The 125,376-nt window shown below is 47.0% G+C and overlaps 1 protein-coding gene across 2 annotated transcripts; it reads right to left on the bottom strand.

The window, feature by feature from the left end:
• Positions 1-50,965: 50,965 nt before the first annotated feature.
• On the bottom strand, positions 50,966-107,545 carry HLF (HLF transcription factor, PAR bZIP family member). 2 transcript variants are annotated; one of them, XM_042255179.1, is made up of 4 exons: positions 107,163-107,236; positions 104,925-105,260; positions 60,553-60,773; positions 50,966-55,373 (listed from the first exon to the last, which is right to left on the bottom strand). In XM_042255179.1, exons 2-4 carry the CDS (start codon positions 105,118-105,120, stop codon positions 55,158-55,160), a joined length of 633 nt encoding a protein of 210 aa, XP_042111113.1. In that variant the 5' UTR covers positions 105,121-105,260; positions 107,163-107,236; the 3' UTR covers positions 50,966-55,157.
• Between the last annotated feature and the right edge of the window lie 17,831 nt (positions 107,546-125,376).

The following is a 125,376-nucleotide window of genomic DNA, read 5'->3' as shown; positions in this document are numbered from 1 at the left end:
GCTGGATCTGGCACCTACTTACCTGGACTCCTCTACTGGCAATCCACAGGCACCCTCTGGCCAATCAGAATACTAGCTGTTCCTCAAATATACCACTGCTGTTTCATGCCTGCATGCCTTTGTACATGCTGTGCCCTCCTCTTGGAATGCTTTCCCTCACTCCACCATCACTTTTATCCATCCACAGGAAAAATTCCTACTGAGGCTTCAAGTCCAAGTGTTAACTCCTCCTGGAAGTCTCCGCTAGGTTTAGAAAGGGCTCCTCCTTCACAGTCACCAAAGGCATTCCACTATGACAGCTATTAATCACACCATATGAGACTCATCTGTTTCCCACAACAGACCTCAAGGTAAAGGAAGGTTTCTAATCTTTGTACACCTGATCCCTAAGAAGTACTCAACACATAGGAGCTACTTGGAGCATACATTGAATAAGCAAATGAATGAATGATTAAATGAAGTATTGATGGTTAATGGCACTGAAGGGAGCATTTGTTGAAAGAACATCTTCTTAAGAAGAAACTTAGAAACCAGGTTGTCAGATTGAAACCATTGGGACCCATGATTGGGACCCATGTGCTGGACTCAAACCCAGCCAAAACCCAGTCCGGGACTTGAACCCATGTGGCTGGGACTCAAACCTGGTCAAAACCCTGCTTGGGACTTGAACCCATGTGTCTGGGACTCAAACCCAGCCGAAACCCACGGTGCATGGTTTCAGGACCTAATGAAGCTCAGATCCTTGATGTCTCATCACAGAAAGAATTCAGTGAGAGACAAAGTGAGGTAAGAAATGTACATATTCAGATTCAGAGAGAAGCACACTCCACAGACGGACTGTGGGCAATCGCAGACAGTGAGTGAAATGTGGCATGGTTAGTTTTTATACGCTGGGTAACTTCTTATGCTAATGAGTGGGACCAAATAGGAAAAGGAGTACATGAAGGCTGTATATTGTCAGCCTGCTTATTTAACTTCTATGCAGAGTACATCATGAAAAATGCTGGGCAGGAAGAAACAAGCTGGAATCAAGATTGCCGGGAGAAATATCAATAACCTCAGATATGCAGATGACACCACCCTTATGGCAGAAAGTGAAGAGGAGCTAAAAGCCTCTTGATGAAAGTGAAAGTGGAGAGTGAAAAAGTTGGCCTAAAGCTCAACATTCAGAAAACGAAGATCATGGCATCCGGTCCCATCACTTCATGGGAAATAGATGGGGAAACAGTGTCAGACTTTATTTTGGGGGGCTCCCAAATCACTGCAGATAGTGACTGCAGCCATGAAATTAAAAGACGCTTACTGCTTGGAAGGAAAGTTATGACCAACCTAGATAGTATATTCAAAAGCAGAGACATTACTTTGCCGACTAAGGTCTGTCTAGTCAAGGCTATGGTTTTTCCAGTGGTCATGTATGGATGTGAGAGTTGGACTGTGAGGAAGGCAGAGCGCTGAAGAATTGATGCTTTTGAACTGTGGTGTTGGAGAAGACTCTTGAGAGTCCCTTGGACTGCAAGGAGATCCAACCAGTCCATTCTGAAGGAGACCAACCCTGGGATTTCTTTGGAAGGAATGATGCTAAAGCTGAAACTCCAGTACTTTGGCCACCTCATGCGAAGAGTTGACTCATTGGAAAAGACTCTGATGCTGGGAGGGATTGGGGGCAGGAGGAGAAGGGGACAACAGAGGATGAGATGGCTGGATGGCATCACTGACTCGATGGACATGAGTCTGAGTGAACTCCGGGAGTTGGTGATGGACAGGGAGGCCTGGCATGCTGTGATTCATGCGGTCGCAAAGAGTCAGACACAACTGAATGACTGAACTGAACTGAACTTAATGAGTGGGATAGTGTCAGACTTTATTTTTTTGAGCTCCCAAATCACTGCAGATGGTGATTGCAGCCATCAAATTAAACGACGCTTACTCCTTGGAAGGAAAGTTATGACCAACCTACATAGCATATTCAAAAGCAGAGACATTACTTTGCCGGCAAAGGTCCGTCTAGTCAAGGCTATGGTTTTTCCAGTGGTCATGTATGGATGTGAGAGTTGGACTGTGAAGAAAGCTGAGCACCGAAGAATTGATGCTTTTGAACTGTGGTGTTGGAGAAGACACTTGAGAGTCCCTTGGACTGCAAGGAGATCCAACCAGTCCATCTTAAAGGAAATCAGTCCTGATTTTTCATTGGAAATACTGATGCGGAAGTTGAAACTCCAGTATTTTGGCCACCTGATGCGTAGAGCTGATGGAAAAGACCCTGATGCTGGGAAAGATTGAAGGCAGGAAGAGAAGGGGACAAGAGAGGATGAGATGGTTGGATGGCATCACTGACTCAATGGACATGGGTTTGAGTAAACTCTGGGAGTTGGTGATGGACAGGGAGACCTGGTGTGCTGCGATTCATGGAGTCACAAAGAGTTGGACAGGACTGAGCGACTGAACTGAATGAGTGGGAGGATTATTCCATCTATTTTGGAGAAGGGGTGGAGATTTCCAGGAATTGGGCCACTCCTTGGTCTTTTGACAGTGCCTTGAAATTATCATGGCACCTCTGGGTGTGTATTTAGCTGGCTGACTGAGGATCAAGGTCTAATCAAAGTCAATCTGTCTGCCATCTTGGACCCATTTGATTCTAATCACTTTATGTTTTGTCCTTGGGCTATGTCATTCTTTCAGAAGTTTTGCCCTGCCCCTTTCCCTCCTGTTACAAGATAAGCCAACAGCACCTGTGCTGAAGCCTTTGAAAGTGAAAGCAAAGAAAGGTGAGTCTTGAGCCAGGCTTAGTAACCCCACGTGACACAAAATCTATCTTGGTCAACCCTCTTCCATTTTACAAAGTCAAGCCTGAGCAACAAAGTTAAGGAGGTAAAAAAAAAAAAAAAATTGTATTATTGCAATGTTGAATTAAAATGATCCCACTCCTTAGAACTTCCCTGGTGGTCCAGTGATTAAGACTTCCAATGCAAGGAGCATGGCTTTCATCCATACTCAAGGAACTAAGATCCTGAATGCCAAGGTATCGCCAATAGATAAATAATCCCACTCCTTGAGATGATCTGTTCTTTGAGATTATGATCTGCCCCTTAGCATGTATAATCAAGGACTGACCACATCTCTTTCTCAGGACACTCTGCTTCCCGACTCATCTGTGCAAATCAATAATACCTCCTGGGATGAAATCTGTGTCCAACCAACCAAATCAACCAGAAGACATCCAGCTTCAGAAACTCTGAGATCCCAGGCAGGTTGACCACTTAAGTCCTTTCAACTTTAATTCCAGGGCAGCAGTGGCTGCCAGAGGCCTGGACTGTAGTAACCCACAAACTCAGGTGAATCCAAGGAATACTCTTAATAATAAACATCTCCCAGCTTAAGACATTCTACTTTGGAAAATTTCCAATTGCCTTCATGGCTATCACCCTGCCTTCTTTCTCAGTTTTCTTGGGAGGTCATTTGGTGGGTAAACAGTATTATTTCTATGTTACAGTCAAAGAAAGTGAACCTCTTAGGAGGGAAATAATAACCCAAGATCACACAGTGAAATGGACATCAAGCCAGGACCTGCAAATAACACCTCCTGAAAGGCTGCTCCACAAAGTCTTCTATGAAGCATCAGCTGCTCCTTATTTAAGTCTGGGGGAAAATTAAATTTGGGAAAAAAAGAATAGAAACATAATTAAATGATCTGGCAAGAGAATATAAAACCCAGAGGGAACAACTCATCCCTTTGTGTGTGTGTGGTTTTTTTTTTAGCTGTTTGTGCATGCACGTGATTTTTCTTATTTCTTATTCCCAAATGTTCTCTTCTCGTTTCTTTTTTAAAGTCAAATCTTAACGCACTGAAGCCCAAACCCTTCAGCACCCGACTTCCTTGGGGCCTGACCTTCCCGTGGTTCTCTCTGCTGGGGGCGCACCAAGCCGCTCAACCCCATCCTTTTAATTTTTTAACTCTTCTGTTATGGAAAATTACATATGTATATAAAAGTACAGAGCAACTCAGTACTAAATGGAATGATAAATAATGCAAAATAAAAAAGCCTAGGCCTAAGGATGTGTTTTCAGTAGGAAATCATTAGCCCATTTTTCTTCAACTGCACTGAGGCAGCATGAACTCAAGACTTGAAGGAAAACGTCTGTACCCAGTTCTTTCCTCTTCTGAACTTCATGGCTTTTGGAAAGTCGCTCTGAGGTTTGGCTTCTTTGCTTGCAAAAGAGGAGTGATCAAGCCAACCGCACAGAATGGCTGTGACAATGAAGTGCGATAATGTCTGGGAATATGTCTTATAAGTTCTGAAATGCTCTAAAACTGTGAAGAACTCTTATTAATCTTTCATAGGATCCTTGGAGCATCGCCATGAAAAAGTGCAATTAGTATGCTCAGGAATGTAGACAGAGGTTTGTGGGAGAGAAGCCCTACCATGGCCCCACCTCTGCTCTGACTTTGTCCTAAACTGTTCATCTTATGCCTCTTTGATTTTTCACCCATTTGACCTTGCTGCCCTTCTCCCTTGAGGGACAATTTGTCCATCAACCTTGTCTTCCCAGCTTTCCCAGATTTCTCTGGTCAACAGTTCTGTTTTTCTAACCAAACTAAACCAACTCAAGATGCTTTATTGGGAAAGACCTCTTCAAAGTGGCACCTGTGATCGTCTTAATTCCAGTAACATCTCGACGTCCACCAAGCGGTCAGGACCCAGGCAAGCACTGCGGACTTAGGAAGGAGGCAGGAAAGGGGAACCCCCCCTTGCAGGCTCAGCCTCTCTCTTGTAGGTCAAGGAGGATCCCCACTCTGCTTAGAAGGTGGGTCAAGGACCGTTGTGAACAAGATGAAATCCATGACCCTGTGAAGCTGATATTCCATACAGGGAGCTGACTATAAATGAGTAAACATATAAATAAATAATAGGCAAAATAGCAAAGTAAATAATAGCTCAAACTGTGAAAGGAAGAATGCAGAGAGGTTAGAGAGACAGGAGGTGGGGGTGGCTAATTAAGATAGGACGGTCAAGGTCATGAGGTGTGAGTGCCCTCCCCATCCTGCTTTATCACGAACAAGGAAGCTAAGAACTCCACTTGCTGCTGGCAGCCATCCCATACCCTGAAAGGAGCTAGTTACAGGATGAAGCCATCACTACAGATAACAGAAAAAGGAAAAACTATACCCTTGATGCTGTGGTTAAACCACTGTATCATGGAACCCTGAAGACCTCCTAACACTGGACCTCCCAGTTAGGTGAACCAACAGCTTATCTAGGCCATTTTGATTCAGGTTTTCCTTGTCCAGCAACCAAAGGCATCAAGAGTCACAAATGCCTCTTGTGAGTTTATAATCCCCACCCAAGCAGCTTGTCCATCCAACCACATGCAACTCTTCCAAGCCATGGAGATTCTGACAAACCTGAGTTTCTCCACTTCTTACTTTTTCAGGGACACCATTACCCAGGTGAGGCACTTCGTGTGCCTGACATGTTAATGATCCTTGACAAATGTCTGTAGAGCTAAATTGAGTGAATAAGCCAGAGCGCTGCTTAAAAGAGGATGAGACACAGGAAGTCCTAGTCTCCCAGAAGAGAAGCACGTTCTAAAATAAAATATCACAGCCCTTTCTAGGTCACAGAATGCTTTCACATACCTTCCACCATTTAAGTCTGTACTACCCTGGGGTCATCATTATCATCAGTTCACAGCTAAAGTAAGGAATGAGAAAGGTCAAGTCAAAGAGCATGGCGATCAGGTACTCAAAGGTACTCTGACTTCCAATCTTCCACTCTTTTCTGGATTCTGAAAAGAAGCTAGCTGATATAGTAGATATTCTGGCTCAAGGAACAGCCAAAGAGCTGCTAGCAGAGTTATTAACATCAGAGAGCAAAGATTGTGGAGACGATGGTGCAGAAAAAGTGTTCATCCAGAATCAGCCAGGCACTGGACAGGAATAGAAAAGCTCTTTTCTGTGTTACTTCAACCAAAACTGACTGACTTCCACTTGACTCACAGGAAAATAGGATAAATTCTTGTATAGTGCCTTCCTCTCACCCCTACTCTGATAACGCCAGCAATAAATGCCCAGCAGTGTTTTTCACTGTGTAATTGATATATTTATTTATTTGGCTGCACTGTACAACAGGTGGAACTTTCATGGGCAGGGATCAAATCTGTGCCCTCTGCAATGGAAGCACAGAGTATTAGCCACTGGACCACCAGGGAAGTCCCAATTAATCTTTTTTTAAAAGATTCATATATTTCCCATAGACCTTAAAATTTAGAATCATTTGAGGTTTGCAAAACCTCGCAATAGTATTGAGTTCCCATATACCCCCTCACCCAGCTTTCCCTCTTATTAACATCTTCCACTAGAATGGTGTATTAGCCATAATTAATGAATCAAAACTGCTTAATCACGATTAACTAAGTCTATACTTGATCCAGATTGCCCTAGTTTTTGTCTAATGCCCTTTATCTGGTCCAGGATCCCATCCAAGATACACTGAGTCATCATGTCTCCGCAGGCTCCTCGCAGCTGTGAGCTTCTCAGTCTTCCCTTGTTTGTCACGACCTTGATGGTTTTGAGGAGGATGAATCAGGTACAATGTTCCTCGTCTGGGATGTGTCTGATGTTTATCACATGATAAGACAGGGTTGTGGGTCTGGAGAGGGGAATCGGCAGATGCAAAGTGCCATTCTCATCATGTCATCCCAGGAGCGCCTGCTATCAACACGACCTACCACTGCTGACGTTGACCTGGGTCCACCTGGCTGAGCCGTCGCTTGTTGGCTTTCTCCGCTGGCAAGTTACCCTTTTCCCTCTTTTCCCACCCTACACTCTTGGGAAGAAAGTCACCATGCCAGGACTTCCCTGGTGATCCAGTGGTTAATACTCTGCACTCTAGGGCACTCCTAGAACCCAGTGCCCTGGGTGTGATCTCCAGTCAGGGACTAGGATTCTGCATGCTGTGTGGCACGTCCAAATTCAAAAGTCACCATGCACACGCACGACCCACACTAGGGAGCGGGGAGTTGGCTGCCCCTCTTGAGGGCAGAATATCGACATCAATTATCTGGACTTCTTCTACAGGGTAAATTGGTTATTCTCCCCCACTTTTTTTTTTTTTTTTTTTTATGTTTAGGTGCTTCCATGGTGGCTCAGACAGTAAAGAATCTGCCTTCAATACAGGAGAGCCAGGTTCAATCCCTGGGTTGGAAAAATGCCCTGGAGAAGGAAATGGCAACCCACTCCTGTATTCTTGCCTGGGAAATCCCAAGGACAGCGAAGCCTGGCAGGCTACAGTCCATGGGGCCGCAGAGTGGGACATGACTGAAAGGCTATCACACGCATTTCATTTTTGGTTGCACTTGGCCTTTATTGCTGTGCACAGGCTTTTTCTAATGCATCCTTACTTTATTTTGTGTAACTTGACTTCATCTCTATAAAAGTCTCCATTCCCTGCCTTACCCGCTCCTGACTGAATTCTTAGCCAAGCCAGTTCCAGGCTGTCCTGGTTAGTCCCATGTCTTCTACCTTTCCTTCCAAGCAGTTGTGAGGACTACCTCTGAGTTCTGAGCATCACACAGTGAGTGGGCATTAGCGGTGGGGGAGGCATCAGACACGTGGGGGGCACCTGTCAGCGCTGTGCTGGCCTCTGCCTGACCTCCAGTGTGGCTGGCGGACCAGCTCCCCCATCATGACGCAGACACCGTCGGGTCTACCAGTTCTCTCATATGCATATTTGGACACACCGGGAAATGAGAGCGTCTCCCTAGGAAGGCTCCCTGGAGCTTAGGAAACTGAGACACTGGCTGCTTTGGACTCTCTCTGCTCTCAGCCTCTGGCATTATGGTATCTCCTTTCTGCTCTCAAGCCACAGGCGTGTAAGGAGCCACTGGGGCACAGGCCTAGGGCAGGGCCCCCCACTGCTGGAACTCACACTCTTCCAGGGCCACCCGTCCCACCCCCTTTGAAGCTGACTCTGGGGAGAAGCGCCCCTTCTCCGGTACACTCGCCACAGGCTGTCTTATTTTCCTTCCAACCCTGTCATGTTCTTCCCCTTGGGAGATGAAGGCGGGCAGAGGGAATCCAGCTCAGCAAGCTGTCGTAGTCGTTTTGTTGTTGAGTTGCTAAGTTGTGTCCAACTCTTTGTGACCCCATGGACTGTGGCCCACCAGGCTCCTCTGCCATGGGATTTCCCAGGCAAGAATACTGGAGTGGGTTGCCAGTTCCTTCCCCAGGGGATCTTCCTGACCCAGGGATCAAACCCACATTTTCGGCATTGGCAGGTGGATTCTTTACTGCTGAGCCACCAGGGAAGTCCCCAGCTCAGCAAGTATCCTGAGCTAAATCATTATAGCTTACACCTGACAATCGTAACTCCCAATAATTTGACAATGTTATTCTTGCTTTTCAGTCCTATCTTGAACTTCAGAAATCTTTTATGTAGCGGCCTGTATATAGAAAGATCTCAGGACAGTAAAAGAAGGTTTGGAGGGGAAAAAACCAGACGTAGGAATTGGTAACTCTCAGAACCAATGAGAGTGCAAAGCGGCATCTCCTCCCTCTAGAGACAAAATGTGATGAAGAAGCAGGATGAGACAGCCGTGACTTCATCCACGCCTCATCCACGCACCTCGCTTCCTACCTGCCTCCACAGGCAGTACAGCCTCCTGCATAAAGGAGGCGTTTCCTCTCTTCTCACCTTTGTCAGTGACCTTGTGAGAGTAAATGATAATAGGACCTTATGTTTGCTTAACTCCAGTTTATGGCACATTTTATATTCTTTAGTGCATTAGGTTATCATGCATTTTAGGGCTTCCCAAGTGGCTCAGTGGGTAAAGAATCGGCCTGCAATGCCGGAGATGCAGGTTCGGGAAGATCCCCTGGAGGAGGGCATGGCAGCCCACTGCAATATTTTTGCCTGGAGAATCCCACGGACAGAGGGGCTGGCGGGCTACAGTCCGTAGGGTTACGAAGAGTCAGATATGACTGAAGTGACTGAGCACGTACTCATCACCATTTTACAGAGGAGGACACCAAGGCTCAGAGAAGTTAAAGCACTGAGTCCAGGAAAACCAGAGAAAGATAACAATCACCAGAGCTTACAGTCTTCTCTTTCTAATTCCGTTGTGAAGGGAACACTCAGCAGTGTGCCTATCACCTTTGGAGAAAGAACCAATGGCAAGGCAGAAAGCCCATCTCTTGTCCTTCAACTTTAGGAACATTGCCATAACATGACCATTGCAAGAGCTCAAATACTTTTTTTTTTTTTCAAATTTTTATTTATTTTCCTTTCCAGTTTTGTGGAAGTATGATTTTTCAAATGAGAATTGTAGCAAGATGGTGGAGTTGAAGGAAGTCCGCTCATCTCCTGCAAGAGCACCGAAATTGCAACTAGCAAAACAACCATTGGCAGGAGGTCCATCAAAAAAAAGGATACCCCACCTCCAAAGACAAAGAAGCTGCAGTGAGACAGTGGGAGGGACACAGTCACGATCAAATCAAATCGCATACCCACAGACTGGAGAACAATAATATCAAAGAAGTTCTCACACTCTTGTGAAGGTTCTGAAGCCCGCTTCAGGCTTCCCTGCCTGGGGATCCGACAAAGGGACTGGGAATCCCCAGAGAATCGGGCCTTGAGGGCCAGTGGGATCTGGTTATAGGCCTTCCAGAGGACTGAGGGAAACAGATACTCCAGTCTTGCAAGGCACAAACAAAGTTGTGCACACACCAAGACCCAGAGGAGAGGAGCAGGGACCCACAGGAGACTGAACCAACACTACCTGCTAGTGTGGGAAGGCCTCCTGTGGAGGCATGGGTCAGGAGGGGCCCCACAGGGAAGGGGACACTGGAAGGTCTTGGTGGAAACCCTCTTGGAGGTCGCCATTAACCCTAGCATAGAGCCCAAAGACCCCAGGGCTGGGTCGCCTCAGGCCAAACAACTACAAGAGAAGAAGTGCAACCCCACCATCAGCAGATATTTGGATTAAAGCTTTACTGAGCAAAGCCCTGCCCACCAGAGCAAGATTGAGTTTCTCCCACCACCAGTCCCTCCCATCAAGAAGCTTACACAAGCTTCAGCTTCATGCATCAGAGGGCAAACAGAAGAAGCAAGAAAAAGCACTGTCTCGCAGCAGCTAAAACAAAAAAAAACACTACAGAAAGTTACTCATGATGCCAAAGCAGCAAGTTATGTCCCAGATGAAGGGACAAGATAAAGTCCCAGAAAAACAACTAAATAAAGTGGAGGTAGGCAACCTTCCAGGAAAATAATTCAGATTTTTAATGATAGTGAAGATGATCCAGGATCTCTGGGAAAGAATGGAAGCAAAGATTGAGAAGATGCAAAAACTGTTTACCAAAGACCTAGAAAAATTAAAGAACAAACAGATGAATAATACACTAGAAAGAATCAATAGCAGAATAATTGAGGCAGAAGAATGGATAAATGGTCTGGATGAAAAAAATGGTGTAAATCACTGCCACAGAAGAAAAAAAGAATGGAAAGAAATGAAGACAACCTAACAGACCTCTGGAACAACACTAAACATGCCAACATTCATATTGTACGGGTCCCAGAAGGAGAAAGAGAGAAAGGACCTGAGAAAATATTTGAAGAGGTAATAGCTGAAAACTTCCTGAACATGGAAGAGGAAACAATCAATCAAGTCCAGGAAGCACAGAGAGTCCCCGAAAGAGTCCCAGGAGGAACACACCAAGATACATAGTAACCAAACTGACAAAAATTAAAGATAAACTATTAAAAGCAAAAAGGGAAAACAATAAATAACATACCAGGGAGCCTCACCAGGTTATCAGCTGATTTCTCAATAGAAACTCTACAAGCCAGAAGGGAATGGCATGATGTATTTAAGGTAATGAAAGCAAAGAACCTACTACCAAGAATACCCAGCAAGACTCTCCTTCAGATTTGATGAAGAAACTGAAGATTTTCCAGACAAGCAAACATTAAGAGAATTCAGCACCACCAAAACAGCTTTACAACAAACGCTAAAGGAACTTCTCTAGGCAGGAAACACGGCAGAAGGAAAAGACGTAAAGAAAACAAACCCCAAACAATTAAGAAAACAGTAATAGTATCATGAAATGTGAAAGCGAAGTTGCTCAGTCGTGTCCGACTCTGCAACCCCATGGTCTGGAGCCTACCAGGTTCCACCATCCATGGGATTTTCCAGGCAAGAGTACTGGAGTGGGGTGCCATTGCCTTCTCCAAATAGTATCCTACATATCGATAATTACCTTGAATGTAAATGGGTTAAATGCACCAACCAAAAGTCACAGACTGGCTGGGTGGATGAAAACACGTGCACATATGCATTTCCACTTACCACATCGCTCTGCTTGACGCGCCCCTCCGCCGCCAACTTGTATGTAATTACTGTAATTTTTTCATATTGTTAAATTAATCATGGTCCCATTATGGCTTGCAATTGTAATTATCATTTATTTTTTGACTGACGATTGTGAAAACTGACAAACTTCTTTTACTATTGTGATTATTACTCTTATTACTCACTTAATATCATTGTGTCATGATTGGTCAACAGAAAAATAATAGAACTCCATAGCACCAAAACTAGGATATAACAGAAAAACCTGTGATTGCTTTTTAAAATCAAGGTGCCTCAGGCTTGTGTCCTCATAGTCTCAAGAAGGCTGTGACTACTCCAGGAATCACATTACAGGACCTTATCCTAAAACAAAAAGTAGGGAGTGCCCTGTGTCATACAGCAGCAAATTCCCACTGGTGATCTGTTTTACATCTGGTAATGTCTATGTTCCAGAGCTACTCTCGCAAATCAGCCCACCCTTTCCTCCCCCCACTGTGTCCAAATGTCTCTTCTTTCTATCTGTATCTTTTTGCTGCCCAGTCCTTTGTTACAACCTAGAGGGAAGGGATGGGGAGGGAGGTTCAAGAGGGAGGAGACATATGTAAACCTATGGCCGATTCTTGTTGATGTATGGCAGAAACCGTCAAAATATTGTAATTATCCTCTAATTAAAAATAAAATTAAAAAAATAAAATCAAGGTGCGTATCAGAATTATATTGAAATTTTTTGAAACATACAAATGCTCAGGTATTGCTTTTTTCCTCCAGAGCTCCAGATGTTTCTAATGAGCAGTCATGTTTAAAAAAAAAACAACAGTACTGTATGATGATCTTTTACTTTTACCTAGTTTATCTCACTTTTTCTATTTCATATTTGGTGCTCCCATTTCATTTAGTTTTTGTTCTCCAATGTCTCCATCTCTTCTTTGTTTTTAATCTTCCTCAAGCCTTTATCAAGTGTAATAGAAAAGCTTTGGTATACATATATAAAAATAAATACAATATATATATTTTAGAAAACTTATGAGTTTTTGCCTAATTTAAAAATTATGATATTTTGATTCCATTTGTTTGACTTAGTGTGAATAGAATGCTAGATTTCTAATTAAAAAATAAATATGCAACAAGCCACAAAGGTTTACCGTATAGCATAGAGAACCAGAGTCAACACCTTGTAACAACCAATGATGGAAAATAATTTCAAAAATAATATGTATGTATTTGTATAACTGAATCACCTTGCTGTGCACCTGAAACATTGTAAGCCAACTATACCTCAATAAAATATATATATTTTTTAAAAATGTGTATATATTTAGGTTGTACAATATGATTTAAGATATACAGTGTGATGTTCTGATACATGTATACACTGTGAAAGGATTAATACAATCACATTAAGTAACAGAGCCATCATCTCCCATAGCTACAATTTTTACTAATTCTTCAGTGATAGTGAACCACTGCCCTTCAGGTCCGTGGAGGAGAGTATGTGGAGGTGGTGTTCTTGAATAACAAGATTTCAGGAGTTTACTAACTAGCAACAAGAGATATGTAAGCATGTGTATGTATAACTGATTCACTTTGTTGAACGCCTGAAAGTAACACAACATTGTTACTCAACTGTATGCCAATATAAAATAAACACTTTTAATTAGAAAAAGAAATATGAGCAAGCAAATAAAAGTCAGTATTTATATGAGTCTTAGAAGCTGATACAGTTCAGCTCAGAGAAGGACTGGTCAGTCCTGGGGAGCAGAGATGGAGGCTTAACGGAGGAGGTGTCTCTTGGGCTGACTTTAAAAAATAAGCGGGTTTTGTCACATCAAGAAGGAGATGAGGGAGAGAGAACTGAAGGGAAGGAGGTGTCATGGGGGGAGGTCCTGAGGCACGAAACGACTGAAGTATCTCAGGAAATGCACTTCCTTGTGATGAGCCATTCAGAGAAGCGAGGCGGGGAGCGGGGGCACTGAGATAGTTGCCGCGTGCAACTAGAGAGCATTAGAAATGTGGTCGCTTGACTGAGAAGTTCATTTTTAATTCATTTAAATTTTAAAAGTGGTATTCAATTCAGCTATCAAAAAACCCGTAAGTACATTTGGAGCACCTTGGATAAGTACATCTACTCTTTCAACTCTTTCAACTTGTGAATTTTATGAAATCTAAATATAAGCCGAATACCTTCCATGAAAACATCTGAAATGAGATACGCAGTAAGCGTGAAGATATAGACCAGATTTCAATAACTTGGGAAAAAATATAACTTATTAGTTATATTAATTGCTTGTTGAAATAATATTTAGATATATAGGATTTTAATCACCATGATTTAAATTCATTTATTTGTATAATATTTATTTATTTATTTGGCTGTGCTGGATCTTAGTTGCAGCACTTGGGATCATTACTTGTGGCGTGTGGGATCTTTCGGTTTCTTTCTTTCTTTTTCTTTTTTAATTAATTAGCTTTAGTTTCACTGGGTCTTCACTGACGCGTGAGGGCTTCCTCTAGTTGGGGGTTACTCTTCCCTGTGGCTCATTGCAGGGCCTTCCCTTGCGGAACACAGACGCCTAGAGGCACTTGGGCTTCGAGAGTCGCAGCACGTGGGCTCAGCAGTTCTGGCACATGGGCTTAGCTGCTCCGAGGCAGGTGCGATCTTCCTGGACCAGGGACTGAGTGAGCCCACGTCCCCTGCCCTGGCAGGTGGATTCTCGTCCACTGCCCCACTAGGGAAGTCCAGTTTCTTTTTCAACTTAAAAAATTTTCTAGTAGCCACATTAAATAATTCTATGAGCCTACATTATATTTTCTTGGGAAGAGTGCCCCTTAGGCACTGGGGAAACTTTGAAGAAAAGTTATTAGGTTGGTGCAAACGTAATTGCAGTTTTGGATTATTAATTTTAAATCATTATAACTAGGTTCAAACACATCTTTATTAATCAAAATAGGACCCATTACAATCAATACATTTTTGCCAATGAGAAATAAATTTGTTTACTTCTGTAATGTGAAAGTCTGTGCTTCAGGGTTTGACAAACTCTTGGAAAGCATTTTCTGCCTCCTATTGGTTGTGGAAGCATTTTTCCTGCAAAAAGTTTTTGGATGCTTGAAGAAGTGGTAGTCAGTTGGCAAGAGGTTAGGTGAATATGGCAGATGAGGCAAAACTTCATAGCCCAATTTGTTCAACTTTTGAAGTATTGGCTGGGTGACCTACAGTCGGGTGTTGTCCTGGAGAAGAATTGGGCCCTTTCTGTTAACCAGTGCTGGCTGCAGGCATTGCAATTTTCAATGCATCTTACTGGTTTGCTGAGCATACTTCTCAGATGTAATGGTTTTGCCAGGATTCAGAAAGCTGTAGTGGATCAGATGGGCAGCAGACCATCAAAGAATGTCTATGACCTTTTTGTGGTGCAAGTTTGACTTGGGGAAGTGCTTTGGAGCTTCTTCTCGGTCCAGCCACTGAGCTGGTCATCACTAGTTGTTGTATAAAATCCACTTTTCATCACATGTCACAATCCAATTGAGAAACTGTTCACAGTGGCTGCATAGGAAAAGAGAAAGCAACACTTCAAAACTATGTTTTGTTTTGTTTTTTACTTTCAGTCAGCTCATGAGGCACCCACTTATTGAATCTTTCCACCTTTCCAATTTGCTTCAAATGTCAAATGACTGTGAAACAGTCGACGTTGAGTTCTTCAGCAGCTTCTCATGTAGTCGTAAGAGGATCCGTTTCAATGATAGCTCTCAGTTGGTCACTGTCAACATCCAGTGGTCAGCCACCACACCCTCATCGTCAAGGCTCTTGTCTTCTTTGCAAAGAAGTTGCTTCTTGAACCTTCTTTGCAAAGGTTGCTTCTTGAACCACCACTGCACTGTACATTCAATAGCAGTTCCTGGGCCAAACGTGTTACTGGTGTTGCAAGCTGGTCTCTGCTGCTTTACAATCCATTTTGAACTCGAATAAGAAAATTACTCAAATTTGCTTTTTGTCTAACATCACTTCCATAGTCTAAAATAAATATAAAATACACAGCAAGTAATAAGTCATTGGCAAAAAAAAAAGCGAGAAATGTGCATTAAAATGATGTATAGCATAAACACATTTATTTATGAATGTATTCCAATATCAAATGGCAAAGTTCAACATTCAGTTCAGTTCAGTCGCTCAGTTGTGTCCAACTCTTTGTGACCCCATGAATCGCAGCATGCCAGGCCTCCCTGTCCATCACCAACTCCCAGAGTCCACCCAAACTCATGTCCATTGAGTCGGTGATGCCATCCAACCATCTCATCCTCTGTTGTCCCCTTCTCCTCCTGTCCTCAATCTTTCCCAGCATCAGGGTCTTTTCAAATGAGTCAGCTCTTCACATCAGGTCGCCAAAGTATTGGAGTTTCAGCTTCAACATCAGTCCTTCCGATGAACACCCAAGACTGATCTCCTTTCGGATGGACTGCTTGGATCTCCTTGAAGTCCAAGGGACTCTCAAGAGTCTTCGCCAACACCACAGTTCAAAAGCATCAATTCTTCAGCATTCAGCTTTCTTTATAGTCCAACTCTCACATCCATATATGACCACTCGAAAAACCATAGCCTTGACTAGACGGACCTTTGTTGGCAAAGTAATGTCTTTGCTTTTTAATATGCTGTCTAGGTTGTTCATGACTTTCCTTCCAAGGAGTAACCGTCTTTTAATTTCATTGCTGCAATCACAAAATCACTGCAATCTGCAGTGATTTTGGAGCCCAGAAAAATAAAGTCAGCCACTGTTTCCACTATTTCCTCATCTATTTGCCAGAAGTGATGGGACCAGATGCCATGATCTTAGTTTCTGAATGTTGAGTTTTAAGCCAACTTTTTCACTCTCCTCTTTCACTTTCATCAAGAGGCTCTTTAGTTCTTCACTTTCTGCCATAAAGGTGGTGTCATCTGCATATCTGAGGTTATTGATATTTCCCCAGGCAATCTTGATTCCAGCTTGTGCTTCTTCCAGACCAGCATTTCTCATGATGTACTCTGCATATACGTTAAGTAAGCAGGGTGACAATATACAGCCTTGACGTACTTATTTTCCTATTTGGAACATTGCAAAATGGAATTACTTTTGCACCAACCTAATATGTGTGGTAGAGACATGATCAAATTTTCATTTGGAGGGAGCATGCTGGCAAGAAAGGGGAGGAAGTTCATAGGGGTCTGAAGCTGGAGAAAGGTACATGGTTAGGAAATGATTGTACTCATTCAGGTGCGAGAAGAGGAGGACCTGACTTAGGAGCTTCCGGAATGGAGTAATTAGAGAGCTAATAAACAAGGTCAGTTTAGAGCATCACCAGAATACATGGATGGTTTGTTACACCACAGATTGCTGGTCCCAGCCCCAAAGATGCTCATTCTGAACAAGGATGGAGCCCAAGCATCATTATTTCTAACTTGTTTCCAGATGGAGTTGCTGCAGTGGTTTGGAGACCTTATTCCAAGAATCTCTCCTCTGCAGGACTGGGCCACCAACAAGATACAGGAAAAGAGACAGAGGTAGTGGGAGGATTCTGTGACCTGCTGGTCCCAGCCATGACTGTCCAGGTATATGGAAACTGGAAGAGGGGGCACTTGCTTGGGAGAATGGTATGGGTTTGGTTTGGGGTATATTGAGCTTGAGGTCCCTTAGGAATACCCAGGAGGAAACATCTCATGAGTAGCTGGATATAAATGGGTTGGCTTCAAATGACGGTCAGTCTCTACATTTGCATTTCATTTCGCATGCTCTCTGCTCATGCTTTCTATCTTTGCTATTTGGTGACCTGCTATAACGGCACTTATCTGTCTGAAATGTCACTGTGTGAATGTGTATTGATATCCTCTTGTGCAAGCGCCTCAAGGACATTCTTTTCCGATGGATGTTTCAGAGTTTACACCTGTTGCTAAGTGTAAAATGTACATGTTAACCAACAAAAATTAAGTTTTATAAGACTAAATGGGTTGGCACTCAGGGAAGAGATTGAAGTGTAATTAAAGACTTGGAAATCATCAGAATTGAGTTGGCATTTAAAGCCCTAAGCATAAGTGAGGTTGCCCAGAGACAGTGGCAAAGGACAAGGGAAAACCCAAGGGCAGACCCCTAGAGTTGGAGCTATGTTTTGATCAAAATCAGCAGTGTCCAAGAAAGAGAAGATAGGGACTTCCCTGGTGGTGCTGTGGATAGCGATCTGCCTGCCAGTGCGGGGAACACAGGTTGGCGCCCTGGTCCGGGAAGATCCCACTTGGCGGGAGCAGCTAAAGCTTTTCGCCACAACAACTGAGCCCGTGCCCTAGCGCCTGCGAGCCACAGCTACTGAACCCACGCAGAGCAACCACTGAAGTGTTCCTGGAGCCTATGCTTCACGGCAAGAAAAGCCGCCCTGATGAGACGCCCGTGACCACCAGGCTTCTGGTGGGAGCCCCCGCCCACACCAACTAGAAGAAGCTTGCACGCAGCAACAAATACCCGGCATAACCAAAATAAAAAAATATTTTTTTAAAAAAATCTGCCTCCTGGACTTCCCCGGTGGTCTAGTGGTTAAGAATCTGCCTGCCAGTGCAGTGGACATGGGTTTGATCCGTGGTCTGGGATCCAGGAAGATCCCACATGCCTCCGAGTGACTGAGCCGGAGCAATGCAGCTACTGAGCCCTTCAGAGCCCTCGAGCCATCACTACTGAAATCATAGGCCGGAGCTGGTGCTCCTCCGCAAGAGAAGCCTCGGCGGCAAGAAGCCCAGGCACCGCAAGCAAGGGAAGCCCCTGCTAGCCACAGCTGGGAAAAAGCCCAGTGCATCAGGAAGACCCGGCACCGCCAAAAAAAGAAAAAAGGTAAGATGGGCAAGAATTCCCACCTGCCATTTTCAACGGTATGCCTTTGGTGTTGGATCACAGTGACCCAAGCTTAAAAAATAGTTTGAAAAGAGTTTAAAATTCTTCAGAAGATTCTAATCAAGGCTTAGCTATGCTTCACCACTGACATAGTGAAGTGAAGTAGCTCAGTCGTGCCCGACTCTGCGACCCCATGGACAGGAGCCTGCACCAAGCTCCTCTATCCATGGGATTTTCTAGGCAAGAGTACTGGAGTGGGTTGCCATTGCCTTCTCCAGGGAATCTTCCCGACCCAGGGATCAAACCCAGGTCTCCCACATTGTAGACAGACGCTTTACCGTCTGAACTACCAGGGAAGTAATAAAACCTTTTATTTATGAATTTCATCATGAATAAATAGTCTTGGCCAAGACTCTCCTAAGCTTCAGCTTCTTCACCCATTAGACCAGGATGCTGCTACCTCACTCAACAGAGGTTCTGGGAAACGGGGAGAACGCCTGCCCAGTACAGCACCTAACTGACGTGCAGGAGCATCTCAATCTGGATGATAATTACCACAATTGCTGTAAGACCACTTTCTAGACCAGGCTGCATCACCAAGCCTGCTGGGGAGAGGCCAAGAAAAGACTCACTTCACATGGAATTCCAGCCAATGCCAAGAGGCTGATTTAGAGTCAGTAATAGTTTCAGTATTACAGTTATTGCAATTTTAAAATTCAGAGGGAAAAGCAATTCTTCAGAGCAATGTGTGGTGTCCATTGTTTCACTGTGCTTGTATAATAACTGAAGTGGAAAGAAAGTAGCCTTCCCATGTGCTAGGCAAGCTGGATATATTATTCCATTTAATTTATCAATGTAATATCTTTAAATAAGGCCCCAGTGAATGGCTCTAAGCGTTTCTTAGCAAGAGGAAGAGTAGCTGGGTCTCTGTGGTCACACACAATGCCATTGCTGAGGCAATCAAAAGCTGAACCATTGCAGGGGATTTGTTATGATGCATTCAGAGCTGCAGATGGCTGGACACATTTCTGACTTGACTGTCAGGCAGACCTGACCTGTGCAGACAAGCACAGCCTTTCTTTGGGACATTTAAACTATTTTCTCCATCATCCTCTGCTGTTCTCATTTTCTTTGAAAGCCTCAGCACTTCCTTTGTTTTGCCTGCTATTTTTCCCTAAAGAAAACACTTCTCAACCTGAGAGACAAAGTCCTCCTCACATTACCTTTCATCTGAGTATCAATCTCAGCATCTTAACCAGAGAGCCTTATCTAGTCCAGCTGCTCTGACTGAGGTGTGGTCTGGAAAGAGCAAAATTGAATTTTGGGGCTTGGCTGATCTCTTCCCTAGTCCTGCTGTTCTTTTCTTTCCAGAGTATTCTCACCTCTCCCCAGGGCCTGATGTGCTAATGAAATAGATACTGTAGGGGTTTTTTTGTTTCTTTCACAAAACGAAGCCCAAATGCGCTTCTTAATGGTTTGTTTTCCAAATGGGCTGAATCTAGTCAAAACTACAACTACCATTGAGGGCCCACAATGTCTAAAAGAGCAGAGGAAGCCATTAAAATATGCTAGAAAAATTAAGTTGGAGGCCAGTGGAATTTTCTGTAGTCAGTTTTTTGAGTAGGAGGAGATAATTTTTATATACATATAAATGTTGCTGGCTTCTCAGGCAGCTCAGAGGTAAAGAATCCTCCTGCCAATGGAGGAGATGCAGATGCAGTCCCTGGGTGGGCAAGATCCCCTGGAGGAGGAAATGGCAGCCCACTCCAGTATTCTTGTCTGGAAAATTCCATGGACATGAGCCTGGCAGGCTACAGTCCATGGGGTCACAAGGAGTCAGAGATGACTGACCACAAACGTATGTCACTAACAAATTATATAAGTCATCTACCAAACAATCAGCAAAGTTAATGCTGTTTTGAAAAATAAAAGCCCGTCTTTACACAGCCCCCACCCCATCCAGCCAACCCTTAACTCCTCCTCTCCCTCTACCTCTTAACTCTCCCCCCAAGAACTTCCACTGAGTGATCAGCAGACTCATCCATCCTCAGATACTCCTCTGAGAATTCCCTCACCTCTCTGCCAGAGTTGAGACCCCAGCCACTGTGTGCCCCTCACTCTCCCGCAGCTCGGGGTCTGATGGGAGAACGGTCCTCCACGTGGGTCCTTGCTGCTTCCAACAGTTATTCCTCTACCTTGGTGTTAAACAAACAACAAAAAAAATAGCAACAGCAAACCCAGCTCCCTTGGGGCACGTGCTGCCCTCTGTTGCCTTCTTTCCTCTTACTCTGTGGTCACGTTACCTCCAGACTCTAGCCTGTGATCTGCGGGCTTTGTCTCCTGGTCCAGGGACTCAGCTCAGGGACTTCCCTTCTGCAGGCAGGCAAGCAGCTCGCCCAGCGCCCCACCTATCCACTCGCCGACCTTCCTTAGCAGCGCCGCAGCCTGGGAGCCTGAGATTCCACCACGGACTTTGTCTCCAAGTACGTGATGATCTGATTTATGGACCACATCTTCCTCTCTTGCCAGGAATTCTTCAGCCTCATGGAGACCTCTAATCTATTCTTCCAACCTTTATGTTTTGCCTTTTCATTACTGTTCATACTGAACAGTATGAAGTGGTTTGCTATTCCCTTCTCCAGGGGACCACATTTTGTCAAAACTCTCCACCATGACCCATCCGTCCATTTTGGGTGGCCCTACACTTCCTGAGAGTCCCTTGGACTGCAAGGAGATCCAGCCAGCCCATTCTGAAGATCAGCCCTGGGATTTCTTTGGAGGGAATGAGGCTAAAGATGAAGCTCCAGTACTTCGGCCACCTCATGCATAGAGTTGACTCATTGGAAAAGACTCTGATGCTGAGAGGGATTAGGGGGCAAGAGGAAAAGGGGACGACAGAGGATGAGATGGCTGGATGGCATCACCGACTCGATGGACGTGGGTTTGAGTGAACTCCGGGAGTTGGTGATGGACAGGGAGGCCTGGCTTGCTGCGATTCATGGGATCGCCAAGAGTCAGACACGACTGAGTGACTGAAATGAACTGATCTGAACTAACACAGCATGGCTCATAGTTTCATTAAGTTAGACAAAGAGTACGTCAAGGCTGTATATTATCACCCTACTTATTTAACGTATATGCAGAGTATATCATGCGAAATGCTGGGCTGGATGAAGCACAAGCTGGAATCAAGATTCCTGGGAGAAATATCAACAACCTCAGATACGCAGATGACACCACCCTTATGGCAGAAAGTGAAGAAGAACTAAAGGGCCTCTTGATGAAAGTGAAAGAGGAAAGTGAAAAAGTTGGCTTAAAACTCAACATTCAAACAACAAAGATCATGGCATCCAGTCCCATCAATTCATGGCAAATGGATGGGGAAACAGTGATACTTAATTTTCTTAGGCTCAAAAATCACTGCAGATGGTGACTGCAGCCCATGAAATTAAAAGTTGCTTACTCCTTGGAAGAAAAGCTATGACCAACCTAGACAGCATATTAAAAAGCAGAGACATTACTTTGCCAACAAAGGTCCGTCTAGTCAAGGCGATGGTTTTTCCAGAGGTCATGTATGGATGTGAGATTTGGACCATAAAGAAAACTGAGCTCTGAAGAATTGATGCTTTTGAACTGTGGTGTTGGAGAAGACTCTTGAGAGTCCCTTGGAGAGCAAGGAGATACAACCAGTCCATTCTAAAGGAGATCAGTCCCGAATATTCACTGGAAGGACTGATGCTAAAGCTGAAGCTCTAATACTTTGGCTACCTGATGGGAAGAACGGACTCATTTGAAAAGACCCTGATACTGGGAAAGACTGAGGGCAGGAGAAGAAGGGGACAACAGAAGATGAGATGGTTGGATGGCATCACCGACTGGATGGACATGAGTTTGAGTAAACTCTGGGAGTTGGTGATGGACAGGAAAGCCTGGTGTGCTGTGGTCCATGGTGTTGCAAAGAGTTAGAGACGACTGAGCGACTGAACTGAACTGAGCTGACTTATTTTTTCTTTTGTTCATCTGCCTTTTCTTGATATCACGTCAATCTCCCTCACTTACGGTTCATGGATCGTTCCATCACCACCGCCCACCACCCCCCTCCACTGTGTCTCTTACCCTTCTTTCCTCTCATCACACGCACCTCATAGGTGGAGCAGTTTCTATATACCAACTTTTCCAGGAATAGCCACAGAAAGCCACGAATTGAAGCCAATTGTTGTCACTTTAAATGAAGAGCTGAGTAATTGACTTCAGCTGGGTACACTGTGCTGCCGGGGATTCCCACGCTCTCTGTCGATCAGCTTGACCCCACCCCTTTGGTTCACTCCTCGGATTTCCCAGGCGTATCTCTATGTTTTCCTCGTTAAAATCCAGGGCATCACGTGGGAGTGCGCCCGTCTTTCCTTGACCATGCAGGACATCGTCCTGTGTCTGCATCCAGCTTCTTTCCTGTCTGGTCCAGGAGAGCAGGCACCCTCCTCCTCCTCCCCCTCCCCTCCCCTCCCTCTCCTCCTCCCCCCTCCCCCTCCTCCTCCTCCCCTCCCCTCCTCCCCCTCCTCCTCCTCCTCCTTCTGCGCTTCATCCTCTGCAAGGCCGTCCTCTCCATGTGCCTGGGTTTCCCCACTCCAAGGCCACACCCCTTCTACATCATACGTCATGAATTACCCCTTCTTACCTGGGTCACACACAATCCTGTCCACACACAAAGGATGGAAGAGCCCCCACTTTAAAAATCTTACAAACTAGTGACACTTCGCCCCCGAGCTCCGCCCCCTTCTCTTCTCCCCTCGTGCTTAGCTCAGAGGAGCAGTCGGTCTCCAGGCCTCCTTTCCATGTGCGGGCTTCCCCTCCGGCCCGCCCGCCACACTCCCCACTCCGGACCGTCTCCTCTCCACGTCCCAGTGACGCCCCTGTCCTCGCCCTGCTCTGACGCTTCCCGAGGCGAGCAGAGCGACCCCCAGAGCCGGCTGTGACCAGTGGGATGCTCTGCTGGGCTTCTCTCTCCCTGGTTCTCTCGATTAGGCTTCTGGCTGGTCCACCATTTTGCCTGTATCCTGCAGATAACAGTCTCTTCCCTTGTTCTCCATGAAGATCACGGGTATTTTCAGCTATGCTTTTAGGAAGGAAGCTCTCCACTCTTTATTCCAAATAAAGTCAGAACTATGGAGCTGTTCCTTCTTGCGGCCTGCCTTTCCCACGAGGTTCAGATGAGTGGTAGCAGTGCACACTGAAGCTGGGCCAGAGAGCCGCTCTTCCCAAAGGGATGTCCTTGCTTAACAAGTGTGTTCTGTGGGAGGCGGTGTGGACACCCGTATCATCTCTGCCCTGCAAGTGTGGGCAACCAGGGCCCTGGGACCCTCAACTTGCCTGGGGAAGAGCTTCTGCCCCACAGGTGGGGCTGGATGAGAAGAGGAAGACCTAGTCCTCTTGGCATGACTTTCTGGAATGCAGCTTCTGCAAAATGGGGCTGAAAGCTGAGAAACAGCAGCCTCCTGCCTCCTCTGGGGTCAAACCGCAGCCCTAGACCCAGGTCTCAGGAGAAATGCAGCGTTTGGCTACACGTGCTCTGGGCTGAACTTCCAAAACTTGGAGCTAGTGGGGAGGGCAGTGGAACAGAGTGGGGCTCACATACCACAGATTTTCACTGTTTTTATTGAGAGACTTTAGATTTTCTTGAATAAATGTTTCTCTTTTGCTATATCCCCATCGGGCATCTTTCCAGAGGCTTTCAATGACGACTGTTTTAAACAATAACCTGAGTTCAGTCGTTATTTTACTTGGGAGAAAGCATGCCAAGCTTTCTACTCCATTATTCCAGAATGTCTATCTCTTAATTCATCCTTATATGCCTCCTCTAATGTCTCTTGGCATGTTAGCATAGCTGTCAGGAGCACAAGCCCTGGTCTAACAGCTTGGGTCCAAGTTTCTATTCTGCCGCTTGTTAGTTATGGTACTTAGAATAAGTTATGAAACTAACGGCAGCAACCTCAGAGGAGCTCGGTGAGGATAAAGGAGCTAATTCTCCCGTGATGTTCGTCTCAGAGTCAACACCCGCTAAATAGCTCTCCCTTCTCTGGTTGGACGCTGCATAGCAACAGATCGCCACAAGGGGGCACCAAGAGCCAGGTGTAGTGATGAGCCATTCCAGGGATTCAGTTGGATCATTCCAACAGTTCCATCGAGGACCAGCCAGAAGTAGGTATTTTTCCAGACAACAGAAGGTGGCAGCTGAAGGCACTTTCTAAACATTACCACGTCATTTTCTGCAGAAGGTAGAAATTCAGAGTCTTCCTAAACATCGCCCAGTTGCTTCCCCATGGAAACTGAGCTGTGTACAATGAAGTATGCTGTGAAGGCCCTGTGTTCAAGGTGGTTGGTATTCTAGAAGTTGGGAGGATGCAAAGTTCTCTTGAATTACAATCAAATATCATAAGTTGGTATCTACGTATTGAGTGCCTGCCAAGCACTAAGGGTTCTCAATAGCATCAGGTATTACCCCATTCCTTTCATTCTGATTGAAGAGGGCCCAGGGGCTCAGCTGGGGGTTTGACTTGTTCAGAGAATAATAAAAAGTCAACAGATATTCTGGAGCAGGAAGTAGGTACCTTAATGAAGAAGCAGTTGGCATGATTTATTTAGAGCACAGTGCAGGGGAAAAGAGTGGCAAAAGTCAGAGACGACCAGGCAGTGTTGCAGGAGACCAATGTGAGGCCAAACACTTGCAGTGAAAACTCTTAACAAAGCTAAATTTTAAGAGAAACTCCAGTAGTTAAGAGAAGTGAAAATGAAGCTGTTGTTCTGGCTGAAACACGAGTGTGGGACCCAGGTCTTCACCTACTGTGCCTCTTTATTACCTTCTTGCAGCTCCAAACGGTAAACTGGCCACAATTTTTATAATTAAATGTTGGGAGACCCTTGGGTGTACCTCTGGGTAGCACAGTTTGCAAGCCCCTTCAGTGATCCAGAGAGCACAGTGGGTGGATTGAGATTCAGGGTGAAGGATGCCGGTGAGGACGCGGAGGGGGGCAGAGGGGTGCAGCCTGCAGGCTTCCTGAGCTCCCTGCAGCCTGGGCCCCTCACCCTCCTCCCGCTTGCCCTGCTTCTCCTGCCCGTCGTGTTCTGCCCTCTTCTTACGCCAGCACAGGTTCAGGGTCTAAGCCACACTTATGCGTTAATCTTGCTTCTTATCCTAAGTTATAATTCACACTTGTCTCACTTCCCGGAGACAACCTAGCCTGCCCCAGCCCTGTACATAGGAGCCCTAGCATGGACTAGGAGGCCACTACTTCTGCCAGGATTTTCTAGCTCCTATGAAAACTAGGAAAGAAAAATGAAGGGGATCTAGCAATTGATCATATATGGAGGCAAAACTACTATACTCTGGATGTACTGTGAATATACATATATGCTATGTATGGTATTATATACTGTGTATATGCATATACAGATATGCATACGTATTTGGAGGCACAACAACTACAGCAAGGGGAAGAAGAAGGAAGCATTATCTTTAGGCTAATATTTATTAAGTGGTGGTTATGTACCGGGGGCACTGCTAAGATCATATACATGTATATATATCTAGATATGTACATATGACTGAGACTCGCTCAGTCGTGTCCGACCCCATGGACTGTAGTCCGCCAGGCCCCTCTGTCCATGGATTTCTCCAGGCAAGAATACTGCAGTGGGTTGCCATTTCCTCCTCCGGGGAAACATATACATATATATTCATATAAATATGAGGGAAACGGGAATAGGACAAGTTTAAATGCACAAAGCACAATGTTTTTGATGAGAGCCAGACATTTTTCCTGAATAAATATTCCTTGGATTGTTGTGAGACGTTTGTTCATTTCCATAGTTCTAAAAACACTGATTCAGTGTTCCTCCTGCTTTGTGGAAGAGCAGATTTTCGCAAGGCTCCATTCTGCCGTTGTGCAAACTGGAAGCCCGCTGCAGGACTTTCTAAGCGATGGCATCACAGTCTCACTTACACTTGGCTTGTGGTGGTCAAAAGCCTCGATCTTTTGTCTTGAGCTTCTGGCTTCTCCTTCCTGTAGTAGCCAGGAACAGTTTCCCTTAGTTGTTTTTAAGGAGGCCTAAGACTTTTCATTTCCACTAATTAAATTCCATTTTTCTTTATTGTGGTTGTTCCAATATGTCAAATAACTGTGAATCCTGCATCAGTAAGGATGCCTCGTGGTTTCGTTTAATTCACTGGCCAAGTCATAGCAGAGACCAGCCTTTTTGTATTTCACTGGGTACCCCTCCAGGGGCACTTGTCCTGCATTAATATTTTTGTAATCCTTGTGCTTCCAAACTGTGCCACTGGCATGACAAAATCTCCCAGTAAGACAACTTTTTTCTCAAAAGGTAAGTTGGCTAATTTCACATGATTTATTCATAGTAAACGTTTCCGGCTCTCATGCTTCACTGTTTCTTTACTGTTCACACATCCTTTGTTTCTAAAGGATGTTATACTTAGTGGAATATCAAGGAGGCATCACTGTCTCTTTTCGAAAATTGAGGCAGCATAGGTCTGCCCTCAAGTTTCTAGCCTTTTTCTCATCTCTGCGCATATTCTCCAGAGGACAATGATGAGGAAGAATTCATCTGCAGCCTCAGCAGTTCCCGGGTGAGGCGGGGCCAGGAGGGGTGGTCTGGGGAAGTGGTCTCGCTGCAGAGGCTGGTTCCCCTGTGGCCTCGCCTGGGCCCCCTGCTCAACAGCTCCCGGGATGGTGTCGTGGGGGTCAACGAGACCAGAGTTCCCAGCCGCACTCAGAGCTGTGGTGGATAGTTCGGGATAGAAGGAGGAGAAAGGAGAGGATGAGGACATTTTTTTCTTTTATTCTGTAACCCTGAGAGCACCTTGTCAATGATTAGTGGACAAAGAGAGGAGAATCCAGCATCGCCCACTCCCTGGGAGGGGAGCTGTTGAGGGTAGCATGGGGTAACAGTGCCCTGCAGTTCAGGGTGGAGCATCTGACATAGTCCCCGGGGCAGGAGTTCTGTGCCGTGAATCAGGCAACTGTAGGCAAGGGGGACACCAGCCCTATTGATCTTCCTGTTAATGTGGTTCCTGCCTGGACAAACGGCTTAAGGTGGAGTGTAGACCACCTGTAATTCCAGCTGAGAAGGACTAGAGAAGGCAGGAGGCCTGAGGAACTTCTGAGAGTTTGCCTGGTCTAGCGGAAATAGAGGTTGAGGGAGGCTCTGCAAACTGTGGTCAAGCTTCTTAAGGCAAGATACTTAGTATCTTTGAGTTTCAAAATGCTCATTTATAAAATAAAGGTAATCATATCTCCCTAAGGATAGGTATGTAGAAAATATGTACATTAAGTGCATAGAAAAATATGTACATTATGTGCTCAGAACATAAGAAGCCCAAGGCATTATACTTCATTGTTCAGTTACTCAGGCGTGTCCGACTCTTTGCAACCCCGTGGAGTGTATCACGCCAGGCCTCCCCGTCCTTCACTATGTCCCAGACTTTGCTCAAACTCATGTCCATGGAGTTGGTGATACCATCTAACCGTCTCATCCTCTGTCGTCCCCTTCTCCTCCTGCCTTCAATCTTTCCCAGCATCAGGGTCTTTTCCCAATGAGTCAGTTCTTCCCATCAGGTGGCCAAAGTATTGGAGTTTCAGCTTCAACATCAGTCCTTCCAATGAATATTCCGGACTGATTTCCTCTAGGATTGACTGGTTGGATTTCCTTGCTATCCAAGGGACTCTCTAGACTCTTTTCCAACACCACAGTTCAATAACATCAGTTCTTCAGCACTCAGCCTTCTTTCTGGTCCAACTCTCAGGTCCATACATGACTACTTCATACTTTGGGGCAATTCCATTTTGTGTGTGGGTTTCTTTCTGGGAGCAATTTCTCACCTCGACTGCCAGATGGCGCCTGTGAGCAGCACTGCCCTTTCCAAAGGCTTTCATTTCCACCCCTCGGGTGCGAGGTATCTTCCTCTGTCAGTGCTCAGGCTGGTATTTAAAATCCAGTATCGCACACAGACTTTGCGTTTCTGATCCATCTGCTCCATGAAGAACTGTGAAACTCAGAAATACCTACTTCTACCCAGACACCCATTTCTCCACTAGGATTTGTCAGCGGATAAGCCTTTGTGATTTAATCAGGCAGTTGGGCATTCCAAATAAGTCAAACAATTAGGAGTCTGGCGTTTTATATGTTTGCGTGCGTGCTAAGTCGCTTCAGTCGTGCCCGACTGTTTGTGACCTTATGGACTGTAGCCCTCCAGGCTCCTCTGTCCATGGGATTCTCTAGGCAGGAAGGTTGCCAAGCCCTCCTCCAGGGGATCTTCCCGACCCAGGGATTGAATCTGCGTCTCTTGTGTCTCCTGCATTGGCAGGCAGGTTCTTTACCATTAGCGCCCCCTGGGAAGCCCTTTTATATGTTTATCTCTATTGTAAGTTAAAGAACCTGAAAAAAGTGCAGAGATTCCAAGCTCAGGCGTTTGGATTTGAATCTTAGCATGCGGAGAACCTTCGGACAAACATTTGATCTCTCTGAGCCTCAATTTCTTCATCTCTTAAATGTCTGTAATCATTGTGGCTGTTTTGTAGGATGGTTGTCAGGATAAATGAGATAATATTCTGAGGATAAGCAGCACAAAGCCTGATACAAAATAAGCAAGTCCGCCTGTATAGGCAATTTTGACTGTCAAAGGCTTGAAATCTGAAATCAGTCAGATGTTGATCTGACACCTAGCTCTTATCTTGAATAAGTGATGTAAATTCTTTGAGCTCCACTTGCCTTGCAACTTGCAAGATTATCATGCAAATCACACATACACACACACACACTCACACACACACACAAAACGTATATATAATACTTCTAACTTTTTATTTGTATCATGACCCATTTCAGATAGGATTTGGATTTACCTACTCAAAATAAAAATTAACATAATGACCTTTTCTTTTATAACACATTTTAAAATCAAGGCTAGGTAAAGCAGGAGACAAGTTTAGAATTTTGGATTCCACCTTAAGAGTCTATATAATTGCTAGTGATGGGGGCACAAATTCGGCTTTAAGATTCTCAGCATCCAAAGCGGTAAAGAAAGGAAATATGGTTAGTTATGACTCAGAGCGCCGAGCTAAACGCAGAGGAGTTCTGAAGAAGCCCAGCTATTCCTAGATCTGAGACTCAAGCGACTGTATGTCGCACATGGTGGCTACACAATAGGCGCATAAATGTTAGGCTTCCTCATCTTCCGCAGAGGAAAGAGTGGGTCCAAGAATAAAAGCAACATGGAAAGGGTAACATCTGAGCTGAACAAGGCAGAATGGGGTTTGTCAGGAGCCTGGCGGGCTGGCGAAAGGTGAGGCAGAGGAGCCACTCCAGGAGGGGAGGGCTGCAGCCTGGGGCCTCCTCCGCCCGCAGGGCCTGCGCGGGCGAGCTGCCCTCCACGGGGAGGCACAGGGCGTGCAGCCGGGGAGGCCGGGGTGGCTTCGGTGTGGGGTCCTGCTTAACCGGACCTCTGGTGCTTAATGACTGTCCTCAGAGGGAAGCTAGCTGTCTTTTTTTTTTTTCCCCTCCAGGTCTCCTCAGTCATTACACCCTGTGCTGGGGGGTCTGTGACATGGCCTTAAGACAGCGCTTTTAGGCTGTAAAGCCCCAGAGAACGGAAGCCGTCCCCTCTTTGTCTTCCCACGTCCCCGCAGCTTCTCTTCTGGCTTCATTGCTTCCAGCACGTGCTGTTTCTCCTTCTCAGGAAGCAGGAGTTGGGGTTCGCCCGGCAGACGTGTGTTTCCCGCTTCAGCCACGCAGGGGGCAGGCTCTGAGGGGCACCCCAGCCCCGCTGTGCTCGGCCACTCCCTCTTAAATGAGCCTGTAGGCAAGCGTGGAGCTTTGGGGCTCCTAGGTGTTTGTGCCCCGAGGTTGAAATGAGCTCATCGGGGGTTATGATTAGGTTTGGGTTCCTGAACACACCCCTGGTATCGTTGCCTTGCTTTCAGAGACAAATGAGCAGTCACTTGTTTTCTGGACTCTGGGCTCCTCCGGCCTGCCCGGGACAGGCCCAGGTGATCAGGCAGCCCCAGGCAGCCTATCTCTGCATCAACTGCATTCTGAGAACTCTGCCCAGGGCCAGTTCTTGGAATGGCTCTGATTGTTATCTTTGTACCCTCCCGGTGACATCGGTGGCAGAGTCCACGTGTGGCAGAGTGCACAGGGTAGGTGATCAAGACATCTGGGCTTCTGGGTATGACTGGCACAGAAAAGTTTGGTGGCTTTGGATAAGTCATTTCTGTTTTCTGGCCCTCCATATTCCCCATCTGTTTTAAAAAATTGCATATTAAAAAAAATTTTATACATAAATTTTGGGGGGGAAAGGGTCCATGGATGTCATTGTTTTCTCAAGAGTCTGTGACAGACAATGGCTGAGAATCCCTGGACTTAAGATTTACAAATTCTTACCATCCAGCTTGAGACAATGACAGCTCTGTGCTTCCAGGAGTAACTCTTCAGCCATTTTTGCTGGTGGCCTACCAGTTCCTTCACCATGGTCCAAGGATACAAAAGTCAATAAGATACCTTTCAGAGAGATTACTCTCCCATGAGCGAGAAGGACCCGTGAACAAAGAATTACGCTGTCTAAAACTCAGGGTGGCGTTTAACCCAGGGCACTGAGAGACACGGCCCCCCAGAGTGTTGCAGCTGCTCCTCGTCATCTCTGGAGGATGTGAAGTGCTGCAAAGGAAGAGCCCTACAGTGAAGGGCGTGCTCCCAGCCGGCACCGGAGGCCACCGTCGCCCACAGCTGTCCCCCAACAACCCCCACACGGTCTCTCTCGTGCTGCCAGTAAGCTAGCTGCCCTTATATGGGAACAGGTTGTAACCTCAGACCTGCGCTTTCTTGATGAGAAGCCCCCCTACTCTGCAGGAGCCCCAAGATCCCATTTGCCCCTCTTTTCCTGCCCTTCCCGGGGTGTCCCAGCCCTTTCAGGTCCAGCACTCTAGGAGGGTGAACTGCAGAGACGCTTAGCAATGCCTATCACGATTGGCACATAGATCTCCCTCAGGTATAGACCTTAGCAGTTCCCAGGGACCTCCTGGCTCTGCAGGAATCTCTATTAAATGGGAAATCTGCTTAAAACCAAAGGAAAGCAGGACTATTTCTATTGGCACACAGTGGGCCAGAGGGGCAGGTGTTGTAGCAGGCTGGGCTCTAGCCTCAGTGTCCTTACTGCCTGGAGCCAAGCTTTTCCATCATGTTGCTGCCCCCCAGTCCAGCTACCATCACTTCTGCCTTCGACTCTTCCACTTAACTTCCACATATGTCTCATTCTAATTCATTCTCCATGTGGCAGCCAGAGGGATCTTTTAAAATGTAAATCAGAGCACACCTCTCCTCTACTAAAATTTTCCAAATATTTTCATTGCACTTAGAAAACAATCCAAACTCTCTACCCAGTCCTCCCATGATCTGGCATCTGTCTGTCTGTCCAGCTCTCTCCTGGAATCCCTGCTTCTTACTCACCAAGCTCATTGACCTCCTGTCTCTGCATTGCTATAGTGTCCTTTCTGCCTCAGGGCCTTTGGATGTGCTGTTTTTGTCGACTGAATTGCTCTTCACCAGTCACATGGTTTCTTCCTCCTCTTTATTTTAAAATTTATCTTATTTTGTATTGGGGTATAGCTGATTAAAAATGTTGTCATGGTTTCAGGTGAACAGTGGAGGAGTCAGGCATATATATACTGGTTTCTTCCTCTTCTGATTCAGATCCCAGCTTAACAGGCGATTTTTGTTAGAGTTCTTCCCTGAGGATTTTGACTAAAGTTTCCCTACCCTACTCTATCACAGCCTTTTCACTGTTTTCTTTTATTCTCATGTTTGCTATAATCTGAAATTACCTACTTTATTTGTTTATTGTCTGTCTCCCCTGCCCCACTAATGAGTCTTGTCTGTCCCATACACTGCTGTGCCCCCAGCATATAGAATTGTTGACTCGGTAAGTCATGACTGACTCTTTGCAACCCCATGAACCGCAGCTCGCCAGGCTTCCCTGTCCTTCACCATTTCCTGGAGTTTCTTCAGACTCATGTCCATTGAGTAGGTAATGCCATCCAGCTATCTTATCGTCTGTCATCCCCTTCTCCTCCTGCCCTCAATCTTTCCCAGCATCAAGGTCTTTACCAATGAGTTGGCTCTTTGCATCAGGTGCTCAAAATATTGGAGCTTCAACTTCAACATCAGTCTTTTCAATGAATATTCAGGGCTGATTTCCCTTTAGGGTTGACTGGTTGGAGCTCCTTGCAGTCCAGGGAACTCTCAAGAGTCTTCTCCAGCACCATAGTTCAAAAGCGTCATTTCTTAGGTGCTCAGTCTTCTTTATGGTCCAGTTGTCACATTTGTACATGAAGAATGAAAGAAAAAAGGAAGAGGCATCTAGAATAGGGGATGCATAATAGATAATCAAATATTTTTTGGGTGATTGAATAAGTAATGATGGTAACACCATTTAATATATTGGTGCCCCCATTCCTCAGCGACACATCTGATCTTTCATTATCTTCAGAAAATTCCCTGAGGTAGATGTTAGCATCACAGACAGCCACATTATAGTTGAGGACATTTCCTCAAGTTAATCAAGTGAGATTAACAATTTGCCTAAAATCATAATTGTGGCCTGGAAGCTTATCCCCTGTGAGATACCAATAGATCTTTTGGGGAAAGAGGCAGGGGAGAGAAATTCTATCTGTTCTTCCAAATTTTAAACTCCACCATCACATTATCCATCCACCGAGGAGTTAATGGAATAAAACACTGCCTCTCTGGTCTACACAAAAACAAGGTCTGTGGCCAGGCCTCAGCCCCAGGGAATGATAAACTCTATTCCCATGCACGGTTCTTCTGCATCTGATTCATCCTGAGCACATCCACATTCAGTCATGTATTTATTGCTGATTGATTCATCACACATGTCCTCTTAGTAGATACTGTGACAGGCACCTGGCAGCTCCAGGGAGGAAAGGAATCCCTGATTCATGCGAAGGGTTTGTCCCTGGTTTCCCCTGGAAACGGCTTCTAATCGGTTCTGTTGGTCAAATTCTAATTCTTTTGACTAAATAAGATAATGCATATAAAATTCTTATTAGCTGGGATTCTGACATGGAGGAGGCACTCAAGGAATATTAGTGATGACGATGGTGATATCCGAACCTGGACTTCTTTTCTCAGCCAGGCTGACTACAAGGGAAGAAAAGATTTAAAATGCTCTTGGCCTGTTTTTCCCCTTCCAGAGCCATCCCATTAAAAACTCCAGCTCACATGACTTCCATTGCCTTTTCCTAAGCGCACAGCCTGTACAAGCAACTGCAAGTAATAAGCATAATTTAAATGCTGTGTCTTTCCTAATTAAAATCCATCCAGAAGGGGATGCCAGAGTTATTTTAGTTCATGAGGCAGAAGAAGTTTCATTATATTAATCCAGGCTTTTCAACAGAGCTGGAGGGGAGATGTGTCCATGTGTGTGCATGTAGTGTGTTTGGAGTGCTATCAAGAATGCGACGCTGACCCTGAATAGGTTGTAGGATATGAATTCCCTTTGAAATTCAAAGGGATCTGTTGATGGGGCCACTGGGGATTGCTTGCTGAGCACCTCAGGCTGTTGAGCAACTCTGGGGTCTGCCTTGGCCCTTCTAGGTGGTTCTGAAGGAAGCCACTGGAATAACTTTTCCATCAGGAGATGCTGTCCCAGCTCCCTGTGCTGAGGCTCCACGTGCTTGGCGGCTCTCCTTGGAAAACTGGTTGCCAGAGCAGCTGGATCAGGCCGGCTTCCTCAGCAAAGAGGAGAAAGTAAGCAGACCTCCCTCTGCTAACTCAGGGGCCTCTTTCCAGGGGATAGCTCCCAAGAGCAAACGATACAGGAAACCAAATCCAGATAGAGAGGAGATGACAGAAAAACAAGGAGGATGAGAAGAAAGGAAAGCTTGCAAGGGCAAGGAGGAGGGAAAGGTTTAGGAGACATTCTCTCTTAGGACAGATTTTGCTTTGCCAGGGCAGGAGTTGGTCTCCATGGGAGCGAACAGGAAGCTGAAGGGTGAAGACAGTGTGGAGCATGCTTTTCATGTTCAGAGGATTCCTCTCTCCCACCACCAAGCCCTAAGCCCTCACTGTAATATTTTTGAAATACATCTCAATGTATTTTCATTATTGATAAATGTGTTTCTTTCCCAAAATCCCTTTGGCTATATAGCCCCTGAGATGGAGAGGAAAATACAGAGTAGCAAAGAAAGAAGACAGGACGTAAAGGGAAAGCCACACCCAGAAGGAAGGGGAGGAGATGGATTTGCAGGTCTGAGAAGGGAGCTTAGAGACAGGAAAAACAGGGCAGGGAGTATGAGGTGTGGGTGTCTGCTCGTCAGCTCCAGGTCACACCTCAGTTGTTGAGGGTGGGATGGAACCAAAGACATTTAGCAGGGGTTAGAAACACCCAGTTAGAGAATATAGGATGACTCACCCCTGGAGAAATGCAAATATCTTAGCCCAGGTGGGCCCAGAGCTCCTGTAAGCCTGGCCCCTGGGTAGCCGGAACCAGGGCTCAGGAGGGTTTCCAGGAGGTCCGACTTGTGGAGACCTGTGGACTCCAGTTTGATGCAGGGCCCACATCTGAGAGTTCCTGGACCCCCAGGGGGATGCAGAGGCTGAAATAAATGATCGGGGTGGTAAATAAGATGGCTGCAGGGAGCAGGGACTCACCTCTGAATGCCAGGGTAGAGGCCCCAACAAAGCTCCAAAGGACAAGGCAGGACTCCCTACCAAGGTAGATACCCAGGAACCAGACAAGAATGGCTCATGGGTCAGCACATACCTAAGACTAGCATATGGAACTGTGACTACCCCCTGCTGCCGTAGACTTTTAACTTCTGCTGATCTTGGAGACAGAGCAGTGAGCAGTGGTTTGAAGCAAGATCTTAGTTTCCTGCCCAGAAATTAAACCTGGGTGAAAACCAGGATTTTTAACCACTAGACCACCAGGGGGAATACTGATTCCAGCTTGTGATTCATCCAGCCCGGCATTTCTCATGGTGTGCTCTGCATATACGCTAATAAGCAGGGTGACAATATAACAGCCTTGATGCTGATGCACTCCTTTCCCAATTTGGACCCAGTCCATTGCTCCATGTCTGGTTCTAACTGTTGTTTATTGACCTGCATACAGGTTTCTTAGGAGGTAGGTAATGTGGTCTGGTATTGCCGTCTCTTGAAGAATTTTCCAGTTTGTTGTGATCCACCCAGTCAAAGGCTTTAGCATAATCAATAAAGAAGAAGTAGATGTTTTTCTGCTTTTTCTATGATCCAATGGATGTTGGCAATTTGATCTCTGGTTCCTCTGCCTTTCCTAAATCCAGCTGGAACATCTGGAACTCCTCAGTTCACATACTGTTGAAGCCTCACTTAGAGAATTTTGAGTATTACTTTTCTAGCATGTGAGATGAGGGCAATTGTGTGGTAGTTTGCACATTGTTTGGCACTGCCTTTCTTTGGGATTGGAATGAAAACTAACCTTTTCCAGTCCTGTGGCCACTGCTGAGTTTTCCAAATTTGCTGGCATACTGAGTGCAACATTTTAATATCAACTTTTAGGATTTGAAATAGTTCAGCTGTAATTCCATCACCTCCACTAGCTTTGTTCATAGTGATGCTTCCTAAGGCCCACTTGAATTCACACTCCAGAATGTCTGGCTCTAGGTGAGTGATCACACCATCATGGTTATCTGGGTCATGAAGATCTTTTTTGTACAGTTCTTCTGTGTATTCTTGACACCTCTTCTTAATATCTTCTGCTTCTGTTAGGTCCACACTATTTCTGTCCTATATTGTATCTGTCTTTGCATGAAATATTCCCTTGGTATCTCTAATTTTCATGAAGAGATTTCTAGTCTTTCCCATTCTATTGTTTTCCTCTATTTCTTTGCATTGATCACTGAGGAAGGTTTTCTTATCTCTTGCTATTCTTTGGAACTCTGCATTCAAATGGGTATATTTTCCCTTTCTCCTTTGCTTTTCACTTCCCTTCTTTTCTCAGCTATTTGTAAGTTCTCCTCAGACAACCATTTTGCCTTTTTGCATTTCTTTTTCTTGGGGATGGTCTTGATCCCTGTCTCCTGTGCAATGTCACAAACCTCTGTCCATAGTTCTTCAGGCACTCTGTCTATCAGATCTAATCCCTTGAATCTATTTCTCACTTCCACTGTATAATCATAAGGGATTTGATTTAGGTCATACCTGAATGGTCTAATAATTTTCCCCACTTTCTTCTATTTAAGTCTGAAATTGGCAATGAGGAGTTCATGATCTGAGCCACAGTCAGCTTCTGCTATTGTTTTTGCTGACTGTGTAGAGTTTGTCCATCTTTGGCCACAAAGAATATAACTAATCTGATTTCAGTATTGACCATTTGCTGATGTCCATGTGTAGAGTTGTCTCTTGTGTTGTTGGAAGAGGGTGTTTGCTATGACCCATGTGTTCTCTTGGCAAAACTCTGGTAGCCTTTGCCCTGTTTCCTTCTGTATCCAAGGGTAAACTTGCCTGTTACTCCAGGCATCTCTGGACTTCCTAGTTTTGCATTCCAGTCCCCTGTGATGAAAAAGACATAATTTGGGGTGTTAGTTCTAGAAGGTCTTGTAGGTCTTCATAGGACCATTCAACTTCAGCTTCTTCAGCATTACTGGTTGGGGCATAGACTTGGATTACTGTGATACTGAATGGTTTGCCTTGGAAATGAACAGAAATCACTCTGTGGTTTTTGAGATTGCATCCAAGTACTGCATTTTGGACTCTTTTGTTGGCTATGATGGCTACTCCATTTCCTCTAAGGGATTTTTGCCCGCAGTAGTAGATATAATGGTCATCTGAGTTAAATTCACCCATTCCCGTCCATTTTAGTTTGCTGAGTCCTAAAATGTCAATGTTCACTCTTGCCGTCTCCTGTTACACCACTTCCAATTTACCTTGATTCATGGACCTAACATCCCATGTTCCTATGCAATGTTGCTCTTTACAGCATCTCACTTTCCTTCCATCACCAGTCACATCCACAGCCTGGGGTTGTTTTCACTTTGCCTCCGTCTCTTCACTCTTTCTGGAGTTATTTCTCCACTGATCTCCAGTAGCCTATTGGGCACCTACAGACCTGGGGAGTTCCTCTTTCAGTGTCCCATCTTTTTGCCTTTTCTACTGTCCATGGGGCTCTGAAGGCAAGAACACTGAAGTGGTTTGCCATTCCCTTCTCCAGTGGACCACGAACTCTCCACTATGACCCATCCATCTTGGGTAGCTCTACACGGTATGGCTCATAGTTTTATTGAGTTAGACAAGGCTATGAACCACGTGATCAGTTTGGTTAGTTTTCTGCGATTGCGTTTTTCATTCTGTCTGCCCTCTGATGGATAAGGATAAGAGGCTTGTGGAAGCTTCCTGATGGGAGGGACTGGTTGTGGGGGAATCTGGGTCTTGTTCAGCTAGGTCATGCTCAGTAAATCTTTAATCCAATTTTCTGTTGATGGTCAGAATTGTGTTCCTTCCATGTTGCTTGGCCTAAGGCCAAACTATTGTAGGGATAAGGTAATGGCAACCTCCTTCAAAAGGACTTACACCAGTCTGCCATTGTTGCTCCAAGGACTGTTGCTGTCAGTGTTCCTGACCCCACAGCAGGCCACTGTCAACTCATGCCTCTGTCGGACACTCCTGGATACTCATAGGCAACTCTCGTTCAGTCTCTTGTGGGGTCATTGCTCCTTTCTCTTGGTCCTGGTGCAGACAAGGTTTTGTTTGTGCCCTTAAGAGTCTGTTTCCCCAGTCCTGTGGCAGTTCTGTAATCAAATCCCACTGGCCTCCAAAGTCAAATTCCCTGCCGGTTCTCAGTCTCTTTGCCAGATCCCCACGTTGGAAAATCTATTGTGCATCTTAGAATTTTTGTAATAATGCGAGAACATCTTTCGTATAATTGTTCTCCAGTTTGTGGGTCATCTGCTCAGTGGCTCTATGGTGGGGCTAATGGCAACCTCCTCTAAGAGAACTTAGGCCACAGACCGTGCCTCCCAGGTCTGCTGCAGCCAGAGCCCCTGTCCCTGTGCAGGCCACTGCTGACTGCCTCCGCAGGAGACACTCAGATGCAAAGCTGCCTGGCCCTGTCTCTCTGGGGTCACTGGGTCTTGGTGCACACAGGTGTTGTTTGAGCCCTCCGAGCATCTCTGGCAATTATGGGCTTTGAATCTAAACAAAGCCCTTCCTACCATCCTAATTGGCTTCTCCTTTGCCCTTGGATGCGGGGTATCTTTTCTTGGTGGGATCCAACATTCTCCTGTCAATGGCTGTTGGGCAGTGAGTATTATTATTATTGGCATAGCACAACACATGTGAGAGCTCACATAGAAATAGTTTATTTGGGCAGAAACAAACAGGAATACGTACCTGGAGAGAAAGAATGTGGGCGTCCTTCCCAATGAGGAGAAGTACAGTAAAGAGGTGGTTAAATCATTTATATAAGGACAGTTCCGCCGGGTCTTTGTCCTCATCTGGCCAATTATCTCATTTCTTTTCCCACATCTGTTCTGTCCCAGGGCCTTCCCTTATATCTGTGCACATCTTTTTGCCAAGATAGATTCCAGCACAGAGGCCTATGGGAGCTTCACAGCACCTATTATGAAGCAGCGTCCCCTCCCTTGTTGACCTCTGAGAAGTCTTCCTATGCATGTGCAGTCGGGGAGGGCTCCTTGACCTCAGGAGTCATAGATGTGGTCATCTTATCTTTCTATTCCAGCAGAGCTCAGCTCCTGCCCTTGAGTTGATCCTTGAAGTGTCTAGGGAAAACAAAGATCCAATTTACTCTACTTGACAATCTCCAGCTGTTCAGCACAGGGGCCCATCTATCCTACCTCATGGCCTCTACGCAGACACAACCCAGAGAAAGAGAGGAAGGTTGAGAGATATCTTGAGAGAAACTTTCCTGGACCTTTGTATTTTGAATTGATTGATTTTTTTTTTTTTTCTATTTTTTTGACCATGCAGCATGGCATGTGAGATGTTAGTTCCCCAACCAGGGATGGAACCTGTGCCCCCTGCAATGGAAGCACAGAGTCTTAACCACTGGACCATCAGGAAAGCCCTAAATTGATTGGATTCTTAACCTGAACTTGTCAAGTTCAATGAAAGAGCCTGTTTTAAATTGGAAAAGAAGAAATTACTTTTAATTGGCCAATTAAGTTTTTTGGGGACTCAAAGAAATTGATGAAATCAATTATACTTTTTAGAGCTACTTTTTTTTTTTTTTTTGCACAACTGAATTGCAGTGTAAAAATTTTGACCTCTCTATAATGATTGCTTTACAAATCCACAAATAGATTTAGAGTTTCTGAGTCATCTTCACATACATTATCATTTTGAACTTGACGGCAAATCAAAGTAGATGCTTTATTCCAACTTTACAGATGCAGAAAACAGAGGCTCAGTGATGGTCAGAGCCTTGTTCAAGTTCACCAACCTAGAAAAAGGCTTCTTCCAGGCCCATTTGAAAACAAGCTGCTGAATCTCTGTCTAATATAGTGGTTCTCAGCTGGGGCCATTTCTAGAGACAATTTTGGTCGTCACACTCTACCCAGAGGTAGAGGCCAGGATGCTGGTGGATATACTGTGCTGCAGAGAACAGTCTCAGTAAAGAATGACTTGGCTCCAAATGTCTAGCGCCAAGATGGAGCAACTCTCTCACATATATATTATGGGGGATTGAGTCCAAGGGGGGAAGTTGTATCCCTCCTTTCATACTTGTGGAAATGGACTAGGAACCCATAGCCAAGGTGATTACTACTTAGTAAGGAAGACATAACTGATAAACCTTAATTTCTCTAGAGACATAACCCCACTGGGGCTTCATTTCTAAAATGCTGTGTCAAATGGATAAGTCAAAGGCTTTGTCAGATCAACAAGAAACTGTGTGCACCCTGGGCAGGCTGGTGCTTGGGGCGTACCCAAAACAGATCATTTTTAACTTCCTTTCCTCTGTACATGATTGCTTTCAGTGATAATCAAATTAAAATAAATAAATAATGACAACCAGAAAACTGAATTTTTTATGTCGTATACATAATCATGTCAGTAATAAAAAGATACATATACATGTAGTGAAAAAGGAAGAGTACTGTATTAATACTTTTAAATTATATGAGTGTATTTTCTTTCAAAGGAAAAACTATACCTGTATATTGATATGTTGAAATAATGAATAATGATATTACAGATTCTATATTCATGCCTTGAGTTCTACAAATTTGTCAATGATTTTAGTTAAAATTAGCCTTCTCTGTCAAAATTAGTCTTTGCATATTCCTATTTGATAGACAATGCAGTCAGATTTGTCAAACTATCTTCACTCGTAGTTGATCAAAGAATTTTTTATTAGTCTTAATTTTGAAATTTTCTTTCACATAAAGAAACAGGTGTACAAGTAGAAATGTTCATACCTATCTAAGAGTAAGTTCAGCTAAGATACAGAAGACATCCCATTTTTCAGTCAATTCCAAAATTGCAATACTTTCTGTGTCCTGTTTCTCTTCAGGATTTATTCTAAAGCTTTCCAAAGTCTCTACAGTTGAAGATTCCCACTAAAATACTTTCAACAGAAAGTCCACTTAATTTAATTGTATTTGGTTAAAACTTGGAAAATTTTTCTTCCACAAAAAGAGAAAATGGCTGATTAACAGAACATTGATGTTATCACTTTAAAAATTACTTCTGACAATGAATCCCCTTACTGCCTACACCCTGGACTGACCCGTCCTGCCTTCTGGCCCCACCAGCTCTGGGTGAACACTTCCTGGAGGAGGTAAGTTCCATTTTTATGTTGTTAGGGAAAGGTCTATGTGGTCAGTTAGGGTTGAAGGAATCAGTGTTCCACCACGAGATTCCGCCCTCCCCCCACCCCCACATTTTTTCACTCTTGGCATACAAATATGCAAATACAGAAACAAATGAAAAAATAAAAATGACACATTTATTAGTTAGGGTTATGTTTGGTTTTCCAAACCTGCCCTCAAAGATGCTGGTGTCTTTGTGGAGGGGCTGTTTTATGGACTGTAGGAAGTTAGCCATCACAAGAGAGGGACAGGTGGGGAGCTGCGTTGGAAAAGGGATGAGGTTCAGGGGAGGGAGTAACTGCATCCAACCACGAGATCAGAGTGGTAGCTTACACTGAAGGATATCGGATTTGTGATCGAAGAAGAAGTTTTAGCTTTGGGACCAGGGACCAGGCTTGACCAGTCAGGGCTCTCGTGTGGCAGAAGTTTATCACAGTGAGAAGGGACAGAGGTAACTTCTGACATAGACATCAGAAGGGGGTGGAGAGTGCCCTCTTGCTAGTCTTTAGCAAGGGAATTATGTGCTTTTTAATTAGTTATTACAATAAGTCAAAAGAATGTCTCAAGTTTGTGAAAATTTTACCAGAGCCACTCCCACAATTTATGTTTCAGGACAACACGATTAGAACCTAGAACTTGTTCAAGTTCACCAGCCTAGAAAAAGGCTTCTTCCAGGCCCATTCTTCTCTAGATCCTACCAGAAAGATCCAGAAAGACCCACTAGAATAGAAAGATCCTACCAGACCCACTGCCATAATTTACATTCTAAAATATCAGGATTAGTCGGAAGGTTTTCAGGAAGGAGAAACTGTCCTCAAGCAGGATACACTGTTGTTATATAATCCCTAGTATAGGGTTTAAACTGAATTGTTTTTTTGTGTAATCATCAGTTCTGGGCTTAAAGAAAAACACTATTTTATGTGAGTAAGACTAAGGATTGTAGAGGGGAAAAAAAGGTCTGCCCTTTCCTCCTCCTTGAGAACCCCAGACCCATCTCTCTTCTGGGTCTCTTGGACTTCTTAGCAACCTGCCTAAGAACTGACTCAAGAGGAGATTTCACGGGAAAAAACGGCATTTCCATGTGTCCTGAAGAATGAACAGCATTCGGTACTTAATGACTCTGCTAGGGCCTAGGGACCAGTGCCTCCATTTCGCCGTCCTTTCTGCCCCTTGGGTCCACAGGGAAACGAACCCAAGAGAAGACAGGGTGCTCTTTGGAACAGAGCCCGGCCAGTGGGGGTGGGGGTGGGGGGCGGTCATCGTAATTGTCCTCAACTGCGTGTGACATTCAGAGTCGCTTTTCCTCTCTAGGCCACAAAGAGCTTACCCCAGGAAATGTCTCAAAGGCATCCTCTGACCCAGAGCTTCCTGGGCCGTCCTGAAAGCGCCTTGGGGAGGCTTTCTGAGCATGGCTGTGGCGGACGGGTCTGGCTCCAGAGCACCAGCTGCGGGGTCTACGGGGTTGCAGAGGGGGATCGGGGAGTCCGGGCGTGCCCCGTGCCATCCGTCTGCTGGGGGCCTGAGTCTCTGGCCCCGCTTCCCTGTAGCCATCCCCTCTGCTCATTCACGCCCCCTCTCGACCCAGCACAGCAGCGGGGAGGACAGAAGGGGGTGGGAAGGGAGAAACGCGGCAGAGACGGAGAGAGTGGGGAGGGCAGAGGGTCAGGGAGGGAGGGAGGAGAGACCGCGGGGGAGCAGGGGAAGGGCCGAGGAGGGGAAGGGCCCAGGGCGCAGACGCGCGGACCCCAGCTCCCCCTTTCTGCTCACCCGCCCCCACCGCCTTCTACAATCACTCTTCTATTTCTGAGATTCATCGTCTGTCAAAAGAAAGAAAGGCCCTTTGGTCTTTTAAAGTACCGTTTCACGAGGCCTCTGTGCGTGTCTGCCTGCCTCTGTAGTTCCAGGGAGGCAGCAGGTGGCAAGGGACCTGCAGGAAGGGGGACCCGCATTCTGCCTGCTGCCCGGGAGGAGGGGGTGCCCCGAGACTGGGAGGGGGCCCTGTGCTGTCGGAGAAGCCCATCAAAGGGCCCTGCTCTGGCCTTCAGCTGTGAGCAGAAATGTTAGGGAGAGGGCAAGCAGTAGGATCGAGGTGGGAAGACGCACGTTTAGGAAAGGCAGTCCCATCTCAAAGGAAATCAACCAGCCCTGGTTTCTGGCTTCAGATATTAATCGGACCTCAGAGACGGTGGGTGGGGAGTCCTCACCCCGTCAGAAGCATCTTTTACAATTGATTCACAGGTCATTAATTACAGCTGAGGAGGTCGAGGTGCGTTCCCAGGGCAATGAGGAGAGTCAGGCTGGGCTAGGATCTGCACACCCCCTCAGGGAGCGCAGGGAAGTCGGGGTCACTGCGCAGCTCAGGCCGCGCTCCTCGCGGGCCTTGCAGCAGGCGTGCTGCCGCCAGCCCTGTTTCCTGGGCCCTTCCCGGGGTTGCTGACAGGGCCAGTGAGACGCGGGTGAGGCGTCCTTCTGCGGCGCAGTGGTGTTCAGACACGTCGGGGGCCTGCACCCAGGTCAGCGCTGCACACACTCTCCTTCCCTGAGTGTGTCTTCCCCTGTGAGAGGTGCACGAGGAGACCCGCCCTTCTCTCTCCCTCCTTTCACCGGGTTCTCAAGTCACAGGAGGCTGCCCGGGGAAAGAACAGAATTGGAGCAGAAACCTGGCTTCTGGCTGAACCTTGTGAGTCATACTGGAAGCCACCTGCTACCCCGGAAAGCTGCGCAATTCCCATCTGACTGGGGCCTGTAGGTCCACACTGCAGGGCACAGATCTCTGATTCTTTACCTCCTGGGACTCATTTTCGGAGATGGCTTCAGACTTTCTAGGAAGAAGTAGCTTAGGGGCTGCCATCTATTTGGGGAGTGGGGGTGCAGCAGCGTTAGTAAACCGAGCATTCTGGTTTTACATGCTAATTCGGGGATGCTTTCAGAAGTCAGTGCTGACCTTGGGGTTAAAAATTCCATGCTGCTCCGCCACCAGTTTATATTAGAGTAAAAAATTAAAGATGCAACTATGGCTCTGATGCTGAAAACAGCCTCTGTGCACTGGGGCTGAATGGAATCTCAGAGACAAGAGTTTTGACTAAAGTAGAAAATAATATTTACTGTTTTGCCAGGCAAAGGGGAACCAACAGGCTTGTGCCCCTCAAAAACTGTGTGCCCCAACCCAGAGGGATTTGGTGAGTGTTATAACAGGGGTGCAGGGGCAGGATTTCTGATAAGGATCGAAGTGTGTGCAGGCTCAGATGGTCTCCTAGTCTTGATGAGCTTCTCTGGTTCTTCAGTCTGGAATGAAGAATGCTACCTGCTTCCGTGTGTTGGGGGTTTTAGTTCTGTCAAGATCTCAAAGGCATTGCTCTGTGTAACCCTTGAGATGGAGTCAGGCCCCGGCCCCCAAGTTGCACTCTTGTTTCCTGACTGCTGCTCCCTCCTCTGTGCATCTCCTCCTTTCCCTGATTAGCAGCTGTTGGAATCTGCCCTTTAGAACTCAGGGAAAGTCATGGGGACTGGACTCTATACCCTGCAAACAAGAAATGGGGGACATAGAAAGGCTTCTATGCCCAGGAGCCCCACAGGTCCCTGCTCCGTTTCAGTTTTTAGGGGGCAAGTTTGATGTTTTAGAATAAGCATTACACCGGAAGTTTGCAAACTTAGGATGGAATCTAGTCTCCACCAGCAAATGTTTGATTTCTCATTTTAAAATCAGGATGAAAGATTCTCCAAAACTCCTTTTCCTTTTTTTTAAAAAATTATTTATTTGGCTGCATCTGGTCTTAGTTGTAGCATGCAGGGGATCTCTAATTATGTGTGTGGGCTCAGTAGTTGCTCCAGGGCATGTGGGATCTTAATACCTCAACCAGGGATTGAACCCAAGTTCTCTGCATTGGAAGGCAGATTCTTAACCATTTGACCACCAGGGAAGGCTCTCCAAGATTTTTTAATCCATTTGCTCTCCTATAGTATGTTAGACCTGGGTTCGATCCCTGGGTCGGGAAGACCCCTGGAGAAGGACATGGCAACCCGCTCCAGTATTTTTGCCTGGAAAATTCCATGGACAGAGGAGCCTGGAGGGCTACAGTCCATGGGCTCGCAGAGTCAGACACAACTGAGTGACTAACACAGAGTATGCTAGTATAGGAATCTTATAAGTAAATCTAGCCTAAGGGGCAAAAGTTCGAAAAGGCCTCCTTGTTTTTCGTCCTGTGTTACTCTTGAATTTCAAAGGCCAGAATGAGGACTCCAACCCTGGGCTCCTCCTTCCTGGAGTTTCTTATTTACCTCCTGCAGGGTCAAGGAAAGGAGGAGTCAGTCGGGAAGAGTGAGAGAAGGAACTAATACCTGTTGAATGTCTAATATTTCAAGTTGCTAGGTGCTTTATATATGTTGCTTAATGCAAACAATATTAAGATGGCATTAAATGACTCTGAGGCTCAGAAAAATTAAGTACAGTGTTACTAGTCTAAAAGAGCTTCTCCATCATGAATGCTCAATGCATATTTGTTTATTAAATAAATGGATATCAGAGACAGGGTTTGAACTCAAGGGTAATTCAACTTCAAAGCCTTAGTGTGCTAATCCACAAGCTGCAATTGGAATCACCTGGGAAATTTTTAAAAATAGTGATGTCTGGGTTCCACCAACCCCAGCAGATATTCTGATAACAACTGGTTTGAAATATGACCTAGGAACCAGGATGTTTAAAAGTTCCCTCAGGTGATTCAGATGAGCAGCAAGGTTTAAGAGCCTCTGTTTTAGGCCAAATGCCCAGCTGACTCAAGGAAGTGGCTTCTCTGGGCTTACGTGTTCCTCCTAGTTCAGGAAGCCATGGATAAAGTGCGGGCTCACAAGGTATAAACACCCCAGCCCTACTGGACTGTGCAGGGCAAGCGGTGGGGCGAGGATCAGCACGTCTGGACAGCAGAGGGCTCGGGAGCCCAAAAGCCTGGTGCAAAATCCTGGCATCACCTTTTCCTGGGTGTAAGCTCTGCTCCAGACTCTGACTGCAGAACTCTTTGAGCCTTGGTTTCTTTCTTTTTAAATATTTGCTTATTTTTGCACCAGGTCTCAGTTGCAGCACATGGGATCGTCCATCTGTTGTGGCCGCCGGAGACTTTAGTTGCGGCTCGTGGGATCTAGTTGGTTCCCTGACCAGGGATCAAACCTGGGCTCCCTGCGTTGGGAGCTCAGAAGTCTTAGCCACTGGACCACCAGGGAAGTCTGAGCCTTGGCTTCTTTAAGTGAAAGGTGAATGGTATCAAAAGAGGATGTTTTATTTGTCACCAAACAAATATATATTCACAGAGATAGACTGACAACATTTTTTGTAACGTTTCCCTTTGGGGCACCTCTTCATCTTTTAAAATACACCTTCACATCCGTGAAAGAGAAGTGGGCTCCGGCCTCCCTGCCTCTTTGAAGCTTGCCGAAGTTGCCGGTCAGGGATCCCCATCTCTCTCAGAGAGCCAGTGCTGGTCAGCCAAGGGTGCACAGAGGAGACGCAGCTAGGAGAGTTCTCTAGGGAAGCAGGCTGGTCTTCCACACCAGAGGCTGCATGTCTCCAGGGGCCACAGCACAGGTTTCTTTACAAATTCCCCAGACGTTCCCTCTCTGCACTGCTGGCTGTGAATCACTGATCACCAGAAGTCACGGAAGTGAAACCTTGGAGCGGTCCTCCTACCAAACCCTGTGGACCAGGCCCTGAATCCATCCACCCATCACATCCCTAGAACTTTATTCAGATGATGACTGCAGCCATGAAATTAGACACTTACTCTTTGGAAGGAAACTTATGACCAAACTAGACAGCATATTAAAAAGCAGAGACATTACTTTGCCAACAAAGGTTCGTCTAGTCAAGGCTACGGTTTTTCCAGTGGTCATGGATGGACGTGAGAGTTGGACTGTGAAGAAAGCTGAGCGCCAAAGAATTGATGCTTTTGTACTGTGGTGCTGGAGAAGACTCTTGAGAGTCCCTTGGACTGCAAGGAGATCCAGTCCATCCTAAAGGAAATCAGTCCTGGGTGTTCATTGGAAGGACTGAGGCTGAAGCTGAAGCTCCAATACTTTGGCCATCTGATGCAAAGAGCTAACTCATTGAAGACCCTGATGCTGGGAAAGCTTGAGGGCGGGAGGAGAAGGGAATGACAGAGGATGAGATGGTTGGATGGCATCACTGACTCTATGGACATGAGTTTGGGTAAACTCTGGGAGTTGGTGATGGATAGGGAGGCCTGGCGTGCTGCAGTCCATGGGGTCCAGCCCAACAGGTTTGGCCAAAACTGGGTGGGAGGTCTGTCCAGGAGGCAGGTAGACCACAAAGTCCTGTATGTGAGAGGTGACAAGCTGGGTTCCAAGGAGCCAGCCCCACTCCCCAGCCTGGGAAGGAGACTGGCAAAGATGCGAAGACCTCGAGTAAGGACATCGAACTGCAGAAAAAGGTTCTCAAGTTATGGCGGACTGACCCCTGTAACAACCACCCCAGGATCTCAAAGGTTTAGTCCAGAGCAGGGTTTTTGTCCCTCACGTGACAGCCCAGTGATTCAGAGACCTCAGTCCCTTCCTCCTGGAGTCTGCATCTTCTTGAGGCATCTGCTGGAGCCAGAAGAGAAAGGAGATATTTGTGGGCTAGTTGTGAAGCGATACCTGGCTCACTCCCGCCCATATGCCATGGGCCACAATCCAGTTGTCTGGACACACGAAGTGCAAGAGGGCCTGGAAAAGGTGGTCTCAGTGAATGTCTAGAAAAGCAATGGGGTTCTGTGGCCTCACTGAGTCCTGTTGTGACATGCAGGCCCCACGGGCCCCACGTGGTGTGCAGGCTTCTCTCTAGCCGTGGCTCAGGCTCTAGAGCACGTGGACTGAGTTGTGGCGCGTGGGCTTAGCTGCTCTGTGGCGTGGGGCATCTTAGTTCCCCAGCCAGGGGTTGAACCCACGTTCCCAGGATTGCAAGGCAGATTCTTAACCACTGGGTAGCCAGGGATATCCTAAGAAAGCAATGGGTTTAGTAAATTGCTGGCATATTTCTTACTCTCGTCATAGAGCACGGGGGCCCAGCCTCTCTCTCCATGTGATTAGCAGGAGCTAACAAGGATTGATAGAGGTATACAGATGGATATATGAATGTAGATGTACAGTGTGGAGACTGGGGCAGGCCTGGAGGCAGAAGCAAATGAAAGACCCTTGAGAGCCACTCATGACTTCTCGTCTCTGTGAGCCTGAGCCTGCCCTCACACCGCAAGGGTCAGCCTTTCAGCGCCACTTAGTACATTCGTTAAAGCAAAGATCTCCAGGTTCTCAATAATATCAGAGGCAACAGAGTTGACTTAAAATTGGTGATGCCTCATGGATTTTATAAGATCAATCTCAGAAACACAGCTAGGCCCATAAAGTGATCACAGCTCTCCCATTTACTCATCCAAAAGAGGGATGTCACCTAAACATAGTCAAGGATTTGCAAAATAAAAATGCGCCCACTAAAATACACAGTGTAGAGTCTGACTCCATTGTAGCACATTGCTAGTGAAATCAAACCAAGCAATGCTTATTAATAATTGCTATTATTACCATAAAAAGCAAATATCTGTTGAATTCCTATTATACTTTGGACATTGATCCAAGTGTTTGAAATGCATGTTCTCACTTAATCCTACAACAACCCTATGGAGAGTAGTAATATGTCCGTTTTGCAAATAAAACTCAGGGTGTTCTGGTGAATTTTCTATGTTCACACAGTAAATAACAGAGGGGGGATTTAAGTCCAGGTTTGCCTGCCCTGGGCTCACCTTCCTAATCACAGCAATTGCCTTTTGCCTTAGCTGAGTCATTCATTTAAGTCATGGAGAAGAGCAGCACAGAACACAAACTCTGGAATCGGACATCCTGTCTGGGTTTACATTCTGCTTCCTTCATTTCCATGAACCTGTTTCTTTACCTGTAAAACAGGAAAAATACTGGTAGCAATGTCATAGCATAAAGATTAAGTGAGATGTGGCAGGTACAAGGCTTAGGACTCAGTAACTTTTGGCTTTTCCTATTGTGCCAGGCTTTGCACAAAGAAAAGTCAGAGAGGGGCCTTTGCGCCCAAGTCTTCACTGACTCAAAGCCCAGAGGACCAGAAGACGCTCACCACTTTCCTCACTTGGGACTTTCTCCTTCAGTAGTTCCCTTACCTTTATTACCAAGGAGCCATCTCCCAACCACAAAGGCAAGATTTCCATAATTTCCACCCAGATCCCCGCTAAAGACGCACAAAGAGACTTCTAAGCCAGTGATTTTCGAAGAAGGAATGGAATTCCTGTGCTTTGAAGAGAAAGGGCTTGGGGGCTGATGGTGTGTTGATGTTTAAATGTGAGTGGAAAAGCCACCCCCAAGGCAGCATGTAACTGGCCTGGGGACTGAGTGACTGTGAGTGACGGGGGCATCTGCAGCGGGGCTTCTCACCAGTTCCTGCCATCTGAGACTCAAAAGTCTCTCCAGGCGTGGAGAAGTAGTCATTCCATCTAAGATCTGAAAATGCGAAAACACAGAATCACCTACTGAAGGAGAATCTGAAGGTCATTGTACCTATTCCTCTGATGAAGGAGAAACCGATTTGATGGTGAAATAGAGCTAACTCTAAATTGCGACTGCTTAAACTGGAAGGGACCACCTGATAGATGTCCCCCAAGTTTGGCCAAAGCTCGGATCTACTAGGGGCATAGGAACACGAACCACACCCATGCTGGGGCGTCACCATTTCCCTCGCCACCAGCCAGCCACCTGCCCCTTCTTCTGCACAGAATTGTTTTCTGCCTTCTTTGGAAGAACAAATGGTCTGAAATACTGAACTGGAAAAAGTGCTCCAGGCACACATTGGACTCCTCGGGTCCCCATGGCAGTTATTTATTGAGGGCTGACGACGAGCCAGACTATGCATTTGTTATGTCATTAGTTCTCCCCATGACCCCCAGGGATGGTGAGTGGAACTTCAGCCCACAGAGGAGGAGATTAAAAATGCTCCATGGCTGTTCAAGGTCACACACCTGCTAAGTGACAGATCTGAATCACTGGGCTCCTCACTGGAGCCCTTTCTCTTCTGCCAGAGATGCTGAGCTCCTTGGCTGAGGCTGTGGCCCACACAGCAGCAGTGTTCTGAGCTTCCCAGGTGACTCTAACGGGTTGCCTGGGCTGGAAACCACCACACTACATCACCTCTCCTGTAAATCAGGGATTTTTATTCCATCTTGCATCACAGATTCCCGTGTGGGGTGGGAAGCCATGGATCCCCTCTACAGAAAACTGTTTATGTACAAAAAGTTGCATGGAATTCCAGGTAATTACAGTTTTGAAGCTTCTACATGGATTCCCCCAAGGTCATGGACTCAGATGAAGGTCAAGTCTGTAAATCCTTGGGCTCCAGTTACTTGGCCACACATGCAAGTCAGCTGGGAGTCTTTAAGCAGTTCAGATTTCCAGGCTCTATCCCAGATGTATGGATTCAGAATTACTGAGTCTGTAGTCTAGTAATATGTCTCCAGATGATTCTCATATACATGACCAGAAAACAGCCTTTGGATTGGTTTGAGGGAAACACCACTCTAAATGATGCCCATCTAATGAACCAGAACTCATTTCTGTCACTTCTACCAACTACATAACCTCTCCAAGCTTCTATCTTCTTTTCCATAAACGGAGATTACAATTGTCCCTACCTCATGAGGTTAATGTGGGATTAAATATTCCTTGCAAGTGTTTAGTACTGGATCTGACATGTAAGTACCCAGTAAATGTTAATTTCTCACTAATTATGTTATTACTTTATCATCTATGTAATTAATCTGTCAATGGCTTCTTGGTGATAGAATTGGGAATAGAATCCGATTTCCAGCAGACTGTCAACAAAAATACACGAAAGACAGGAAACAATTCAAATTTTATTAAACATGAAGAGTAACAGACAAAGTTTTGGACTTAATAGCATAAACAGCAACCAAAACCATGGTGTACAAACACACCGACCTCAAGTGAACTTGTACCTGTTTAACAGATGCAATCTGTGTGGTGTTGCCAAAAGGATAATGGTGATTATTGTTACGTTTGGTAAGGTGCTCCACATGAAAGGTTTTATGCCTTAACTACTCTCTCTCTCTCTCTCTCTCTCTCTCTCTCACACACACACACACACAGACACACACACACACACATCCTCCTCTACATACACTTAGCCCTCAGCAAAATATACTGCCTTTAGTTGCCGAATCCAATGCATCATGATTAAAAACACGGCTTTGCTCATTTAAAAAATGACATTAATTGTAGAGAAAACCTAGAGGAGATCTTAGCCTCCCCCATGGGGGCCTAGGAGCCTTTAGCAGGAAGCTGGCAGACTGAGAGCAGGTGTCTATCACCTTCTGGAACTGCTCTGATTAACACGAATTAAGTTTTTCAAAAAGGAACTTTAGGAAGAAGGGAGGCAAACTCCTTTGCATTTTACAGAATGACCTCTGTTTTAATTTGGGGTGGGGGTGGGAGTGACTCTACTTAAAATTCTTATTGACTCTTCTGCAAACAGACCCAAGACCTTTCAAACATATATTTAGAATTGAGTTCCCTCACAAAACCGCTAAGTTGGAAGGAACCTCTGGGCTTTCCAGCACTGCTTCCTCTCCACCCAGTGCTAGAATTCCATCTGCATGCTCATCAAGCAAACGGTCCTTCTGCTTCAAACGATGGTTTCACAGCGGCCTGTCATATGTGAAGATGAAAGGCCTGTCACTATCCTGCTCACTGTGGGTTTTGGAATGGTCAAAGCGTCCACTTTCTCAAGAGGAGGAAGTGATCACTTACAGCCCTCCCATTCCTATGTCCTCCAGGTGGCACAAGCAGTACCACAGGCTGACCAATTTTCGCCTTTCTTTGCAAGTCCAGTAGAAAGGAGGATGTGACCTTGTCAGGAAGTCCTAGGCTGCTCATTCCAAATCATGTCTAAATGATGTTGGCATAATATGATTTGGATTCATTTTTAATGGCCAAGTAATTAATCTTTGAAAGATGCTTATGACGAAAAGGTGAAAAATGACAACAGGACTCTTTTAATAGCTGCAGTCTGCGGAACTCATCTGACCCTGGATGATCTAAGTCATTCCAAATCGGGCCATGCCTTCTCATGCCATTTAGCAGGACTGCTTTATTTACTAGCTGACTGCCCTGGACAGAAGGCAGTGAGTTCAGGGGTTGAGTGCTTGTGTGTGGTGACAATGACCTACATATAAGGCACCTGTACAGACTCCAAAGCTTTAAAAAATTTAAAGCGAGGTAGGTTTCTGAAACTACCCCTGGCACGCCAAAGAATAAGTTTTATTATGATCTTTAAATGTCTTCTGCAGAAAACATCTGTGATGCTCATCAGATACAAGCAACCTAATTTCAGAAAGACTAGTACTCAAATACAGTTTTTTCAGTTACCATTTTAAACTTCAATGAATTTGGATTGTCTTCAGTACAATCCTTCAATACTTCAGCTTTCTTCCTAGATATTGAACTATTTAACAATTCTGCTGCAGTTAGTCTCTTTATCTATAAAAAGGCCAACTCCATGTTTACCTGTGTCTCTGAATATCACTAATTCAGTTCTGCTTAAGTGTGATAGAGGTTTTATTTTATTATTTACCTGAACAAGGTTATTTCAATTCCAATATGCGTCCATCTCCCATTATAATCTGTAGCTTCAGATAAAATGGGATATCTGTAGGAATATTCCACTATTCAGATTCCCCAAGACTATGACAGTCAGAGAGAAGCTTCGCTAACAGATTGACAAGGAGATCACCATTAAAGAATGATTAAAGGTCATTAAAGAATCACATACTCTGGACACAGGAAACTAGAAAATCCCACTGATAAAAGGGTATTTTAATCTTGCAGAAAATGTTTCTTTATAACAACGGCAAAATCTCTTACCACAAGTTAGTGAAACAAAAGAACAATCACCTTTAAAGTCAAGACAGCTATCAAATTATAAATCATACACATAGCACCGATATTAACCTTATACTGTGTAAGATGCACGTGCCCACTGAGGAGAACAGAATTTTGGGGGATGCTTGCAGTGCTATTCATTTTTAGGAACTCATAATTTTGAAGTGAACATTTCTGTGGCAGATGCCTTTCCTAAAAATCACTGTATCATCCAATAAATATTTGACTAACATCCATTTTGTGGTTCTGGGTTTTCTTTCTGAGACCTAATAGGAAATAAGAAAACTCCTTAGATATTTTAGAGCAGAATTCGTCACAGCAAGCTTCGATACTGTTGCAAAATTTTAATTTAAAGCAGAAAACATGCTGATGTGTCAGTGACAAAATTAAAATATTTAAGACTTCAAAAACCCCCAAGCACTTCTCTGTACAACATTGATGAATATATATCTTTGCTATATAATTTTAAAACATGGAATAGTTTTCCTTTTCTCTTTGCTATATATAATATATGTCTTCCAAAATACATCGTCAGTATTTATATCTGAAAAATACTGTACAAAAAGAACTTCCTATAATTACTCTGTATAAACATTAAACAATTTAATAATCTCTCCTTTTGGTCTACAGTAAACACTTAAATTGATTGGATTAACCACAGTTTGTGACAACACCATCCCCTTCGGAGATACACCAGTGTCTTTTACATTCATTTTTCAGAAGTCCACTTAATAAGAGCACATACGTTCAAAAGAAAACAGAGAATAAGAAACATAAGCTCCAGAATCATTAATTTATGAAGCATTCAAATATGACACCACTAAGAAAAAGGGGTTTTACAAAACATCAACTTATTAACTGATTTTTTAAAACAACAAGGTATAATTCACAAAAATATATACATTACTAAAAAAATGGGGAAAACTGAATCTTAAGTAATTGAATTGTATTGAATATCAAGAGGGATGTGGAAAAAGTTAACTAGAAAATTGGAGGTTGGGGGCATGGGAAAAGAGAGAAAACAAAAGCAAACACATCAATGTCAAAAGCTGTTCCAAGATGCATTTTTTGGCTGTACACTGATAAGTTAACCCCTTGTTCTTAGACCTGGCGTTTCCCTCTGCTTCCTGGTCCTGGGGATGTTCTGGGCATGCGCAAATACATTACTGTAATTTTTGCTTTTTAAAAGACAGTGAAATTCTCAGGTAGGGAAAAGATCCTACTTCCACTAGTAATACTCAGGCAGCATGCTCTAGCGTACAATAGGATTATTGCTTTAGGTACAGACAGTGCAAAAACACACTCTGTGTTCTATAAGAGTACTCTTACTCGCTGGAGTTGGTAGAGTTAAAAGGAAACTTAGTAGAGAGCACTAAGTAAATATGGGATCTAGTAAATCTAAACAGCACTTTAAATTTGAAGACGATTATCACCAAAACTTAAAAAGTGAGGAAAGCAACCTATAACTGAACGGAGCTGCAGTGTAGTGCTAAATTACTGTGCACCTTATTAGCATGGTAACTTACAGATTAAACAGAAACAAGAGCCTGTGGTCTTGCGAAACCGAGATCTACTATTTCAGCAGGGCCCTTCTCAGTGACCCCGAGCAGAAGGCCCTGAACGAGTGGGCAGGAGCGCGCCTGCAGCCGCGCGGAAAGGGCGGGAGGGGGTGAGCGGCGGGGAGCAGGAAGCCCGCGCCGGCTCCTCAGTCCAGGAAAAACATGGCACCTCTCGTTTCAAAATGGCGGGCGCAGAGGGAGGCGCGAGCACGCGCACACACCCGCTGACCACACAGGAGCGCACGCGCGCACACACACTCACACCGCTGACCACACAGGAGCGCACGCGCACACACACACTCACATACCACTGACCACACAGGGGCACACACACACACACTCACATCTCTGACCACACAGGCGCGCACGCGCACACACACGCACCGCGCTGACCACACGGGAGCACACACACACACACCGCTGACCACACAGGAGCACAAGCACAAGCACACACACACACACCCCAAAACGTGAGTCCGTCGTGTTGCTGCGTCTGGTAAAGTGCTGATGTCAGAAAGGTCGGTCGCTGCGGTGAAGGCCTGTCCGGGCCGCGGCCGCCCGCCGCCCGCCTACAGGGGCCCGTGCCGGGCCTCGTACTTGGCCAGGATGTTCTTGCACTTGCCCAGCTCCTTGCGCAGGTCGGCCACCTCCTGGCGCAGCGCCGAGTTCTCCTTCTCCAGGAAGGACGCGCGAATGGCGATCTGGTTCTCCTTGAGGCGCCGCGCGTCGCGCGAGCGCTTGGCCGCCATGTTGTTCTTCCGGCGCCGCGCCCAGTACTTGTCGTCCTGCCGGGAGACACGCGAGGCGTCAGAGCGCGGCCGCCCGGGCCTCCCTCCCCGGCCCGGGCCTCCCTCCCCGGCCCGGGCCTCCCTCCCCGGCCCGGGCCTCCCTCCCCGGCCCGGGCCTCCCTCCCCGGCCCGGGCCTCCCTCCCCGGCCCGGGCCTCCCTCCGTCGGGCCGTCTCTCCCGCCCGGCAGAGCGCAAGCCCGCCAAGTGGGGTGCAGGCTCTGCACCCCCGAAAGGACAGGCCGAATTCCTTCTTTGTTCAACCCCTGCCTTCCCTGGGCGCGCGTGCTTTCTGAGATAAGCTGGTACTTTATTGCTGGAAGACGACCTGGCAATGTCTTGTCAAGGGCCACCTCACGCCTGGCTCTCTCCCTAGGGCAGTCCTCAGTCACCTGCGCACACAAGGGCCTGTTTTTACTAAAGCGTTGTCCGCAGATGGTGACTGCAGCCATGAAATTAAAGACGCTTACTCCTTGGAAGGAAAGTTATGACCAACCTAGACAGCATATTAAAAAGCAGAGAGACATTACTTTGCCAACAAAGGTCCGTCTAGTCAAGGCTATGGTTTTTCGAGTGGTCATGTATGGATGTGAGAGCTGGACTGTGAAGAAAGCTGAGCACCAAATAATTGATGCTTTTGAACTGTGATGTTGGAGAAGACTCTTGAGAGTCCCCTGGACTGCAAGGAGATCCAACCAGTCCATCCTAAAGGAGACCAGTCCTGGGTGTTCACTGGAAGGACTGATGCTGAAGCTGGAACTCCAGTATTTTGGCCACCTGATGCGAAGAGTTGACTCATTGGAAAAGACCCTGATGCTGGGAAAGATTGAAGGTGGGAGTAGGGGAGGACAGAGGATGAGATGGTTGGATGGCATCACCGACTCAATGGACATGAGTTTGGGTAAACTCTGGGACTTGGTGATGGACAGAGAGGCCTGGGGTGCTGTGGTCCACCGTGTCGCAAAGAGTCAGACACGACTAAGCGACTGAACTGAACTGTCTGGAATTGAAAGAAATGGGCACCCCCGCCCCCACCAATTATCAGTACGAGCTTTGATAACTACATCATGATAAGTCACACAACTATTAAAAATAATGATCCTGCTGAATCAGAAAGATGCTAGAGACATATTACTGTGTGGGTAGAAACAGTGGCAATTTGTAGATCAACAGGTTCTCATCCCACTTCGGTTTTTTTTTTTTAAAGTAATAATATATATTCAGAAATAGTATAAATCCAGAAAGATTTATACCCAGCTATTAAAAGTGGTGCCTTTGGAAGGAGGATTGAAGGAGGTAGGATCTTTCAGTTTTTATGTCCTTCTGAACTATTAGAATATTCTATAATGGCATGTATACTTTGGCAATTAAAAACAAACAATAATGTTCCACTTGGCCACTGATTAATAAATTCTTATTCATGGCTAGCATTTAAATAATTTACTCTAACTTTTTTTGTTTAACTGTTTGTTAACTAGGCCTTCTTAGCCTGAGTGATGTTTGATTGTGGTCAACTTGAAAACAGTCCCTTTTCCCCCCCATCACAGCTCTCTCTGCCAAAAAAGGGAAAACCGTCCTAGAAGCACTAAGGAAGTCTTCTTCCATTTATGGTGCCACCAGGTGGGTTTTGCCACCCCTTTTTTTCAACACATTGCAATAGTAAATTCCTCAATCCTAGCAATGCTAATACCTGCAGTTAGTACCACCCAGAATAAGTGAGTGAGGTCAGTTCTAACCCTGCCCCAGGATTCCAAGGGGCATTTGTCATTGGAGGAGGTCACATGGTGACCTCAGACTTGAGAGAAAGTCTGCAAACAAGTTGCAAGGTCAGTGGTCTGCCCCATCCATGCCCTTTACCCTCAGCCAACACTGCCCAGCAGACAGGAGGTGTGAGACAAAGTCAGTGCAGGCACCTTCTGTTTGCTTTTTACAAACTACTACTATTCTCTTATTTATAAGGCACTCCCAGCTTACTATACATTTCATAATAATATACAACAAAGTGAAAAACATGATCTTCATAATCGCTGAAGAATTCTTCTTAGGAGGCTATCCTTTGGAAACCTTGGGGCAGGATTTGTTGCTTGCCCTTGGGAAAAAGGCGTGGGGAGCCGGAGGAAGAGGAGAGAGGCCAGGCCAGCTGGCTGGAAAAGAAGCTGGGAGGAGCTAAGAGAGCCCAAGACTCCGTGGGGTGAGAGGGTCTATGGCACATTAGCAGTGACACCTCCAATTCTGATGGACGTTGTCTATGTTAGTAAGCCCCAGATCCATGCCCTTGGTAAATCAGGAAATCTACCCCTCTCATCAGTGTTCCCAGAAGTGTGGCTTCCAAGATGATTTGAAAGAGGGACTAACTTAGGATGTATCAGAACTTGCACATAGGGGCCAGGGAGTAGGGAGAACAAGGCCCTGGGAAGTTGAAGAAGCTGTGTTTTCAGAGGGATGGAGAAAGGGTACCACCACAGGCCTTGGAGGTTTGGGATCAGGTCTTAAGGACCAGGGGAGTCACCAGCTGACCTAAGTGTAACAACCGATTTCTGAGCTCTTCTCACTTCTGAGGTACTTCCATTTCCCAGCCTCCTGTGCACGTGAACAGATGAGTGAGCAAAGGTGTGAAATGTGGACAGTCTCAGGTAGGAGGGGAGCTGGGAGCAGAAACGGAGCAGGGGACACAGGAGGCAGGAATGATGGAAGGAGGGCTGTCCCCGACAAGAAAACCAGCCTCCCCCACTCTGTTACCGCAGAATGGGGGTGGGGTGCAGAAGTATTGATCAGGGCTGATACATCACCTGTGCCCTTTCCCTCTACCTCCCAGGGCCGGATGCCATCTGGCTCCCGAGGCACCACCACCTGGCAAACCACCCTCAGTCCAGTCCTATCTTCTTGAGGGTCTGCGTTTGATGCCACCTCCACTCAGCAGGCCCCTCCTGACATATCAGCACTCCCTTTTTCTCACTTGGGGGTAGGAACAATGTCAGTAGCGGCTCACCTCTGAATCCCCAGGCCCTGACTTGGCAGAAACTAGCATTTGAAAAATATTTGTCAAGTGAATGAATGGGTCTTTGGAAGACACCAAGGCGATTAAACTGATTCTCAGTTAGGAACCTGTATGCCATCCCTTCATCTTCCCGGGTGGGGGCAAGACGCCTGCTAACCCAGATGAATGGCTCCAGAGAGGAAGTGCAGGCAGCGAGGGCCGCTTCACTCACTCAGTTTCTGCTCACCCAGCGCTGGAGGCCACACACGTGGCTCCCACCTGCCCCAGCTCAGTCCTCCTGCTGCACAAGAAACACCTTGGAGTTCTGCTTCCTGTTTCACCCGTGCTCGTGGTCTGGGGCCTGAGGATTTGCTCACAACTGAAGGAATCCAGAGACCCCTGGCAGGAGAATGTTCTTGCCTGTTCCCCACACTGGCACGTGGAAAGGCCACGTCCAGCCATGGTGGTGGTAACATGTATAATTCCAGCACAGCAATGTTCACGTGGCCTCTCTGTTGCCAAGGTTACCTGGGTAATTAAAGCAGCTTGCTCCTTGCTTTAAACTTGTAAATTTGGAGACTGTGCAAGTCTGGCTAGAGGTTTTATCCACTACACAGCAGCACCTCTTCAAACTTGCCTCCACTCAAGAGGAAATCCATGCTGAATGGGCTCCCTGATTTAGTTTAAGAAGCCAGTTCTAAAATACACAGAGGACTGAATGACTAAGAACACAAGGTGAGGAAAAGCATCCGTTGAAAGAAGGTACTTAAACTGCCTAAGACCTAATCCCGTGGGCCCCCTTCTTATCCCCTCTTTGTCTAACCATCAGTTCCTTGACCAGTCTCTATCTTCTGGTGTGTTTACCATGCACTTTCCTCCTTCGAGTCTGAGTTATTGAGGACGACAGTTACTGGAGGTCCCTGTTGTAGCTCCTGCCAGGGCCACATGCCGCAGTGACGTTTCTGGAAGCTAGCAGACTTGGGGACCTGGCTGGGTCTTGTTCTACCTACCAGGGCTCATCTTCGCTTTCCTTCATCTCCATTTCCTCAGTGGTGCAGTGACCCCTGTGATCTAATGAGGTCTGAGGCCCCCTTCACCTTGGGCATTTTATGATCCTGCATCACCGCAGGTAACTTCAGCTGCTGGACGACAGCAGTGGCAAATCTGCAGGCATGTTTTCTTCCAGTGCTCTTTAGGTCTGAAAAGCAGGCATGACTGGTCTAAAGTGGTTCCAGAATAATGTCCCAAACTCCCTATTTTCCCAACATGAGTTCTCTTCACGTGAACCATGTTTAGGTTTGAGAAGCTAGAAAAGACCTGATTATGCCTGCTTCCAGTGCCTTGAATGTGTACAATCACATCTCTATTGTTCATATGATTAGAAAGCAGCATAAACACAGACAATTCTAAGCAATGGCTAATCAAAAATGGTTCTATTTTGGTATCAGTACGCATGGCATAATTTTAGAATTCTCTTCCTAAGGTATCATAAATGTGTCAGATTAATTTTGTTTAAGTTGTATCTGATTTCCTAAGGTAAATCTATTTTCCTTTATAAATAATGTGTCCCTTCAACACAGTAGAGAAAAACCAACCTCAAATGAACCTTTTGTTGAGATACCCAAGTGATCACTATGTGAGAGGCAGAGTGAACATTACTTATAAATAGTGTCAGGAAACCCCCCAGCTTCCTCAACAAAGTCCCACCCTGGCATCCAAGGTTGGCAATGTGGAGAGAGGTCTGTCTCTCGCTGTTACTCCCTGAGGCCTACAGAGAAATGGTAGCAGTTAATTAGCATTAAATTCCCAAAGAAAAGGTTACCCTTGAAGACTCTGAGGTCTAGGTACCCTTCCCAATAAATTTTTTTTTTTTCCTTTCCAACTTTGAAAGATCCAGATTTGTCTTTACTAGGCTTTCATGGGTTTCCTTGCAGGTAGCAGTGGGCTTGCTTCCTTCATGGGCTGCAAAGTACTTCATTTTATTGCTTTTCCTTATTTCTGTGCATTATCAAGATATGAAAGGCACAGTACAGAAGACATCCAGAGAGGAAGCAACCAGCCTTGTCACATGCTGAAAAATGGGGCCGAAAATTACCAGTCTTTGCTCACAAGCTTGTGTGCTTTTCCTGGGCTCACCCTTTCAGCCTGCCTCTCGACCCCACTCTCCACTTGCCCACAGCCTAGTTACCAGTTCCCGTTTACCTTCAAGTCGTCTGGGATGAAGACTTTGCGCGCTTTCTTAATCATGGGCTGTGGCTTCAGCTCTTCCTCGGAGAACTTGCGTTTGCGAGGGTCAAACATCTCCTGGCCCGGGATGCTGGAGAGGGCGAGGTCGGCCGGGTCCGGCTCGTAGCCCACGGGCACCTGGATGGTGTCGGGGTCGATGGGGCTCGGAGTATTGCGGTTGGCTGGCAGCAGCTGGCCTGGAACAATACGGGAGCTTTAGTTTGTGAGCATTCTGTGGAAGCCCAGGAGCGGGCTATTGACTGCCGTCTACTTGGTGATGCTCAGGATGAGGTGAAGGGTCTTAAGCTTACTTAAATGTGACCCCAACATCCCCCCTGAGGCACAGCAGGCTGAACACTTTATTCATGTCAGATAGGGGGAAACAAAGACCCATGTACACATATTCACAAGCTAAATTAAAAAACGCATGAGTTCATCCCTTCCTATAACATAATCCCAAAGCACCAACTATGTGGCAGTTACTCTGTTTTTTTTACCTTTAAGGTTTTTTCCAAGTGAGTCGGGGAATCAGATTAAAACCAGCCAGTGAGATACAGTGAAGGGGTGAAAGGAACCCACACGTGCTTGCAGAGTGGAGGAACAGGACACAAAGCAGGCCAGGAACACTTTCCAGAGAAAATGCTCGGCAGAGCTGCATCTCTACAGAGAAATGAGCCACAAAGGTAATCCAGGGACCCAAGACAGAGGGTCAGGTTTTGAAAGAACCACGAGCAGTCTTGGGTGGCTCTGTCAGAGCAGGAGACCGAGAGAGGCAGGAGTGCAAGAGACATGGTCAGGAAGGCGGCCAGTAGGGCTGTTCAAGAGGCCTTGAATGTCACTGAGGGGTTCTGCGCACAGAAGTGACAGGCGGAGCTGAGGTTTGGAAAGCGGGAGGAGGGAGCTGAAGGGGACAGGACTGGACACGGGAGATGAGCCGGCAGGCTGCACCCTAACCCACATGTGCACTCCGGAGACACAGAGCAAAATGGAAAAGACACGGTGGAGATGCTCTCACTGCCACCTGAGGCATCTGTGAACCAAGCTGCTGAAATGCACAAAGGTCCTCAGAGCAACAAGCTGACTGCGTTTTGCAAAGTGTCTTACTGGTGGATGGGAACTTGATAACAGACTGCAGTGTTTATGCGGGGAGCTCTGAATCCTAACTTCCAGTTGCACCTGAATTTTACAGTCATCCCTTTCACGCCCAAAGAATACATGAGAGGATATGCCTCGGCTAGGTCTGGCCCGGGTCCTCCTCTGCCTTCACTGCTAAAGGCCGGATGTCACGTGGAACATCCTGTAGGTGCCATTAGAACCTACCCTGGGCTAAAGGGCAAAGCCGTTGGCTCGCTTTCTGGCTAAACTGTGAAACCACACTTGTCTGTTTTTCAGAAAGGCCTGGTGGGGAGCTTCAGAATGAATGTTCTGGGTGACCTTTTGGTCCTCACTCTGCTTTGAGCTCTCTTTGTATCCTGCTTGCCAGAGAGGAAGGGATGGGCCCCCAGGCACTGGCAAAGGATGGAGATTCTCATTAGCCAAGCTCTGCTTGGTTCCAGCTTCTAGTGGCTGCTGAGATCTGCACTGGATGGTGTCAAGCCAGATTTGATCTTGTGCCTCTCGACACTGACTGAGAGAATGAGCTGTGTCTGACTCAAACTGGTATTTTATTTTCCCTTTAGGAACTCTCTTTGAACTTAATAATAAAGCTACCCAATGCCCGCCACCCCCCCAACCCCCACGCCCAATACAAACACACACACACACAGGCATAAATACCCTCTCCTACCATCTAATTGGTCAAAGTTACTTCAAGTACTTATGTTGTATTTAAAGATTATACTCTATTTCTTTATACATGTTAAGCTTTACACACACACACATACACACACACTCCTCCCCTACCGACTACATGGTCTTTCATCTTTGCTCTATTTTATCCCCACCCACTTCTCCCAGTGTGCCTGCTTCAGAGTTCTGCTTCTGCAAAGAATACTGCTCATTTAATGGCGGCCCTCAGAAATGCCGGGCGCTGACATTCATTCATGGACATTCTAACAATAACACTTCACATGAGGCAGAACCTTTATCTGCATTCTTTCTCTTCAGCCCTTTCTTCCAACGGAAGTAGGGCAGCCCTACCTGAAGCATGGAGAAAACCTAACCAGACCGCAGATGAGTCAGTGGCTTCCCAGCATCGCAGAGCACCCCACGAAGGACCTGAGAAACATCCAGGTCTCCCTTCTCCCAAGATACCCTTGCATCATCTTGTTTGTCTATATTTTCGACTGCCTTAACTCTGCTGGACACGTTTGTTTCCCCCTTTATTCCTAAATGTCAACAGTATCCCTGAGTAACAGGGAGGAGGATCTTTATTATTTTATCCTACTTTTTGTGGATTTGCAAAATTTTATTAATAAGAATTTTCAAATTAAAAATGAATCATTACATTAATCTTTTAAATTACCATAGATGTTCACTGCAAAATTTCAACAAATGCAGAAATGTGCCTCCCTTGCCCTCAATCCATCTTGCTGTTCTTCCCAAAGGATACCTTTAACTGTTTAGTGTGAACTTCTCAATCCTATAGGATTATACTACCCCTAGGTCTTACATGACTCTTTCTATATACCAGTATACCATATGCAATTACCATGTTAGTACAAACAGAACTACTCTGTTCTTTTTAAAGGGTGAGTAGTTCCCAAAATTTGGGTATAACAATTTACTTAATTATTTCCCAACTGGTGCATTTTTAGGTATGTGAGTGTTTTTATAGAAGACATTTCTAAAAGTGAGATTGCTCTTACAAAAGGCAAGTATTTTTAAATTTCTAAAAGCATTGCTAAGTCTTATCTATTTATACTTGCACCAACATTTCTGAGAGTGCATTTTTGTACAAATTAAATGATAATTTTTTTAATGTTACCAATCTGATTACACAAATATCACTACTGTTTAATTTACATTTCCTTCTTAGTAGTGAGGCTAAACAACTCATGTGTCTATTGGATATTTGTTTTTTCTCCTGTATACTACCCTTCTCTTATTTTTTGCTCCTTTTTAAGTGGATTTTGTTGCTTATTCATTTGTAAGCACTCTTTATAGAAAGAATTTTTTATCAACTATGGATATAATCATTTTATCTGTTTTCTCTGTAGAAAATATTTTCTCCCAGACTATTTGTTTTCTAACTTTGCTTAGAGTTTTGCACTACTGACGAGATCTTGCACTATAATATAGTAATAATATCTTAAAATTTTCTTCTTTATGGCTCCTAATTTCATATCTTCTCTATCCCCAAAGCATACTATATACACACATGTATACGTATACATATATATATATACACACACACACATATATATATGCTATATATGTGTGCATATGTGTGTGGCTATATATATACATATATATTACTCTATCGGAGAAGGAAATGGCACCCCACTCCAGTACTCTTGCCTGGAAAATCCCATGGATGGAGGAGCCTGGTGGGCTGCCGTCCATGGGGTCGCTAAGAGTCGGACACGACTGAGCGACTTCCCTTTCACTTTTCACTTTTATGCATTGGAGAAGGAAATGGCAGCCCACTCCAGTGTTCTTGCCTGGAGAATCCCAGGGACGGGGGAGCCTGGTGGGCTTCCGTCTATGGGGTCGCACAGAGTCGGACACGACTGAAGCAACTTAGCAGCAGCAGCATATTACTCTATACTTTAATATAACTATATTTTAGGATTTTGAGTCACCTATGATTTATTTTTGTATAACATTCAAGCAAGAACCTTTACATAATACTTTCCAAATGGATTAATATAATGGTATTAGTGAGATTTGATATTTGAAAGGGGAAGTTCTGCCCTCTTTGTGGTTCTTTTCAGGAGATTTTCTTCAGTATTCTTATACTCATAGAAATAGGAATTTCTGGATATATTAAATTATATTTTAAATTATTAATGGGAATTTGAATGAAGATTGAATGAAACCATAGGTTAGTTTGGGGACAACTGATAACTTTAAAATATTCAATATATCCTTAGTATACTCTGCATTTTTATTACTTCATCTTTTTCTTTTATCTTTAAGGCCACTTTACTCCCTTATTGGTTCTAATAGCTCTAACAGAGTTTTCAAGGTAAATAATCTTTTCTGCCTCTAGAGATAGTTGTTGCCTCAGTGTTTATAATTCCTACTAAAAAAAAAAAACAAACAAACAACTCACTGCATTGGCTAGGCTCTGCAAAAAAAAACACTGAGTAAAAGGGATGAGCCTAGAGTCTGTCCCAGACTTTTATGAAAATAACTTTTAATGCCTTACATCCTTAAGGTTTGTTCTAGACCCCTAGTAACCTTTTGAGAAGCTAAAACAGTTCCAACCTTCCCAGCCCTACTATTGTTTTCTTAAAATCAGAAATTATGTATGATAATGCTGCTGCTAAGTCGCTTCAGTCGTGTCCGACTCTGTGCGACCCTATAGATGGCAGCCCACCAGGCTCCCCCGTCCCTGGGATTCTCCAGGCAAGAACACGGGAGTGGGTTTCCATTTCCTTCTCCAACGCATGAAAGTGAAAAGTGAAAGTGAAGTTGCTCAGTCGTGTCTGACTCTAGCGACCCCATGGACTGCAGCCTACCAGGCTCCCCCGTCCCTGGGATTCTCCAGGCAAGAACACTGGAGTGGGTTGCCATTTCCTTCTCCAATGCATGAAAGTGAAAGTGAAGTCACTCTGTCGTGTCCGACCCTCAGCGACCCCATGGACTGCAGCCTTCCAGGCTCCTTCATCCATGGGATTTTTCCAGGCAAGAGTACTGGAGTGGGGTGCCATCGCCTTCTCCATGTATGATAATAAATTTCCTCAAGTGCATTTTTTAGTATCTGTTGAGATGATCAAGTGTTTTGTTTCTCTTTTCTGTATTTGTTAAGTCTGAGCTTGGTATTTTTCCAAGGCTTTCTCTGAAAGAACTGGGTGGACAGGATCAACCGCATGGTGTAGACTCTGCAGTTTGCTGGGACATAGTTTTCTTTTTTCTAAAAGCATCTCAGTGAAAGTCATTTCTAGGAGAGCCAAGGAGGATTTCTGGTGGAAAGGGTGGAACAAAGGGCTTAAATCTGGAAAGAGATTAAAAGTTATCTTGAAACCAAAAATTGGCCTCTGCTTTTGTCACAGAGTAGGTATGCCTAAACCTCCAAATAACATAATTGAAGATAGGATGTTTCTTATTCTTACATACTTAATAAGAATCTAGCAACCTCTTTGACCCCACACAGTCATAATTTGAGTATGAAATAGCACTTTTGACTGTCTTTGCACTCACTGCTTTCAGAGGAAAACCATCATCAGGGCTCACTTCACTGCAAAACACTCGGCTTCTGAGAATCCTTACGTTACAGGGAACCAATCAACTTAGGAGACTCCAGTAACATTCGAGGATCTATAATGAGTGACCATTTTAGGTACAGAGATTAAATAAAGGCCCTACAAGCACATCCTAAGGATACGGGTTTTCTGGACCCTGAGGCTGACTCTGGGCCCTGAGGTTTCCATTCCAATGGCAGGAACCTCTTGGCCGGTCTAACAAGCACTCTGCAAAGACAGCAGTGTCCTAAAGGCCAGAGGTCTTGCCCCTCCCTCTCCCCACGTTCTGTTACATGCGACCCTGCAGGTCAAGGCTGAGTCTATTTCCCCGGCCTTCGCATCTGGGCTGGCCCTGTGACGAGCACTGGCCAACAGAAAGTGACAGAAGTGACAGCGTCAGCTCCAAGGCTGGGCCTTGAGGGCTGCATGTCCTGCTGCTTCTCTGCAGCACTTCAGTCCCCACTGGTCACACTGCCCCTCGAGCCTGCAGTGTGGGAGGGGCTGAGGGGGACAGGGAGCAGGCCAGTCCAGGCCAGCCCAGGTCACCTGTCCCCAAGACGTGCAAGTCCAGCCAAGATCAGCTGAGCCACCTGACCAACTCATAGCCACTTCAGACAAGGGAACAATAAGCCTCCATCTGTGAATGCTACTGAGCATTTGCGAGTGTTTGGTAAACACTGTCATGGCAACCCGGCTGATCTACAGGCTGAGCTGTTGTACTTAAGCTGTTGTACTTGAGCTGTATAAGCTGTTGGGGAGACGCTTATACAATAACATTAAGATTACAACAAGGTTTTAAAACGTACTGAGTAGTGGTTAAGCCATCTAGTGAGTCAGACTTGGGTTTGATTTCTCGTTCTGCCACCTATATGTTACAAACTTGGGTGTTTGAGTAAAGGACCAGAGAGAAATCGTCCCAAATTCCTAGTAAGGTCTATAGTAAGGACAGAAACTATGGTGAATTTTTTTCCTTTTTAAAAATCTACCTCTCTGAGTTTAAGTCTTTTCATCTATAAACACAGATTACCATGCCTGTCTCACAGGGCTGTGTGAGAAAGGAATGTGAAAAAGAAATGCAAAAAGGCAAAATGGTTGTCTGAGGAGGCCTTACAAATAGCTGAGAAAAGAAGAGAAGCGAAAGGCAAAGGAGAAAAGGAAAGATATACCCATTTGAAAGCAGAGTACCAAAGAATAGCAAGGAGAGATAACAAAGCCTTCCTCAGTGATCAGGGTAAAGAAATAGAAGAAAACAACAGAATGGGAAAGCCTAGAAATCTCTTCAAGAAAATTAGAGATACCAAGGGAACATTTCATGAAAAGATGGGCACAATAAAGGATAGAAATGGTATGGACCTAACAGAAGCAGAAGCTATTAGGAAGAGGTGGCAAGAATACACAGAAGAGCTACACAAAAAAGATCTTCATGACCCAGATAACCACTATGGTGTGATCACTCACCTAGAGCCAGACATCTGGGAATCCGAAGTCACGTGGGCCTTAGGAAGCATTATTACAAACAAAGCTAGTGGAGGTGCTAGAATCACAGCTGAGCTCTTTCATTTGCTTAATTGGAAAAGGAGTACATCAAGGCTGTATATTGTCACCCTGCTTATTTAACTCATATACGGAGTACATTACGTGAAATGCCTGGCTGGATGAAGCACAAGCTGGAATCAAGATTGCCGAGAGAAATATCAATAACCTCAGATATGCAGATGACACCACCCTATGGCAGAAAGTGAAGAACTAAAGAGCCTCCTGATGAAGGTGAAAGAGGAGAGTGAAAAAGTTGGCTTAAAATTCAACATTCAGAAAACTAAGATCATGGCATCTGGTCCCATCACTTCATGGCAAATAGATGGTGAAACAGTGAAAACAGTAACAGACTTTATTTTGGGGGGCTCCAAAATCATTGCAGATGGTGATTGCAGCCATGAAATTAAAAGACGCTTGCTCCTTGGAAGAAAAGCTATGACCAACCTAGACAGCATATTAAAAAGCAGAGACATTACTTTACCAACAATGGTCCATCTAGTCAAAGCTATGGTTTTTCTAGTAGTCATGTATGGATGTGAGAGTTGGACTATAAAGAAAGTTGAGTGCCGAAGAATTGATGCTTTTGAACTGTGATGTTGGAGAAGACTCTAAAGAGTCCCTTGGACTGCAAGGAGATCCAACTAGTCCATCCTAAAGGAAATCAGTCCTGGGTGTTCACTGGAAGGACTGATGTTGAAGCTGACGCTCCCCAATACTTTGGCCACCTGATGTGAAGAGCTGACTCATTTGAAAAGACCCTGATACTGGGAAGGATTGAAGGCAGGAGGAGAAGGGGACGACAGAGGATGAGATGGTTGGATGGCATCACCAACGATGCCATGATGGACATGAGTCTATGTAAACTCCGGGAGTTGGTGATGGACAGGGAGGCCTGGTGTGCTGCAGTCCATGAGGTCACAGAGTCGGACACAATTGAGTGACTGAATTGAACTGATAGACAAAGTGCTTAACATAATTCACAGTACCTGGGAAGTAGTCAGTGGTCTCCATATAAACACAAATATCAAATATCCAGAGTATGAGGAATTCCCTGGTAGTCAAGTGGTTAGGACTCTGCACTAACACTACAGGCTCGATCCCTGGCTGGGAAACTCAGATTCTGCAAGTTGCTTGGCACAGCCAAAAATATAGATAGATAAATAAATACTATGATCCCAGATACTTTAAAAAATTTGAATAAAAAGACTACGCCTCCTCATCTAAGCTTCATGGTTTCTTCACCACGCATCTCTGTGTGTGTGTGAGTGCAGGGTCAGTCATGTTTGGTTCTCTGCAACCCAGTGGACTGTAGCCCACCAGCTTCCTTGGTCCATGGGATTTCCCAGGCAGCTGGGTTGCTATTTCCTTCTCCAGGGGATCTTCCCAACCCAGGGATCAAACCCGCATCTCCTGCATTGGCAGGGGGATTCTTTACCACTGAGCCACCTGGGAGTCATCTCTCTCACCCTCCTAACTGCTCCCCCTCCTTCCGTTCGAGTCCTCACAATGGACTGTCCACACAGCCTGGAAAACATTCTAAAAATGGACCTGGACTTCCGCGGTGCTCCAGTGGTTAGGACTTCGCATTGCCACTGCAGGGAGCGTGGTTTCAGCTCCTGATTGGGGAACTACAATCCCACATGCCACGTGGTGCAGCCAAACATAAGCATAAAAAAATCACAATACAGACCTACGCTGGTCACTCTCCCATCTGAAAGCCTCCAAAGTCTTCGCACTGCCACTCAAGGGTCCGCACCCTGCAGGCCTAGCCATGCGGCCTTCCCTCCATTCCTCACGCCCCAAGCAGGACCCCCAGGGTCTGGGTCCTCAGGATTCCTTAACCTAAACATTCTGCCCTGAACTGCCTGCCTGACCCTTCTGCGTCCTTTAGTCGCCAGTGCAAATGCCACGTCCCCTCACTCTCTGACTTTCCTCTGCCCCAACTACCAAACTACCCTGTTTCATGTCCTTTGCAAAATTTATCTCCACCCCAAATTATCTTTTGTATTTGCCTGACTTGGTCAGAGACCTCCCTCCACAAACACGTAAGAACCAGGGGATGGGGACCTTGTTTTCTTTGCTGCTCTATCCCCAGCTTCTAGAAGGAGCCTGCATGCAAGAGACGTTTAATACTAACCACTGAACAACCGGAAATAAATACCCCTGGTTCCTAACGAGGACGGTTTGGGGGACTATGTTTTCTTTTTATTATATTTTACCAATTATCTATAATGAGCCTCTTTTACTTACAAAGACAGAAATAAAAATAAGCTTTTAAAATTGGACTTTGCTTCATTTTGCAACGAGAAGAAGCCCCCAGAAAAGGAAGAAGAGGAGAAAGAAAAGGCTTAACCAAACATTAGATTCGAAAGAGTCCTTTTCAACTCCAGCAGCTGTGAATCTGTCATAACATTTGACACTTTCTAGTGTCCTGAGCCTTATTTGGCTGATACACTAACTTCAAGGCAAAAACAAATCCCTCTGTCTCTGTTTTACACACACACACACACACACACACACACACACACACACACGGCTTCCCTTGTGCCAAATCCAGACAAGGCGCCCAGTAAGTGCTGTCCATGGTTGCACGACAAATATACTGAAAGGTCCCCTATAAAGATCACTTTGATGAAAGCAGCTCTTTCCTAACACTCTCCACAGTAACGGGCTGTCCACAGAAATATGGGTAAAGCACAATATTGAGAAGCCAAACCAAGCCATTATGTGTGAACATAAGGAAGGGTCCGTCTGCTCCCGTTCACTGAGAGCGAGTGGAACGCTGCCCTGTGGGCCAGTGGACGGGCCCCTGCCCACTGAAGAGTCGCTGTTAGGAGCAAAGGTCAGTGTTCAGGAGGAGCAACCCCCCCAGGCACCCCACCACGTACCGCCTCACTTAATCCTCAAGATATCTGTGTAAGTTGGAATCATTGCTGCTGCTCCCTTTTTCCAGACAGTTTAAGACAAGCTCAGAAATGCTGGAGAAGGGAATGGCACCCTACTCCAGTATTCTTGCCTGGAGAATCCCAGAGATAGAAGAGCCTAGTGGGCTATATCCAGGGGGTCGCAAAGAGTCGGACACGACTGAGCAACTATCACTCACTCACTCAGAAATGCTAAATAATGCACCAAAGTTGCCCAACTGGTAGATGAAACAGAATCTCACCTCCCAACTCTTCTGATTCTAAAGCCCAAGCTCTTAAGCATATAAATGCCTTAAAGGAAAGCAAGGGATTTTGTACTCTCCAACTGAGCTCAGTGTCAGGACCTGGGTCTCCTGGCCTCATGGACAACTTCCCACTGACCCATGAGCCTGCCCCACAATTTACGGATTAGGAAGAGGCGGGTCAGAGGTGAAATCCGCATCCCCCCCCCCCCACCCCCCCACCCCAACACACACACACAGTCATGCAGCCGGAAAGCTGGAGGGAGACTGGTGGGGCTCCGACTCCCAGGGTGCGCCATGCTCCTGGGCGTGGATGCTTCCCCAAGGGGGCAGGGATGCCCCAGGCATGGACCAGAGCCCCAGGAATGAGGGCAGCCAGCCGCCCCGTTTCCTCTCCCTCCCCGCCTTCACCACTTCGGTCCTCCTGAACGGCCGCTCATGCCAAGGACACGCCTTCAATGACAAATGAACTAACGGCCCAGGGGGCCGGGGCTCCTGGCAATGCTACATCTCACACAGGCGTCTTTAAAGAGCCGCTGGACGGCCGGAGGCCAGGCCTCGTCTGTTCTGTTACGGGCTGTGGCTGCAAAGGTCATATCGCGGGGGAGCACGTTTTACGTCTATACCCTTGAGTAATCAGTGCGCTAATTAACTCTGGGTCTGCGTTTGGGCACAGACCGGGGAAACACCATTCAGGCTCCCGCTGCAGCCTCTGTCCGTCCCCTTTGACCCATCCTTTGGAGACCACTGGGCTCGCCTGAAAGCACAGATGGACTTGGACTCAGGGTGCACTTGCCCTAAAGAGCTTTGTGACCAGGGCCAGCCGCTCCACCACGCAGAGTCCTGCTTACTCGTCAGTCCCCCAGGGCTGGCTGTGCTGGGCATGGTGTGGGGTGGCCACGTGGCAGCGTCTGCACCTCGCCTGCCCTCCAGCACACACTGCCCGCCAGCTGCCACCCGAGCAAAGCCTGCTGGACGTCACCAAGTGTGACCCCGCATCCAGGACAAGCACGGTGCTCTGGGATCGCGCTCCAGTACCCAAAATGGCCCTGACTTGATCTGGCAGCTCCTGATTTGGCAGAGGCCAGGGCTGGATTAGCAAGGCCTCTCATTCCAAGGGTGTGGATCAGCGCAAATCTTGCCAGTGGAGTCAGCAAGAAACTTGCCTCCTTGAGCCGACTGAGAGCTGAGGGGCTCAGAGCCTCCCCCGCTGGCACTCAGTGCCACGCAGCAGCACCAAACCTCCAGCCGGGGGTCCAGGCACGCGTGGGCCCACCGGTCACTGCACCACTGTTCCCGAGACAAAGTGACAGAGCCCCCTCCAGCTCCTCTATCCCCAGGACCAGAGTCTCTCCCTGCTGCACGCATGCCACCGCCGGGTGCAGGGAATTAAAAAGGTGGCCGGAAATGTACTCACAGCCCCGAAGACCAAAGCCGGCGGGTGCAGGCCAGATTCCAGGTCTGGCAACACTGAGCCTCCCTCCCCCCATCAACCACAGGTGAGTCGGAAGGGCCACAGATGGGAAAGAGTGCCCGGTCCTCCCCTGCACTCTCCTGTCTCCGCCCACTCCATCCCAAGTCATGGCATGCCGCTGTGCAAGAGCAGGCCTCTTGGTTCCTCTGCACTTGCAGGAAATGCATGGCGGGTGAAGACCTGGGAAGCGCAAGGTCGAATCCCACCGACTGCCTGCTTGCCCAGCCTTTGAACACTCTGAATGTTACACACGCCCTCTGAGAACTGCGTGGCTGCAATCCTCCCCAGGCCGCCCTGGGAATGGGGACTCTCATCCAGAATGGCCGCGTCAAGCCTTTCTGCATCTCCATGGGACAGAGGACAAGTGACGAGGCATCTGGGGAGGATGAAGCGGAGACTGGGGACCCCTCCTCTGCCCCTCCTCAGCCCCCTGCATGGGCACAGTGGTGATGTCGCTTTCCGAGGAGCAGCCGACACCAGAGGGGCTCCTGCCCGGCGTTACTCGCTGCCCCTGGACCTGGTTCAAGTGCACACGGAGTGTCGATGGGCTCATCCTGCCCTCCTGACAGCCCTGCAGAGCCCCGAGGGCCAATGGGCACACGGTACCTGCGGAGAAACTGAGCCACTCAGCAGTTTACGGAGGTCCCGCTGGGATGGGGCTACCTTCTCATCAAGCAGAGAAGCAAGCTCTCCATACCTGGAGGCTATTTTCGGAGGCTCTTTCCGTTTTTAATGACAACACGCACCACTGGAGTCAGCACCGCTGAGGTCTCTGGAGCCTCTTTAATTGTCCGAGTTGGTGAAAATCTGCAGGTCTAGTCATTTGAAATCTGCAGTTTTCAAAGTGCTGCCAGGGCAAGTTATTAAACTGACTATTCTCCTTTGGGCCATGTGAGTTTTTTGTTTGGATTTGGGGACGAGGTAAGCGCCGGGCTTGCTGACGTCCACGGCGAACCCCGGAACCGGCTGCAAACAAATGGCCCACATTCCTCCGAGCGACACCCTTCCTCCTCTCCCAGCCCCTCAACCTGTCCAAACAAACATAGGAAGAGAAACAGAATTGTTTGAAAGCCTGAGTTTCCGGATGAACATGAATAGGATTCAGGTGTGGCTGCGGCTCTGCGGCTTCTCAAGGAGATCCACACAAATTCTTTCCTGTGTGAGTCTCCAGGCTGAGCACCCAAAAGTAAATAAGCTTTTCTAAGGCCTCCTGCCTCGGCGCCCGGCCAGTGCACTGAAATTCTCTGCCCAGGGTTCAGAGTCCTGCGCTGGTCCAGGCGTGGCCACTTGAGGCCTGTCACTCACCATCGCTGGGAACCGAACTCAAGGTCTGAGCTCACAGGGACCACCAGCCCCTCCCCCTGGGTCTCCCAAGGCCTGGACACTGCCGTCTCCTATCCCTTCTTCCATCAGGCTTTGGGCGTGGACCACACCCGTCTCATGCAGGACTGGAATCCAGAGACTGGGCCAGTGACGCAGACCGTGGGGGAGACCCCCTGGGCTCTGATTTGAGCACCTGTTATATAATGAGATGCGAGTTCAGAATAAGAGCAAAGGTCATTGCAGCTCTAGCAATAAACCATCCTTAAGTCCCAGGGAGGCTGTGCATCTTGGTTCAGATCCGTCAGAGGCAGGGCAGGCCATCCCTGAGGACCTGGGCCGATGCAGTGCCCTCCTCGCTGGGCCCCCTGCCCCCTGCAGGCTTGTCCTGAGCATGCCGCCAGGCGACTCTTCAAACACCACCTCCACCTGATCAAGACCGCCAGCGGCCTTGCTCTGCCGCCTGGTCCAAGCTCTGGCCAGAGGCCGAGGATGCCCTCAGCCCTGCTCCACTCTCGGTCCAGCCACGCTGGCCGGCCCTGTTCCAGATGCTCTTGCTTCTCACTGTCTCCACCTCTACCTACCCGACCGCCCCTCAAGGTCTAAGTCAAGCCCTCCTCCCACTGACTGTCCAAGCGTTGGTGACAACGTCCAACATGCCTCACATTTAATATCTATACCATATCTCATGCAAGCATATGCAGGCCTGGGAGCGTCTCAGGTTAAGTGACTCTATAGCTTTTAAGAGTCTGTTCTCAAACTACACTGTAAATCTTTTCAGGCAAAGGCCTTGCCAATGTCTTGCACAGAAAATAATTAGCAAAGGCTTGTTGGGACTTCCCTGGCTATCCAGTGGCTAAGACTCTGCTCCCATCGCAGGGGGCCTGCATCTAAACCTGGTCAGGAAATTAGATCCTGTGTGCTGCAAGTAAGGCCTGGTGCAGCCAAATAAATATTTAAAAAGAATAATAATAAAGTAAAACAAAGGCTTGTTGGCTAAAACAGTGATTTAACAAACATTTACTAAGACCTACTATGGACTAAGTTCTGAGCGTGTGTGTGTTAGTTGCTCAGTCGTGTCTGACTCTTTGTGATCCCATGGACCCGCCAGGCTCCTCTGTCCCTGGGATTTCCCAGGCCAGAATCCTGGAGTGGGTTGCCACTGCCTTCTCCAGGGGATCTTCCCAACCGAGGGAGTGAACCTGGGTCTCCTGCATTGCAGGCAGATTCTTTACCGTCTGGGCCACCAGAGAAGCGCCAAAAGTTTGGATGGTCTTAATGCAGCAGAGCTGTCAGTTTCCTAGTTGTGTATTTACTTTTGGTGTGTGTGTGTGTCTGTGTGTGTGTGTGAGAGAGAGAGAGTCACTCAGTGGTACTGGACTCTTCTTGACTCCACGGACTGTAGCCCATTGTGCAAGGGATTTCCCAGGCAAGAATATCGGAGTGGGTTGCCTTTCCCTTCTCCAGGGGATCTTCCCGACCCAGGGATCAAACCTGAGCCACCAGGGAAGCCAAGCTGTGAAAATACATAAATAAAACCCAGCACACAGTCTGGAGGTGGAAACTGTAAGCACACAGGTGTTCACAGCAGGTGCTAGGTGCTACAGGAGAGCTTTGCCCAGGGAACCACAGGGTGGAGGCCAAAGGTCGATCACTAAGCCAGATCCACGGAGAGAGTTGCAGGGCATCAGGAAAGGCTTCTCAGAGGGAGTTGGCATCTTGGAGGATTCTCGACATCAGCTGGACAAGTAAAGAGATAAGGGGTGATGGAGGCAGAGGGAACAGAATCTGTGAGGCCATGAAGATGTTCAAGAACTCCTGGATCAGGCAGGGAGCTGAAAGCAGGGGGTAGCTGGAGCTTAGAGGTTGAGGAGAGGGGAAGGAAGAGCTGAGACCAGACAGAGAGGGGCGCTCGGTGGTCAGATCTCATCCTCAAGGGGCTGGTGAGCGAGTGATGAGGCGACACCATGGCAACAGCAGAAGAGGCCTCAGACGGGAGGCAGGAGTGCTGAGTGGCTCCCCCAGCGCTGGGAGAGGGCAGGCTGGATTCAAGAGTCATTGATGAGGTAGGGTCAATATGAGACTCCGTTACTCTGTGAGGCAGCGCAGGAGAGAGCAGGACCAACTTGCAGGTTCCAGCTTGGACAGCCAGAAAGGAGGAGATAAAACTCACCGAGACCCGGGAGACAGTGCCCTGAGCACTCTCGGAGGAAAAGTCAGAGTCTGTGGCTCCACCAAGTCCAGGGCACCTCTGGGCTCCAGATGGAGACCCTGGAGGACATGGACCCCAGCTTTAGGCAAGAGTCCAGGCCTCAGAAGTGCAATCGTAACTGGAGATGCGGATTTCACAGCCTTGTGATCCCCTGGGAGATAATACAGGGCAGGAAAAAATTAAAGGGAAGGCCGTGGGGGAATCTTGCCGTTCCAGGGATGGGAGCTGAAGAGGAGTCTGTGGGCAGCTCTTGGAGAGGACAGAAAGGCAGGAAGTGGACTCACTCCTGGACAGGCTAGTGTCTCGGGCTGACTGAGCGAGGGTTCGCCGCCTTACAGCTTGGTAACTGGCTCCAGGTCGAGCAACCAGTGAGGTGTAAGACTTACATTCAGACTCGGGTCAGTTCCAAAGCCCTCACCTCTCTACACTCCCGCCATCACCGACAGCTGCCCAGCTAGAACAGGAATGCCGCAGCCCACGGCCAACAACCCCCGCCAGGCAGCCCTCCCCTGGACCCCTCATGCAGCGGAGTCTGGGGCTCCGACCTGCTCCTCAGGATGCCCGTGTCTGCTCCGTGTCCTCTGGGGAGCTCTCTCTGAGGGATGGTGAGCAGCCAGCCTACAGTGGCCCCTTTGCATCCACTAAAGCCCCCATGACATCTTTTGATTCGCTCTTGGTCTGGAGAGTGCATGTTGGACAGAGGATGACAGATTAAAAAATGCCCATAGATACCCCTCCAGCCCCAAACAGAGAAGTCTGCAGTGCGCAGGCTATGTATATAACACGGAGCAGGGATGTTCTCTTCCTCAGTATTAATGATAATTCTGAAAGGTGACTAAATAAGTGTTGCTAGGCAACAGGAGTCACAGTGGGGGTGTGGGGTGGGGTTCTGATAACTCGGGGTATGGATTCTCGGGGAAGGGGAAATCAGCTTAGCCCCAGGGAGTCAGCTGGTACCTGAACAAAATGCACTGTGTGCCCCCCACCCCACCCAGCACCTCATCGGGGCAAGGCGGGCACTGCCAGCCTCTGCAGCAGCTGCGGGCACTCTGCTTCATGTAGGCGCTCCCGGCACGGGTACTGTGGTCTGATGGGCACACACCTTGGTGATGAGGTATCATGGGAGGAACTGCATTTTACAGAAGTGATAGCGTGGTCTCGGTTATTTGGGCAGAGTTAAAGGGAAGACCAAAGAGCAACATACACTGTTTCCAGCGATATAAAACCTGAATCAACATTCACTGAGCATGCGCCAGGCGAGCCGAGACTTGGGAAAGGCAGACACTCAGGTTTTCTTAAATAAATTTAAATCCCACACAAGGGAATATTTGCCAAACAGGCACTGGTCTTTTTTGACAAGCAATAAAAATGGAGGGGCTTAACTGAATCTAGTCCTTGCCATCACCATGCTGGTGGGGGACAAGGGAGATGCAGGTACATTTTCCTACATATTTATAAGCCTTGCTGTAAGTCAGCCCAGAGTCATGTGGTTCCCTTACATATACTAGCATCATATTCTAAACCAGACAATTTCTTAGAAATGTGTTGTTTCGGAAAAATTGGAATTTTCCAGCTTGCACTAAGATTAGCCAAGCTAAACCCATCTGGCTCCTGCCTCATGTAGAAAAATCTATATGGGACAAAAATCTGCCTTTCTATTCCCCAGGCACGAGGTGAGGTCTGCGTGCCTCTTGGGTAAACAGAAACGAGGACTAAGTCAGCATCAAACACTCGTGCGGGTCCTTGTGTTGCGACACCCCTTCTCGGGCTTCAGGCCAGGGCCTGCCAGGACCACGCGCGGGACGGGGGGCCCAGCACAGTCTGTGACCTTTTGGTGGACCCAGGGTGGCCCAGCGCCTCCGTGACCTTTGTCATTCCAGTGTGCAACCCGCCCCGCCCCCCCATCAACTCAGATTTCCTAATATTGATACAAACTCCTTAGCTAACGAACGGCAGTTCTTACCTAAACATGGGAGAGAGAGAGAGAAACCGACTGAAGAGACACGTGGGCAAACAAGAGATGGGCGGGGACAGGGTTATTTCCTCAAAAAGGAAAGGACAGACACATCAGACAGGGATGGAGGTCTTCCAGCGGGTGGGAGGTGTGAAGCAAGACGTGATGTCCTGATGCCAGCGGGCAAGGACGCTGCTCTTGGCACAGCTCGGCAGACAGAGGCATGGAAGGGGATGGCAGAGCACAGCCTCAAAGGACAAAATGAGAGCGACCGAAGGCAACGAAGGCGGTGACTTTCTTCTGACACAACGCTGTGCAGGAGGAGTCATCCCCCGAGATGGAGAATGCTTGACGGGCTCTCTGAAGAAGAGAGGTCCATTTTCTCTCTATCTCCTGAAGCTAACTAAGCAGAAGAAAGGAGACACTGTTACTCCCCAGAGTGGGCCAGGCCAGGGGCTCTGCATACTGAAGTCAGAGAACAAAGTACTGACTTTCATATCCACAAACTCTGCCTCTTCCAATGGAATGTGAGGCCACGCAGCAAGGAATTACCCCCCAGCTGGCCTCCGTAAGCGAAGCCTTGCTATCTGGATCTTAAAGGGCATAACCGAGGCATCACCACCTAGACACAGGCTCTTAATTTTACCCCCTCTGTCTGAGGTCATCGCTCCCAACCCTGGTTATGGCCCAGATTCACCTGCAGAGCTTTAAAATATATAGATGTTCAAGCACCTCTCCCACCTCCGTCAGAAGCTCTGAAAATGGGGCCTGGAACCCTCTATTTTTGCTTTGTTTTATTATTTTTTTAATGAAAGAAGAAATAGTCTTCACATCCACTTTTGATAGGAGTATGAACTACTACAATTCTTTTAGCGCCTACACACTTTGATCAAGTAATTCCACATCTAGGGACTTACACTTTAAACATGCTGAATGTATGGCGAATGGCAACCAAGGATGAAAACAAGCTAAAGGTACCTGTTAAATAAATTACAGCCCATCCAGACAATGGAATTCCATTCAGCCAGGAGAGCTGCATATACTCATATGGAAAGATATCCAAAAAACATTAAGCAAAAAAGGCAAGTTACATATTATGTATGGTATATATTCATATACTGTATGCATATACATATATTTCCATATTTCTCTACAAAATCAATCTCTATATAAATATATGTACACATGTATTTATACACACAAAGAAAATATCTGGAAGAGTATCCAAGGAACTGCTGACTGTTAAATCTGGGAATGAGATATAGGAACTCTCAAGTTGTATTTTACACTGGTCATATATTACTTCTAGACATTCAAAAAAACTAAGACCATGGCCTCCAGTCCCATCACTTCATGGCAAATAGATGAGGAAACAATGGAAACAGTGACAGGCTTTAATCTTGGGGGAGCTCCAAAATCACTGAAGATCGTGACCACAGCCATGAAATTAAAAGACGCTTGCTCCTTGGAAGAGACGCTATGACCAATCTGGACAGCATATGAAAAAGCAGAGACATTGCTTTGCCAACAAAGGTCCGTCTAGTCAAAGCTATGGTTTCCCCAGTAGTCATGTGTGGATGTGAGAGTTGGACTACAAAGAAAGCTGAGTGCTGAAGAATTGATGCTTTTGATTTGTGGTGTTGGAAAAGACTCTTGAGAATCCCTTGGACTGCAAGGAGATCCAACCAGTCCATCCTAAAGGAAATCAGTCCTAAATATTCATTGGAGGGACTGATGCTGAAGCTGAGGCTGCAATACTTTGGTCACCTGATGCGAAGAGCTGACTCACTGGAAAAGACCCTGACGCTGGGAAAGACTGAAGATGGGAGGAGAAGGGGATGACAGAGGATGAGATGGTTGGATGACATCACTGACTTGATGGACATGAGTTTGAGCAAGCTCCAGGAGTTGGTGATGGACAGGGAAGCCTGGCATGCTGCAGTCCATGGGGTAGCAAAGAGTTGGACACGCTGAGCGACTGAACTGACTGATACATTTCTTTTGTAATTAAATTATTTTAAATAACTTTTTTTCAGAAAGCTCCCCCGGAGAGTCTCACATGAGGCCGAGGTCGAGAACCAATTTGTTGCTGATGTTGTACTGCTGAGACCTGAACCAAAGGTCTGAAGATACAGCCCACGTGGAAGTAAGTAGCTAGCACATGGAAGCCTGTAAGGAAACCCACCACCCAGATTCACACCATGTCATACCTCTGACGTGCCAGAAGGTGGCGCCGCAGAGACAATCACCCAGCTCTTGGGCCAAAACTTTTCAAAACCAATTTTTCATAAACCAAAGTCTTTTTGCTCCTCTCAGGACTCTTTTTTTATGCCAACAGCATGCTTTGCTGCTGCTTCCATAGGGAAGGTTTACACACATTTGTGCCATATGCATTTTTTCACAGAAATCCATGGGTCATTCAATATATTCCAATACAGTGCTTGGGAGATGTTTTCCTGAAGGCAGTGGGCTTGCTCAAAACTCCCCCTCCTGCTCAGACGGTCCCCGGCTGTCTGCTCTGGTTTACTCATCTCCTTATCTTATTCCAGAGTCAGTTCCACGAAAGCAGACAACAGTCAGCCACGTGGGGCGTTTTTCCTTCTCAACCCATCGTCACCTTTGGCCAGAACAGGCAGTGTGGGGTGTAAGGCAGCCCAGGGCAAGGACCACACCTTTTCCTGCCCTCCCACCAAATGCTTTTCTGAAAGTGGGTGTGTTGCCACAGCAACTGTCGAATTCCGTCAGTTAAGCTGACTCTAACCTCCCAACTTCTTTAAACGTGCCACGTTTGAGACACGTGCCTCAGCTGCCCTGGAGTGCAGACCCCCAGCTCCTCACCACACAGCAAAGCCTCGCTTCTCTGGGTATTCATCACATATACATTCTTTTCATTCTTTTCCCCCTGGTTTTAAAATTTTAGTCTCATGTCCCTTAACGCTATGATCTGAATTAATTTTTGAGCGTATTTAATGGAAATTAGTATCAGTCAAGAAAAACTCAATGAGTCATTTAAATATGTACTTCACATTGAGTAATTTGTGCTCATTCTTCAAGACACAGTTCATCTCTGATCGTTTCTCTGCACCCCATTCAGAGCTGACCACTCTTGCCTTCCTGACTGCACTTTGTCCATACCCTTAAGACCTTTTTTTAAAATTTCTACTTTCTTTCTTTACAACTTTCATTTCTTTCCAAGTGGCACATTTTTTCCCCCCTCTATTTTTGGCCATGGCATGTGGCTTATAAGATCTTATGGCTCATAAGACCTTATAGTCCAACCAGGGACTGAACTTGCACTCCCTGCAGTGAAAGTGAGCTTGCTCACTCAGTCGTGTCCGACTCTGTGCAGCCCCAAGGACAGTAGCCCATCAGGCTCCTCTGCCCATGGAATTCTCCAGGCAAGAATACTAGAGTGGGTTGTCATGCCCCCCTCCAGGGGCTCTTCCCAACCCAAGGATTGAACCCAGGTCTTCTACATTGCAGGCAGATGCTTTACCATCTGAACCACCAGGGAAGTGGAAGTGTAGCATCTTAATCACTGGACTTCCAGAGAAGACCCATACACTTTAGTCACATTTTTTTATCTATCTCTTTGTAGTTCATAAACTTCTCAAGTTCAAGAGATAACATCTTCCTGATCGCTGAATTCCCAACATCTAGTTCAAAGCCTGATGGCTGGCCCTCAGTAAATGTCAGGTAAGGAAAAGGATAAATGCACTGAAAACAGAGGTTCATTTGCCGTGCTCTTCCATTAGTTTTTATCATGTTAAGCAACAGGGATAATGGTGTGGTGACCACGTATCAAACCTACAGGGAACAGCCAAAGAACACACGTGCAAATGCTTTTTTTAAGGAGGCGAATACAGAAAGTTCATTCCTGAGACTTTTATACCATCCTCTTTTTCATTCTTGTTTTTCAGATCCAAGAAGTGCATCGAGAGGGAGGCTCCTCCATATGGGGAGAAGCAGTGAAGCCCCGAAGAAGGAAGCCGTCACATTCCTGGAGTCCTCACCAGGCAGCCTGACATCTGGTCCACATGCAGGGAAAAGAGGCCACATCCTCACATGGAGCTCTATTTTTGCATCTGAACTGCTGAGGCTTCACTTGTACAACTTGCCTCACACACAGGAAGGGGAAGGGAACTAATATTTACCAAGTGCCGGCTCCACGCTCTGAGCTGCCTCACCTACATGACTGCGAACACCCGTCCCCCACGTTTTGAGTCTCTGCAAGGAGCTCTCAGTAAGCTTGTCTCTGAAAAGCACGTGAAGGCGCGCACTCCCTTCACCCACCCGCTGATGGCGGAGCACAGAGCTGCAGTCCGGCGCGTCCGCATGGCCGTGCGTGCTTCTCCGTGCCAGCCTCTCGGGAGGGCTGAAGACGGAAATCTCGGCACGGAGGACCGGCGTTCCCGGGCCCCACAGGCCTCCCTGCTGCACCGGGCAGATCAGCACAGCCTGGCCCTGGGGGCCGACCCCTGCCCTCAGCCCTCCGCGGACCATGCCATGAGCTCGGCACAGAGGCACTGCGCGCTCCCAAGCCTCTAGACTGTCCCTGACTTCCCGATGGCTGTGTTTACCATTTCACAGAGGTTCACGTTTAAAATCGGACTGGAAGGCGCTGTGGCTTTGAGAGCTGTACCAAAGCACAGAATCCATTTTTAAGTCACATCCGCTCTGATTTGAAAGGAAAGCCTGCGCTCTGACAGCTGGCCTCCCCAGGCCGGGCCGTGAGATCTCAGCGCCGCCACAGACGCGTGGCTTGGTTTGGGGGCCCTTTTGCTTGCATCCCCTCCACATCCAGGTCCCCAGGATGCTGACACTGTCATGCCATCCACACGGGGGTTCCGAGGTCCCGGGAATTCTCCACGTTCCACGAGGGCAGAGCATCTCCTGCGGGGAAACAGGAGCGGTGGGCCCGCACACAGGTGCAGCAGCCAGCTCTCGGGGTGCCCGCGCCAGCCTGGCTGCCCACTGACCGGACTCCCTTAGCCGTCTGCTCGTTGTCCGGCCCTTGGTTTTCTCCTCTGTGCAAAGAGCATAATAATAGTACCTACCTAGTACCAATAATAGCAGCGCCTGAGGCTTGCTTTGAGTTTTAATTGTACATGTAAAACCACTGAGTCTAGCTTGTAGCCCAGGCTACAGTAAATACTAGAGAAGGATTAGCTGTTAATCACACTGTTCCTTTTTACCCATCTGTCTGAAGGAAGCTCTGTGTTCAGAGAGAAACGGGTTCACACTGAAGACGGCCTGACTCTCAGGATTTCAGCGGTCAAGAAAGAAGGCACAGGTGACCGTCCGGCTGCCTCACCTGACAGGCCCCCCCTGGGATGCCAGGTGCCCTGGGGGGAGCTGGCATCCCAGCTCACCACCCAGATCCCCTGTGACGCTGGGTGCCCTGGGGGGAGCTGGCATCCCAGCTCACCACGCAGCTTTGGGTTGTACCACACTCTTCTCTGAACGTCTGCTTTCTGCATTTGTCTGTTTTTCTCCAGCACCAAGGGAAGAAGATGGCTCTGGTGCAGTCTCCCCTGAAGTGAAGGGATACTCCCCTCACATTCCGAAGGGAGACACCCAGGACTCTGTGCCAACGAGCCGCCTGCCCCCCTCTGACAAAGGCTAACTGAGTGGAACGCAGTGCTCCTATGAGCCAGCCTGGCCTTCCTAACCAGACTCAAGCCAGGCTTATTTATTAATACGGCGGACCCAAAGGGCCAGGACAGATTTGCACCTGAGAAAGCAGATTCGGAATTATTAACGTTCCGCCTTATGAGTTTATACATGGCTCTTTTTCAAAAGTTCCCCCCGAATCACAACTTGATCTGTAACATTTAGGTTCATAAACCAATACATACATTTATATATGAACATACATGGTAAATATGCCAAGCTGTTAATTCACCAATGGATAATGGAAGAAGGGTGCTGGCTATGAAATTTTTAAAAAATATTTTAAACCTTTCTCAAAATAATTTTTCAAATGCTTTAGTTGTTTGAATAATTTTCTGCTCGGTTCTTTCCAGAGACCTCTGCGACCTCACCCGAGTAGGAGCGAGGTTCTTTTCCCCAACGTTCTACTAAACAGACACAGCCCCAGCACAGAGGGGAGGGTCCCACACCTCCAGGGGGCTTAGAATGAACTCTGCTCAGAGCCTATCGAGGACATCACAGATCCAGCCAAAACCCAGTCTAATTCTTGACCTGCCGTGGCGGGGGGCAGAGGGCCAGAAGGGCAGCTCCGGCCCCCAGCCCATCCTCAGCACAGGGTCGGCTCCTGAAGCCCCTCTCCCTCCAGCAGGGCCCTGTCTATCTCAGAGGCCCCAGCCACTGGCTGGTGAGGACAGAGCACCCTTCCTCAAACCAACAAACCGTATGCTCAAGGGAGTTACATCCTAACGTGTCACTGAGAGGCCTCTGCATCTGCTAACCGAAGAACTATAAGTTAGTGTTTTTCAAAAAAACTGGCATTCCTCTCCATTCCTCCCTTCCCCCAACCCAACATGGGACTTCCTACTTGCCCAGTTAAAACTCCAGTTAAGTACCTGTTAGATGAGTTTCACGACTCTTACAGGTGATCTGGGGACACAGTACAGGCTGGAGTTGCTGGCTTGCCACTTGGGCATGGAAAGTCAGGGCTGAGTACCCACCTTTGTTTGTAATCTCTCATCCTTGGCTATTCAACAGCCTATCAGAAAACAGCCCAAAGAGCAGCTCACTGGAGCCCTGAGGTGAGCCCTGACCCCATCACCGTCCACAGGGGTCTGTACACACGGCTCCTCCTCCAAGACCACCCTGACTCAGCCCTGCCCTAAAGGAGCTCATCACATCCCCCGGACCTTCCGTACAGACTCGCCATTTTGAACCGAATTCTGCCAGCATCACCGAAGATACTGAAGTGAGCACAGGTGCTCCTGGAAAACCGTTTACGGTGAAAGTAATGTCTTTACGATCTCAACCATTCAACAAGTGCTGACTAGGGAAGCAAGTACGCCGACTACGGGCGAAGCATGGGCTTCGGTGCCTGAGAGAAACGCCTAATCCCTGTCTCTGAGACACCCACGAGCAGGGGTAGAGTCCACACAAGTGCTCTGCGGAACACGGGGTTCAACACACCGCCACCTGTTTTATGCAAAACCCTCACGGGACTGAGGTACCCACAGGACTGGCACGAGAATAGGTCAAACTCAGGCCTAGCCCCTTAATCTACCAATTTTCAAAGTCTCAACACAGTCAGTTCTGAGTGGTAAGTGTCCTGCCATTCAAAGCAGTCAGAAAAGCAGTGTCCGTTGCATCAGTTAAGTATATCACGAAGTTACATTCCCTGAACCCTCGTCCAAGCGAGGGCAGAGGGTAGCTGCCTCGAGGTGCCATCTTGCTGGGTGGCAGATGGCAGCAAGCCAAGAGCTTACACATTCACCGTGGCCAACGTAGAAAGCAGGTGACCCACACAACACACCTGCCAGACTGCAGATCAGACCATCCCTGTTGTCCACCAGAGCTTCTGCCCATCAAAAAGGAAAAAGAGACAAAAAAATAAAAAAAAAACCTGTCTTGCTTATAAGGGGAAGGGGAACAAAGATTCTGAACTTCAACCATTTCTCAATGCTTTCAGGAGATCTCTTTGAAACTGCAGGGCAACTTTCATCTCTCCAATAACCTTGTCTGACCTCACCTGAAATGACTAATGTGATTGCAACAGTTTTACTCTCTGAAGTAGCCCTCTTTCCACCCCCCACTGCTCCGAGGCCTCTGCCATCACCATGAGAACTTGGCATTATTTTTAAAGCTAATTACCTTCAGGTTTTGGAGACAGGTGGCATGGGTTTCTGCCCCCTCCCTTCTGCAGAGTAAGGAGAAACTTCTCCAGATGCCTGGCAGGAGAGCCTGCATCCTGGTCCCCGAGTTTCTGGGCACCCTTCTCATGGGGGGAGGGGTTCCGTGGCGTCCTGTTCAATGAAGCAGCAGCTGCCGTATGCATCTTGTGGACGAAAAAGTTTCTTTAAATCTTTATTAGTTGCTGTTTGGCTAGATGGGACTTACAGCAAAAGCAACAGTCCAAGGTCATCAACACTAGGATCAGAATAAGACTTGGCACTTGGGAAATCCCCAAAGGATGTATGGGCTGGCACAATGTGGAAAAAAAGAGTTTATTTTCAATTTTTTGTTTGTTTGTTTCAAGAGGGGTCGATTTCATTGAGAAAAGAGAGGTCAGTATGATTCCAATGAATCTCTGTGTTCTAACCATTCTGATCTTTCCTAATCAGGGTTTAAAATTCCAGTTCTTTTCAAACCCGAGTCAGGCTTAGGTATCCACCTGTAAGAACAGTATATGAGCCAACACGAAAAAGAGGGGGTTACACCACCCCTTTCCTCCAACTCCTGTTTTTGAAATTAGATGTGTTACTGAAGGCCAAACAATGAGCTTAGTCCCGAGAAAAGTGAGGTGAGGATGGGAGGAGGGATGCAGAAGGGAGGGGATTACAAAATGTTAAGTACCAAGGATTGGGGCGGGGGGCGGGGGGGGGGGGTACAGAATAAAAATAGACCAGTAAGGGAAAACTGAATGGAAGAGGTTCGTTTGTTTATTTTAACAGCGTTTGCCATTCCAGGAGGCTTGCTGAAGCTCTTTCTTTCAATGGCTGGCCTTGGACCAGCATTTGAAAAATCTTAGATCTTTGGAAAGGAAGATTTAGACAACAAAGTTGTTTTATCTGGGAGGGTCATTGGTTTCAAGAGTTCCAGGACTTTGGTTTTGATGTTATTACCTTGGCCTGAGTTTCTCTGTCCTGGCTATGTTTACTGACTTAGGAAACAGGGGAACCTAGGAGGGGGCCTCTCCCACCCACCGCTGCCATGCTTCGCTGGGTCACCATATTACCTGGACCCCCTGAAGACAACAGGGACGGGGACCAGTCCAACATGCTTTAAAGGTCCTATCTCTCGACACTCATAAGAGGGAAATAACACTTCTCTAACTCACTCCCCAAATAGACGCCGCCGTGGATGTTCTGCCAAGGAGTGATGCGAAAGTGTGTTCCAAAGTGAAATGTAAGCTTGGCGCGGTGCCTAGCCCGCGGCTGGATTCTGCACAGAGCTGCGGGCTGGCGAAGCGAAGCAGCACATTCCTCTCCATGTGACTGCGATAGCCAGGCAGCCAGAGCAGATTTCTTTGTGTTAATAAAATGTGATATCTAGACTGTACACACAGGCAGCCCTGGGAAAACGTGAGCCAAAGGGAAGGACCCGAGGAAACCCACGGCCCAGGCTGAGGAGGGCTGCAGCGGTCGGCAACCTCGACTGCACCGTCCAGGGCGGCCAGGCTGGGCAGGTGTGGGATGAGCCCCGAGTCAGAGGTGAAAGGTCGTGCCAGGCGCTTGCGCGAAAGCTGCTTAAACATCAGATAATCCACGGAGGCGCAGCGAGCACGTCCTGAGCAAAGGCTTGCTCCTCCTTGACGGGCCAGAGACCAAAGTTCATGGGCACTTTCTCAAGATGTGGAGTTTACCCTGGACTCGAGGCTCCTCCCCCACAGCCGAGATCCCTCCCAGGGTGGCAGGAGGTTGGCTCTGGGGTTAGACTGTGTATGCTCCAGGCTGGCACATGCCTTGCTTCTGTGGGCCACTCCTGCCTCGCTGCCACTGTGGCCTCAGCCTCCTTTGACCACAGGAGGTAGCCACTGCCCACAGACTCAAACCTGCAAACCCACATTTGGGGGCGCCATGGGTGGGGATTCACAGGGAGGAAAGCGGGGATTAGGGCCCCTGCTTGCTGAGCCTCTTTCAACACCCTAGATGACTTCCTCTCCAGGACTGTCAAAGGTACTGTGTCAAAGGTACTGATCTCCCCAACTTGGAAGCTACAGGGAGCACAGGCAGAGCCCTGGGCCCCAGGAGTTTCCGAACGTCTCAGGGGATGTGCTGGAGGTTGCAGGACTTGCCAGGCCTGTGGGCTCCTCTGGTTGAAAGGAGTGGAAGGTCCTAGAAGACACTGGCACTTAGCTCTCCTGCCCTGCAGCAGCCCAGCCCTCAGGCTCCTGGACCACGGGGTATGCAGTCAACCAGAACCAGCTAATTGTGGGGCAGCTGAATTGATGAGCACCTCCCAGGCCCAGGTGAGCCTTCACCTTGGTTAATCTGCACACTGGTTAATCGGCCTCAGGATAATTGAAAGTTAATCGTATGCACAGCCCAAGTGCAGTCACTAGAAACAGCAGGAAACCACAGTAGCGGAGGTCCACGTTCAGTGAACCTGTTGCTTCTCCAAAGACAATGTTCAACCTTGAGCCCACTTCATGCACGGCCCCATTCACTCCTGCAACTGACCCTTGTTACACAGCGACCCTGACTCCTGGGACCGCCCAGTAAGTGCTCAATAAGTTGCAGTTATTATTAATCCTTCAGTGTGGTTGAGGTGGTCCAGCCTGTGGTCCCAGGTGGTGCTAGTGGTAAGAACCTGCCTGCCAATGCAGGAGACACAAGAGACGCAGGTTTGATCCCCAGGTAGGGAAGGTCCCCTGGAGGAGGGCATGGCCACCCACTCCAGTATTCTTGCCTGGAGAATCCCATAGACAGAGGAGCCTGGTGGGCTACATAGGGTCACAAAGAGTTGGACACAACTGAAGAAAGCCTTCCTCAGCGATCAATGCAAAGAAATAGAGGAAAACAACAGAATGGGGGAAAACTAGAGATCTCTTCAAGAAAATTAGAGACATCAAGGGAACATTTCATGCAAAGATGGGCTCGATAAAGGACAGAAATGGTATGGACCTAACAGAAGCAGAAGATATTAAAAAGAGGTGGCAAGAATACACAGAAGAACTGTACAAAAAGATCTTCATGACCAAGATAATCACGATGGTGTGAGCACTCATCTAGAGCCAGACATCCTGGAATGTGAAGTCAAGTGGGCCTTAGAAAGCATCACTACGAACAAAGCTAGCGGAGGTGGTGGAATTCCAGTTGAGCTCTTTCAAATCCTGAAAGATGATGCTGTGAAAGTGCTGCACTCAATATGCCAGCAAATTTGGAAAACTCAGCAGTGGCCACAGGACTGGAAAAGGTCAGTTTTCATTCCAGTCCCAAAGAAAGGCAATACCAAAGAATGCTCAAACTACCGCACAATTGCACTCATCTCACATGCTAGTAAAGTGATGCTCAAAATTCTCCAAGCCAGGCTTCAACAATATGTGAACTATGAACTTCCAGATCTTCAAGCTGGTTTTAGAAAAGGCAGAGGAACCAGAGGTCAAATTGCCAACATCCACTGGATCTTGGAAAAAGCAAGAGGGTTCCAGAAAAACAGCTATTTCTCCTTTATTGACTATGCCAAAACCTTTGACTGTGTGGATCACAATAAACTGTGGAAAACTCTGAAAGAGATGGGAATACAGATCACCTGACCTGCCTCTTGAGAAACCTATATGCAGGTCAGGAAGCAACAGTTAGAACTGGACATGGAACAACAGACTGGTTCCAAATAGGAAAAGGAGGACGTCAAGGCTGTATATTGTCACCCTGCTTATTTAACTTCTATGCAGAGTACATCATGAGAAACGCTGGGCTGGAAGAAGCACAAGCTGGAATCAAGATTGCCGGGAGAAATATCAATAACCTCAGATATGCAGATGACACCACCCTTATGGCAGAAAGTGAAGAGGAACTAAAAAGCCTCTTGATGAAAGTGAAAGAGGAGAGTGAAAAAGTTGACTTAAAGCTCAACATTCAGAAAACGAAGATCATGGCATCTGGCCCCATCACTTCATGGGAAATAGATAGGGAAACAGTGGAAATAGTGTCAGACTTTATTTTTGGGGGCTCCTAAATCACTGCAGATGGTGACTGCAGCCATGAAATTAAAAGACGCTTACTCCTTGGAAGAAAAGTTATGACCAACCTAGATAGCATATTCAAAAGCAGAGATATTACTTTGCCAACAAATGTCCATCTAGTCAAAGCTATGGTTTTTCCACTGGTCATGTAAGGATGTGAGAGTTGGACTGTGAAGAAAGCTGAGCGCTGAAGAATTGATGCTTTTGAACTGTGGTGTTGGAGAAGACTCTTGAGAGTCCCTTGGACTGTAGGGAGATCCAACCAGTCCATTCTGAAGGAGATCAGTCCTGGGATTTCTTTGGAAGGAATGATGCTGAAGCTGAAACTCCAGTACTTTGGCCACCTCATGCGAAGAGTTGACTCACTGGAAAAGACTCTGATGCTGGGAGGGATGGGGGCAGGAGGAGAAGAGGACGTCAGAGGATGAGATGGCTGGATGGCATCACTGACTCGATGGACGTGAGTCTGAATGAACTCCGGGAGTTGGTGATGGACAGGGAGGCCTGGCGTGCTGCGATTCATAGGGTCGCAAAGAGTTGGACACGACTGAGCGACTGAACTGAACTGAACTGAAGTGACTTAGCACACACACACAAGCAGGACCAGTGTGGCTAATGGATTTAAAGCTAGGAAGTTAGGAGGCCTCCAAGACATTTGGCTGGGGGAAGCACACTGGGGGAGCTGCAAAAACCACTCTACTCTCCACCTGAGTGTGCTTTACAAAAAGGAAAATCTGAAGAGTTTAAACATCTCTAGGAAAGCATATCAAGAGACAAAAACATCCAGCACATTCTGAAGGCAAGAGAAGTAAACTTCAGAACTGCTAATATGGATACCTGAGGGTCATCCTCAAACCTACACAGGTTGGTAAATTCTCCACTGCTCCTTCAAGTAACAGAAATTCTGTTTTAAACGTCAAGAATCACAGTGTGCAGCATCCCGAGGGCCCAGCCTCCTGGTCCTTCCGAGGGCTGGGTTTCCGCCACTGCGGCCCGCGGTACGCGGCTGCCCCTGCAGGGCGGCGAGCGCTCTGGTCGGCCAAAGTTTCCACGGGAATCTGATGGCGACCGCTGGAATGACAGCTTCCTTCCACGCTCAACACCGGTCCTGTGACCATGGTACAGAATCAACAGATTTCCCTTCTTCCATCCTGCGACACTAACCGGAGGAAGACTCCTGCTGAGAGTGGAACAGTACCTGCCAGGGACTTGGATAAGCACTTTCCCAGGACACCAGGAACAGCACTGGCCTGAGTCCTTAACCTTCTTCCCACTGGAGGGACAAGTCCTGAACGATCCTCCCAATTGGCTCAGTCGGGGCAGCAAAGACCCGGCACAAGTAAGGTCCTACCTGCGCTCAGGGCAGACATCCCTAATCCATCACAGAGCTCTTTCCACTGAGCCCAGACCAAGCTTCAGTCTTTTAAGACATTCCAGGCATCTCCTAATCCATCAGAAGCGGCTGGGGTGAAAACGGCTGCATGGGAAGTTCCTTCAAACCAAAACCCGGCCACCCAGATGGGCAGGCCAGGGCACCGCAGGCCACGGCCCTCCAGAGAAGTTCCATCAGAGCTAGCTGTGGGCCTTGGGGTTTTCCTGCTTCTCTTTTTAAAAAATTCTCTGGTGTTTCATACACCACTTAAAAAAAAAAAAAAAAACTAACCCTTGGAGCAGTGATTTCAGCCAGAAAACTTGCTTTCAGGATTATTCTGGAATGCTGAACACCAGAGAGAAGTCAGTAGTTCCCATTCAGAACTGGATAAAGACCAAGTTTTAGGAAGTAACGAGTTTAATGCTGCTGCCTCGCCCTCTCCCCCCACCCCCGCCCCCAGCCCCAATGGTGTCAAATATCTTTTGCTTTTCAGTTTTACTTTTCGAACACTGTCATCCTTTATGAGTGGCAGAACATCAGACTCTCAACCTACTGACCAGCTTAGGAGTGGTACCATCACCCCAAGAAAATTTACATTTTTTTGCAACAAAAGTTGAATATTAGTCTTTTAGTTCATAATGACTTTATAATACAGGGTCATGGAGCTTAAAATAGCACCTGTGTTTGATAGATAAGAAAACTGAGGCCTTCAGAGATTCAGTGACCTGTCCATCGGTGCAGACCAGGCCCGGAGCCTGGATTGCGAGTGTGTGTGTGCAAACCGGCTCAGTCCTGTCTGACTCTCTGCAACCCCATGGACTGTAGCCTGCCAGGCTCCTCTGTTCATGGGGTTCTCCAGGCAAGAATTCTAGAGCGGGTCACCGTGCCCTTCTCCAGGGGATCTTCCCAACTCAGGGACTGAACCTGTGTCTCTTATGTCTCTTGCATTGGCAAGCGGCTTCTTTACCACGAGCGCCACCTGGGAAGCCAGAATCTAGATTAGCTGATTCCAAACTCAGTGTTTTGTAAATGGCCTGCCCTGCAATTATTGCTGTGTATAAAAGACACTTACTCCTTGGAAGGAAAGTTATGACCAACCTAGATAGCATATTAAAAAGCAGAGACATTACTTTGCCAACAAAGGTCCGTCTAGTCAAGGCTATGGTTTTCCAGTGGTCATGTATGGATGTGAGAGTTGGACTGTGAAGAAAGCTGAGCACTGAAGAATTGATGCTTTTCAACTGTTGTGTTGGAGAAGACTCTTGAGAGTCCTTTGGACTGCAAGGAGATCCAACTGGTCCATTCTAAAGGAGATCAGCCCTGGGTGTTCTTTGGAAGGAATGATGCTAAAGCTGAAACTAGTACTTTGGCTACCTCATGCGAAGAGTTGACTCATTGGGAAAGACTCTGATGCTGGGAGGGATTAGGGGCAGGAGGAGAAGGGGACGACAGAGGATGAGATGGCTGGATGGCATCACCGACTTGATGGACATGAGTCTGAATGAACTCTGGGAGTTGGTGATGGACAGGGAGGCCTGGCGTGCTGCAATTCATGGGGTCGCAGAGTCAGACATGAGTGAGCGACTGAACTGAACTGACTGATTTTCCCCTTTGCCACTTAAAACCCAAGGGAAACAATAACACTCGCAGAACTTATACTTTGATTTGAATTTAATTTGGTCAGTTTTCTAATTGGCTATCTTATATTATTTGTAAGTTAGAAAAACAGATTATTCCCATCTTACAAATGAAGAGGTGAAACCAAGAGAGGCTGATAAACCAAGAGAGGGTGGTCTTGCAACAGCTGAGACTAGACACTAGATTTTTTAGTGTATCTAAAGAAGCATCAGGAAGCTTGCAAAGACTCAGCCTAGCAACTCAGAAATCTAACAGTGAGCCTCAAAGTGGCGTTTAAATACCAGATTCTCACTCTGAGTTAACACTTACTGAGGGACAGCTCTCCAGATCTGTTCACCAACTAGCCCATTTAATGTCATTTAACCCTCACAGCATTCCTATGAAATAAGACTGTAATGTTCCAGATGAGAAAACAGGGCTCAGAGTTTAAGTGATCCGCCCAGGGTGTCACGGCTTCTCGGCCTCCCATTTAGTTTAGTGTCTGAAGGATCCAAAAGGAATGTGCAGATGCTATTAGGACCGTGTTTTTCTGAAAGTCTTAATCAAAGCTTGTTATTTCTGCCTTAAAATTACTTAATCCTGATCTCCACCGTTTTGGGCTAGTGAGATAGGCCTACATTTATTTCTAAGCAGCTTGTAATCAGAATGGAAAGATGGATGAAGGAAAGAGAAAACGTGCTTTGGCAATGGATCCACAAGAGTCAATGCTCCTGGGAGCAGAGTAAATTCCAGAAACCAGTTTCATTTCTAACGTGACTTGATTTCCTGCAACCCCCTACACTAAATGCTCAGCGCCATCCTGGCCTGAACACGTAATGAGTATGGCCATGATTTCATAGCGTTTAGTTCATTTAAACTTAGGAGCATGGTGTCTAGTCTTTTATAAAAGCTCGGAGGTGTGTGATTGGATGTGAAATCAGGCTGAGGGAGCTTTCCCTGAAATCAAACTCCCCTCCTAAGGGGGAAGTCTTGCCTAGTTTGATGCTGATGTACTTTGCCATCCTTAAGACAGGACTGTTGTACCTTGAAAAGGCTCATCCTGCCACACTGATGTGTACCCTGCACTCTGTACTGTATGAAGACCCATGCCACGACGGCCCGATCTCTAATCCGGCTGAAAGACGGTCATATCAGGTTAATCCTGAGTCTTAAATTAATCGACTTCTAGTTCCCCGCTTTGTGTAAGAACTATTTTCACACATTTCTTCCAAATCATTTAGTTCTGTTTCCTTGGTTTCCATTCTACTCTGACAGAAGGCTCTATCTGCCCTCTTTGGAGGCACTCTCTGCCATGTTTTTATCTTGCAGGGAAGGCTAAGAAAATGTTTGCAAGATGTGCACCAGGGGAGCAGAAAGCTGGGGGTTTTTACCATGGAAGCCCACGGTCCCACGTCCTCTGCTCCGCACCCCGCTGCCCACAGCGGGGCCACGGCCAGTCTTCCAGTCCATGACCCAAAGGCGTCACCAGAAAGAAGCAGCAGCAGCCCAGTCCCCAACCCTGTAGCACACTGGAAAAGCTTGAGAGCACGAAGAGAAGTGAATTGTCCCATTTCCCCCGTTAGTCTCTCCAGGTCTCCCAGGCACAGAGTCAGAGGATGGCAAAGGGGGGTGGAGACGGAAGACACAGCGCTGCCCGAGGAAGACAGCATGTGCTGTGACAGCCACAATCAGGGCTCTCGGGGTGCGGGGGCTGGATATGTGCTCACGGAGGTCAGTACAGAGGATGCCCCCAGCGCGGCCTCTCCATCACCCTTTTCTCCCTACAAGAGGCAGAGAGCGTGGCTGCAGCAATCGCTGCTGGCCGTGATTGCTGCAGCACCAAACCTGCTCCCGTGTAAGTGTCCACAGATGACGATGGAAGGAGGAAAAGGGAAAACCCGTCACTGTAGAGCAAATGAAAGCGGTGACAGCTACCAGTCAGACTGACCACTGTTTCCACAGAGCACCTCGTTTACTCCTCCAGGAATCCGCTGAAGCTGAAGCGGGTATTGGCCATCCCCACTTACGGAGGAGAAAACAAAGGCAGAAGAGCTAGAGAGCGGGTCCACTTGGCTCTAAGATCTAAACCAAGACAGAAATTGTAACCACACGGTGCTGCCCATCAGTGAGGGGAAGGGAAGAAGGAGAGGGGTCTGCTCCAGCAGCTGATGAGTTCATGAGAAAAGTCCTCAGGGAAAACACCACCCTTGCATGACATCCTCTCCGATGGGATGAAAACGAACAAAAATGCTCTTTTGGTTCCATGCACTTATATGAAAACGTAAGCTTACAAAGATGAAACTTTAGTAGATGGGGACAAGGTGGGGGAGGGCAGACAGAGACAAACTCCCACAGCTTGGTGGTCACACTAATCTGAAGTACTGACGCAGCTGAATGAAAGAAATTCCTTTACTCCTGGCTGATACACGCTGTGGTTAAGAGCGTCAGTGTATAGACACAGAGAAGGCCTTTAAAGCCTGTTTAATACTCAAATAAGTTCAATGTGCCTTCTAAAATTCTATTTGCATAATTAATGTGTTTGGTAGTATCTTTACAAAAAATACAAAGATACAGGTTTCAGTTTGATCAATGCAAGATCAAATGATCACAAAATGTGAATCAATGCCATGTCACTGCCAAGTGAGCTTGAGGGTAAAAAGAGAAATAAGTTGAATGTAAGTAAACGCAAATTGCTTCTTTACACTTAATTTTTATAATACTGAAACTTCCTGTCTTTTACCTTTAAGTGTCTAAGGAATCCAATAACTAAATATCACTAAGAGACCTGATATGTCTGGGTTAATTTCATTTACAATGCTAAACATATTTTTGACCTGAATATAAATATCATTTTAAAAATCATTCAGGTGATACTGGTCATTTGAGATAAACATACTTTGGATTCTATGACAGAAAAAAACCCACAACTCCCCCGGAAAGCATATTAATAAAAAGAAATCAATCGTGATGAAATGAATTCTACCAAATTCCTATGAAGTCAGTTCTACAAATTTTCCTTTTCCTATCCTCAGAAACTCTATCAAGGCTTTATTTCTATCTTTACATTTTATATTATTTATTCTTTCTTCCATAAATCTTTCAGTGGCATTTGGCCTCTAAAAGCAATGTTATTCAAACTGGATATGAGATCTCCATCCTATTTTAAAAGTTCTCTCTAGTAAAAGCCTCCATAATCTCCTTCCGTGATTCTAACTAAGCCCATAGCACAATAAATCCATTCTAAAGTGAACCAAGTCTTCTGATCGATCCTTTGGGCAGACAGAGTTTGACTCTCTGCCACTCTCCTTAGAAGACCTCTTCCTGTCTTGGGGTATTGAAGTATCTGTTCTGGGTAATCTAATTACTGCCTGTCTAGATGGTCTTGTTCATCTGGTTTACAGCCTCGATTCCCATTGGCCAGGGCCTGGTGGCATCCCTCCCCAAACAAACCTTCGCTCTGCTCATTCAATTCAGGAGGCATTACTGGCCTGAATGGCCAGTCTCACTTAACTCTTTCCATTAAGTGTGAAAACACTTACAGAGCGGCAGTGAAGCTTTCCCTCTCTACTCCACGGCCCATGCGTGGGTTCCCCAGCAAGGACCTCCCAGCAGACTGTTACCCAGAGCCAGTTACAGAAGAAAGCACTGCTGTTTCCCACTCAAGAAGCTTCTGCCAAGGCGCTTATTTCTGCTGATCCATTTATGCAATCCCACTGTCTAAGAGAACATTTTGTCACAGATGATTTAATGTTGCAGCTCCCTGGAGCATCTTTCTGCAGCAGCGTGCGCTCATTGTTTTTAGGAATCTAGGATCTCCCGGGCAAGATCTGAGACAGAAAGGGGCTTAATTAGCCACAAGCTATCTCTTATTACAAGACCCCAAATTCCAAAGCATTCTTCCAAAAATCATTAATGAAAAAAAAATCCTAGATTAAACTTCTAAAAACAAAGCTTTTAGGAGATCTGTCTGACAACGGAACTGCCATTTTTCAGGACAGACTGGATTCCCATCATGAGCTGAATGGTTAGGAACTTGAGACAGTGACAATACTTGTTAAAGTCAGAAAGGAAGGAAAACATTTTTGGACTTTTCATAGTAAGTCATGGAGTGTGTATCCACCAGAAGCCAATTTAACAGAAACAAGTACTGTATAGTTTTTCCCCAACAGATGCTTGATTCTGCCAACACTCCTGCAATTGTCTACTGTACATAGCTGGAGGTGAAATTGCACACATTGACTGTTGGTTTTTTTTTCCCTTAAGTGAACTGATTTGGGTTATGGCAACTGCTCCTGCTTTCTGTAATCTTGGCTTAATCTGAGAACACTTCAGGGGTACCTGAGCGAGCTACTTCAAGCAGGTGCCGCTCAGCAGCCCCCTTCCCTCCCCCAGAGCCTGTCTGCTCCCACAAAGTCCTTTTCCTCCAGCAGCAATTCAGCACAACCCCCACCCCACCCCCAGCCACCCGATCTCTACATGACATGCAATTAATTCCGGTTTTCAGGGAAGAAGGGAGCCACAAACACAAGGTCAGGACTCAAGAATACACAACTCTAATAAGGATTCCTTTGTCTCTCAGGAGTAAAATTACTAAGCTGGCCAAACACTCGCCTAAGTGTTTTAGCCTGATATTACTGCTGCAGGTAATCCTTATAATCAAGGATTAAAATTTCTATCACTGGAGCCTTCCCTCCCTCTCTCTCTCACAATCATATATACACACACAAAAAGGCACAAACAAAAACCTACACTCAAAGAAAGACGTTTAACATATTTGTTTGCAAACCCAGTCAGCTTTATAATATAGAGGCATTTTAAAGTCACGAATGTTAATAGATTGGGTAAACTCTATCTTTCTGCTTCTGTGAGATCAGGCCCGCTTTTGGACTTTTAAATTCTGAACCGTTCACATCCCTCAAACTCTTTTCTTGCCAAAGAGGGTTTCCCCCAATCACCAAAATTATAGGCTTTATAAGTGAAACTTAAACCCTGTGTTTTTGAATTACTTTCTCTAGATCATTAGAACATCGTGTTTTGAAAAGCTGTTTGATGTTCAAGGAAGAGTGTTTATTTTCCAAACAACAAAAATAAGGAAGTCCCGGTTTGCCAGAGGAAACTGTTGTGAAGGATCTAAAAATGTTTCAAATCCAACCTTGAACCCAAGCGGAAACATCCACATGCCGCTTCCCTGCTCAGAAACCTTCAATGGCTCCCCACTGCCGCCTGGACCAAGTTCAAGCTCAGGAGCCTGGCGTTCATGAAGCTGCCAGCCTGGCTGGCACCTGCCTCTGCAGACTCACGCTCCTGCCTCCTTCATGTGAGTTTTCTGCACCAGCTGAACTGGATCGACACTCTGCTCCCCGGACACCCACGGGCGTTCCCACCTCCATGCTCCACCACACCATTGCTGCTGTCCACCCCGGCTCCTCCGTCACGCACGAGACCCAGGAAGGCCTGACCCCCCCAAGAAGCATCACCCCCACGCCATCCCGCCCCAGGCAGCGGCTGCTTCCCCGAGACCTGGCAGCCCTGACTGACAGCGCTGCCCCCGCATTAATTTTCAGGGGTTTTACTCATTTTCGGGCTGACTCTTTCACCCTTGTCTTTCAGTAGATACTGGAGGCCTCCGTGGACTCATCCTTTAGCCTGGAACACGCTAGCTTGTTCTGTCATTCATCATTTTACCTAAATGCTCCATCTCCCCTACTGAACTCCCATCCCCTTGAGACCAGCAGCCCGATCATACCCTTGTCTGTCTTCCCCAGGGGGAAGCACAAACCCACAGCTGATGCTATTGCTGGGGATCACCCACGTGCCCCCAGCTCTGACGGCTTCCTCTGTTGCCTCCGCATCTTCCCACTGTTAACAAGAAGAAAGTGATGGGACGGATGGGGTCAGGGCTGGCTTACTATGGGAGGTGCCATGCTGGCCTTCATGGACATCAGAAACCTCACATCAACCCAACAAAGATGTTACTCTGCAGATAAGAAGATAAATGTGTGGAAAGAGTCAAGATTTCTCCATTAAAGGACCTCTGTGGGGGGAGGAGGAATTACTCTGGAGTGCTTTTGCAAAGTCCTGCCGGTAAGCAGGAGGATGGACTAGACTTTCCTCCTTTCCCAGCTCCCTAACATGCCTGTATGGTTTATTTACCCCTGAGTTCACTGTATTTCCTTCAAGTGGGATTCTTGCCTATTAGTAAAAATTCACAATAGTAACATCAACTGATTGACTGATTGATTTACTAGCCATATATGTCACGGAGAAATCTTCTACTCAAGAACTTCTTTGGGCTACATTTTGCTTGTCTGATTTTTTTTTTAAGTCTCATGAGCAAGGAGGACTGAATAAAGGTTACAGTTAGCGATCCAAGGTTAATTAAAACTCAGAGGTGAAGAAGGGGGTGAGCAAGACTCGGCAGAGAAGCAAAGGAGAAACGCCAATTCCAGAGGCCTTAACTGGCCAGGACGGGAGAAGTGTGGAGACTCCCCAGGAACCCAGCGAGAGATGAGGTCCTCCTATGAGAGATGAGACCAGACGGGAAGGAGGAAGCCCTCAGAGCAGCTGGGACTGGGCACTTGCTGCGGGCTCATCACCGTGCCAAGCATTCCTCAGCAATCCTTCAATAGCCTAGAAGGCAGGTCCAGGGATTTCTCCGAAGTTCCAGATGGGAAATGCAAAGCTCACACCATTTAAAGGACGTCTCCAAGAGCATGGGCAGGGATGGGATTTACACCAGGTGTGTCTGTTTGTGGGATCCTGTGCCCTACAAGAGTGACACGCTGCTTGGATGACCCGCGTACCAAACACAGGTCCCCCTGATGGACATCTGAATGGTGAGCTAGCAAGCACCTAGGTCGGAAACACATTTCAGTTTATTCCAAAACAGTGGTTGAGTGGTTTCAGGTTAAGACACGTGCTAGGGGAACACCAAGCAGTATAATAAAGTGGGATATGACCTGGCACCGATATTCTTGGCCCTTCCCACTGCAGGACCAGATGCAGGCCCTGCGCCTCCCCGTCCCTCTCTCGTTTATTCTTTTCCAAAGCTTTTTCCATCTTAATGCTTCCCCTGCCACCCTCTCGCTTCCCTCCATCTTCACTGCTGAGACATAAAAAATGATTCCTGGGTACAAGTGATTAGCGCTGGTTGGCGGGGAGGCTTCTGCGAAACCCAATAAATCACTGTTGTCTCTCACCCTCTGGCTCTCCGCACCAGGATGTTATCGCGGCCCCCTCCTTCCCACCTCCCCACCCTGTTCTGCTCTACCTAGTTCTGTCTTTACACTGCTATTTTTCTCGTCTGGTAGACACCGGCTGAACTGCAAAGCCTCTGCCAAGCTCCTTGGCAGGAGTCGGCCTGCAGGAAGCCTGCCCACCGCAGTGGCACAAAGAAGACAGCGCCTCTGGGCAGCTGGGCACTTGGGGTCTGGCTAGGACGTGGGGCAGAGCAGGCTTCCCTGGCATGGGAACGGCCCTCCAGAGCTCGGCCTTCTCGTGCCAGGGTCAGGATTACGATCGCTGGCTGCACTCATAGCGGCGTGCCTGGGAAGGGAAGCGAGAGTGGGGGCGGGGGGGTGGCAGGCGGCCAGCTCGCCACCCAGGGCCGGGCGAGCTCCGCAGGGCACAGCCACGTGCCCGGGGCACACAGAGCGCGCGGGCAGGCAGCCAGGGTCGCCCAGGCTCACGTGGAAGGGAGCTGGGGGCTGGGCACCCAGCAAGCGGCTGTGTCTACACTGGAGGACATGAGGTGAGAACCCAGAAACTGCTGGAGTAACATCAGGGAAGTGGCTCGTTCTAATCCAGAATGAGGCCAAAAAGTCAGGCAGCCTCCAGGGTACAGGGCCCGCTAGGGGGCGGACCACAAAGCACCCCACGCCCTAGTTTTGCAAAGGGAAGGGTGCTAGATGAAACAAATCCCTCAATGGAGAACAGGGTTGGGAACAGGCCGTTCCTTTCCCTGCTGGCAAGCCACGACATCCCTCCAGCTCCCAGCTTGCGGAGGCGTGTGTCACACAGCCCGCTAACACCCGGTGGGAGGGGGACTATGTCCAGTGTCCATCTCCCGCTGGGAAAACCAAGGCTTAAAGAGGTCCAGAAATGGACCCAAAGTTACACAGCACGCCAGCGTATATCCAGGTTGTGAACCCAAGTCCCTGGGCCCAGAGCTGATGCTCTTAAGCACCTAGTCACCCTCATCGTGCACCCCTGTCCAAAAACACCTCCTGCCAGAAGGTGTGCCTGTCCTCTGCAGGGTGTGGTGGTGAAGATGAACTCGTACAAGAAACTGAAACCAAAAAACGTCTGCCTGCTTCGAGGACAAAGCTGACACTCTCCCCTCAAGGCCTCCTTGATCCCAATGAACGGAAAGCACTCCCGAGACACGCGGGGCGCAGTGCACCTCAACTTAGAGCACTCCCAACCTGCAGACGTGACCAGCACACGGGACGGGAAGGTACATGAACTGCACGCCCTTCTCTCCCTGCAGGGAGAAATCGAAGCTTCGTCTCACGGTGTCAGAAAAGCCCAAAGAACTCTGTTGCTTCAGCAGGACGCCTCGTAATCTCAGAGCCCCCAGAACAGAACTCCCTGACATCACGATTCGGATCCCATGGCAATACCTCCCTTCCACATCAGCACCTCACTACAAGAGGAGAATGGAGCACACGCAATGCTGATTCCACCCTGCCAAGCTCCAGTGGGGTCTCCCCAACCCCCCACCCTCCTCTTCCCACACCCCCCCACACAGAAGGGTTCTCACTTTACTCCATAACCAGCCTTCACCACAACCCAGTTCGTGCTCAGAACTGGAAAGAGAGGCTTCGTAATTCTCAGCTGAATATGGGTCTAACGGTGGTAGGACACCTCCAAGCTATTCAAAGAAAAACCACCAGAGGAAACATTTCAATTCTGGCTTTACAAGCATATGATTTAAAAATAACTCTGCCTTTGTCTGCTATAGATGACTTTCCCTAAAGGGACTGCTGTCCTTAAAGCAATCACTCAATTCTCAGGGCAAACTGATTCTTCTTTTTTTTCCAGTATGCAGCACATACCTCCAGGAAAGCACTCCCGGGCACCGCCTCTGATAGCATCTGACAACCATACATTGAAGTGGTCAGGACAACTCCTGCCATCCCTGCGGGCTCAGGAATGTCCAGGAAGCTGCACCTCAAATGCCTGAGAAGCCCCTGCCGATGCCTACAGCATCCGGGAACCACCACTGCTGCTGATTAAGATGTCAGCCCAGAAAGCATAGCAATAACCCCCACTGCCAGAGGAGGCTTCAGCAGATCCCTGGGTTACTTCTTCAAGGAAAACTGTATTCAGATATTTAACTCTTTCTTTGAACAGAGAGGTAAACAGAGGAATAATGATGGGGGTATAAAACAGGAGAGGGCTTGCAGGGCAGTCAGAGTAAACAGTAAGAGAATTCACAGGAACACTCACCTTGTCATTCCAAGACACACTTGGGGTAAACCTAGAAATGCGTAATGTATCATCTCTTTCACTTCCCTTCAGCCACACAGGTACCACTAATGGTACAATGCTACCAAGCATAACTCAAAAGATGCATGCTGAGCAGAGAGTAGAAAACAAATATTTAACGAAATTGCTTTGCAATTATCTCCTGATCAGCCTGATGTCTTAGTTTTATTAACTAAAAGTGGATAACTATGCTCTTATTAATGTTATGTCTTCTTGTTATATTTCAACTTAAGGTCTCCTGACTGCTTCAGAAGTTCTGCCATAATGCATTACAGGAGGTATCCATGTGTGTGACAGGATCCTGAATTAAGCCCAGATGTGGCCGTTCAAATCGCAAGTTGAGATTAGTAGTTCTGGGGCGGGCTGGGGGTAGGGAGAGGGAGGGGGTGATTTTGCCCTCTGGGGACATCTGGCAGTAACCCCAGACGTTTTTACTGGTCACACAGGTTGGGGTGGGGAGGGTTTACTGGCTTCTACAGAACAGAGGGCAGGGAGGCCCTTAAACATCCCACAAAGCACAGGGTAGCCCCTACAGCAAAGACTGACCTGAAGCGTAACAGTGCCAAAGCTGAGAAATCTTGCTCCAGACTGAGATTCTATAGTTCCCAGAATGTTCACCGCTAACTCTGTGCTCTTCCCTTCTCAGGATTTGTTTTCCTCAAGGTTTACTTGGTATTTCTATTCGGGTCACCGCTGTGATTACACAGAAAAATGAAGGACACTCTCCCTTTTCAGGTTTGCCTGTGATATACCATCCATCAATTCCACATTCCCTAGAATTTACTTTGCATTATCACCTCTGTAAGAATAGCAGTGTTATTTTATCTGCACTGGGTATTTCAAGAAGAGCTCTAACTTCTTTTCCTTTTTTTGTCAGGAATATCATTGAGTTTAAATGAACTGAAGAGTGTTATTTATGAAGTGTGCTTCCATATGAAAAAAGATATACAAGTGAAGAGCTTATTTCTAGGTCCCAGTGAGCCCTTTGATCCAAGCATCTTGAACTCCACAACCTAACAAAATGACAGTCGACCGAAAGCAGGAGTCCTTTGCTATGGACTGCAAGCCTGAGGAGGGCATCACAAGTTTCTGAAAGTCATTGATCAATATTGATTCAAATGACTTTCAAGCTCCAACATCCCAATTCTTAATTTTTCAATAGGAACCTAAGGGTGGGGACCCGACAATCAGCATGCCTTTTTGAGGAAAAAAAAAAAAGCAATATTTCTAACATGGCACACATCCTATACATGAACAGAAGACTGAGAAATAACTTGCCAACTGAGTGCAAGCGTTAGGCTTAGAACACTGCAAGCCAAAAACTATTGGTCAAAACCTCCTGACATTTCTCTACAAAACAAAGGGGTATACACTGTACCTAGTTACTCTATGAAGGTATTTCAGAAGATAAGCATTGGGAGAAATGATGGAAGCTGACATGAACAGAATAATGGTCATAACTGCTCTCATTAAGAAATATCTAGTGCTAGTCATCTGACCCCTTCGACACATTCTCTCTAACTTTCACAATGATCCAATCGAACAGAAGTGACACCCTCCTGCACAAAAGGGAAACCGAGGCCCAGAAAGCCTGCAGCACTTTGTAAAGTCCCACTGCTGTGAGCAGATGGCAGGGGCACAGCTAAGCCCTCTCACCGGGCCTCTGTGCCCTTCCTCCTGCCTCTCTTCTCGCTCTGACGATTATTTATTTTGTAGTCTGTTCCTGGGAGAACGCCCCTGTGTGTCCTAAGTAACAGGGGGTCAGGCTCACATGAAAGGAGTGTCTCTGTAAGCTTCTGTGGCCCCTGGCGGGGGGCAGGGGCTAAGATTTCATGCTGTTCCAGGCAGCACCCTGGAAGCTATAATTCAAAGTGGGTTTTGAAGAAGGGGCCGCACAGAGAGACTGGATGGGAGAGCTTTAACTCCAGTACTAACATTTTGAGGCAGAGGCATTCTCTTCCTCCTCTGCACCGCTTCCTTTCATTTTCATCTTGCTCTGTGTGCCACAGAAATTCTACATGAGCCGAGGACACAGAGTTCGGGAATGATCTCCGGCCCAAGTCTCCCACTGTCCTGCTTTCTGGCCTCCCCGCAGCTAAGGCCCCTGGCTCGGTGACCTTCCCGACGACTTATGCGCTGCATCTTTGTTCCCGGTTACCTGAGCACATGAAACGGCTTTTCTTTCTGTGCGTTTTGTACAACAGGGCTAAAGACACAGAGACAGAGCGCCCTCACTTGTGTTTACATCTGAGCGTTTGCGGGTGGGTTTTGAAGTACCGGTCATTTCAGGTAACATTTTTGTGCAATATTTCAACACCGTTTAAAGCCAGCCTTGTAGGTTTTGATAAAAGTGGCGTGCGGTGAACAGATGAAAATGAAAAAAAAAAAAAAGGAACAATTTGGTAGGAATAGTGAAGAGAAAGACAGGATCGGATGCTGAAGAAGGCTAAGTCATGCTTAAGGTGAGAGCTACTTTAAGACTCAGTTTCTCAACTGACAACACAAGATGAAGCGGATGAAAAAGATACCTGCCCCCCACCCCTCACTCACATCTTGTTCCCCTTCAGGCCGAAAAAACAATGAATACAGGTAAACCACAGGATTATACAGACAGTCCACCCAAATCATTCAGCAAGGTCCTGTTATCTGTGTACTTGGGGAAGGAGGAAAAGAGACGGAGGTGAGTTGAGGCCTAAATTATCTGAACCATTAACCACAGGTTGGCATTCCTCAAACTGCAGTCCTTGGATCAGCTGCATTAGAATCCCCACTGGGGCTGGATAAAAATGCATATTCCAGGCCTCAGCCAGACCTGAAACATCAGAATTTCTGGGGGTAGGTTCCATAGAGTCGGCCTTTAGCAGACTCTCTGGGTGATGCGCTGGCTGAAATGGGACAACCACTACTGTGGCTGAAATCCAAGGCTCCTCTTTTCAGATGCACCCCTGAGGATCAAGACGTTCACATCAGCTGTCCTCCCTCTTTGCTCCCCTCCTCCCCAGGGGAAGGAAGAACCATCTGGGAGTTTACCTGGTCGCATGGGGCTCTGCACACAATTTGGGGGTGGGATGCCAGGGTGAATGGGTGCGGAGGCCCGACTGCTGAGGTCCATGACGGAAGGGGCCGCTGAGGAGGTCGGCTGCAGCCCCGGAGGGTGGGGGCTGTGGTCATGCTGAGACGGGCTGGGTGGAATGCCATTTTCCGACAAAAACTCCTCCAGGTCCATGTATTCCAACTGGAAGGTATCTCCGTCATAGGGAAGGGTTTTGTCCCATAAGGTGGGCCCCAAGAACGCTGATTGGGGGACCGTCGGGCTATTACTCTCATCATCCAGCTTCTTTTCCTTGTCTTTATCCTTACTATATGCTGCAAAACAAGGGGAAATATTGGAGTTTAAAAAAGATGGTGAAAAAGTCTCACTTTTTTTTATCACTCCTCCTTGGCTTCTGCTACAAAACTACTTTCCACACATACCGGGGCTGTTCTCTGGCGACTGTTTCTTGTGGATCTAGAGTTAAAAGTTCAGGCAGGACATGGATCTCTGCCTGTTTTTCGACATCTTCCTATTTACTTTGGAAAGAAAGCCCTAGTCCTCGGGACAGGGCTAGAGACTGGTCTAGGATATAAACAAGACAGCACAGCCCTCCATGCATTATTTAAGGAGACAAATAATAATTTAAATCTACACTGGGAAAACAACACCTGCAATTACATACAACTGCTGTGATTTTTAAGAAAACAGCCAATAACTAGACATGATTTATCTTCCAGGAAATTCATTACAGTGACAATATGAGGTCATTCAGATTTAGAAAGCCAGTGCATTAGTAATGCTAATTTTGGTAAAGCAGGGACTCTCTGCCCTTCTTCAATACCATGTACTGAGCACCTACTAACATACCTGGTTCTTTTATATGTTTCTCCCCCCAAAAAATCTCATAATAAACTTGCAAATAGTGACAACTTGCATTCACAATGAAGAAATAGAGGCTCTGAGGCCTATGGGAGCTTAACCAACGTATCACATTGCAGAGAGGAAAGCTGAGAACTTCCTAGCCCACGTGTGTTTGCTTCTAAAGCCACTGGGGTACACTGTATTTTACAAAAGGAGTTTCTTGTTTTGCTGTGGTTTAAAATACAAAAGTGTTTTCTTCCTCCTCTTCCCCAAACACTTAGGTATGATCGAACTCAAAAATTATACATGTATGGGACCTGTCAAAAGCACAGTTACCAGAAAAGGTGGTTCCTCTGAGCACCTATGATGGAGATGTACAGCTATTTTCTACCTGCAAGTATCCCTCACCCCATTAGGTCTTTAACCAGCACTCTGGATTTGGACAAGTCTACTAGCCCTTAAGTGCAGGTGAAATCTGTGATTAAGGAATCTGGTTTCTGACTTTCTTCCTCACAGAAACACAGCCTCCATGCCATCCCTTCTAATCCTGTACAGTCTCATCTCCCAAGAATCTGACTTCAAAACTCCCACAGATGCAAAAGACTGCAGGCAGCACCTTCCTCCCCAGTGCCCCTCCTTAAAGGGGATTTAAGAGGGAAGCTCTGTTCTGCAGACTGGGAACCAAACCCCTCAGCTCTTGCAATGCAACAGGTTGCCCTAGGAAAGAAAAATGCGAATATGCCCCGGCTGCTAGCGGCCAAAGGATCTTTTAAGACTTTACACTCTTGAGCCGCAAGGCTCACCTCACAGTTCACACTTGCTCCTGGGATACCTATGGCAGGAAACCCGCCAGCCCAAACGACAAATCCCTGGCGGCACCAACTGGATCCGGCGCCTCCACGCAGGACCCCTCCGGGCCTGCCCCAGCCAGGGTTGCTCGGGAAGGTTTGGGACTTACCCAGAAAGGGCTCAGGCCAGAGGAGGCTCCGGTGCGGTTACACGTGAGCCTGCCCCGCTCTCCCTTCCTACCAAGAAAGTGCGCGGCGAAGGGGGCCGCGCGGGGGTTGTGCGCGGCACCCCGCCCAGGGACCACTCCTCCAGCCCACCCCAGCCCCCATCTCCCGGTCTGAAGCACCCAGCCCGGGACAACGCGCGTCTCCGCCGGCGCCTCGGGAGCTCCAAACGCTAAAACTAAGAGCTGTGATCAGCACTATCGCAAATACCCCGGCTCCGCGGTGCGACCCCTGACTCAAGCCCCCGCCCGCTTGGAGCCCGGCCCTGGGGTTCACTCCCGGGCGCGCGGGGCGCCCCTCGCCCCGGCGCTGGGGCTTTCGTTCCGCGTGTGGGTGCACCTCGACCTCGGGGACGCCGACCTGTCAACTTCTGTCTCCCACCTGAGCCGCCCGAGAGGACCCGCAAGGCCCGGCCGGGGCCCCAGCGCTCAACTAGCAACACGGAATATCTCCTCGACAGAAACGTCCCCTCCCTTTTGGGGGGGAGGAAGGGTGGGGCGATAGGTGAGCGCCTCAATTTCATTCAAGCGGGGCCGGGGTGCCGGGAGTGGGGGAGCGGGGGATGCTCCGGGGGTGCCCGGCCCGGGAGTGGGGCCCCCAGCGGGGCAGCCAGCAGGGCAGCGCTCACCGTCTTCGTGATGAAGGGGGAGCTTCAGCGGGTTCTCCAGCAAGGACCTGAGCACGCCGTAGGGAGGCGGGATAAAGGTGGGGTTCAGGGGAAGCGGTCGGGACATTTTCTCCATCGCGATGCACTCAATTTTTTTTTTCTTAAAAAAAAAAAAACAAAAAAATAAAAAAACTCCAACCTCCCCCCAAAATGTTGCGGAGCTTTTTCCTCCGTCCTTTGCCAAAAGTACTAGCTTTTAAGGCGGTGGAGACAAGAGGAGAAAAAGAAAAAAAAATTACTTATGTCTTTATAAATACATCTGCATAAAAACACAAAACCGAAAGAACTTTCGGGCTCCCAGCGCAGACGACCCCCGGGGAGCGCGCCGAGTGCCCGCGGGCTCCTCCGCGGCGGGCGGGATGCTCTCACCTGCCTCGAACCTCTCGTCATGCACAACGCTCAAAATTGCGAAAAAGGAAGGAAAAACATGCAGAGCGCTGCAGAAGGCGGAGAGCCCGCACCGCCCCGGCGCGAGCGCGAGCGCGAGGCCGCGCGCCCCGCCCCGCCCCTCCCGCGCCGCGGCCGCTGCCCCCCGCGCCGGCGGCCCCGCAGCGCCCGGCCCAGCGCAGCCGGCCGCCCATGTGCCGCGGCCGGCCGGGAGTGACGTCAGTGCCCGCCCCGCGCGCCCAGCGGCGTTCGGGGGCGGGGCCGCGGCTCCTCCCACTGAGGCCCCGCCCCACCGGGCTCCGCCCCCGCCGAGGCTCCGCCCCCGCCGCGAGTGTAGCGTTGCCGCGCGCGCCGACTTTCCGCAGCCTTGTGGTGTCGGCGGGAGGCGAAGGGCGTCGGGACGCGAGCTCCCCGCGGGGCCGTGGGCCTGCGCTGAGGACCGAACTTCTTCACAGTAAGAAGATGAATGACAAATTTATCTCTTTAGTTTTCCACCTGGGGATAATTTAGGGCATTTGAAAAATCACTCCCAGAGTGATTAGGGAGCAACCAAGTTGGGCAATGACTGCTTCCAATCGAGGATACTCTTATAAATATTACCCCCGGCCCAAGCCAAGTTTAGCGCCCTTTCTCTTGCCCCGCTCCCACAACCTCAGAAAAATAAGGACTTGCTAGAAGTTCAAATGAGACGTAATAAAAACCAGAGGAGACCACAGAGGAGCGCTGCGAACTGTTTCCAGAGCTTTCAAGGCAATGTTAATAGGGATACACTCTGGCCTAAAGTTGAGTGAGGGCAGGAGAGATACACATACTGAGTAGTATTTCGGGAATATTTGCTCTAAAAGAACGCAGATAACTGTGCCTGGGTTACAAAGTCTGCATGGTATTTAAAATGATGTTGTAAAATTTTCCCCAAAGTAATATAACTGTTCAAGGCCACCACAGCAGCTGCAGGTTCGTGCTTGGCCAGTTTGCTGCCAGTGGTGATAGCTGAGCACTGCGTGAAGCCGGGTATGGCTTGGCTGGTATCGCTGGCATCCAGGCCTGGGGAGCCCCTCCCCTCCAACACACAGACATCTGGGTCTTCCTCACCCTCCCTTCCCATATCTCCTCGCTAAGATTAGGGTACTGTCATCTCCGGAAAGGTCTGCAAGAGTGAATGGGCACAAATTAATACAATCTTACAATAAGACAGAAAGGCCTTTGTAAACACTACCTCTGGCTAAGAGTGGGCAGTGATTGCTATATTTAAAATGGATAACCAACAAGGACCTCCTGTACAGCACAGGGAACTCTCCTCAATGTTCTGTGGCAGCCTGGACCGGAGGGGCGTTTGCTGGAGAATGGATGTACATACCTAAGTGTATGGCTGAGTCCCTTCACTAGTCATCTGAAACTATCACAGCATTGTTAATCAGCTATTCCCCAACACCAAATAAAAAGTTTTTGTTTTTGTTTTTTTAAAGACTACCTCTGGGGGGTGGAAATTCTTGGTGGCTCTTCCCTGGAGCCCCCGATGGCATTTGGAAGACAGGAGACCAGGTGGAGGGGGCCCTTGGCAGGGTGGCTTCTGGTGAGTGCCTTTCCCTCTCTGAGCCACAGATTCCTCCTCATTGGGCATATGATCAAGTGACCTCTACATTTTTCCTCATCTGAAAATTATGAGGAAAGGTAGGTGAGACAGTGCTAGAGTGTTTCAGACTTCAACCAAATTCTGAAAACATCAGGCTTTAAGCTAATGTCACATATATGTATCGAGCACCAGCTGTATGCCAGGGACCTATACTGGAACTGAGGAGGAAAAGATGGATAAGACATAGTTCTAACCCTCAAAAAAGTTTAGAGCCTGGCATATATGCACATTATAATATAGTTTTAAAGGAGCAAAACTAGGTAGATAGAGATGACATCTCCAAACAATCCCTCAAAAATCTACTGGCTTCAAAGAACAGCTCTTTTGTTTCTTCTCCTCATCCTGCAATCTGGCCTAGACTCGGCTGGGGCACTGCAATGGCCAGCCTTCTCTTCCTCTACATGAGGTGTTAAGGCTTTTCTGCTGGCACGTGGCCTTTGTGTGGTCTCTCCAGCCGTGTAGTCTGCCTTCTTACGTGACAGCTCAGGGCTGCCAAGAGCCAGCCATCTAAGATAAGCCTCAGTCTGCAGCACTTGTTAAGATTTTGCTTGCTAATGTTCCAGTGGTCAAAGTCAGACTTGTAGTCAAATCTCAAGGAAGTGAGGAGGGACTATACAAGGGGGTGGAAGTTGGGTGGCATAGTTTATTAGGAGGTCCCCAAAGTAAGAGTCTACCACAGTTATTTTATCTTAAATAAAGGCTAAGATTAGAGAACTTATCAAACATCATTATATCAAGATCTTTTGACCATAAGTCCATTGGATGATTATATGTCCACTCAGTCATTCATTCAGTACTAGTTCAAAACAACTTTTGTAAAGCTCTGGTTGCTAGGCAAAGGTGTCAGGCCAGAGGGATCAGGTCAGGTGGAAGTTTAGAGACTGGCTGGTGATATGCCATATGTAACCAATGTGAAAAGCGATGGTGTGTGAGAGACACGGGTTTCCCAGGTGACGCTACTGGTAAAGAATCCAACTACCAATGCAGGAGACATAAGGGATGTGGCTTTGACTCCTGGGTTGGGAAAATCTCCTTGCGGAGGGCATAATAACCCACTCTAGTATTCTTGCCTGGAGAATTCCATGGATAGAGGAGCCTGATGGTTTATGGTCCATAGGGTCAGAAAAAGTCAGACACAACTGAAGCAACTTAGCACACACGCACGTGAGAAACACAGAAGCAGTACAAGAGAGGTCTGGAGAATAAAGATAAGGGAACTTGCAGCAAGCTTTCTCAAAACAAGACATTAAGAATGCATAGTATTTGGGGACTTCCCTAGTGATCAAGGAGGTGTGGGTTCAGTCCCTAATCAGGGAGCTAAGATTCCACATGCCTTGTGGCAGAAAAAACCAAAACTGTGAAACAGAAGCAGTATTGTAACAAATTCAGTAAAGACTTTAAAACCGCGCTGTGCTGTGCTATGTTGCTCAGTTGTGTCCAACTCTCTGCGACCCCATGGACTGTAGCCCACCAGGCTCCTCTGTCCATGGGATTCTCCAGGCAAGAACACTGGAGTGGGCTGCCATGCCCTCCTCCAGAGGACCTTTCCAACTTAGAGATCTTTACCATCTGAGCCACCGGAAAGCCCAACTTTAAAAATGGTCCACATCAAAAATAAATAAATAAATAAATAAAAAGAATGCATAGTATTTGTACATGTGGAAATCAGGGATACGGGTAGGAAAAAGGGAATTCTAGAAAGGGATGACATTGGTCAAGATATGGAGAAAGGAAATTGACAACTTGTGAATGTGTTTTAATTTCTTTTGGATATACAAATAGGAGTGCAATTTGTTTCATTGGAAGGGTACATGTTTTACCTCATGAGAAACTGCCAAACAACTTCCTGAAGTAGGTGTCTTATTCTGCATTTCCAGCAGCAGTTGAGACTCCTGACTGCTCTGAATTCTTACTGACATTTACCTCTGTCAATTTAAAAATATTTAGCCATTAAAGAGAATGAATGTCTCATTGTGCTTTTAATTTGGATTTTCATGATGACAATGTTAAGCACTTTTTTATGTGCATATCAATCATTTGTATATTTTTCTGTGCCAACTGCCCAAATCCCTTGCCCAATTTAAAATTGGGTTGTTTGTCTTTTTTATGATTGAATTTTAGGAGTTCTTTATATACTTTGGATAACAGGTCCTTTGGCAGATACATGTGTTTCTGTCCACTCTGTGGCTTTCCTATTAATTTTCTTAACGTTGCCTTTCCATGAGCAAAAATTCATGGACTCACGGAACTTTAATGAAGTTCAACTTATTAAAAATTTTTTCATGGCTATTACTTTTGGTGAACTAAGAATCCTGAGTTTTGGAGATATTTTCTTCTAAACCTTTTATAGTTTAAGCTTTTCCTTGTAAGTCAGTGACCCATCTCAAATTAAATTTTGTGGATAGCACTGAGATAGAGGTTGAGGCTCTGTTTTTTTGTTTTTGTTTTTTTTCTCATGGGAATATTTGATTGTTCTAGCAGCGACTATTGGAAAGACTTTTACTTCCCCTTTGAGTGGCTTTGGTAGATTTATTGAAAATTATTTGACTGTATATTTGTGAGTGATCAAAACCTTTGATCATCAAGGGAAAATGGATGCTTTATTTCCAAGAACAGAATAATGCTATTTCTAAGTTTCCTGGGTTCTGATTCGTATCAAGCAGCAGAACAAAGTTCATCCAAGTTCAAGGCTAAAATGGATGGCTCACTTTGGATGGCTCATTTGGTTTGTTACAAGACCTTCTACAAAGCTATCCATGTTAAGGTAAATAAGAGCCTAGAGGCAGAGGCATGGCTAATTTGCTTTTTTTTTTTTTTTTTTTGCTAATTTGCTTTTTATGTCTAAGAGTAAATAATCAAGTCTATTGAATGCTTTTTGTTACAAATGTGAATATTTTCAGCCCTCCTGTCCTAACCCGCATGTGCTTGGGGGATAAAAAGGTCAAAGCTAAACCTCTGTTGCATACATCCAATCAAATAAATTCTGTAAGGAGAACATTTAACAGGTCAGTGGAAACTCTTTAGTTGTCTCTTCAAGTAGGGAAGGCTAGCAGAGGCTCCTGGAGTATGGAACTGTCCTAAAAATAGAAATGACCTTGGAAGAAAGGTTTCTCAGACAACCTCTTAAAAGCTGTCAGCACAGCCCTGCTCTGCCCTGATGGTGTGGGAATCAGCGTTCTGTCCAGCCAGTGGTTTGCACCTGGCCTGTCATTTCAGAACTTGGGTGAGACTGAGTGAGGAAGTCTTTCTTGCAGCCTAGGTGGGGGGGTGGGGGGGGGCAGATTTGATACTGCCGCCGTGGCACTGCCCTGCAGGTCTGCAGAAGGGTCTTTGCAGAGTAAGCATCATCTGTGTTTCAGGTTCCCAGTGGGTGTGAAAGCTTTTGAGCACACAATGCCTGCCACTGTACCCTACCAGTGGCTGGAAGCCTAGGGTGCTGAGAAACAGCCACTGAGGTTATAAAAGGCTTTATGTGCCAGCGAGCCAAACCTCTAGATGAACCTGTTTATCTTGTTGCCAGAAAGGGCACTTTATCCAGGAAATTAATTCAGAAGTAAATGACATCACATGGGAGTTGAGCTGGATACGCCTTACCCAGCTTTCCCTCTCTCCTTCCTGAAACCTCTATCCTGGCTAAAACACCGAAGATGGGAAAATTATATTTAATTAGCTTAACTACTCAGTTCAGTTCAGTTCAGTCACTCAGTCGTGTCCGACTCTTTGCGACCCCATGAATTGCAGCACACCAGGCCTCCCTGTCCATCACCAACTCCTGGAGTTCACTCAGATTCACGTCCATCAAGTCAGTGATGCCATCCAGCCATCTCATCCTCGGTCATCCCCTTCTCCTCCTGCCCCCAGTTCCTGCCAGCATCAGAGTCTTTTCCAATGAGTCAACTCTTCGCATGAGGTGGCCAAAGTACTGGAGTTTCAGCTTCAGCATCATTCCTTCCAAAGAAATCCCAGGACTGATCTCCTTTAGAATGGGTTGGTTGGATCTCCTTACAGTCCAAGGGACTCTCAAGAATCTTCTTCAACACCACAGTTCAAACGCATCAATTCTTCGGTGCTTACCCTTCTTCACAGTCCAACTCTCACATCCATACGTGACCAGTGGAAAAACGATAGCCTTGACTAGATGGACTTTAGTCAGCAAAGTAATGTCTCTGCTTTTGAATATGCTATCTAGGTTGGTCATAACTTTTCTTCCAAGGAGTAAGCGTCTTTTAATTTTCATGGCTGCAGTCAGCATCTGCAGTGATTTTGGAGCCCCAGAAAATAAAGTCAGCCACTGTTTCCACTGTTTCCCCATCTATTTCCCATGAAGTGATGGGACCAGATGCCATGATCTTTGTTTTCTGAATGTTGCACTTTAAGCCAACTTTTCACTCTCCTCTTTCACTTTCATCAAGAGGCTTTTAGCTCCTCTTCACTTTCTGCCATAAGGGTGGTGTCATCTGCATATCTGAGGTTATTGATATTTCTCCTGGCAGTCTTGATTCCAGCTTGTGCTTCTTCCAGCCCAGCATTTCTCATGATGTACTCTGCATAGAAGTTAAATAAGCAGGGTGACAATATACAGCCTTGACGTACTCCTTTTCCTATTTGGAACCAGTCTGTTGTTCCATGTCCAGTTCTAACTGTTGCTTCCTGACCTGCATACAGATTTCTCAAGAGGTAGGTCAGGTGGTCTGGTATTCCCATCTCTTTCAGAGTTTTCCACAGTTTATTGTGATCCACACAGTCAAAGGCTTTGGCATAGTCAATAAAGCAGAAATAGATGTTTTTCTGGAACTCTTGCTTTTTCCATGATCTAGCGAATGTTGGCAATTTGATCTCTGGTTCCTCTGCCTTTTCTAAAACCAGCTTGAACATCAGGGAGTTCACGGTTCACGTATTGCTGAAGCCTGGCTTGGAGAATTTTGAGCATTACTTTACTAGCATGTGAGATGGGTGCAATTATGTGGTAGTTTGAGCATTCTTTGGCATTGCCTTTCTTTGGGACTGGAATGAAAACTGAGTTTTCCAAATTTGCTGGCATATTGAGTGCAGCACTTTCACAGCATCATCTTTCAGGATTTGAAAGAGCTCAACTGGAATTCCATCACCTCCACTAGCTTTGTTTGTTGTGATGCTTTCTAAGGCCCACTTGACTTCACATTCCAGGATGTCTGGCTCTAGATGAGTGATTCCACCGTTGTGATTATCTGGGTCGTGAAGATCCTTTTGTACAGTTCTTCTGTGTATTCTTGCCACCTCTTCTTAATATCTTCTGCTTCCGTTAGGTCCGGACAATTTCTGTCCTTTATCGTGCCCATCTTTGCATGGATTTGGAGGCCAGGAGCTGGGATGGCCTGGAGGGTAAGGAGCCACTGAAATTCTCTCATTTCCTCACATTTTGACTCTTGCCAAAAATAGACATGAAACCAGTCAATCCTAGAGGAAATCAACCCTGAATATTCATTGGAAAGACTGACGCTGACCCTCCAATACTTTGGCCACCCAATACAGAGAGATGACATTGGAGGAGACCCTGATGCTGGGAAAGATTGAGGGAGCGGTGGCTCACAGGTGCAGGAGGGCCTACAGGAGCCATCCCACGTTGAAGGTCAGGAAGGGCGGCGGTGAGGAGATACCCCTTGTCCAAGGTAAGGAGCAGCGGCTGTGCTTTGCTGGAGCAGCCGTGAAGAGATACCCCAAACCCAAGTAAGATGGTAGGTGTTGCAAGAGGGCATCAGAGGGCAGACACACTGAAACCATACTCACAGAAAACTAGTCAATCTAATCACACTAGGACCACAGCCTTGTCTAACTCAATGAAACTAAGCCATGCCTGTGGGGCCACCCAAGACGGGCGGGTCATGATGGAGAGGTCTGACAGAATGTGGTCCACTGGAGAAGGGACTGGCAAACCACTTCAGCATTCTTGCCTTGAGAACCCCATGAACAGTATGAAAAGGCAAAATGATAGGATACTGAAAGAGGAACTCCCCAGGTCAGTAGGTACCCAACATGCTACTGGAGATCAGTGGAGAAATAACTCCAGAAAGAATGAAGGGATGGAGCCAAAGCAAAAACAATACCCAGCTGTGGATGTGACTGGTGATAGAAGCAAGGTCCGATGCTGTAAAGAGCAATATTGCATAGGAACCTGGAATGTCAGGTCCATGAATCAAGGCAAATTGGAAGTGGTCAAACAGGAGATGGCAAGAGTGAACGTCGACATTCTATGAATCAGAGAACTAAAATGGACTGGAATGGGTGAATTTAACTCAGATGACCATTATATCTACTACTGCAGGCAGGAATCCCTCAGAAGAAATGGAGTAGCCATCATGGTCAACAGAAGAGTCCGAAATGCAGTACTTGGATGCAATCTCAAAAACGACAGAATGATCTGTGTTCGTTTCCAAGGCAAACCATTCAATATCACAGTAATCCAAGTCTATGCCTCAGCCAGTAATGTTGAAGAAGCTGAAGTTGAATGGTTCTATGAAGACCTACAAGACCTTTTAGAACTAACACCCAAACAAGATGTCCTTTTCATTATAGGGGACTGGAATGCAAAAGTAGGAAGTCAAGAAACACCTGGAGTAACGGGCAAATTTGGCGTTGGAATGCAGAATGAAGCAGGGCAAAGACTAACAGAGTTTTGCCAAGAAAATGCACTGGTCATAGCAAACACCCTCTTCCAACAACACAAGAGAAGATTCTACACATGGGCATCACCAGATGGTCAACACCGAAATCAGATTGATTATATTCTTTGCAGCCAAAGATGGAGAAGCTCTATACAATCAACAAAAACAAGACCAGGAGCTGACTGTGGCTCAGATCATGAACTCCTTATTACCAAATTCAGACTCAAATTGAAGAAAGTAGGGAAAACTGCTAGACCATTCAGGTATGACCTAAATCAAATCCCTTATGATTATACAGTGGAAATGAGAAATAGATTTAAGGGCCTAGATCTGATAGGTAGAGCACCTGATGAACTATGGAATGAGGTTCATGACACTGTACAGGAGACAGGGATGAAGACCATCCCCATGGAAAAGAAATACAAAAAAGCAAAATGGCTGTCTGGGGAGGCCTTACAAATAGCTGTGAAAAGAAGAGAGGCAAAAAACAAAGGAGAAAAATAAAGATATAAGCATCTGAATGCAGAGTTCCAAAGAATAGCACGGAGAGATAAGAAAGCTGTCTTCAGCGATCAATGCAAAGAAATAGAGGAATTAACAGAATGGGAAAGACTAGAGATCTCTTCAAGAAAATTAGAGATACCAAGGGAACATTTCATGCAAAGATGGGCTCGATAAAGGACAGAAATGGTATGGACCTAACAGAAGCTTACTAGAGACCCTCAAATCCATTCACTTGGTGCAGGAAGATACAAACCAAAAGTAAACACATGTTTAGCAGGCTAAGTTCTTGTCCAAAGGATGACTCATGTGAAGGACCAGGGCTGGGCTTCCTACCCTAGATCTGGGTTCTGGGGGTGTTTACTGAATGAAATGATAGGGACTAGGACAGACAGATACCTGTAAGAGGTGGTAAGCCATCTTAGATACACCCATCATTGATAAGTGGATGTTTAATTTCCAAATACATGGGATTTTGTTTAAACTATCTTTAATTCCTCAATATTAATTTCTAAAACAAACAAACAAAAAGCAGTAAATGTGGTAAGCCAGGTAGGTGTGGTTTACTACAATCCAGAGGAAAGCGAAGAAAAATTGTGTTGACAAGAAGGAAAGAACAGATCTACAGTATGTTGAAAAGGAGAGAAAAAAATATAGTGTATTACAGTAGAATAAGTACAGAGTTTGGGGTGAGACAAACCTCGGTATCTCCTACTAAAGTAGTAATTAGAACAACATGAAGGAGGAAAAGTCACATTTATTGTGTGCTTAACTGTGTTCTGGCATGGCATTAGACACTTTTCATATATTATTTCATTTTTTGCTTGTAACATCAGCATAGGGTGTGGAGCACTGTCACCCCCATTTTACAGATGAGAACAGTGAAGCTTAGAGAAGGTAGTGACTTGCCTTGGTCCTATGCCTAGTTGGGACATGGAAAACCTGTGAGTTGAAAACAGCTCTGCTTGACTCCAAAACATGTGCTCTTACCCTCCATGCAGTAAAAGAATGACAGGCATCCATCCAGTAAACTCCCTGGGCTTCCCTCTGGTTCAAATTCTTCTTCTGTCTCTGACCTTGGATAACCTCTCTGAGCTCCATTTTCTCTGTGTGAAATGAAAACTAAATCTCACAGAATCACTAGGAGGATTAAATGAGAATGCATGTGAAGGTGCTTGGAAGGGCTGTATATTGTCACCCTGCTTGTTTAACTTATATGCAGAGTACATCATGAGAAATGCCAGGCTGGATGAAGCACAAGATTCCTGGGAGAAATATCAATAACCTCAGATATGCAGATGACACACCCTTATCACAGAAAGGAAAGAACTAAAGAGTCTCTTGATGAAAGTGAAAGAGGAGAGTGAAGAAGTTGGCTTAAAACTCAACATTCAGAAAACTAAGATCAAGGCATCCGGTCCCATCACTTCATGGCAAATAGATGGGGAAACAATGGAAACAGTGAGAGACTTTATTTTTGGGGGCTCCAAAATCACTGCAGATGTTGACTGCAGCCATGAAATTAAAAGATGCTTCTCCTTGGAAGAAAAGCTATGACCAACCTAGACAGCATATTAAAAAGCAGAGACATTACTTTGCCAACCAATGTCCGTCTAGTCAAAGCTATGGTTTTTCCAGTAGTCATGCATGGATGTGAGAGTTGGACTATAATAAAGCTGAACAGGGAAGAATTGATGCTTTTGAACTGTGGTGTTGAAGAAGATTCTTGAGAGTCCCTTGGACTGCAAGGAGATCCAATCAGTCCATCCTAAAGGAAATCAGTCCTGAATATTCTTTGGAAGAACTGATGCTGAAGCTGAAACTCCAATACTCCATAGCTTTGACTAGATGGACCTTTGTCGGCAAAGTAATGTCTCTGCTTTTTAATATGCTGTCTAGGTTGGCAATACCCACTCCAGTGTTCTTGCCTGGAGAATCCCAGGGACGGCAGAACCTGGTGGGCTGCCGTCTATGGGGTCGCACAGAGTCGGACACGACTGAAGCGACTTAGCAGAGACATTACTTTGCTGACAAAGGTCCATCTAGTCAAAGCTATGGTTTTTCCAGTAGTCACGTATGGGTGTGAAATTTGGACTATAAAGAAAGCTGAGCACCAAAGAATTGATGCTTTTGAACTGTGGTGTTGGAGAAGATTCTTGAGAGTCCCTTGGACAGCTAGTCCATCCTAAAGAAAATCAGTCCTGAATATCCATTGGAAAGACTGATGTTGAAGCTGAAACTCCAATACTTTGGCCACCTGATGCAAAGAACTGACTCATTGGAAAACCCCTGATGCTGGGAAAGATTGAAGGCGGGAGGAGAAGGGGAAGACGGAGGATGAGATGGTTGGATGGCATCACCGACTCAACGGACATGAGTTTGAGTAAGCTCCGGGAGTTGGTGATGGACAGGGAGGCCTGGTGTGCTGCAGTCCATGGGCTTGCAAAGAGTGGGACACGACTGAGAGACTGAACTGAACTGGACTGAGGGGGTTCTTGGCAGACAAAATCACATATGCTCACTGCTTTCTTTTGAGGAATGAGGATATTGAAGTTTGAGAGGTTGGCTAACAGGCTGAGGCCACACAGCTAATAAGTAGCAAAAATTGGAATCTAATCTAAGTCTCTTTCTGGGGTTTGCAAACAGGGAGGATTCTGCTCCCTCTCCTCAGCACATCTGGAAATGTCTGGAGATTTCTGCTCCTCCCAAATCTGGGCTGGGGATGGGGCTGCTTCTGACCTCTGGTGGGTAGGGGCCAGGGCTGCTGCTCAGATTCTACAGGGCAAAGGACGGCCCCACAAGGAACGATCTGGTTCAAGAATGACAGCAGTGCTAAGGCTGAGAAACCCTGGCATATCAGAGTACTGACCCACTCCTCTACGTGCCCCCCACTGCCACGCCCACAGAGGGCCTTGCTTGGCCTTTGGTGGCTCCTAGGCCTCCTCCCCACACATCTGTAGACAATGGATCAGGTCGTCTCCACCTCCTTCTTTAGGTTTCAATTTTTACCAATTTCCTGTCAAGAGAGTTGTCCCCTGGTTTCCAAATGTTGGGTTCAACTTGCGCACATAAATGCTAACTAAATACCAAATAATAGACAACTTAAACCCAAGCCCTTTGGAGCTTAATTACTTTATCCAGATTAGAGCTGATAGTCTAATAAACTGCTTTCAGTATATGGGGATTGCATCCTATCTCTGCCCAGAACTGTCTTCATGAGGAGAGGTGGATTTGCAGTGCGGTAGCCGTATTCTTCCATCTCTCCCCTCAAGGGTAACAGCACAGCCTGTGGCTGTGGAAAGCTTCTTTTGGTGACAGAGCTGGTGATTTTGCCTGTGTTTTGTGCTTTTTCAGGTGATGAGCAGTCAAGCGTTGCCTCAAGAGAAGACAAGAGCAAGGAGAGGCTTGTGAAAACAAGTTTAATGTACTCACAGGTCCTAGAAACAGGAGGCATGGCAACCCCAAGCAGGGCCATAGGAGGAAACACCAGTGCCGGTCAGGAGGCTGAAGGGGCAGGAGTGAGCGGAGAACCTGGGCAACCTTTAATTTCTGCCGGAAAGGCAAGGCGGGGAAGGGTCCACAGTCTACAACCCGCTAGTTCAGTATTATCAGCTGCAGGCTATAGGGGTGGTCCTATTTGCGGAGTACCCACGGTAATTAAAGCAAAGTAATATCGCCCTGAGGGTGTTCAGGCCAGGTAGAGGAGGTGTGGCTCTGGGTTGGTTCATTTGTATTTCAAGAGTGTGCTCCTAGCTGAGTCCTTTGCTGTCTATAAGAATTATCAAGCCCCAGGACTCCCCTGATGATCCAATGGTTAAGACTCTGTCCTCCCAGTGCAGGGGCCCAGGTTTGATCCCCGATCAGGGAACTAGATCCTGCAGGCTGCTGAGACCCAGCACAACCAAATTAGATTTTTTGAAAAAGAATCATCTAGCCCCCAAAGGGGTAGGAAGGTTTTTAAGATGTCAAATGTCAAACCACCATAATATGAAGAAAACAGAAACAATATGACCTGGCTGGCACAATTATCGTGTTCAATCAAGTAAGCTTAGATGCCACCAAACTCGGTAATTTTCCAAATATTTGAGAGTCTAGTCCTCTTTGCAAAATAACTCTAAATAGTACTCCTCTTTCGTCCTACTCTCAAATGAACCAACCCTTCCCCGGTTGCATTTCCTCTCCCCTCCTCCCCACTGGCACCAGTTTGCCGGGTCAGCAAGTTAGAAGCTACAGAACCGACCCTTCGGCCTCACTGCCACTGCTTTGGTTAAGGCTTGCTGCCGCTCTCCCTCGAGAGGAGCCTCCTTACCCACTGCTGCCCCTGAACTTTACGTCTTCACTTCCCGCCTTCCCAAAGTAGTGTTCCTCCAAACTTAGGTTCCAAACGTCCAATCGGGATTTGGTTTCTTTCCTTTCACTATGAGCCCTCAGTAGCCCCACACTGCCTGCAGAATCAAGCCCACCCTTCTCCTGCAGCAGACGCCCCGCCCCAGTTGGGCACCAGCCTGCAGGCTCTTTAGGGCCCCGGCCCAGGCGCCCCCACCTGTACTCCAGCTCCCCCAGCAGGGCAGCAGGCAGCGGGCAGCTCGGGAACAAGACCTGGGAGCTCAAAACCTGGGCACTGTCTCTCAGTTGGATGATGTGTGGCAAGTCCCTCAGCTTCTTCCCCAGCCATAAGATGAAGGTAGCACTTGTACCCACCTCACAGGGGAGGGTTAAATGCATTAATGCATAGGAAGGGCTGTGACTAGCGCCTGGCCCAGAGTGTAAGTTGGGTGACCACGAGGAGCCCCGCTCTCACAGCTCTCAGGAATGCCTGTCTCGGCCTTCCGGGCTCAGCACAGCTGCCACTCCTTGTTGAAATCTCCCTGATGCCCTCAAAAACACTTCATCCTCCTTTGTGCCCCAGAAACTCTCGGCTTCACGTCCATCTTCCTCCCTGCTCCTCGAGTGTATGGTTCTTTTCTCTTGGTATTCGTCACCATACCTAACACTGTACCCACCACATACCAGTTTGAAAGCATAAATATGTAGATTTTACGGTGGCAACACCAATATCTAGAGACATTTGCCTGGGTCATCCAAAGGTGCTGATTTGTTTGCCTAACCATTGTTTTCTCTACTCATATATCAACTGTTCCTACTTGCTTATCTTCAGAGGTGTGGAAAATATCATTTACAGAGCTCAGGAGCTTGGTCCTTCCGCCTCGACCCGTCAGCTCTTATCCACGTCTGAGTGTTAGTTGTGTTTGTTATCAAGCTTCCCAGATTCTCCATTACCTCTCCAGCTTGGTTTCTGTTTACCTGCCGACACCAGCCCTTGACCGTGCAGCTCTCCTTCCTCATTAGTTTCTGGACAATCAGAGAGGTTTCCTGTCCATTGAGGCCAGTTACCAGGTCTCCAGCTTGTGGCTCCAGTTGCTACTCAGTCAGGGCTTAAGTAATTATACGTCTCCAATAACAGTAATCCAGGCATCTCATACCTCTACCTGATAATCCTGGCTACTGTGCTGAGAAAGTGGAAGGCAGCCTTTGGGATTTCCTATTTCATTAAAAAAAAAAAAATCTTGAAATATTGGGCCACTTCCATCCCGAAAGACAGCAGCCGCACTCTGTTGTTCTTTATCTGCAGTTGTCAAGCCTTATATACTAACGTTTAGAGGGGTTCATTAGGATGTAGATTCCTGGGCCTGCTGCTGAGTTTTCATTTAGTAATCTGTTGTTGTTGTTTACTTGTTAAGTCATTTGCACTATGTTTGCATCAAGGTGGATTGTTTCCTAGGGCTTCCCAGGTGGAGCTAGTGGGTAAAGAACCCGCCTGCCCTGCAGGAGAGGTTAAGACACTAGTTCAATCCCTGGGTTGGGACGATCCCCTGGAGGAGGGCATGGCAACCCACTCCAGTATTCTTGAGGAGCGTGGTGGGTTATGGTTCGTAGGGTCGCAAAGACTCGGACACGACTGAAGTGACTTAGCATGGCCCAATTAGTTTCCTAGGGCTTCCCTAACAAATCACCGTAAATGTGGTATCTGAAGATGAAAGGATTTTTTCTCTCACAGTTCTGGAGGCCTAAACTGAAGATACTTGTAGATCAGGGTCCCTGCAAAGGCACTTCAGGGAGAATCTCTCCTGGCCTCTTCCTGCTGCTGGCGGCTCTGGACATTCTTTGGCTGTGGCTGCATCACTTCAGTCTCTGCCTTCGCCTCCATATGGCCTTGGTCTCTGATGCGGCTCTCAAATATCCCTCTTATTTCCCTTATAAGGATACCAGTCATTGGTTCTGGAACTCATCCTAAATACAGGAGCATTTTACCTGGAGATTCTTAAATTAATTTCATCTGCAAAGATGCTATTTCCAAATAAGGTCACAGTCACGGGTACTGGGAGGTTAGGACTTGGACGTATCTTCCCTGTTTTTAGTTTTGGCCGCCCTGGGTCTTTGTTGCCGTGTGTGGGCTTTCTCTCGTTGTGATGAGCAGCGGCTACTCTCGAGTTGTGATGTGTGGGCTTTCGCTGCAGTGGCCTCTCTTGTTGCAGAGCACAGACTCTAGAGTGTGGGCTCAGCGGTTGTGGCACACGGGCTTGGTTGCCCTGATGTGGAATCTCCCCAGACCAGGGATCGAACCTACGTCCCCTGCATTAGCAGGCAGACTCTTAACCACCGGACCACCTGTGAAGTTCCTTGACATACCTTCTTGAAGGGACCAGATTCAACCCACTACAGAAAGTTATGCTGATTTATGTGGTTCTGGGATTATACTGTTAAAATGCTACCCTAGGTCCTGGATCAGTTTTAGAGCTTATCATTGTACTAGTCTTCGTGATATCTAGACAGTTCTATGCTAGAACACTAGTAAGTTGAAAAAATTAGAAATAAAAGGGAATGCTCTCGCCCTGGGGCTTCCCTGGTGGCTCAGACTGTAAAGCATCTGCCTGCAGTGCGGGAGACCCAGATTCGATCCCTGGGTCAGGAAGATCCCCTGGAGAAGGAAATGGCAACCCACTCCAGTACTCTTGCCTGGAAAATTCCATGGACTGAGGAGCCTGGTGGGCTACAGTCCACGGTATCTCAGAGAGTCAGACACGACTGAGTGACTTCACTGGACCATTGCCATTGTGGAAGAAAGGGAGGGGGAGGAAAAGCAGAAGGGCTGGCTTCCCTCCTCTGTTTCATATCGCTTCCTCCCCTCCCTTCCTCTTCCCTCTTCTCCTTTTCTCTCTCCTCTATTAAATGTCTGGTCTTTTCCTCTCCAGCCAAAATAAAACTTAAGCTCTAAAAGCAGAGTTCCAGGCTCAGACACTGCCTCTTCACCAAAAGCACTGAGCCTTCTGCTGGAGACATAGATATTAAATGCATGAAAGAATGAACAAACACACAAAGGCACGCAAAAGAATGGAAGCATTTCCTTTTCTTTCAACTCATTCAGACCTTTGTATATTGAACCTTGATAAAAATCAGCCCTTCCACTCCGTAATCCTTATCCTGGTTTTCTCCTCTCTCTGTCTTATTAGTACAGTTTTACCACTGAGATAAGATACCTCCTCCTTCTCTTTTTGTATGTTAGTTACCTTCCTCATCCTGTTTCAAACTAAAGAATTCCTTGAAGCCAAGGATCTATAGTAACCCCTGCCTTTTCGACAAAAGCGTGGGAGTCTTCATGGCTGCAATCTGCTTCGTCTACAAGAACCTCGTCTCTTTTACTGTATTTATTTCCTGTACACCTAATACTCCAAGGATTTTCTACACATCTTGTAGCTGGTGCTCCATCTTCAGACATGTGTGTGTGTGTGTGGACATTTTACTTTTCATGCAATCCCCAATCCTGTCTCTTCCTCCCAACATTTCCAGGAGCTGTGACTCTTCTTAACGCTGGGATCAGGGCCAATTACAGCGTGCTTCATCCCAAAGCTCCGCCTCCCCCTTGATATCCTAAAAGCAAAATCTGGCCAAAAGTGCCTCTTCACTGGTGTCCACCTCTCCCAGCCTTGTACCCTTGCTATTGATTCTCCTCTCAGTGAATCCACTCCATGCAACGATATGAATGTCTCATAAATGCAATATGGAAGAAGGCAGAGAGATCAGATCCAGAAGAGTATGCGCTATGTATGAAGTTTCTGCGGGTCTAGAAACCAATGCTGGCTGTTTTCCTGGGTGTAAAAACTCCTCTCTCAGCCAGTTTCAAGCTGCTAAAACAATGCCATTTAATTCAGAGTTGGGAGAAGCTGTATTGTAGCACAACATTATATGGAATTTCCACTGGATGGATAGATGTAAATACCTCAAGAGCATAAATACTAATAAAATGTAGTAGAATGCAAAGGAAGTAGAGAATTTTGAGTATTCATTATCTTTTTCTGTGTTCCAAATGATCTGTACCCTCACTCACATGCAAATTTGAAACAGCTAATGCCTTCTAAGATACATGATTGAAATGACTTCAGATGTCCAACTACCCTCTCAATTTGCACCATTCTTGTTTTTCCTTTTTTTAAATTTATTTTTTAATTGGAGGGAAATTGCTTTTCTATGTTGTATTGGTCTCTGCCGTACAACAATGCGAATCAGCCATAATTACACATGTATCACCTCCCTCTTGAGTGTCCCTCCCCTCCCTCACCCCTCCAGGTCATCACAGAGTGCCAGGCTGGGCTCCCTGTGTTACACAGCAACACCAGCTCAGTTCAGCTTGGTTCAGTTCAGTTCAGTCGCTCAGCCATATCTGACTCTTTGTGACCCCACGGACCT

Source organism: Ovis aries, chromosome 11 (genome assembly GCF_016772045.2).
Source record: "Ovis aries strain OAR_USU_Benz2616 breed Rambouillet chromosome 11, ARS-UI_Ramb_v3.0, whole genome shotgun sequence".
Classification (NCBI taxonomy): domain Eukaryota; kingdom Metazoa; phylum Chordata; class Mammalia; order Artiodactyla; family Bovidae; genus Ovis; species Ovis aries.
The sequence above is the reverse complement of the archived record's forward strand: the minus strand, read 5'-3'. Positions and strand labels throughout refer to the sequence as shown.

Coding starts and splice junctions, on each gene's coding strand:
- HLF (XM_042255179.1), bottom strand. CDS start 105,120: ATGGACCTGGAGGAGTTTTTGTCGGAAAATGGCATTCCACCCAGCCCG. Junction 60,774..104,924: donor GCAGAGCCCCATGCGACCAG/GTAAACTCCCAG, acceptor GTATTGTTCCAG/GCCAGCTGCTGCCAGCCAAC. Junction 55,374..60,552: donor TCATCCCAGACGACTTGAAG/GTAAACGGGAAC, acceptor GTCTCCCGGCAG/GACGACAAGTACTGGGCGCG.